The following is a 144179-nucleotide window of genomic DNA, read 5'->3' on the forward strand; positions in this document are numbered from 1 at the left end:
TTTACTACCCCCAATAAAAAATAATTCTGCACACACTTCACAAATTCTATTCCTGAAACAATCTGTTATTTGGGAAAAGCCAAGTTCAACAAACATAGCAGTAGTCTTGACTTAAAAGTGTCTGGAGAATTAATTCTCTAAATTTGTGCTAACACTTTAGAAATGGGGGATAGTCAGGTATTTCTTTGTAGCTGTACAGATAGAACTTCAGAATTCAAAATCCAACTCAACTCTTGAGTGAATTATGTTTCTTTCTCAGTCGCACGGAGCCCACAATCTATGAGACCTTAAAGACAGTGGGATCTTGGAGCCCTTCTGGTAAATAAGCTGCATATGTAGAAGAAACACGTTGAGACTATTCTTAGAGAACTTTTCTACTCTTTGAAGTGCATCAGAGTAATGAGAGCCATTTGGGGACTGAAGGAACGGGAAACCCTAATATCCTAGGATGTTACTTCAAATTCTTCTCAGTCCCAGCCTTTTGAATTTCCAAAACATGTAGACCAGCTTGGGTGACAGGTCTCTGGTGGCTTTGAGAACAGGTGGTTCCAAATCTGGGGAGCAGTTTAGTGCCTTAAGCGGCCATCCAGCTCAACCCAAGCCTGTGTAAGAGTTTGCCTGGCACATGAACTGGCAGAAAAGATAAAGCAAGCTCAAAGCTGAATACAGTTCAGAACTAAATAACATCACATATGTTAAGGACATATCACAGAGCCAAGCATGTTCAAGGTACTCAATATAAAAGACCAATTGTTGTTTTTAGAAAGGTTAGGTTTGAGGGCTCAGGTTGAGTTGAGGTTGAAATTGGCTTTAATCTTAGTAAATGTGAAATATTTTGAACCTTTTCCTGGTCTTGAAAGTCACAATCACACTTTGGACACCAGCCCACAGATATTTAAGACAGACCTGACGCTAACTCTCCAACTAGATTATGAATGTTTGTAACAATAAGACCTCAATCTTAAAGGTTCTTTATCCTCACAACATCTGGCTCTGCGCTCTACACATAAAAAGTTCTTGATAAAAACTTAGCTTCCCTAATTTGTTCAAAACACGGCCATGTCCTCCAAGTTGCTTCCACATCACTTTGTGAATCAGAAGAGTCGGTGAAGCCCCAGGGGCTCTGCGTCCCCCAACTACCAGCCATTGATTTGATTCTAGTCGACACGAGAAGCGCCATTTGTGCAAATCCGCATGCCAGGCATTTCAAGCGAAGTTTGGAATAACTGATGGGACTGCTGTCTTGAAAACCCTCGTCAAAGTTCTTGTCCTTCAACCTCAAACCCTCACATCATTGCATCTGAGGAGAATGCACAGTAGAGATATTTCCCAGAAGCTGGGGGAGAAGTGGCATGGAGATTTCCCTGCTTATTAAAACAAAACAATAACAACACAGCTAAGGAAACATTAGCTATCCACGACCAAATCTCAATTGGTCCGATGTGTGTCTAAGTGTGAGTCCCACCCTGACATGTTGGCCTAACCTCTCCAGAGTGAAAACACTCAAGCAATGTTGACTCTACTTTCTTCTTAAAGCTGACAACCACCCAGAGCAAGGAGAAACTTTAGTAAGTGTCATATTAGAGCAAAACAAAGCAAACACAACACCTCTCTGTGGTGCCAATGAACATGGGAAAATGAGAGAGCGCTGCGAAATTCTGGGAGCTGAGGTGCTTAATGAGTGGTTCCTGGCTATAAGGTATTGTTTACGCCATTCAACTGTGCCATCTCCCCCACACAAGGGTGTCTACAAGGTATGCTCTGAGACTCAATGGTAATTGTAGGGTGGCTGGAGGCCAGAACCTCAGTGTCAAGCAAGAGCTGAAATTATACAGCCAAGCACCTATTAATCAGGATTAACTCCCAAGGATGCCAACTCTGGAATCTTCTTCACAAATAAGCATCTTTGTGCACACTTTTAAAGGACAACAAAACACTCGTTTGCTCAGATGCAGTCATCTGGTCCAGAAAAGTTGCTTTTGCCCTGTCGTGAAAACAAACCGGATGGATGCCCAGAAAGAAGTCAGGGTGGGTCCAGTGAAACTTCCATTGCCCACCTCGTGGACCTGTTCTGAGTCCACCTTCTCTCTCCATGATTTTAATTTATCTGGGAAATCTTGCTTATCAAAAGCTGTCTCTAAAGTGAATAGAGAATTCACATCATCTGACATAAATTTAGGCCAGGGAGGCACTTTTATTTCAATTACCTACTTATTTCAACAAAACAGAGAATTTTTAAAAACTCTACTAGGCTTGGGAATAAATTTTGTTTGCATACCTCAAAATGTTGTTGCTCAGTCGCACAGCCATGTCTGACTCGTTGCTATCCCAAATTCTTTCCTGCCTTTCCCACAGGCAGAGGGGCTAAGGGTTAGCTTAAGACTATAAAATGAGGCAGAACCTCCTTTGAGGCAAAGCTTAAGCGGATGTAGGAACCCAGAGGTCCCGAACGTCAGTAACTAAGTGTGGAGAGTAAGGTGGGTCCCTGCCGCTAGCAAAGGCGTGCAGTACCTTCTCTGGTCTGTAGCTTCTATGTACGAACTCATTAGGGTATGTGGGGGTGAAGGCAGCAGGAGGATTTCAGAGCTTTGACATTTCTGAGTGTCTTGGAGATTTTAATTTCAGTTTTCTTGTGCCTTCGCAATTAAGCCATTTTCAAAATGGCTGCCTAGAAAGTTTTGATCTTTTGGAGGAAAAACTTCAACATCCCACCCCCTCCCCTAAGGAAAATGGGCCCTCAGATGGGCAGCCGAGAGTCTGTGGGCCAATCCTATGGGGTAACTACTTGCCCTTCGGGTTTTCCCTATTTTAGAGAAGTAGTTTAGAGTGTTTATCCTGTCAAGGAAGCACAGTGAATCAACTTGCAAATATTGAAGTTGGATAGTTCAGGAAATCTGCTCTTGGTTTTATTTAGATCATTGGATTTTTTAAAAAAGGAATCTCATAGCTGATCATAATGATCAATATCTTATTTACAGAATATGCCTATAGGATACATAGGATGTAAAATATGCCCTTTGATCATAGGAGGCTGTGTGTAAATACAAAAAAATATAAAGAATCTGCTTGATCAAAGTTACTCCACCAAGATGTTTTCTGATCTAACTTATATAAAACAGATTTTATGGATACCTGAGTTTTATTTTAATCTTTCATCCAAAGTACAGATAGACTTTTACTGAGTTCTATGTCTTAAAATTATAACTCTTCATTTTGATCAGACTTTGTAGTATACATAAATTAGCAAACATACACAGCATTTCACTGTTAAAAACAAGTTGTTTTAATGAAAACATAACCTGAAAATCAAGCAGTATTTTTTGGAGGGAAAAGACATTGGGTGAATAGCAGTGTCTTATTGACATTAAAAACAGTTGACATAACTCTGCAAGGATGCTGAAATTTAACTTTTGTATGTTTTTATTATACCCAGAGTATCAAAGATAACAGAATTTATTCATAGAATGGCAGTCATTGAATTCAGTTTTCTGGTACAATTTTCTTCCCATATAAACTCATAAAAAATGTGATGGGTGAACCATTAGGAATGCTTAAAGCAGCCCCTGATGTATGCCTGCACAGAAAGAACAGACAGATTGCAAAATGTTTATGCCTTTTACATTTTTTACAGTATTAATAAGGAAACACTGTGATTACCAATCAGAAAAGACTCCAGAGTGGTGCTTGTAAAGTGTAGCATTATAAAGATTTATATCTGTATCTGGGGAGTAATATGGAGCATTGATATTTTAAGGAGCTCAGTTCAAAAATCTCTTTATTCAATGAAAGCCTGAGATAGTGAAATCTCTTTTTTCCTGCAGCAGAAGTGTGGGTATTGTGGTGAGTTGATGATCTGCATGGTAGGGAAAAACAGACTTGAAGCCCCAAAATATTCACCAAAGGCTTGAAAAGTGCATTACAAGGGAGTTTTGCAATTTTTCACCACAACTGTCTGTCACAACTGGAGGTGAAGGAGGTGCGGGATTACCTACCTTGGTTATTTCCTGACTGAGGCCCATGTCAAGAATGCAGAGTGATGCAAATGAACTTACTTACAAAACAGAAATAGACTCACAGACATAGAAAGCAAACTTACTGTTGCCAAAGGGGATAGTGGTGGGGGGGGGGATAAATTAGGAGTTTGGGATTAACATAAACACACTACTATATATAAAATGGATAAGTAATAAGGACGTATTGTTTAACACAGGGAACTCCACTCAATATTCTGTAATACACTATATGGAAAAGAATCAGTAGAGTAAGTCAAAAAACTTACCTAAACCTCCAGAATGAGTGACTATACACAAATATAAAATATCTAAAGCCGTGTGGTCCCATATAGTAGCTTCTAGGCATGCACGCACTCAGCGCAGGTGGCCGCGACCGGCGCTCTAAGCGCGGCCGAGAGGAGCCACCCCACGTCCGAGGTCAAGGGCAGAAGCCGGGAGGACCCCATGCCCGAAGGGCGGCGGCCAAGGGGAGTTATTCCACGTCCAAGGTCAGGGGCAGCAGCTGAGAGTGCCAGGCTGCAACGGTGCAGGAACGGCAGAGAAGAGCTACCCAAGTCCAAGGCCAGGGGCAGCCACTGGGAGGACCAACCCCATGTCCAAGGAGCAGTGGCTGTGCTGGCGCAGGAGGGCCTAGAGGCGCTAGCCCACGTTGAAGGTCAGGAAGGGCGGCGGTGAGGAGATACCCCTTGTCCAAGGTAAGGAGCAGCAGGTGCACTTTGCTGGAGCAGCCATGAAGAGATACCCCACGTCTAAGGTAAGAGAAACCCAAGTAAGATGGTAGGTGTTGCAAGAGGGCATCAGAGGGCGGACACACTGAAACCATACTCACAGAAAACTAGTCAATCTAATCACACTAGGACCACAGCCTTGTCTAACTCAATGAAACTAAGCCATGCCCGTGGGGCAACCCAAGACAGGCAGGTCATGATGGAGAGATCTGACAGAATGTGGTCCACTGGAGAAGGGAATGGCAAACCACTTCAGTATTCTTACCTTGAGAACCCCATGAACAGTATGAAAAGGCAAAATGATAGGACACTGAAAGGTGAACTCCCCAGGTCAGTAGGTACCCAATATGCTACTGGAGATCAGTGGAGAAATAACTCCAGAAAGAATGAAGGGATGGAGTCAAAGCAAAAAGAATACCCAGCTGTGGATGTGACTGGTGATAGAAGCAAGGTCTGATGCTGTTAAAGAGCAATATTGCATAGGAACCTGGAATGTCAGGTCCATGAATCAAGGCAAACAAGAGATGGCAAGAGTGAATGTCGACATTCTAGGAATCAGCGAACTCAAATGGACTGTAATCTGTGAATTTAACTCAGAAGACCATTATATCTACTACTGAGGGCATGAATCCCTCAGAAGAAATGGAGTAGCCATCATGGTCAACAAAAGAGTCTGAAATGTAGTACTTGGATGTAATCTCAAAGACGATAGAATGATCTCTGTTCATTTCCAAGGCAAACCATTCAATATCACGGTAATCCAAGTCTATGCCCCAACCAGTAATGCTGAAGAAGCTGAAGTTGAACCGTTCCATGAAGACCTACAAGACCTTTTAGAACTAACACCCAAAAAAGATGTCCTTTTCATTACAGGGGACTGGAATGCAAAAGTAGGAAGTCAAGAAACACCTGGAGTAACAGGCACATTTGGCCTTGGAATATGGAATGAAGCAGGGCAAAGACTAATAGAGTTTTGCCAAGAAAATGCACTGGTCGTAGAAAACACCCTCTTTCAACAACACAAGAGAAGACTCTATACATGGACATCACCAGATGGTCAACACCGAAATCAGATTGATTATGTTCTTTGCAGCCAAAGATGGAGAAGGTCTATACAGTCAACAAAAATAAGACCAGGAGCTGACTATGGCTCAGATCATGAACTCCTTATTACCAAATTCAGACTGAAATTGAAGAAAGTAGGGAAAATCACTAGACCATTCAGGTATGACCTAAATCAAATCCCTTATGATTATACAGTGGAAGTTAGAAATAGATTTAAGGGCCTAGATCTGATAGATAGAGTGCCTGATGAGCTATGGAATGAGGTTCGTGACATTGTACAGGAGACAGGGATCAAGACCATCCCCATGGAAAAGAAATGCAGAAAAGCAAAATGGCTGTCTGGAGAGGCCTTATAAATAGCTGTGAAAAGAAGAGAAGTGAAAAGCAAAGGAGAAAAGGAAAAATATAAGCATCTGAATGCAGAGTTCCAAAGAATAGCAAGAAGAGATAAGAAAGCCTTCCTCAGTGATCAATGCAAAGAAATAGAGGAAAACAACAGAATGGGAAAGACTAGAGATCTCTTCAAGACAATTAGAGATACCAAGGGAATATTTCATGCAAAGATGGGCTCAATAAAGGACAGAAATGGTATGGACCTAACAGAAGCAGAAGATATTAAGAAGAGGTGGCAAGAATACACAGAAGAACTGTACAAAATAGATCTTCATGACCCAGATAATGACGATGGTGTGATCACTCACCTAGACCAAGACATCCTGGAATGTGAAGTCATGTGGACCTTAGAAAGCATCACTACGAACAAAGCTAGTGGAGGTGATGGAATTCCAGTTGATTTATTATTTTTTTTCTCCAAATAGGAAAAGGAGTCCGTCAAGGCTGTATATTGTCACCCTGCTTATTTAACTTATATGCAGAGTACATTATGAGAAACGCTGGATTGGAAGAAACACAAGCTGGAATCAAGATTGCCAGGAGAAATATCAATAACCTCAGATATGCAGATGACACCACCCTTATGGCAGAAAGTGAAGAGGAACTAAAAAGCCTCTTGATGAAAGTGAAAGTGGAGAGTGAAAAAGTTGGCTTAAAGCTCAACATTCAGAAAACGAAGATCATGGCATCCAGTCCCACCACTTCATGGGAAATAGATGGGGAAACAGTGGAAACAGTGTCAGACTTTATTTTTTTGGACTCCAAAATCACTGAAGATGATGATTGCAGCCATGAAATTAAAAGACGCTTACTCCTTGGAAGGAAAGTTATGACCAACCTAGATAGTGTATTCAAAAGCAGAGACATTACTTTGCCAACAAAGGTCCGTCTAGTCAAGGCTATGGTTTTTCCAGTGGTCATGTATGGATGTGAGAGTTGGACTGTGAAGAAGGCTGAGCACCGAAGAATTGATGCTTTTGAACTGTGGTGTTGGAGAAGACTCTTGAGAGTCCCTTGGACTGCAAGGAGATCCAACCAGTCCATTCTGAAGGAGATCAGCCCTGGGATTTCTTTGGAGGGAACGATGCTGAAGCCGAAACTCCAGTACTTTGGCCACCTCATGCGAAGGGTTGACTCGTTGGAAAAGACTCTGATGCTGGGAGGGATTGGGGGCAGGAGGAAAAGGGGACGACAGAGGATGAGATGGCTGGATGGCATCACTGACTCGATAGACGTGAGTCTGAGTGAACTCCGGGAGTTGGTGACAGACAGGGAGGCCTGGCGTGCTGCGATTCATGGGGTCGCAAAGAGTCGGACACGACTGAGAGACTGAACTGAGACATGCATAGTTATTTCAGTTAAATTAAATTTAAAGTTCAGTTCTTCAGTCACATTTAAGTGCTCGAGAGTGACATGTGGCTAGTGGCTACAGTACCAGAAATACTAGTCCGGAGCTTACTTCCTTATGTTTCTGTTCAAGGTCATTTTCTTCACCTTTGTCTTTGGAAAAAAAAAAAAAAGTCACCATTTTAAGATCATTGTATCACCCCTAGGCCATCCCTTGTCTCCATTTAGTTTCCTCCAAAAGCTGAGGCTTGGAAAACGCTTGGATGGACGGGGTTTATTTGGAAGGTGCCCTACCATCGTCAAAACAAGACAAAACATATCACCAGGCAAAAGCCTGAGTGGAGGAATGAAGGAATAAGACTGTGAAAGGAAAGCTCCATAACGGTGGGCTATTGAGGTTGGAGCTGTGGACAGCAGGAAGCAATTGCTTGGCAACCTTGGAGAGACACTCCCCCACCCCCGCCCTGCCTTGAGTCATCTGCACAAAGTCCAGGGGGCTGGGGCCCTGGCTCCCACACCCAGGTTATCCATGCTACCTGTTGGTGGCTCTGCCCCTGGCTGACTCTATGTACCAACGTAATAGGCTCCCGCAGTTCTGAAGAAAGAGGTCAGGCAGAAAAGTGCATGGATGCCCACCTGGAGTGTAAGGAGAGTCCTGAAAGAGAGCACCTTCCGTCAAAGCTGTGGCTGGTGTCAGAGAGGAGTCTAGGAGACGGGGCATAGTGCCCTGAGAACTTCTGCTCCACCTTCAATGCTGGGGACTACATGTTCAGCTTATTCATCTTTGTCAAGGGCTTCCCGGGTGGTGCTGGTGGTAAAGAACTCACGCGCCAATGTAGGAGATGCAAGAGACATGGGTTTGATTTCTGGGTCGGTAAGATCCCCTGAAGGAGGGCATGGCAACCCAGTCCAGTATCCTTGTCTGGAGAATCCCATGGACAGAGGAGCCTGGTGGGCTGCAATCCATCGGGTGATATGACTGAAGTGACTTAGCATGCATGCACATCTTTGTAAAGAATTTTGGCCATAGTCAATCAGGCAGTTTGAGGAGCTCAGTCGCTCAGTCATGTCTCATCCTTTGCAACCCCATGGACTGCAGCACACCAGGTCTCCCTGTCCATCACCAACTCCTGGAGTTTACTCAAACTCATGTCCATAGAGTCGAGTTCACAAATAGACATGATGCTATTGTTAACCATGGTTATCCTCTGGACTTTTCTCTTCCTGCACCATACCTAGGAATAAAAGCTTAAATCATTAGACAGTGAAAGAGGAAGAAGGAGGAGGAAGAGAAAGCAGGAAGGAGAAGGGAAAAGAGAAGGATGGGAAGAGCCACGGATACTGAGTTAGTGTCACTCACAAATATTCTTTATCAGTGTGGTTGGGGATTCAGTGAGGTTTTCCTGCAGGAGTATCAGACTTCTCTTTCAGATCCAAAGTCAAACGCTGCTTCAGAGCAGACAGCCAATACTGGGCTGGGATTCGGAGGAGTTCAGTCGTGGCTCCTCTTCCACGCACCCACTGACCCACCCTCCTCGGCCTAGAGGTCCACACTGCAAAGCTCTGCTCTGGAGCCAAGGTTTGCACCCCCAGGGTTCTCTGTTAAAACCAGCCACTCCTGGAAAGACGCCCCCTCAGCAATAAAGAAGATGTGGTGTATATACACACACACAGTGAAACATTACTCAACCACAAAAAAGAGCAAAATGTGTCCATTTACAGCGACATGGATGGACCTAGAGTTTATCATATTAAGTTAGTCAAACAGAAAGACAAAGAACATATGACACCACTTACATGTGAAATCTAAAATATGATGCGAGTTAATTTATTCACAAAATGGAAACAGACTCACAGATTTAGAAAACAGACTTGTGGTTACCAAAGGGGAAAGGGGGGAAGGCATAAGTTAGGAATTCGAGATTATCAGATACAAACTATTATATATAAAATGAATACATAACAAGGTCCTACTGCATAGCAGTTTTTATAAGACAGTCAATATCCTGTAATAACCTATAATGGACAAGAATATGAAGAAGAATATAAACGTGTATGTATATATATGTGTATATATATATCTCACTTTGCTGTACACCTGAACTAATACAACATTGTAAATCAACTAAACTTCAATTAAAAAAAGGTATTTGGCAAAACTAATACAATTATGTAAAGTTTAAAAATAAAATTAAAAAAAAAAAAAAGGTTTATCACCACTGAGTAGCATTTGTTTGTGACTGGCTTTCTAAGACATTGGGGAGGGCATTGAGAATCTGCATTTATGGGAACGGGGAGCTTAATGCCATAGAAGGCAATGTAAGCCCAGAACTGCTGCATAAGAGAGCTCTCCCGCAGCCTCATTTTTCCCACCTCTGCCTTCTAGGCAGATAAGAACAGTGGTAGAGAGCTCCAAAGATACAGAGGCATTATTTCATTTTGAACCAAGAATGTGAAGTGACGTCGCTCCGTCGTGTCCGACTCTTTGCGACCCCATGGACTGTAGCCTACCAGGCTCCTCTGTCCATGGGATTTTCCAGGCAATAGCACTGGAATGGGGTGCCATTGCCTTCTCCAGCGGATCTTCCCGACCCAGGGATCAAACCCGGGTCTCCTGCATTGTAGACAGACACTTTACCATCTGAGCCACCAGGGAAGTCCTAACCTTGGGTAAAATTGTCTCCTTCACTTCTTAAATATTTCTCGAGCAGCCACTAAGGGCCAGGCCTGGTGCTCCACTCCAGCTGTATGCTGATGACCAAAACAGACATGGTCCTGACCTCAAGAAGCCTACCGTGCTAATGCAGAAGACATTCAAACATCAAGTACACTCACAAATACATAAGTACAAAGTCTAATGAGCGTCACAAAGGAAAGGAACAAATCCTACATGACCAGGCCTCTGGAGGAAGTGACATAAACAGAAGCCTGAGGATGGGGTAGGAAGGGAAAAGAACATTCCAGGGAAAAGGGAGCCTACCTGAAGATCACCTGGATAGGAGACAAGGGCATCAGTAGCAGAGTGACCAGAGGAGTCTGGAGACAAAGGCAGGGGCTAGAACACATAAGGCCTTCGAGACATCCATCCTTCGTATCTCACAATTCTAGAACAAAATACCACACTCCCAGTTCTCCATCTGTACATGCGTAATTCTCATGTGCCTACTCGAACAATAATAGCATTAACTAATTTATTCCAATCCCAAAGAAAGGCAATGCCAAAGAATGCTCAAACTACTGCACAATTGCACTCATCTCACACGCTAGTAAAGTAATGCTCAAAACTCTCCAAGCCAGGCTTCAGCAATACGTGAACCGTGAACTTCCAGATGTTCAAGCTGGTTTTAGAAAAGGCAGAGGAACCGGAGATCAAATTGCCAACACCTGCTGGATCATGGAAAAAGCAACAGAGTTCCAGAAAAACATCTATTTCTGCTTTATTGACTATGCCAAAGCCTTTGATTGTGTGGATAACAATAAACTGTGGAAAATTCTGAAAGAGATGGGAATACCAGACCAACTGACCTGCCTCTTGAGAAACCTGTATGCAGGTCAGGAAGCAACAGTTAGAGCTGGACATGGAACAACAGACTGGTTCCAAATAGGAAAAGGAGTACATCAAGGCTGTATCTTGTCACCCTGCTTATTTAACTTCTATGCAGAGTACATCATGAGAAACGCTGGCTGGATGAAGCACAGCTGGAATCAAGATTGCCAGGAGAAATATCAATAACCTCAGATATGCAGATGACACCACCCTTACGGCAGAAAGTGAAGAGGAACTAAAAAGCCTCTTGATGAAAATGAAAGAGGAGAGTGAAAAAGTTGGCTTAAAGCTCACATTCAGAAAACTAAGATCATGGCATCCGGTCCCATCATTTCATGGCAAATAGATGGAGAAACAGTGGCTGACTTTATTTTTCTGGGCTCCAAAATCACTGCGAATGTTGACTGCAGCCATGAAATTAAAAGATGTTTACTCCTTGGAAGGAAAGTTATGACCAACCTAGACAGAATTTTAAAAAGCAGAGACATTACTTTGCCAACAAAGGTCCATCTAGTCAGGCTATGGTTTTTCCAGTAGTCATGTATGGATGTGAGAGTTGGACTATAAAGAAAGCTGAATGCAGAAGAATTGATGCTTTTGAACCATGGTGTTGGAGAAGACTCTTGAGAGTCCCTTGGACTGCAAGGAGATCCAATCAGTCCATCCTAAAGGAGATCAGTCCTGGGTGTTCATTGGAAGGACTGATGTTGAAGCTGAAACTCCAATACTTTGGCCACCTGATGTGAAGAGCTGACTCATTTGAAAAAACCCTGATGCTGGGAAAGATTGAGGGTAGGAAGAGAAGAGGACGATAGAGGATGAGACGGATGGTGTCACCAACTCGATAGACCTTGGTCTGGGTTAACTCCGGGAGTTGGTGATGGACAGGGAAGCCTGGTGTGTTGTGGTTCATGGGGTCGCAAAGAGTCAGACACGACTGAGCAACTGAACTGACTGAATATTGCCCAATGCCTGTGTGGCTCATAGAGGGCCTTCATACTAGCAGTTATCCATTTACTGTTACTGATATTATTAAATATCAAAATTATAAGATTTAAGGGCTGTTCAGTGACTAAGACTCTGCACTTGCAACATAGAGGATGTGAGTTCATTCCCTGGTCAGGGAACTAAAGTCCCAAAAGCATGGCCAAAAGATAAAAAATAAAAATAAAAGATAGCTAACTTAAAAAAAGAAGGTAACATTTAAGGGCAATGCTTGGAACTTTGATTGGATTATCTCAGTTAATTCTCAGTGCAATTCTTTACAGCTAGAGTCACTACATACCATTTTACAGATGAGGAAAACAAGGCTGTCACAGGTTAAGAGCTGACCCAAAGGTTGCACAGTTAATGACCCAGGTATATCTGATTCTAAAATCCATATTGTAGACTAAGGGTTGGCAAACCACAGCCCTTGCGCCTAGCACTGCAGATCACCTGTTTCCATAGAAAGAGGTTTCTTGGAACACAGCCCTGCCCATTCATTTACGTATTGCCTATGGCTGCCTTCCCACTACGAGGGCAGACATGAGTAGTTGCCACAGGGTCTGTATGGCTCATAAAACCTAAACTATTTACTATCTGGACATTTACAGAAAAAGTTTGTTGACCTCTGCTCTGGATGGGACAAGAGCTTTTATGCAAAGACTCTTGGAATCCCCTAGAAATAAATTCTCTAAAATTGTAAGTGTCTATGCTTAGCTGGGTGCTTTTTCTGAGGAAAAGGTCTATAGCTTTCATCAGATTCTCAAAAGAATTTAGGACTTAAAGATTAATCAAGAGCCCAACTGAACTGGAGGAATTATTAGAACAGTGATCTTCAGACTGTGTGTGGTCCCCACACCCAGAGCAAAGAACTTGCTGGGAAGTTGGGAACTTCCACCCCGGGAACCTGTTAGAAACGCAAATTTCTACTAAATCAGAAATCCTGGGGGTGGGGCCCAAAAATCTGTGCTTTAACAAGCCCCCAGGTGGTTCTGAAGTTTTTCCAAGTTTAAGAACCTCAACTATCTAACCTTAAAAAATCAAAACGATTTCATATGGTGACAGATGGTTACCAGAATTATCAGAGTGAGCATGTTGCACTGTACTTAAATGTCCAGTCACTGTGTTATAAACCCGAAAGTAATATAACATTGTACATCAACTACACATCCGTGAAATAAAAGTCAAAACCAAAGTCAAAACATTGAATGCCAACACATCAGAACTCTGGGGTTTAACCATAATTTTTTATTTTTGCATTTTGCGGAAAGAAAGAGGAAAAAGTGGCTTATTTGAACTGATACTTGAAGTTGTCATCTTCTCCATTGGCTCTGACTGTCAACTGCAACTTTTAAAGCTGAACATTTAAGTTCATCTGAGATTTGAAATTAAAGGACATTGTGGCATTTGGCTTTCTTGCCTTTCCACATTGGACTCCCATTTAAGCTGTGCACACTGCTTGTTAATAGCCAACGAGGGCAAACCCCTCTGCAGACGCCACACCATGAAAAACATACTAGAGACCACCATCTGGACCATTCCTTTTTAGTGACACACGTGACGACATGGTCACACATAAAAATTCACTGCCTTGGAACTAGAATTTTCCTCCAACAAACTAGCTATGGTGAGTCTGCCTATCCTAGCCACCACAGTTCACAAACGCATTTCTGGTCCAGATCTGGGAGGGCCCCATCACGATCCCTCAGACCTTGCCCCACGCTCCTCTCTGAATCATTTGTTCATTTCAAGGCTATTTCTTTCTGGCTCTGAAATCACCAATGTGACTTCAGAGATGAAAATGTTGCTGTTGCTGAATATTGTAGTTTTAAATGAAAAGGTGATTCTTAGGGAGATTCCCCACATTTTCCATTTCAACCACTTTCTTTTCATCCTTGGGAATTAAAAAGTAATTCCTGCCTGAGGAAAGTGGCCCCTCTTCTGTGTACTCACGCCTTTGGAGGGAAGCCTTGCTCTTGGTTTGGATGAGCTCATCCAGAGAGACCTCCCGATGAACATGAACCTCACCAGCTGCCCAGTTCAACCGTAACTTCCCAGCATTGTCTTCCAGCTTCGGGCCCCATGCAGAGTTTTTCATTGTCTACACCTCTCCTGCGGTGATTCCAGAAGTTTCCCATAAACCTCCCTGACACCTGCATAATTTAATAATTATTATATCAATATTTAATTACCCTCCACCTGCATAATTTAAATCAATTTTTTTTGTGTGTGTGCTTCTTTTCTCCATTTGGAGCCCAGGGTGTATGAAGCAGGTGTGCTGAAGTTGAATGTGGTGCTTTCTGGAAGATTCCCTCTATCGCATTAACAAGACCTCACGGCCTGGAACAGATGGGAAGCATTGTGTTTGGGTAATTAGTGTAGGTAACCCTGGTCTGGGAAGGACCCTTTCAGGGGCTGAGCAGGATTTCCTCCGTGTTTACCCACATCAGCTGGAGGAGCAAAGTGCCCGGCACCGCTAATTACTTTCGTGTACCCAGCAGCTTCCTACCTTCTATGTTTACTCGCTCCTCTAGCACCATTTTCTTCAGAAGTCCACTAAAATCAGTATTCCTGCAAAAACCCCACTGCTGCCAAACTTTCTATTTGAGGAATAATACTGGCAGAGAGCACTAATAATAGTAAATGGTGCCAGGCACTGCTAATTGCGTGCTCCTCAGAACAGCCTTGTGAGAACGTAGCATCCCCAGGTGACAGATGAGAAAACGAGGCCTAGATAATTTATCCAAGATTGCACAGTTAGGAAATAGTGGAACTGGGATTTGAAACTGGTCAGAGTCTGGAGTTCACGCTGATTACCACAGGGGGCTCTGGTGCCTCCAAGAGACACCTCTGTCCCCTTCGGAGAAAGCTGCTCGTGACCGAAAGCAACAACCTCCCCCTAAGTATGGTTTCCCTGTAGCTCAGAGAGTAAACAATCTGCCTGCAATGCAGGAGACCTGGGTTCAGCTCCTGGGTTGGTAAGATCCCCTGGAGAAGGAAATGGCAACCCACTCCAGTATTTTTGCCTGGAGAATCCCAAGGACAGAGGAGCCTGGCGGGCTACAGCACAGTCACAAAGAGTCAGAGAGGACCGAGCGACTAACACAACCATGAATGTGGTAGCCAGCTCTCCCCCGGGTCCACGAACCACTTGCAGCAGGATCTGGTTCCTTCTCCAGGTCTTCATTGGGAACTCCAGGGTGGGTCCCGAAGGGTCTGCAGGACGAACGAGCTTCAAGGCAAGCTGCTGCCCACCAACCCTTGAGAGTCGTGTTTTAGTTGCTCAGTCCTGCCTGACTCTTGCAACCCCACAGACTGTAGTCCGCCAGGCTCCTCTCTCCATGGAACCCTCCAGGCAAGAATACTGGAGTAGGTTGCCGTTTTCTTCTCCAGGGGGTTTTCCCGACCCAGGGATCAAACCAGGGTCTCCTGCATTGTCGGGAGACTCTTTACTGACTGAGCGACCAGGGAAGCCCAGAATCACTGACCAGTTCCCAGGAACCTTCTGAGGTTTTGTCATCATCACCTAGCCCCACAGGACTTCTGTGTGTCTTCAGTGTTTACACAGCCTTCTTTGTTTGACAGACTCGTGGACATAGAGAACAGCCTGGGGGTGCCAAGGGGAGAAGGATTCAGGGAGGGATAGAGCGATGAGTTGGGGCTAGCAGATGTAAGCTTATGGAGAGAGAGAATGGATAAATAACAAGGTCCTAGTGCACAGCATAGGGGACTATGTTAAAAATCCTACAGTAAACTATAATGGAACAAATATTCTTAAAAGAACATCCCTGGAGGCTCAGATAGTAAAGAATCTGCCTGCAATATGGCAGACCTCGGTTCAGTCCCTGGGTTAGGAAGATCCCTGGAGGAGGGCATGGCAACCCACTCCAATATCCTTGTCTGGAGAATCCCATGGACAGAGGAGCCTGGCGGGCTACAGTCCTCGGAGTCGCACAGAGTGGGACACGACTTAGTGACTAAAGCACCACTCGTGTCGTGAAGTCGCTCGGTCCTGTCCGACTCTGTGATCCCATGCACTGTAGCCCGCCAGGCTCCTCCATCCATGGAATTTTCTAGGCAAGAGTACTGGAGTGGGTTGCCATTTCCTTCTCCAGGGGATCTTCCCAACCACTACTATATATATATACACACACCGCTTTGCTGTACAGTAATTAATTACATTGTAAATCAACTATACTTCAATAAAAAGATAACAAAAAATAAAAATCCTTCCGTCTGAAACCTCTTCACTGGACAAGCCTACACCCACCTGTTGGAAGCCCCCATTGAGACAGGATTTGAAATAGACTCTAGACACTGTCCTGACCCTCCTTCCCACAGTGTGCAGGTCATGCCTTGAGACCTCAGAGGCAGTGCCCCTTCTGAGCGCGTCTTCGAGGAGCCATGGCTGCGCTTAGCTGGTGTCAGCAGTTCATGCAGAGTCACGGGCTCTGGAACCGGGAGGGGAGAGACACAGACGAAAAGCAGGCGGAGGCGGCTCCCCGCCGGTAGGCGCGCAGCCAGGCTCCGCGGGCAGGCTGGCGGTGGGAGCAGAGGCGGCCCTGCCTCTCAGGGAGCCACCGGCTTCAGGAGAAACTTCCTGTGCTTATAACAAGGCAGAGAGGGCGCGGGAAAGAAGTCCCTTTCTTTTAGAAAAGTAATGTGGTGTGACTTATTCTTATCTGCAGGCCTACATCTAACATTTGAAGCACCTGGAACAGGAGTACAAATAGAGCCCCAGGGACCAAACGTCCAAATATTTAAAAGTCATGAATCAGAGAACAAACCATTGCATCAAGTATGTTTATTTTCTTGCCTGGACAAATGCATTTTTATCTGGTCCCATCACTTCATGAGAAATAGATGGGGAAACAGTGGAAACACTGTCAGACTTTATTTTTTTGGGCTCCAAAATCACTGCAGATGGTGATTGCAGCCATGAAATTAAAAGACGCTTACTCCTTGGAAGGAAAGTTATGACCAACCTAGATAGCATATTCAAAAGCAGAGATATTACTTTGCCAACAAAGGTCTGTCTAGTCAAGGCTATGGTTTTTCCAGTGGTCATGTATGGATGTGAGAGTTGGACTGTGAAGAAGGCTGAGCGCTGAAGAATTGATGCTTTTGAATTGTGATGTATGAGAAGACTCTTGAGAGTCCCTTGGACTGCAAGGAGATCCAACCAGTCCATTCTGAAGGAGATCAGCCCTGGGATTTCTTTGGAAGGAATGATGCTAAAGCTGAAAATCCATGTTAATGTATGGCAAAACCAATACAATACTGTAAAGTTAAAAAAAAAAATAAATTTAAAAAATAAAATTAAATTTAAAAAAATAAATAAAGCTGAAACTCTAGTACTTTGGCCATCTCATGCGAAGAGTTGACTCATTGGAAAAGACTCTGATGCTGGGAGGGATTGGGGGCAGGAGGAGAAGGGGGACGACAGAGGATGAGATGGCTGGATGGCATCACTGAGTTGATGGACATGAGTTTGAGTAAATTCCAGGAGTTGGTGATGGACAGGGAGGCCTGGTGTGCTGCCATTCATGGGGTCACAAAGAGTCAGACATGACTGAGTGACTGAACTGAACTGAACAAGGCGGCTCTTGGATTGCATCCCCAGGACCCCCGAGGTCAGTGTGGACCCTGGAGGTGGAGGGAAACTGGCCTTGAATTGTGACTCATGGCTTGTTCTCACCTGACCCCACTGCAGATTCATCTCAGCCCCAGAGGCCCACATGTACAGGTGTGGACCCAGGAGTCTGTAGGCCCGAGTTCTGTCCACACTGCAAACAGCCATTCCTGGCCACCCCCCAAGACTGAGGATGCATCCATCACTGAGGCAGTCCATCTTTGGGAAAATACGCCCACTGAGTCCTGGAAACAGGCAGAAAAAGCCAGGACTCCCAAATCTGAACATCCAAAGGTGGTCCAGAAAGTATGAGTGACCAGAATCTCCTTTTTTAAATTTTTCTTTTATATTGGAGTATAGGTGATTTATAACGTTATGTTAGTTTCAGGTGTACAGCAAAGTGACTCAGTTTTACACATACACGTGTGTGTGCCCAGTCGCTTTAGTCCGACTCATTGCGATCCTACAGACTGTAGCCCGCAGGCACCCCTGTCCATGGAATTCTCCAGGCAGGAATACTGGAGTGAGTTGCCATGCCCTTCTCCAGGGGACCTTCCCAACCCAGGGATCGAACCTGTGTCTCCTTCATTGCAGGCAGATTCTTTATCACTGAGCTGTGGAGGAAGCCCCATACATATACATATACGTATACACATACACACACACACACACACACACACACACACACACACACACACACACACACACATACACATACACCTATTATTTTTCAGATTCTCTCCCCACATTGGTTATTACAGAATATTGAGTGGAGTTGCCTGTGGGCAATACTTCCTTGACCCTGTAAGGAGGGGCATGACCCACGGCAGCCCAGAGTGGGGTCTTCTGAAGCAGTGCTACTCGAAGTTTGGTCCTGGACCAGGAGCTCTGGCATCGTGAGGGGGTGGGCATTGGGAACACGCAGACTCTCAGGCGCATCACAGACTACTGAGTCAGGAACTCAGGGTGGAGCCCAGGACCCTGAGCTGGAACCAGCCTCCTTGCTTCTAACTCGTGCCCGAGTCCAGACGCACAGCTCTGAAAACGCACAGGGCTCGGGGCGGGTACCACCTCAGCCCTGGCCCAGTGCAAGGACGATGCTGCTTGTGTGGTTCCTTCTGACTCTCCTGTGGGCTCTTGCCACAGGTTCCATGTTCATCTTTCCCAGCTGCCTGCATCCTACTGAAATCTCACCTGAGGCTTTTCTTACCTTTTTTATCTCACCTCCCGCTGTGCCCACCCCCATCACCCTTGTGTATCTCTCTACTGTCCAGGGTTCAATTTGCATAGCTATTTTGCTTCTTCCTTTATTTTTTATCAAATTTTAAATTTTGTATTGGAATATAAACTTTTTATTTTGTATTTGGGTAGAGCCAGTTAAGAGGACTTCCCTTAGCTCAAATGGTAAAGAATCTGCCTGCAATGCAGGAGACCAGGGTTGAGTCCCTGGGTCGGGAAGATCCTCTGGAGAAGGGTATGGCAATCGACTCCAGTGTTCTTGCCTGGAGAATTCCATGGACAAAGGAGCCTGGCGGGCTACATGTATTCGTTCTTCCCCAAACCCCCTCCCATCAAGGCTGCCACCTAACATTGTTGCTCCCTCTTTTAAATTGCAAGGAACTGCCTTTTGCACTTTGGGTGCCTATCCCAAGGCCTTGTAGAGACCACAGACCTCACAAACACGCGTTGATCACCTTCACAGAAAGACAGAAAAGGATAGGGAAAGGAAAACAAAGAAAATGACTCATGCAAAAAGGAAAGGACTTTCCCTTTGTCCCAGAATCCTCTTTCTTCCTTCCCAATTCCCCTGCTTATGCAAAATGATGAGTTCTAGGTGGGACTGTGCCATGCTGGAGCCGTGCAATTTTCACCAAGTTACCAGACCTCCGCAAACCTGTTCCCCTACCTTGAAAAAGTGAGATGTCGTGAGCCTGGACTTTGATGGAGTTTTTGACAACACTGTTCACATAAGAAGTGCTCAAAAAGGCTAGCTTCCTTCCCTAAGGCCAAGAATTCCAACTGCCCAGTAATCACAGGGCAGGCACAACCCCAGCCTAAAATCCATTTAGGAAGGAGTGGTTTCTTGGGGCACAAAGCTAAGGATATTTTGTCAGTGGGGGGTCGGGCCTAGCAGCAGGTTCAGATTTTGTGAGTCCTAGAGCTTGTACAATCTGGGGGACTCATTACAAAAAGAGACGGTCTTACTTTTGCAAATTTTGCCAAAAGATACAGTCACGTGAGAGCATCACTTGGACCCTCCCAGGCTCTTGGACGGCAAGTGCAAGGCCCTCGAGCTGTCCTCACTTCACGGTTTCAGGGCAGAGATCTGAAAGGGCAGGAAACACAACTTGGTGTTTAGGACTAAACACCAATAAATACAGTTCAAGGTTTCCTCTCCCCCGGGTCTTGCCTCAGTGGAGCTCTCTCTTTTCTGTCTAGCACAGTTTCTGGGCGAATTCCTTTCCCTTCCTCTGTCTGCAGTCAGAGTCCTTGCTCTCACTCATCACCTCCCGAAACCCCACAGCAGCACCCTTTCTTGGCTGCTTTGCAATCAATTTGCCTCTGAAAGATTCTGTTCAAACTTGTCCCCCTGCCCACAGCTAGAGAAGTGGCTGGAAATCAGGAACCCCGCGTTGTGGTCTCCTGCTGGCCAGGGACTCGTTGACCCCCTCAGGCAAAGCGCTTGGGCTCTGGTCTTGCTTTCTCTATCTGTAAAACGGGGCTGCACAAGGCCGGCGCCCCTGTACCCCACCTCCAGGAGTCCCGCGAGCGCACCAGGGAACGAGGTCATACTTCTTGAAGACTTGGCACTCTTGAGTGGAAATGCAATGCTCAATTACAAGAAAAATGTATCAGGGCTGAGAGTTCATTTCTTTTTCCTTTTTTTTTTTTTCCCACCAAAATATTCTGAGAGCAGAGGAAGCCAGAGCTTGCATGTACAGCACTCAGCACTCACGGCATGAGAAATGTTTATCTAAGGAGAACATGCCAAAGTGTGGTTAGAACAAAGGAAGGAATAGAAGGAAAGTGAGATCGTTATCAGATTTACTAACACTGAAAGGGGAAAAACGAGAGAGAGAGAAAGGCTGGAGGCGGCCCTAACGAGAGAAGAGAGGTAGACGAGAACAGGGGCAGATGAGCAAACCCGGACGACGGTCTCAGGAACGTGCCCCCCACCTCGGCCTTGGGATTATACTATCCTCCGAAATGCACATCTTAACGAAACTGAGTCCCTGGGAAGCAGCTCACTCCCGAGAGGAACCTTAGCTAGTTTCCAGCAGAAATGAGATTAGCACCCAGTCTCTTGACTCTCCCTGAGAGGCCTTCCCCCTACACTATGCTGACTTTACAGGAAAACTCCGCCAAGGAGAAATGTCTCCTGGTAAGCTGTCTTGTTCATTTCAAGTATATGCAATGCTGATATTATCAGAATGTTCAACCGCTAGATCTTCAAGGTCTGCTTGAAATGAAATTGACTTGTAAATAACAGTATCCAAGTTGCTAGCAATTCATTAAACTCCAGAGCTTTGTGTTGGAGGTGAACTACCCTGCCCTCTAGGAGTGTATTGTTTCAGTTGAGGGAACAAGCGTAGGCACATCAAAAGATGACCAATAATAGAGACAAGATTAACATTCACTGGTGAAGGGTCCAGGAAGATGCTCTGGAAGCATGGTCATTTTGGAGGATGCCAGAGGTGGGGCTATATGGTGGAGAATGAACTGGTGAATTTCAAGAGAGGAAATGAGAATTCATGCCCGATGTCGGAACTCTGTAGGCAAAGACCTAGAGAGAGGGACTGTAGGACATGGGAACAGCGAGTTCATCCATCTGGCTGGATTTTAGCTTTTGTATCCAGAAAATAATGTACAAAGGTGGAAAGAGGGTAGGACCAGATTGGGGTAGGCAAAATTAAATTTGAGCAAAGGGGAAAGAATTTGATCCTAGAGGTAAAAAGAACCATACAGAGCTGGGTAAGAACAAGCTGGAAGTGTTGGGATCAATCTGGCTGTTGTATGCAGTAAGGATTTTAGGGTGAAAGATTAGCAAAAGGGAGATTCTTTCCATGGGGTTGCAGAGAGTCAGACACGACTGAGTGACTGAACTGAACGGAACTGAGGGGAGAAGGATACTTCCACCAGGGCGTCCCTGGTGGCTCAGATGGTAAAGAATCCACCCGCAATGCGGGAGACCTGGGTTCAATCTCTGGGTTGGGAAGATTCCCTGGAGGAGGGCATGGCAACCCACTCCAGCATTCTTGCCTGGAGAATCCCACAGACAGAGGAACCTGATGGGCTACAGTCCATGGGGTCACAAAGAGTCGACATGACTGAGCGGATGAGCACAGCACAGTGAAGAAGGAAATCACCATATCCCAAGGACTGAAACAGCAGCGTTCCCACCAGTCAGGAGTCTTATTCCTTGAAAAGTCCAGAAATGTCCCATTTGGAAGGGCTGCCCCCTCCAGAATTCTTTCAGGACAGTATTCATCTCCCAGTGAGAAACTAAAATTGTCAAACAGACATGAAAACGAGGAGACTGGAGTCAGAATTAGCACCATTCCAAGTCTGACCCCAGCCTGCAGCCCCCAAACTCCCCATCACTAACCGCTGCCTCCAGACAGAGCCAAGAGGAAGTCCGCGGCCGCGAGTGGCTGTTTGTGTGAGCCTGGGGGCAGTTCCCCGGCCCAGCCGCGCCTCTTGCTCAACCACAACCGTCGGTTGAAAAACGAGGAAAGACACCTGGGGGCTTCAACCTTAAAATAAGGTCTGTGAGCGCTTGCAGAAAACCATCCTCTGTGCAAGCTGCCTCTGAGTATGTTTTTATTACTCTTTGTATGTTTTATTACTTCTACATCTCAGCAGCTAGCAAAGTAAATGCATGAGTGGAATATGTTTTCATGGAATGTTTTATTTTTATTATGTTGTGTGTGTGTGTGTGTGTAAAAAATTAAGGGACCCAGGATTTACATAGGAAGACTAAATAAAATGCCAATTCATAACTGTATCAGGGGAAAATGTAGCTCAAATTCAGGTTAACCTTTGCACAGGCAAGACCTTATTTGCTTCTTTCCCTAAAATGTTGGTCTTTTGGTCCATCCAGATTTTGCTTATGCAAGTGCCGCTCCCTGTGAAGCATTCTGCTTCTCTCCATCTTTTGAAATTCCCATTGTCGTTTGAATCCTTTCTCTGCCTGCCTGCCTTCTCCTCCAAACCTTCCTCAGAACATGTCAGCCTCCACGGCACCTCCATAATACTGTTAAATTAACCCCTATAATATTGTTAAGTGCCTGCTGTTTTAACATTCTGTCAGGAGTCCATAAAACAGGTGCCTATCTTCAAAGAACTCACAATCCATTAGAAGAAATAACTGCACACACAGCCAAGCCCTCCTAAAATGTGACCAGGCCCCTTACAGGATGCACAGACTAAACACCGGCACTGAGCCTGCCCGGGGTCCCTCCTAACGAGGCAGCCTTTAAGAGCTGTGTTCATACTATCTGACATCACTGTCCTCCGGTTGTAGCCGATTGGCCAGTGAGGGGTAATAAAGCCAAAGATGGCCAATAAGAAGGTTGGCCAATGAGTAGGCAGGCCAATCAGAAGCTTAGGAAGCGGCTGGTCCCAAAGCATTCAGCCCACACAAAGTCGAAGCAATCCCAATCCCTATTCTTGGGAATTTAAAATAGAAAATATGGTGAGAACGTGGTACAGACCAGCAAGAGTAGAAGCTGGAGGGTAATGAGGTGGAAGCAGGACAGTCCCGATGGGCCTGGGTGAGCCGGCAGGGCCCCCAGTAACAGTTCACGTTTACTGAGTAGCTACTACGTGCCAGAACTGGCTGTTTTTTCCCCACTTTATAGCTGAGTCGATTATAGCCTTATACTTATAGTTCATGAATTACAGTTCATGGATTATAGCCTTGTGGCAAAGGGGCTTGCATAACTCCATGAAGCTATGAGCCATGCCACACAGGACCACCCAAGACAGACGGATCATAGTGGAGCGTTCTGACAAATGTGGTCCACTGGGGAGTGAACGGCAAATGACCCCAGTATTCTCAGAGCCAACGGCAAACCACTCCAGTGTTCTTGCCTCGAGAATGCCATGAACAGTATGAAAAGGCAAAAAGACATGACACTGGAAGATGAGCCCCCCAGATCCAGTATGCTACTGAGGAACAGTGTAGAAACAGCTCCAGAAAGAATGGAGAGGCTGGGCCAAAGCAGAAATAATGCTCAGTTGTGGATGTGTCTGGTGGTCAGAGTAAAGCCTGATGCTGTAAAGAGCAATATTGCATAGGAACCTGGAACATTAGGTCCATGAATCATTGTAAACTGGAAGTGGTCAAGCAGGAGATGGCAAGAGTGAACACTGATATCTCAGGAATCAGTGAGTTTAAATGGATAGGAATGGGTGAATCTAACTCAGATGACCTTTATATCTACTATTGTGGGCAAGTTCCCTTAGAAGAAATGGAGTAACCATCATAATCAACGAGTGAGTGTGAAATGCAGTCCTTGGCTGCAGTCTCAAAACCAGCAGAATGATCTCTGTTCATTTCCAAGGCAAACCATTCAATATCACAGTAACCCAAGTCTATGCCCCAACCACTAAGCTGCAGAAGCTGAAGTTGACCGGTTCTATGAAAAACCTAGAAGACCTTCTAGAACTAACACCAAGAAAAGATGTCCTTTTCATCATAGGGGATTAGAATGCAAAAGTAGGAAGTCAACGGATGCCTGGAGTAACAGACAAGTTTGGCCTTGGAGTACAAAATGAAGCAGGGCAAAGAGAATACACTGGTAACAGCCAACAGCCAAGAGACAGGCAGCTCTACACATGGACATCACCAGGGTCATCACTGAGATCAGACTGATTATAGTCTTTGCAGCCAAAGATGGAGAAGCTCTATACAGTCAGCAAAAACAAGACCTGGAGCTCACTGTGGCTCAGATCATGAGCTCCTTACTGCCAAATTCAGACTTAAATTGAAGAAAGTAGAGAAAACCACTAGGTCATTCAGGTATGACTCAAATTCCTTAAGATTATACAGTGAAGGTGATGACTAGATTCAAGGAATAAGATCTGGTAGACAGAGTGCCTGAAGAACTATGGATGGAGGTTCATAACACTCTATAGGAGGCAGTGACCAAGTTATCCCAAATAAAAAGAAATGCAAGAAGGCAAAGTGGTTGTCTGAGGAGGCTTTACAAAGAGCTGAGGAGAGAATGGAAAGATAATACAGAAAAAGAAAGATATACCCAACTGAATGCAGACTTCCAGAGAATAGCAAGGAAAGAAAAGAAAGTTTTCTTAAGTGAACAATGCAACAAAATAGAAGAAAACAATGAGTGGGTAAGATTAGAGATCTCTTCCCTAAAACTGGTGACATCTAGGGAAAATTTCATGCAAGGATGGGCACAATAAAGGACAGATATAGTAAGGACCTAATAGAAGTAGAAGAGATTAAGAACAGGTGCAAGAATACACAGAAGAACTATACAAAAAAGTCTGAATGATCTGGATAACCACAACAGTATGGTCACTCACTTAGAGCCAAACATCCTGGAATGTGAAGTCAAGTGAACCTTGGGAAAAATTACTATGAACAAAGCGAGTGGAGGTGATGGAATTCCAGCTGAGCTATTGAAAATCCTCAAAAAGGATGCTGTTAAAGTGCTGCACTCAGTATGCCAGCAAATTTGGAAAACTCATCAGTGGCCACAGGACTGGAAAGGTTCAGTTTTCATTCCAATCCCAAAGAAGGGCAATGCCAAAGGATGTTCAAACTACCATACAATTGTGCTCATTTCACATGATAGTAAGATAATGCTCAAAATCCTCAAGCCAGATTTCAGCAGTACATGAACCAAGAACTTCCAGATGTATGATTATACATCTGGGTTTAGAAAAGGCAGAGGAATCAGAGATAAAATTGCCAACCATTCACTGGAACATAGAGAAAGCAAGGGAATTCCAGAAAAAGATCTACTTCTGCTTCATTGACTATGCTAAAGCCTTTGACCATGTGGTTTACAACAAACTGTGGAAAATTCTTAAAGAGAAGGGAATACCAGATTACCTTACCCGTCTCCTGAGAAACCTGTATGCAGGTCGAGAAGCAACAGTTAAAATGAGACATGGAACAACTGACTGGTTCAAATTGGGAAAGGAGTATCTCAAGGCTGTATATTGTCACACTGTTTAACTTCTATGCAGAGTACATCATGCAAAATGCCAGGCTGAATGACTCACAAGCTGGAATCAAGATTTCTGGGAGAAATATCAACAACCTCAGATATGGGGATGATACCACTCATATGGCAGAAATTGGAGAGGAACCAAAGAGCCTCTTGATGGGGGTGAAAGATGAGAGTGAAAAAGTTGGCTTGAAACTCAATATTCAAAAAATTAAGATCATGGCATCTGGCCCCATCACTTCATGGAAAATAGAAGGGGAAAAAATAAAACCAGTGACAGACTTTATTTTCTTGGGCTCCTAAATCACTGCAGACAGCGACTGCAGCTATGAAATTAAAATACACTTGCTCCTTGAAGGAAAGCTATGGCAAACTTAGACCGTGTGTTAAAAAGCAGAGACATAACTTTGCTGACAAAGGTCCATCTAGTCAAATCTATGGTTTTTCCAGTAGTCAGGTATGGATGTGAGAGTTGGACCATACGAAGGCTAAGTGCCAAAGAATTGGTGCTTTTGAACTGTGGTGTTAGAGAATACTTTTGAGAGCCCCTTGGACTGTAAGGAGATCCAACCAGTCCATCCTAAAGGAAATCAGTCCTGGGTGTTCACTGGAAGGACTAATGTTGAAGCTGAAACTCTAATACTTTGGCCACCTGATGCAAAGAGCTGACTCATTTGAAAAGACCTTAATGCTGGGAAAGATTGAGGGCAGGAGGAGAAGGGGATGACAGAGGATGAGATGGTTGGATGGCATCACTGACTCAATGGACATGAGTTTGAATAAACTCCAGGAGTTGGTGATGGACGGGGAGGCCTGGTCTGCTGTGGTCCATGGAGTCTGGAAGAGTTGGACAGGACTGATCTACTGAACTGAACTGAACTGAATGAGCCTGAGAGACAAAAAACAAGTGAGGTGAGCCCTACAGTTACCCTAGATTACTGCCTGCAGAAAGTCTGGATACTGTGGCACAGGAAGGGTAACTCTGGGCAGAGCCCAAGTGGAGGAGTCAGAGCTGGGAGTATGGGATGCCAGGGCTGATAGAACTTACAGGACAGACCGTCAGAGAGGGAGGGGCACTCTGCCCAGGGAAAGCTCCACAGGCCTGCAGAGGGTCCCTCACAAGTATTCAGTCGAGGATTACCCAGTGTATGTGCGTCAAGAGCCTAGACAAAACAGTGCCCAGTAGCAGCCAGAAATGCACTGTACATGAGGCACAGCTCTGGTCCCACTAACAAAGCTTAAGGGCCATACTCAAAGGATGAAACTGGCTCAAAGGACCCTAACCAGGTCTAGGAACAAAACTCAGAAATACAGAAATTACCAAACTATCCAGCATGCAACAATATTCACAATGGATGGCATCAAATCAAAAATTACCAAACACAGAAAGAAACAGAAAATGCAACTCATCTGGGTCAATTGAAACTGACTCAGATGATAGAATTAGTAGATGAGGACACTCATGCAGATAGTGTAACTGCATTCCAGATGTTTCAAAAGCCAGAGGAAAGGTTGAGCATGTGAAGCAGAGACACAGAAGATATCTAGAAAGTCAAACTTCTAGAAATAAAACACAGTGGAGCAAAGAATGAGGTTTGCACTCAGGATCTTCAGAAGTCTTTGTGTGCTCTTCCTGGAGAAATGAAAGCTCAGCCAGCATTTCTCTCCTTCACCCACCTCTGCCCTCCATGAGGAGAGACCTGTAGGGCAGCTATTTTCACCTGTTCAGCAAAGGCAGCCCCTCCAGCTTCCTACAGAGCTTGGAGTTCTGAGTTGTATGAAGCAAGACCAGCTGCCACAATGGGGCACCAGGGCCCTTCTTGTCCAGCAGCTGGCTCCAGGTAGGACAGGGATGAGCAGTGAGGGGACATGAGCTCTGGTCCCTTCTACCCTCAAGTTGCTGTGTGTCTTTGGACAATCTAAGGTCTTTGGAACAACAGTTTCTTAATCTGCAAAATAATGATGATAACAGTATTAATAATCTTAATTTGTAAGATTGTTGTAACAATTCAATGGCATTTGATGCATTTAAAAGTTCTTTGCAAAGTCCCCATGCTACTGCTAAGTCACTTCAGTCATGTCTGACTCTGTGTGACCTCATAGACAGCAGCCCACCAGGCTCCCCCGTCCCTGGGATTCTCCAGGCAGGAACACTGGAGTGGGTTGCCATTTCCTTCTCCAATGCATGAAAGTGAAAAGTGCAAGTGCAGTTGCTCAGTCGTGTCCAACCCTCAGCGATCCCATGGGCTGCAGCCTTCCAGGCTCCTCCATCCATGGGATTTTCCAGGCAGGAGTACTGGAGGGGGTTGCCATTGCCTTCTCCAAAAGTCCCCATATTTGTGATTATTTTCACACACCATGAAAACCAGGAGACATGTCCCAGTATCTGTGGGGAGGCCACACACCTTCCTCAGCCCCCACCCCATGCTTAGGAATCTCTTTACCATCTTCATTTTTTAACGGTCATGCCTCTGACTCTCCTTAAGTCTTTGTTTTGTTGTTGTTGCTCAGTCACTAAGTGAAACTCGCTCAGTCATGTCTGAGTCTTTGCGACCCTATGAACTGTAGGCCACCAGGCTCTTCCATCCATGGAATTCTCCAGGCAAGAATACCGGAGTTGGTAGCCATTTCCTTCTCCAGGGGATCTTCCAGACCCAGGGATCAAACCTGGGTCTCCTACACTGCAGGCAGATTCTTTACCATCTGAATCGCCAGGGAAGCTCTTAGTGTTCAGGGCTAAGTGTTCAGTTCATGTCCAACTCTTTGCAACCCCATGGACTGCAGCATGCCAGATCTGTCCTCCAATATCTCCCAGAGTTTGCTCAGATCCATGTCCATTGAGCCGGTGATGCCATCCAACCATCTCATCCTCTGTTGTCCCCTTCTCCTTTTGCCTCCCATACTTCTGAGCACTAAGGCTTCTTAGTTCCTAGTTGAGAGGAGAAAGGAAGGCATTATTTGAACAACTAACTAAGAATAGGAGAAACATGTCTAGAGCTTCCTATTCTGGTTCTCCATGTAGTGCAACAAACCACTCCAAACCTCATGGCATAAAACAGCTATTTTATTACGCTCGCTGATTCTGTTGGGATTGGACTATGCTCAGTACGGAGGGCTTGTCTGAGTGGACTTGAACTGCTGTGGGCTGGAATCATCTAAAAGCTGCTTCTCTCACATGTCTACACCTGAACAGCAATGATTCAAACACTGGGCTCCACTGAGACCACTGTCCAGAGCATGGGCTTGGGCTTATCGCATGAGGTCTGGACTGCAAGAAGGGTCATCCAGAGAGGGAATGTCATGGGAGAAGCGCATGAAAGGTGTGACCGTTATCACTCAGTCTTCAAGTCCAATACTGGTGGAAGCCCACACAGGCTACGTAGGCTCAACGGGAGGGGACCCAGACCCCCTCTCACAAGGAGAAACAGCAAAATATTGGGGGCCATGTTTTTAAAGTGCCAGACTTGCTATCTAAATTCTGCACAACAAAAGTAATGCTAAGGCTCATGCAAGCTCCCAGGACAAATGACGGTCAATGGCGCCATCTTTCCCTAGACCAATCTAGCCCAATAAAACCTTTTCTCCAATAGTCCATCCTTCTTGACTATGTGGGTCATCGCTTATATTAATCACTTTGCATTGTCACTGAGGACTGCCAAGTTCAGTGTAGCAACAACCAGGGAAATCAGGCCTTCCTTGTCAGAAGTATAGCATTCAAAGCTTCCTACAAAACAGTGAACAAGATGGAACCAATTGCAGATTTGCCCTGTGAGCTTCATTCAAATGACCCTAAGACACCAAAAAGAAAGAAAGAAACAAAGAAAGAAACTGATTTTTCATGAAGCAAAATGAAAACCTCAGAAAATTTTAACAGGCAATATGTTGTATTAGAATCTCTGGTCTTCAGGGGCTACTCCAGAAAAAGTCAAGGTGAATAAAAGTGTTTGTACAATAAGTAACATAAGTAAAACCAGGCCTGTTCCCGCAGGTATTAAGATTGAGACTTTTCAAGTTTTACAGAAAGAATGGCAACGCTGGTCTGAATTAGAAGGGTTCTGGCTTGATATTTATTGTAGCATCGCGTGGGATGTGTTAGGATGCAAAGATATCTTAAAGAGTTAGCATAAGAGCTTAGGGAAAACTCTGCCCACAGGGAACAGGTCACCCCCAAAAGTTGAGCTCAAGCAACTGAAGGCATTGGAAAGACAGTGTGGGAAGCCCTGCTTCTTTGGTTTGGTTTGACCGAAAATAAAGCCTGTGACTTAGAGCAACAAGGAGAATCAACAAGGAGTGACAGCACTTGTGAAAAGAAAAGAGGTATTTCTGGGCTCCAGCACTGGGGGAGCTCACCTCACAGCTGAGCCCATGATGCCTTCCAGGATTTCGTTTATCCCTAAAGTGTGCGTGCAGACCAGTGACTCTCAAAGGCAGCACAAGGTGTTGGGCAGAGATCTGAGCACTACAATAGATCCATCTGGATCTGAAGTCTGTGTGACCTGGTCTCCCTCAAGTTTTGGTATCCTCGCTCGGATGGTGGGTGAAAATGATGTTAGCTCTCTCGTGGGGTTGCTGACAATGTATGTAAAAATTTAATACAGTATAATTCAAATGCATCCTTAAGTCTGAGTTTATTATTTTATCTTCTTATAGGTTCTATTAGCCTTATTTTGTAAAGATAATATATGCACATTATAGAAAAATTTGAAAATTAGAGAAACACACACAGAAAAACAAGAGTCACCCATAATCCCGCCACCCAGAAGCAATTTGTGTCAACATGTCAAGTATATTTCATTTAGCTTTCCTGTAATGCGTTTACTCTCCCTGAGACCTCACTGGGGGTATAATTTTTCAGGCTGTATGTTCCCCTTCTCATCACAGAACCAATATTTTCCACTTCACTAAAAATCCTCCCTGAATGTCCCTTTGAACGGTCGTGTAGGCTCCCACTGTACAGCCATCAGACTTGTAACTGTAAAACAAAGATTTCTCTAGAACAACAAAAAAGCTTCCATCCTTTTCCTTAGGAGTCGAGAGGCTGAGAGTCGCCTGCATTGCAGGGGCTGCGTGTGCTGGCTATAGGCTTCAGACAGCCACCGTACCACAGGTTTTAAGGCAGAAAAGCCTTGTTACAATATAGCCCTAGATCAGTCTGCCCCCCTAAGGAACGTAGTCTTAGCCCCTGGACCAGTTTTCCAGATTTTAAAGTGTGAATTCTTGCCTAATCTTCTCGAGAACATTACAAATCTGTGACTCTCACAAAGGAATGCTTTCAATTTTCTGATTTTTCACTTAAGTATTTTCTGTCACTTATAATCCTGAAAAATCTTTTTTTTAGGAAATATAAGAAAGCATGGTTGTTGTTAAAACCTGCCTTCCTGCCCATCACAAATAAAGCTATTTTCTTCTCTTAAGTGTCCTGAGAAATCACCAGGTAATTAAGGGAAGATACTTATTAATAAACATATGTATACGCTGCAATTACCAGGTGTACCTGAATGAACATATGCATTTCTGCTCACACAGTGTGGTCATTGGCTAGACTGGCTTTCTGTTCGACAAGGCTGAATTCTTAATTGCCCTTCTTTGTTTTGACCACTCTTGCCTAAACATTTACTGCTCCATAGAAGTGCTTTCTATGTTTGTTATTAAAGCTTCTTCCACTCGGGGTTAGGGTCTGTCTCCTTCCACAGGCCACCGAGACCAAACAGAAAAGGCCTGGCAATGCAAACAGTCCCTGAATTATGATACCTATTACTTTTTATTAGTAGTAAAAACAAAAAGAAGCAAGGAACAATTCTATTTATGCAGAGCACTTAGAACATAAATAATAATAAAATGCTGAAACTCTAAAACTACTTACATAATATTAATTTAATTCTAATAAAAAGTAGCTTTAGGTCTTGCCTCTGTGATAGCAAATGTGATGCCGTTTCGTTGTCATCCAATATTTATACCCAAAAAACATTTTTGGTTTGGGAAATAAAGTAGTGATAAAAAATTACAGTCTTTGAATATCGGGCTTTGACTAGTCCCCTGCTGCCCTTTATTGTATGTTTCAGTAAAATACAGTACATCTTGCTGTTTTATTTCATTGTTTGTGGCCCGTGCAAAATCCTAATGTCCAGCTGCCCAGCGTAAATGAACAACAAATCAGAAGAACCAGAGAGACACTTTAACTGATTAAACTGGATCTGGAATTTTCCTTTTACTGCTGAATTATCACCTTATTGCAATTATTTTTACACACTGTGATTCTTTTTATACATTGCAATTATTTCTGCAAAATTCAGGGGAGACGTCAGTCAGAGGGCTTGGGTTGTAGCGCTCCGTCTTCCAATATCAAGCCCAGTACAAAATTCAGCCTTTATATTCTAAAAGTATGTTGTTTTCTCCCTAAAATTATTTATATCAGCTGATTAGTAGAGCTTGGTAATCAGGTCTTTAAAAAAATTGTTTTTTATTTTACTCAAGTTTCATCATGACTTTTTTTGTAAAAGCTATTTGGCTTAAGGAACTTTATCATAATTTGAAGGCAAGCAACATTATCTTCTCACAAAACAACATAAAAGACAAAATAGAATGGGATATAATTCACATCTCACCCATAGAGTGAGTTAGAGCTAGATAAAGGGGTTATGGCACATGTGTGCAAGTAAAGAAAATATTAGTGCAATCAAGTTTGGGACAGAAAAATTAACACACGATAAGGAATACACACCTTCTGAAAATGAAGGCTACACAAGGTTTCTACCAATATCAGAGATATCTTGATCAAGTCCAAGCATATATAGAGAAAGCAGAAACCCAGAGCAGCCGTGTACGGATGCATGAATTGTGCACTGCACAACTCCAGGGGCAGCCATTCATGTAGAATGATGCCTTGATTAGGTCTCACTAACTTTGTGCCTTCTGTTTAGGAACATATTATTGTGAAAAAGTTCAAACAGAATCTACTTTTTTAGGGCCTGAGATAAAAAGTGTTGCTGAGTCAAAGTAAACAGATATGCATTAAATCCACTGAATTTTGTTGGCTACACAAGAAGAAAACAAAATTTCTACATTAGAGGGGCCTATGTACACTTACACCTGAATGGATTCTTAAGGTATACAAGAGAGCAATTGTGCAATGCTTTGGAACGTTCGCTACCAAGAGACAAGTAACGTGCTGTCACACATGGTCACTTTCCAGACTTAACAGTGACTCTGGTCAGAGTTCCCACTGTTCAGTGATACTGGAGTAGCCTTTTTTTGTACTTAAAGGTAATAAAATGACTTTTTTTTTTTCCAAAAAATTATACTATGCAGCTTTGTCACCAATTAGGATTCACCTTTTTTTTAACCTCACATTTTAATTAATAATGTTTAAGTGCATCTGGGGAAGGGACTCACATATTTAAAGCTTCATTCTAATATTAATAAAAGAAAGTAAAAATTCAGATGTCAAAGCAATTCAGATGGCAAGTTTTTACCTACAGAGCGATTTCTACTGAGTTTGTCAGGGTCTCTTCTTACTTTAAAATATACACATATAAGTCCACATAAATATAAAAATATATATCTGGTCTTGTCACCTGCTATTTATAGGCAAATATTTAAACCTTCTGAATGATTAAATCTCAAGTGACCTACACATGTTAACACACGCTGGAGAAGGGCTTTTGACTGTTGTCTTTAATGACTTTGGTTTCCGTGGACTGAACAAACTTGCCTGGATCACAGCTGATGCCAACTGTTCAATCATAACATCAGGATCAGTTCAAGAGGCACTTCCTGAGTGCAGAGCAACTCTGCCATAGTTGGGCAGGTTCAAATCTTTCCTCACAGACCTCAGCCAGGCTTCTGGGTGACAGCACCCTCTGCACACACACAGCCAGGAGAATCCAACCCCCTTTGTGGGGACACACACACACAGGCATTCAGATATTCGACCTGTCAGCTTGTGCAGAAAAGTCAAGGACTCCTCTTTTGTGGTGAGGGATGTATCGATTATATAACTCAGTTTAAGAAAAGAAGGAAAGAATTCCTTTGCAGAACAGGCTCCCGTCTGTTGGCATATTTGTGGCATGGATATTGCTGGAATTCTCAGAGTGCTGGGGTGCAGGCAAATGATTAACACGTCTCCATAAATCACCGCAGATTTAAGATTTAAATACACACTAAAAATGGCAGAGGCTCTCAGGTCTTCTATTTATAAATGCGGTCTTTCTTTTTCTTTTGCTTCTCCCCCACTCCCCGCCCATTTGGATCAAAGAGAGAATTCCAAGCAGACTGAAAAACAATGGTAAATGTTTGCATTGCTGAAATTCACGCTGGTGCCATAAGTGGATTTAAGGCAGACTGGGCTCTATAAACAAAATAAAAAGATGGCATCCAAATGAAAATATGGAGAGAAAAATACTGGGGGAGAAAATGCTTCAGAGAAGCAGTCTGGTTAGTTGTAAAATGACTTTAAATTAGGCTTTAAAAAGGATTGCTAAATCTTGACACATATATGAGCAGCTTATTATCATGCAATTGTGCAGTAGTTGCTTGATCTTGTTACTGATTCGTCACATATGAATAAATGATTAATTACCAGAAAGGCTAAAACAGAGTAGAGTGAGAGTAGTGAGGCTCACCCTGAAAGAGGGGCTTAAACACGTTTATTGCCCTTTAAGTGCATTTCATTAAGGCCAATTAAGGACTTTCATGTCTTATTAGAAAAATGAAGTGGATTTATGAGGTTTTCGTAGGTTGTAAATGCTGGGGCTAGCAGATACAAAACCGCGCAGAAATGGTAGTTAAGAGCTAAGAAAATATACACAAATGCTCCCAGAAAAACAAATATTTAATGGCAGTAAAAAAAAAAGCTGGTTCAACATGAAGGCGATCTTTAAATAAAAGAAAGGGTATCATTTTTCTTTCCTATCATCTACTCTCTATAAACTTCAGGATTTGGTGCAGTTTGGCAATCTAATTCAGGTGGGGGAGGGAAAGCACAGCTAACCCTAAAATGCCCAACAGCCACTAAATCCTTCCTCAAAACAAAAGTATACACCCTTTAAAAAAATGCTCTTTTAATTCTAGGGTGAGAAACAGATTCTTGAAAGAGAGGAAGCCCGGAAGTAAATGTAACACTGACGTGGCTGTTAATAAACAAACAGCAAGCAAAATTCACGGGCGGCGGTTAGAGACCCACTCGCGCCTGGCTTCCCCTCTTCCTGTCCCGTCAGATGGTGTCGGAACACCAGCCCTACCAAATGGTTGTTATACACCCTGGATTCCTTCACTCGTTTTCAAGGAAAATCACCATGACAGGTGAGCAAGCATGCTCTGCAGCCCTTTGGGAGTGATGATCACCCCACATCGTTCTAAGCGTGTGCTGATCTCTTTGCTCACCAATTAAGCATTTCCTTTACTCTTCACACACACACACACACACTCTCTCAATGTTTTCTCAGGAGATTCCTGAAGCCTTGTCAAATGCAGGGACATGCAGTTATGAATGTTTGGTTAAATGCACATTTTTTTACACTCACCATCATGGACAGCCTCAACCCTTGATCACATCCCTCTTGAATAAATAACTTATAGCCATATGAAATTGCGTCAAGAAAATGTACAGTGACAATTCTTGAAGCTCAACTCTCTCTTCCAAAAATAAAAAATGTAATATTGGCAAGTCAAGAGATGGTGTCTTCTTGATCTTTTTTTTTTTTTTAATTCAAGAGACGTGCCATACAGCAGCACACGAAAGATATCCAAAACCCACCGACAGCGTTACAGCACACACATATTCATTTAAAATCAACGCTTCCGTTTTTCTTATTTAAAACCCATTTGCCACCACAGAAAAGACTGAAGATGGAATTTTAGCACATCTTCAAGAGCAGTGGCAAATTTTTCCTGCTGAGAACCTTTAAAATAGTATTACTAGCAGATCTAACAGCAGGAAGTCAGACTAACTGTGCTATTTTAGAAGAAAAGATGAGGAGGTAGTCAATGGTATTTATGAAGGTGAAATTTATGAAATTGCAGGTAAAGTCCTATAGGTGCATCCCTGAGCAAAAATTACAACAAATCCATAAGACAGCAAACAAAATATTAATTTCTGTGTTCATAGTGTAACTCTATTTTGTTCAGTGAATTTGATTTTCCAAATAAATAACGGCCTGGACAGAGACCTAAAGCAACTAGCCATGTATCTGTTCAGACTCTGCAAAGAATTTTATTGAACTGAAATGTGATGAGCATCTGTCCTTGGTGATTTATTCCAAACAGCGGAGATGTTATAAAATGAACACATTGCATCTCCTGCTATAAAAGAGAAACAAAATGATCTTTTAGTTAATATCCAATCAAACTTCAAGACACCTTATGGAACACAAAGATTTCATGGGATCATTTCATTCCGTTGCACCTCAATGCGAAACCAGGATTCACGGAAGAATTTCTAAAATGTAAAGCTAAATGTGCACAGCCAGTCTTGTTTTTTCCAGATCAACAGATGCCACTTGATTTTTATTTTTATTTTGACAATCCAAAATGTAGGCCCAGGCTAGGGTGCTAATTACCAATAAGTTCTTATTAAAGAAGCAAGAGCGCTTTTTCAGAAAGTTCAATACCAATTTGGGCCTCAGGGTCACTGAGTTACAAATAGGAGTGGAACCTTTTCAAGTTCAGGTGCAATAGACTGTTTCTGGGAGAAGGGCTGCTAAAAAAGAGAAAAGGGGCCGGGAAGGTTGGGTTTAAAAGCCTCCAAAGACTTCCAGCACGTTTTATTCCACAAAAGAATTTTCAGATACCTGAGGACAGATAAATCCCAAGTAGATTAATGCCCACAGGATTAGCACGAGGACATTAAAATTACAACTTGCACCCCAAATATTTTCACAGTAACTCAGTTCTAGATTGTCAGATCAAAACAATAGAAGTTTTATCTAATTTGTTCAATTTATTTTTAAGGAGTTGATTAAATCCAAGGAATTAAACTTGCAAGTGATGAAAAGGTAATTTCTGTTGATATCCAGCTCAGAAAAAAAAAAGATCTCAAATTATTAGAGTTTAGAGCAAAATGAGATTTTAATATCAGAAGAGAACAGTTTCTACTGAATCATAGAACTAACTCTGCCAACATAGCAGAGACAAGATAAGAGAGGATTTAGCATATTCAAACAGAGCTGGACAATTTCAGACCCAAAGTGGCCTGATTTCTCTCTGCATTTTCTAGGTTAGTTGTCCATAAATCTTCAGTGTAATGAACAAGCTGCCAAGTTTTGCCCTTTCCTTTAGGCTGTTCAAATCCTAATGACATTCTATAGTTAGAATTTCACTGGATATGTTTGGCATACCTTGTACGCACGGTCAGACAGAGCTTTGTGGTGCTACTTTGGTGTAGACGGTTTTCAAATAGACGGGAGACTTTAAGGAAAGGGACATAAATCTGATCCATTTTTACAAAATTCAGAAATCTTCCAGCCTCATTTTAAAACAACTAACAATATTCCAGAGGTGATCTGTGGGCTGAAGGCTGAGCTCACAGACTGCCATTCTGCACACTCCGTTCAGCCACACACGTGTTTTGGTAAGGTGTCACAGTGCTTTTAAATCTAGCAAGCCAATGTAAATTTAAAAATCTGGTATTTTCTCAGGCTTCTGGCTTCTTTTGAAAAATTGGAATATCTGGATCACTTGATCCAAACTCTGTACGGCAATGGTCAGCTGGAACATGGCATGTGGTCTTTCTTTAGCTCCAAACCCATGCATCCCAGACTCATTATCACTCATTATCTTATCACTGCCCACTCCTCACATACGTGTGGCCCTTGAGTTTGGTCCCCAGACTCACCGTCTCTGATCCTGTTCTTCATGTCCCTTTAGAGTCTCACGCATCTTAGTTGGATGAACTGTTAACCAGAAAGAAAGAAGAAATGAGAGATGCCTTATTTAGGGACTATGTGACCTACCTAAAAGTTGATTACAAAATAAAGTTCTGAATATTGACTTATCACATTTTCAGCCTCTTATACTAGAGATCAGCAAACTATTGCCCATGGATAGAACAAATCCTGCCACCATCTGGTTTTGTAAATAAAGTTTTATTGGAACACAGCCCATTCATTTGCTTACATGTTCTGTGGCTGCTTCACAGTACAACTCTGAAAGACTTGCAAAGCCTAAATGTTTACTATCTGGCCCTTTACAGAAAACGTGAGCCAAACCCTCATTCTCTAGCTTTAGGGATGGGCTCCCACGTCCAGGACCCACAAATGACAGTGAAACGTCACCCCGTCACCACTGCCCCTTCCCAGTGTGCTTCACATCTGCTAAGATCACCTGTTAAAGTCAGTAACGATCTCTTTTCTTGGGGGTGGGATTGGCCACGGTTCCAAATTCGGAAAGTATTCCTTTAGTAAAATATTTCCTCAGTATCTAGACTCTAAGGCTTGAAATTTCCTTTGTTAGCCATGTTGGGAAACATCTATTTTAACAGTCATTTATGAACTGTCTATATCCTGTTAACAGCAATTTATAACTGGCTTTCTAAAATAATACATTTGGGGGATGAACCTGCAGGCTGTCTTGCCCTCTGCTTCACAGAGCAGACGTTTAGTGAGCGCATGCCCCGTCTGGCTCCATGTTACATGGAGCCCTGGGGGTCCCAAGGACATAGAGAAGCCTGCAGCACTGAAAGCAGATGGACAGATGATGTCCTTCCACCAAAACCAACAGGAAATCTGAACACCCACCAGCATCTACATAGGGTTTCCCCTGGCCCTACGTTGTACCAGTACCAGGAATTTCACACTATCTCACACTCACAGGAACCCCAGGAGGTAGGCACTGTGATCCTCCCATTTTACAGAGGAGTAAACTGAGGCTGGTTTATAGAGCTTCAGGAATTTACTCAAGTCATGAAGCAGAAAAGACTAGAATTCAGGTCTGTCTGACTGCAGAGTTGTGAAGCTGGACAGATCGCCACTGGGACACACTACTTTTCCAGCTGCAGAAATTGAATGGTGGACAACCATTCCGGCTGGCTGGGATTACAGCCTTGGGACTTGGGTCCAGAGTTGCTCAAAGTTGCTTTTAGGAAAAAGGTCATGTAGACACTGTGCTGTGGAAAGCGAAGCACCTTCTGTTTAGCTATAATTCACCCTTCCGTTTGAACTGTAGCTGTAATTCTGATGAACAGGGACAGCAAATATCTAAAGATTCGAGAATATGAACAAATCTCAATGAACAAAGTTATCCCAGAGGGGAGTGCTTCTGAGCTGTGTCTGTGTATATTTAGCATCTCTTCTGGTTGGTGAACTTTTTTTTTTTTTTTAATACTGATTTATTTGGCTGCACCAGGCCTTAGCAGCAGCACACAGGCTCTTCAGTTGCAACCGGTGGGATCTAGTTCTCTGACCAGGGATCAAACCCAGGCCCCCTGCACTGGAAGCATGGATTCTTAGCCCCTGGACCAGCACAGAAATTTGTAGTTGGTGAACTTCTTAAGTTGCTTTTCATTCCTTGTTCCGTCAAGGACAGTCAGACTTATTGCCTGACCTCCTCTTCCCCTGCCCCTTAACCAGCAGAATGGAATCCAATATTCCTCACCCACTGGGAACTCAACCCAACATGCATTTGCTGAAACATTCCAGAAATCCACGACCTCCTCTAAGCTGGAGAACCAAGTCTCCCCTTGGTCAACTAAGAAGTCTCTGGATAAGGAACTGAAACTGTTCTTAGTCAAAGTCCGTGGCTTTGCGTGAGGACAAAATGTCAAAGAAGCTAAAAAGGAAAGACGCTTTCTGCAGTTCCTCATCTTCCTGGGGAGGACGGTTATTTTGTTTTGTTTTTGTTTTCTCTTTGTTCAGCTTCATTCAGCCCCTGTCTTATCACTTAGAGGAGAACCAGGGTTTGTGTCTGAAATACAGGTCTTTGTATTTTGTTTTACATCTTCCTACCCAAAGAAGAACATTCCCATTCTATGAGCTTTCTGAAAGAAAACCCCCTTTTTAGTGGTGGAGGCACATGGGCTGAGGCAGGCGCCTGGGGAGGAATGTGTCCTAAAGACACATTCCTCATAATCAAGGATAATTCAAAAGGGAAACAGTGACCGCACATCCGCGGGAGCCAACAGAAGCCTAATCCCCAGCCCAGCGCTGCAGACGGGGACGCAGGCTGCCGCAAAGCCAGGGCAGACGCCGGGGAAGGGGCCAGCCTCAAGCCCAGCAGAAGCCCAGTCCAGAGCTTGGCATCTGGGCCCTTCCACTGCCAACCCTGCCTCGCGAGTGGCCACAGTGCTTGGCTCCTGTGCAGAAAACAGCAGAGGACGAGGCTGCAGAGGTCCAGGCTCCATCCTGCCAGCAACAGGACGAGGCGATGCCAAGAGGGGGCTACAGTGCCAAGCGGGTGCCAGTGTGCCTTGGAACACAGCTTTTATATTTTCTGAAGGGACAACAGAATTCCTGCAAAAAGGGGAGGCCAGATCCAACACTCAGAACCATTTCTCCCATTTTCCTTTTACAAAAAAAAAAAAAAGCCATTCCTACCCACAGTCCGTTTCTTTTTTACGAGACTCAGGTGGCCAGCCCCGCTTCTGCTCTGCTCCTGTAGCCTGTAACCTCACGTCAAAGCTGAGCTGACACCCGGTTTCACACACGTGACTAAGCTTGCATTGTTGACCTCTGTATTATTATTTGCCTTTATCCGGTTTCCAGAAGTGTGCACCCAGCGGCAGGGAGGAGGCAGAACCTGGGGGGTGGGGAACCGCCTGAGGCGCCATCTTGGTTACTAGCTGAGCAAGCCATTCAGACCCTGGATTTTAGTAGGAGGCTTTCAAGGATCCAGTACTCTATTTGTGAGACGGTTTTTCTGCAGTTATTCAACCTGGAAAACTGTAAGGAAACTGGAACATTAAAAGACCAGAAGAAGTGAAATAAACTACACTCTATGATTTCTTAAAATACCACAAATCAGGAAAAAATAAAAACAGGTGGGGAGGGTGGGTAGGAGCCCTTTGTCCATTCACATTAGATAAAGGCAGAGAATGGATCAACAAAATACAGTGGGGGCATGGAGACAGAGCCTTCTTTGTCTCACTCAAAGGAATGCTCAGACTTGCCAACCAGAAGAGCTCAAACATGGCATACTTTTGGTAAGAAAATGCAAAATCTCTTGTCATCCTGGGGAATATCTTGATTTTGTCACTTCATTCCAGGTCTCAGAGAAGACGAGTAAATCTGGGATTATCTTATGCAAGACTTTGGATGTGAAAATCAAAGACATTTTATTTACAGATGGGCTCTCATCTTCCTTTTCAAAGTCTTGATTAGTAGACACATACTAAGGTCACATGTTAAAATCTTCTTAACTCTGCTTATATGACCTCTTACAGATCAATGTTTCTCTGGTGGAACATCTGAATGATTGATCAGTGAAACAGAGGGACAGACCCTTCAACATCCTGAAATGCCATCTTGAGGGAAAAAAAAGCTTCCCCAGGTAACCATGGCATTTCCCCTGCTCCCAACTGTGAGCCACATAGCACACACCACTCAAGACCCTCATCTTACTGTTCCCTTCCCATGACGTGCTTTTGCTTGTCTTATTCCTCTCCTCACTGACTTCCTCCTCAGACATTCTTTTCAAAGCTCAGTCTAAGGAAGTTACAAGCCTTTTTCAGAGACCTTTCTTTTTCTACAGATCTTCCTCCATTTCCGGGCACTACCTTGGAGCTCAGTATCTGATCACATTGCCTCATCTCTTAGCAGTTCTCACTTAAGTACAAGTCATGCAGTGGTGGTCTCCTTGGAGGGAAGAAGTCATGGCTTCCAGTTTTCTTTTGCTTTCCACAACATCTGGCCCAGGGCTGGGCCCTTGATGACAATATTTCAGAAAAGATTACTTGCTTTTCAAATTGAAATTTATCACTATAAGGAATTTATGTCCATGTGGATCATGAAATATAAAGCTTTGGACAAGACAAGCGTTATAGATCTGTCAAAAATTAATATTTGAATGGTGACTTAGTATCATTTATGGGTTCTGGCTATGTAAACAGAAGGCTGGGGTTCAAAGAAGAGGAACCTGAGCTCAAAGGAGCTTGTGTCTAACACCCAGGGGTGCAATAACAAACACTTGAGCTTTGGTCCTATGTACTTACTGCGGAAAAAAGACACAAGCATCTCACTGGGGCCACAGTGACCACAACCTCGGGAATCCTGCCAAATATTACTGCACAGTCCTTGTATAGGATTTTTAAAAATTGTTTAATGATACCTAAATTCACTTCAGTGGCATCCTTGAGGAAAGGTACTTCAAGATGTTTTTCTTGAGGAGTTTCCAGAGCCCTAATTCATCTGAAACTGTTACTCTACTATCAAGAAAAAAAAAAATCAAGAAAATCAACAGTAAATGCTAATTTAATTTAATGCTTATCTCAGGACTGTCTCTCAAATGTCTAAAGAGGTTTTATTTTACCTTATTTTATTTTAATAGTAACATCATATGAAAAGCCAACACCAGTCTGCAAAATTACCGGCTATCAACTGAAACAAAGAACAGAAGAGGAACCAGGGCAGTTGGTTTAAACACTTCCAGCAATGCCAGCAGAAAGGAGGTTTATTCAGAGCTGAAATATCAATGTCATTTCATGTCAGATGTCAACATGTCAAAATAATTGTGTTTTGTTGCAATAATAAAATAAAATTCCTTCTTTTATTTTCTTTCTTCATAAATGCATATACCACAAAAAGCAAGCACTTCCAAAATATTAATTAATATGTCTTTCCACTTAGGAACAAAACATAGTCTCTGAGTGTAGTATGGGTACCTGGTGATAGAAAAGATGTTAAGACTATTCAGTAGCCAGTTGCTAGGCTGTGAAGAGACTATTAGCTGAGTATTTTTCTCTTCTTTCCATATTCCAACAGCCTCCGAACCTTAACTCTAATCCTGACATTAGCTGTAACTTACCACTTCATAGTAGAGACGTCTGTTTTACAACAGTTGAAGGAAAGATGATTCTTTTTAGAAGTGTGGTCTACTAACATACAAAGCATTGCCACTTGTAATTTCATGCATCCTCGCACTCCTTGACAAGACTTTTGATCCACGCTGAGTGGACACAAGCAAAATGACCCCTGAAGGAACCAGGGCAGGGTTTCTACCCATTGAGTGCAACAGAACCAGGACACTTGTATCTTATTTATAGGATCCCTCTTTTTTTCAAGGAATCATTCCAGTCTTTTGCAAGGGCCTTTGTAGAGAGTGAAAATGAAATTCATCTAGGTACTTTCACTAAGAAACAAAATGGGGCTTTAATAAAGAAAAAGTTTACTTGCTTTTTAAATTGGCCCAGTGTGGCTTTTAGCTTTCTGTGTATCGCAGGAAATAAAGCTTTAGGCAAGACAAAGATATTCGCACCTCTGCCAAAAATTAATATATTTTTTAATGGTAAATTAACATCAAAAGTTTTATTCATATTAGTGATGGTCTGACCTCCAACTGTTCACAGTCATGTCCAATCCACACACACAGAAGGAGAAAATCTGTCTGCTATGAATGTTCAATTTGTTCAATTCCCTGCCATGTCTTTTCAGCTGCTAATGGTGCTCTATGAACAGATGATGACTTGAGTGGGAAGAAAAACCAACAGGGATAAACTACTTCAAATTTTTTGAGGTGGTAATTTAGGTAAGCTTTACCATAATGTTTATATGTATATGTATGTGTAATTTTAAAGCCACAACCCGCTTCCAAAAATGGATAATTTTTAAAATAAAATCTTCTGTTGTTTTGAAAGCACTGTGTCTGCCATGTTAGAGGCTGAATCTTCCAACGCAACTGAACAAATATTTACTGAATACCCACGATGTGCCAGGTTTAGGGAGTTTTGTAGGGGAGGGAGAGTGGGAGAATGCCAGGGAGTTGCAAAAATGATGAGGTCTGTTTGATTAAATTCCATAGAGAACCTAGAAAGATGCCACCCAGCCCAGATCCAGACACACAAAAGGAACTACAGAGTGTGTATGGGCTCAGTTGTGTCCAGCTCTTTGTGACCCCAGGGACTGCAGCCTGCCAGGCTTCTCTGTCCATGGGATTTCCCAGACAAGAATGCTAGGGTGGGTCGCCATTTCCTCCTCCAGGGGATCTTTCTGACCCAGGGATCGAACCCATGTCTCCTGCAGCTTCTCTATTGCAGTTGGATTCTTTGCCACCGAGCCATCAGAGTGGATACAGGGTAGCTAGAACCTATCCTGAAATCTAATAAAGTCCAAACCCAAGCTGAGTTGCCGATGAGAGTAGAGCCGTTTCATCAACTTCCTATATGTTCTTTCTCTAGGAAATCTTTATATGGCAACAAAGATAACAAAAAGATCTCAGGTGGGGGATAGGAAGGCCTGAAGTCGCAGCCAGTGCCATGGTAAGGAGAGACCCAGCAAAGGCAAAATAGAGAGACAACTGACGCTCCCCCTGGGAGAGCGAGAACACGAAGGGAGGCTGACTCAGAAACCGGGTTTCAAGATTCACATGAACTCCTGTCACATCTCCGTTTACAAATTATCTGGGGTGGGAAATTGTCAGAGAGCTCTCCTCCAAACAGAGCTCTCTGACAATTATACAGATTGTCATTAAACAGATAATACATTTTATTATCACAAAATGTATATACTAGGAAACAAATTCGATCATCACCTTTTTAATCTACATTTATGGAGATTTCTGTAAGTGCACATTTACAGGAATCGTGTGGCATCGGCATTCTGGCCTCTTCCTCCTGCTCCCCTTCGGGTTCACTGGTGGGGGCTTCCTCCCCATCTCCCTGCTGGGTCCTCCCCCTCCGTCTGATCCTCAGAGTCCGGGTCCTCCTCTTTTCTACCTACACGCGCTCTCTGACTTCTAAATACCACCTCCCTGCTATTTATTCCCCAGTTTATCATCTTCCCAAGACCTCTGTTCCGAGCTTTAAATGCCTACTCAGTATCATCCCTAGTAGCCAAAAGTCAACACCCCCAAAACTTGTGTTCTTCCCTCCCAACGCTTACGTCGCCAGGGCCTTCCTGTCACTGGTGGGCACTGGCTATGTCTGATTGTCAGCGCCATCCTCGATGCCTCTCTTTCTCTCCCAACCCACGACTACACGGTAGGCAAATCCTGTCGGCTGAACCTTTAAGAATATGCTCTAGGATGAAACCGCTCTTCGCCCCCTCCACCTGGATGACTCTAACCGGCTCTTTCGGAGTCTGCTTCTCGCCTTGTCCCGTATCTGTTCTCACCACAGCAGCAGGGGCGATCCTTCTGGAACGCAGGTCAGGTCGTGTCATTCCTCAGCTCAGAACCCTCCAGTGGCTCCCATTTCATGCAGAGGAGAAACCGAAACCCACGAGGCCCACGAGGAATCTGGCTTCCGGTTACCTCCCCAGACGCGTCTCTCCCGCCGTCTCAGCCCACTCCCACCGCGTTCTCCTTTGGATCCTAGCACCTGCTGCTTCTGCTGCCGGGAATGCCTTTTCCCTGGAATTCCACCGTTAGGTCTCTCATTTCATTAAGGCCTAACCTGTCTTATTTGAAATTGCAAACTACGTCTCCCGCTATTCTGCTTTACTTCTTTTTCCCGTTGCAGACATGGCTTTCTAATAGCCTCTATAATTGACTTGTGTGGCTTGTTTATTGTTTAATGTCAATCTACCTCTTTAGAATATAAGCGCTCCAAGGCAGGAATCTTCATTTTTTCATTTCATTTTTGTATCCTAAGCACCTAAAACAGTGTCTGACTCATAGCAGGTATTGAACAAATATTTTAAATGAATTTTATTCGATAAATGTTTATTTAATATGTTGAATTTATTGGGTACCCAAACTTATCTAGGGGCTTCCCAGGTGGCGCTACTGATAAAAAACCCACCTGCCAATGCAGGAGACGTAAGATACGCGGTTCAATCCCTGCGTCAGGAGGTCCCTTGAAGAAGGGCGTGGCAACCGACTCCAGTATTCTTGCTTGGAATCCCATGGACAGAGGAGCTTGGTGGGCTACAGTCCATGGGGCCATAAAGTGTCGGACATGCCTGAAGTAACTTAGCACACACACAAACTTCTCTAGGCATTGGGCAAATATCAGTGAATAACGTCCCTGTCTTCATGGAACTTATATTCTAGTGAAGGGAAGGAGAAAATTAACAAGTAAACAAGATAATTTCAAATGACAATAAAGACATGAAAAACAACCAGGCTAAAATGAGAGTTATGGAGAGGCATCTTTAAATGGGATGATCAAAGCAGTCTTCTCTGAAGAAATGCCCTTTAGGTTGAAATCTGAATAAAAAGAAGGGACCAAACCACAGAGACTTTTGCAGAAAGCACTTTTGGCCAAAGGGACACGTCGAGAAAAGATCTACGACAAGGACAGTATTAGCTAAGCAAGTAGTGAAAAGAAGGGCAATATAGCTGGTCAAAGTCTATAAGATGGAGAGGTAGAAGACAAATCTGAAAAGCGATCAGAGGCCAGGCTACGTAGGTGTTGTATGCCGTGGTAAAGCGTTTGAAATTTAGTCTATATATAACTTAATCTGATTAACATTATAAAAATTTTATTCTGGTTACTTAGTGGAGAACGGATTGAGGAAGAAGAAGGGTTAAGAAGAATGATAAAGGTGGGAGGCTTATTCTTCTGGCAATCGGTAAATAGATAAACTGGGGGGAAACAGTCCACTACAAAACAACTTCTGCTGGATAGTTTAGAGCAAACATGCTTTTGAATACACTGTTGAGCTCACAAGAAAATAAGGAAAAACCACTAGGGTAAAAAATATTTTAACAGGTAATAAAAACCAAAATGCTAAGGAAACTTGGGAGTCAAGTTTATTGAAGGTACAAGTCCACACACGAACCTAGAGATGTGAGAAGTAACAGCCAGTCACACAAACAGAAGACGGGCCTTGAGCACACACACTGTAGAGGGCCGGAAGTCAGGTCCCTGCACAGTGATGGTGCTCTCAGAGAGGCCACATTCTCAAGGGAGAATGAGCAAGAAAAAAAGACTCACCTGCCTATCACAAAAGGAGTCATCAGAAAAACTGGTCCATTCTTAAGTCTGGATATTAGAATAATTGCAATAGAAATAATAGTCTCTAAAACTTGTTAAAACCCTGCCTTCAAATGAGCCTATATATCAGCTGCAAAACTGAGATGATAGATATACAAACATAGATGCAAATATATGGATACAAATATAGATATAGTCACAGATATAGATGTATCTAGGAGAAGGAAATGGCAACCCACTCCAGTATTCCTGCCTGGAGAATCCCAGGGACAGAGGAGCCTGGTGGGCTGCCATCTATGGGGTCACACAGAGTCAAACACGACTGAAGGACTTAGCAGCAGCAGCATAGATGTATCTAAGAGAGGGAAAACAATCCTAAAGTTTATTGCATCAAATAAAACAGTCTGAATTACATAAAATTACAAGGAAGTTAATAAATTAACCATTCTAGTGGGAAAGTGAAAAAATTTATCTTAGTAATTAAAAGCTCAAAATCAGTAAGGATATAGATTTGGACAGCAAAATCAGCAATCTTGTCTTCAGTTCAGTTCGGTTCAGTCACTCGGTCTTGTCTGACTCTTTGCGATCCCATGAATTGCAGCATGCCAGGCCTCCCTGTCCATCACCAACACCCAGAGTTCACCCAAACTCATGTGCATCAAGTTGGTGATGCCATCCAGCCATCTCATCCTCTGTCGTCCCCTTCTCCTCCTGCCCTCAATCCCTCCCAGAATCAGGGTCTTTTCCAATGAGTCAGCTCTTCGCATGAGGTGGCCAAAGTATTGGAATGTCAGCCTCAGCATCAGTCCTTCCAATGAACACCCAGGACTGGTCTCCTTTAGGATGGACTGGTTGGATCGCTTTGCAGTCCAAGGGACTTGTGAGAGTCTTCTCTAACACCACAGTTCAAAAGCATCAATTCTCGGCGCTCAGCTTTCTTCACAGTCCAACTCTCACATCCATACATGACCACTGGAAAAACCATAGCCTTGTCTAGACAGACCTTTGTTTTAATGGACCTATAAAGATCCCTGTTCCAAACAACCAGAGAGTAACATTGTCTCAAACACATATGGAGCATTTACAACAAATGATCCATTATCAGGGTACAAAGTATTAATTAATTTCAAAAGATATTATCCTACATTTCATATTCCCCCACCACAATGCAATTAAGTTCAAAAAATAACAAATGGCTAACTTTTAAAAATATATGTCTTGACATTTAAAGTATTCATCTAGATTACTCAGCAATCAAAGCAAATGTTTAAATACTACAAGCCAAAATACATGGGATACATAGTATTTTTTAAAAGTTTGTTACAGAAAGGATGACATTTAGTGAACAAAATGTCCAAAGTAAAAGTTAGAAAAGTAAAGAGAATCAATATCAATAAAACAGAAGGAAGAAAAAGTATTAAATGCTATACTCATTAATAATTCATTAATATTAAATGGACATAATAATAAACAATGCCAGAAAAATATATTAGTTAAGAAAGAAGAACACAAATAAGCAATGTTGTAAATAAAAATGGAGTTACAGAAATTTAGACATAGAAAATAAAAACATAATCAGAACACCATGAACATTAGGTTAATAATTTAAAACTTAAATGAAATGGACAAATTCCACTAAAAGTATACAACTTAATAAAACTGATTCAAGAAGAGATAGAGAACACCTATAGGACTGTAAATCTTTTCAAACATTGTATCTGTGTCTATAAAAATATTCCCTCAAAATACTGCCAGGCTGAGATAGCTTTATAGGTGAACGATCTTAATCTTCAGGGAACAAAATATTTTTAATTTATATAGAAAATACAAAGAGGAAACAACTACTAACTCATTTTATGAAACTTGCATAATATTTAAATTTAATTTATGCAAGGAAAATATAAGTCAATCTCACTCATTCATACGGGTGCGAAATTATGAACAAAATATTAACAAATTAAATTCAGTTTTATAATTTTTTGAATGAAATGCACCTGAATCCAGATGAATTTACCCCAGGAATGCAAATCTAGTTTAATTATATAAAGTTTTATAATTCACCAATTTTTTTTAAATCCGTAAAACCAAATGATAGTCTCAATGTGTGCCAAAAAAAAACAACCATTCTTGACAAAAATTAATGGCAAATTAGAAAACAGAGGTAACTTCCTTAAACAGAAAAAGGAGTCTACAGATTCTACAGTCATGAAGCTTATAAAATATTGGGATCATTGTCTTTAAATTAGATGGATGGCATCACCCACTCGATGGACATGAGTTTAAGCAAGCTCCGGGAGTTGGTGATGGACAGGGAAGCTTGGTGTGCTGCAGTCCATGGGGTCACAAAGGGTCGGACACCACTGAGTGACTGAACTGAACTGTCTTTAAATGAAAAAGAAAACAAGATCATATCTTTCAATTTATTAAAGAACAGAAGTTTAGAAAAGGGTGTCCCTGGTGGCTCAGCACTAAAGAATCCACCTGCGATGCAGGAGATGTGAGTTCGATCCCTGGGTTGGGACAATTCCCTGGAGAAGGAATGGGAACCCATTCCTGTATTCTTGCCTGGAAAATCCCATGGACAGAGGAGCCTGGTGGACTAAGGCTCCATGAGAACACCTATGAGGTTGCAAAAGTTGGACGTGACTTAGCAACTAAACTATCACACTACCACAGTTTAGAAAGTAAGAAGAAAAGCTATAGTACTTAACATACAATATGATTTTTTACATAGAAAACTCTGACAAGTCAGACAAAAACAAATACTGCATGATACCACTATGTATGAAATGTAAAAAGTACAAAAAAAATCAATGAATTTAACAAAAAAGAAGCAGTTACAGATACAGAGAACAAACTAGTGGTTACCGGTGATGAGAGGGAAGGGGCAGAGGTAATATAAGGATAGGGATTTGGAGGCACAGACTGTTAGGTATAAAATAAGCTACAAGCATCTATTGTACAACATGGGTAATATAACTAATATTTTACAATAACTATAAATGGATTATAACCTTTAAAAATTATGAATCACTCACTATATTGTACACTTGTAACATGTAAAATAGGTACAGCAACTATACTTCAATTAAAAATTAAAGTTTAAAAATGAAAATTAATTAAAATGAAATTTTTAAAAAGATGCAAAAATACAAGTTCTGCAACTTGGAAGTGTCAAGGGAAAGGGAAACTGAGAAAGAGATCGTGTCAATGTCATGCGTCAATGGACGCATTGATCAAGCATGGTAACTTTCAAACTAGAAACAGTGGAATAAGAGATAATAAAACATTAAACCAGAAGAAAAAAGAAAATACTAATAAATCTACAAATTATTCTTAAAGCAAAATTTAAATAAGATATTTGTTTAATATACAAAAATTATGTCAATAAAATTAAATAATAAACAAAATGAATTATATTACATAAGCCAGCAACAAACATGAAATTTTTAAAAGACCATTTGCATGCTGAAATATTTAGCGATGAAATAATAATAATATCTAAGATTTACTTCAAAATAATAGGGAAGAAATAATAGTAATATGGGGTAAAAGAGCTGATGGAAATATAGATGAAATAAGACAGGCCATGTAATGACAGTTGTTAAAGTTGGTTGATGAATAAACTGAGTATAAAACTTTTCTGTATGTATTTGTATGCTCAATTTTTTTTTTTTGTAATAAGAAAAAATTTAAGATACTATTTACTGGCAGAATGTACTAGAAGAAGGATTCCCAGGTAGCTCAGTGGTATAGAATCTGCCTGCCACGCAGGAGATGCAGGTTCGACTCCTGGGTCAGAAAGGTCCCCTGGAGTAGGAAATAGCAACCCACTCCAGTATTCTTTTCCTGGGAAATCAGGAAAACTTTCTTATTTGTCCATGTAAAATAGAAAAGCTTCATGGCAAAAGCAAAACAAACAAACAAAAACACCAAAGTAAAGACAAAATACTAATGTCAAACTGGAAAAAAGAATTTGTAACATATCACAGACATAGGGCAAACTCCCTAATGTACAGAGCTCCTAAAAGTTAAAACCAATAATCCAGTAGAAAAAAATGTATATATATATATATATATAAACAGACTGCTCACAGAAATGAAACGATGCTCAACCTTGCTCATAAAAAAAGTAAAAAATTAAAACTACACTGAAGGTCCATCAGATCAGAACTACCTATCAGATCAGAAAAAAGTCCAGATCATAATAGCACAATCTGCTAAGAAGTCTATGGGAAAACAAGCAGTCTCCTATACTCATCATGGGATGTAAAAGTAATATCACCCATGGAGACAAATTTATCATTATTTAGCAAAATTTCATAGGAATACTTGATCCAGCAATGCTACTTCTAAGACTCTGTTTTAAAGATGCATGGCAAAATACAAATAAAATAATGTAGGTAATAACCTATTCATTGGGCTTCCCTGGTATCTGAGCTGGTAAAGAATCTGCCTGCAATGCAGAAGATCCCGGTTTGATTCCTGGGTCAGGAAGTTCCCCTGGAGAAGGGTTAGGCTAACAACACCAATATTCCTGGGCTTCCTTGATGGCTCAGATGGTAAAGAATCCGCCTGCAATGCAAGAGACCTGGGATCGACCCCTGGGTTGGGAAGACCCCCTGGAGGAAGGCACGGCAACCCACTCCAGTGTTCTTGCCTGGAGAACCCCATGGACAGGCTGGCAGACTACAATCCATGGGGTCACAAAGAGTCAGACACGACTGAGCAACTAAACACAAGCTATTCATTGGGCTGTTATTTTCAATACCAAAGACTGGAAATAACCCAAAAGTCCACTATTGGGGACTGCTTGTATAAACTGTGGTACACCCACACAATGTGAGATAATGCATTTATAGCAATGAATAAGTTGTTAAAAAGCAAAACTCTGAATGTTGATGTAGAATTATCTCCAGATATATATTGGTAAACAAGAAAAGCAACATGCAAAAAATAATTTATTGTTTGTTATAGTCCTTTTAAACTTTTATTATCACTGTATGCTAACTATAAACACATTACTATACAGAAGGGGGGGAAATAAAAATTTTATGTAGCTATTTTTATCTTTGAAAAGAAACAATAAAAAAGCAAATTGGAAACTTTTTTTAAAAGGTTACCTCTGAGGGATATAGGGAAGAGGATGGAGGAAGGGATGTGGTAGAGGTCAGACCTCAGCGAACATATCTTGTTAATATAGCTTTGATTTTGGAACTATGTAAATTTTAAAATAAAATTAAATCAAAATGGAATCATTAGTGCTTCAAAACTGAAAATAGACTGAAAGAAATGAATCTAAGATTTCCCCGATGGCTGAAAGGTAAAGAATCTGCCTGCAATGCAGGAGACGCAGGAGATGCAGCTTTGATCCCTGGGTTGGGAAGATTCCCTGGAGAAGGAAATGGCAACCCACTCCAGTATTCTTGCCTGGGAAACCCCATGGACAAGGAGCCTGCAGGCTACAGTCCACAGGGTCACAAAGAGTCAGACACGACCAAGCTCACACGCATGCAGATACCCAATTGGCGGCATAATAACTTACAGAAAACGACTTCAATTGACTCCAAAACATTCTATCTCGAGTGTATACCTCCCTAGCAGATATATCCTAAAAACAAAAAGAGTCAAAAGAAATCAATTTTCTTTCAGTACTCTTCTTGCTAATCAAAGTGCTAGTATTGCTATTTTTACTGAAGCACAATTGACTTACAACTATGTCATTTCCAAGTGCACAGCACAGTGATCCAATTTTTTATAGATTATACCGTTCACATGTTACACAATACTGGCTGTGTATCTCCCCGAGCTGTGCGGTGACCTCTGTCGTTGACTCACTGCACACAGTGCACTTTGTGTCTCTCAGCCCCCAACCCCTATCTTGCCCCCGTCTTTTCCCTCTCCCCACTGGAAGCCACGTGTTTGCTCTCTGTATGTGTGAGTCTGTTCCTATTTTGTTATATATGTTAGCTTGATTTTTTTAGATTTCACATAAAAGTGATTCCATACAGTATTTGTCTTTCTCTGACTTACTTCACAAGCATAATACTCTCTAGGACCATCTGCATTATTGCAAATGGTAGAACTTCATTCTTTTCATGGCTAAGTAGTATTCCACTGTGTGTATTAATACACACTGCATCTTCTCTACCCATTCGTCAGTTGATGGGCAGCTGGGTTGCTCCCATGTCTTGGCTAATGTAAATAATGCTGCTGTGAACACTGGCATGTATGTATCTTTTTATTATTATTTATTTTAATTGGAGGCTAATTACTTTATAATATTGTGGTGGCTCTTGCCATACATGGACATGAATCAGCCATGGGTGCACATGTGTCCCCCATCCTGAAACCCCTCCCACCTCCCTCCCCACCCCATCCCTCTGAGTGGTCCCAGAGCATGAGCTTTGGGTGCCCTGCTTCATGCATCTAATTTGCACTGGTCCTCTACTTTACATATGGCAATATACAGGTTTCAAAGCTAGTCTCTCAAATCATCCCACCCTCGCCTTCTCCCACATAGTACAAAAGTCTGTTCTTTACCTCTGGGTCTCTTGCTGTCTTGCATATAGGGTCATCATTATCATCTTTATAAATTTGATATATATAAGTTAATATACTGTATTGGTCTTTCTCTTTCTGACTTACTTCACTCTGTATAATAGGCTCCAGTTTCATCCACCTCATTGAACTGACTCAAATGAATTCTTTTTTATAGCTGAGTAATATTCCATTGGGTATATGTACCACAACTTCTTTATTGGATTCATCTGCTGATGGACATCTAGGTTGCTTCCATGTCCTAGCTATTGTAAACAGGGGATGTATGTATCTTTTAGAATTAATTTTTTTAAATTTTATTTTATTTAACTTTACAATATTGTATTGGTTTTCCCATATATCAAAATGAATCTGCCACAGGTATACATGTGTTCCCCATCCTGAACCCTCCTCCCTCCTCCCTCCCCATACCATCCTCTGGGTCGTCCCAGTGCACCAGCCCTAAGCATCCAGTATCGTGCATCGAACCTGGACTAGCGACTCGTTTCATATATGATATTATACATATTTCAATGCCATTATCCCAAATCATCCCACCCTCTCCCTCTCCCACAGAGTCCAAAACACTGTTCTATACATCAGTGTCTGTTTTGCTGTCTCATATACAGGGTTATTGTTACCATCTTTCTAAATTCCGTATATATGTGTTAGTATACTGTATTGGTGTTTTTCCTTCTGGCTTACTTCACTCTGTATCATAGGCTCCAGTTTCATCCACCTCATTAGAACTGATTCAAATGTATTCTTTTTAATGGCTGAGTAATACTCCATTGTGTATATGTACCACAGCTTTCTTATCCATTCATCTGCTGACGGACATCTAGGTTGCTTCCATGTCCTGGCTATTATAAACAGTGCTGCGATGAACATTGGGGTACAGGTGTCTCTTTCAATTCTGGTTTCCTCAGTGTGTATGCTCAGCAGTGGGATTGCTGGATCATAAGGCAGTTCTAGTTTCAGTTTTTTAAGGAATTTCCACACTGTTCTCCATAGTGGCTGTACTAGTTTGCATTCCCACCAACAGTGTAAGAGGGTTCCCTTTTCTCCACACCCTCTCCAGCATTTATTGCTTGTAGACTTTTGGATCGCAGCCATTCTGACTGGCGTGAAATGGTACCTCATAGTGGTTTTGATTTGCATTTCTCTGATAATGAGTGATGTTGAGCATCTTTTCATGTGTTTGTTAGCCATCTGTATGTCTTCTTTGGAGAAATGTCTATTTAGTTCTTTGGCCCATTTTTTGATTGGGTCATTTATTTTTCTGGAATTGAGCTGTAGGAGTTGCTTGTATATTTTTGAGATTAGTTATTTGTCTGTTGCTTCATTTGCTATTATTTTCTCCCATTCTGAAGGCTGTCTTTTCACCTTGCTTATAGTTTCCTTTGTTGTGCAGAAGCTTTTAAGTTTAATTAGGTCCCATTTGTTTATTTTTGCTTTTATTTCCAATATTCTGGGAGGTGGGTCATAGAGGATCCTGCTGTGATATATGTCGGAGAGTGTTTTGCCTATGTTCTCCTCTAGGAGTTTTATAGTTTCTGGTCTGACGTTTAGATCTTTAATCCACTTTGAGTTTATTTTTGTGTATGGTGTTAGAAAGTGTTCTAGTTTCATTCTTTTACAAGTGGTTGACTAGTTTTCCCAGCACCACTTGTTAAAGAGATGGTCTTTTCTCCATTGTATATTCTTGCCTCCTTTGTCAAAGATAAGGTGTCCATATGTGCGTGGATTTATCTCTGGGCTTTCTATTTTGTTCCATTGATCTATATTTCTGTCTTTGTGCCAGTACCATACTGTCTTGATGACTGTGGCTTTGTAGTAGAGCCTGAACTCAGGCAGGTTGATTCCTCCAGTTCAATTCTTCTTTCTCAAGATAGCTTTGGCTATTTGAGTTTTTTTTGTATTTCCATACAAATTGTGAAATTATTTGTTCTAGCTCTGTGAAGAATACCGTTGGTAGCTTGATAGGGATTGCATTGAATCTATAGATTGCTTTGGGTAGTATACTCATTTTCACTATATTGATTCTTCCAATCCATGAACATGCTATATTTCTCCATCTATTAGTGTCCTCTTTGATTTCTTTCACCAGTGTTTCATCAGATAAGATCATTCACTCAGTCGTGTCCGACTCTTTGCGACCCCATGAATCGCAGCATGCCAGGCCTCCCTGTCCATCACCAACTCCCGGAATTCACCCAGACTCACATCCATCGAGTCAGTGATGCCATCCAGCCATCTCATCCTCTGTCATCCCCTTCTCCTCCTGCCCCCAATCCCTTCCAGCATCAGAGTCTTTTCCAATGAGTCAACTCTTCACATGAGGTGGCCAAAGTACTGGAGTTTCAGCTTTAACATCATTCCTTCCAAAGAAATCCCAGGGCTGATCGCCTTCAGAATGGACTGGTTGGATCTCCTTGCAGTCCAAGGGACTCTCAAGAGTCTTCTCCAACACCACAGTTCAAAAGCATCAATTCTTCGGCACTCAGCTTTCTTCACAGTCCAACTCTCACATCCATACGTGACCACAGGAAAAACCATAGCCTTGACTAGACAAACCTTTGTTGGCAAAGTAATGTCTCTGCTTTTGAATATGCTATCTAGGTTGGTCATAACTTTCCTTCCAAGGAGTAAGTGTCTTTTAATTTCATTTTAATTTCCAGTGTTTTATAGTTTTCTATATATAGGTATTTAGTTTATTTAGGTAGATATATTCCTGAGTATTTTATTCTTTTCGTTGCAGTGGTGAATGGAATTGTTTCCTTAATTTCTCTTTCTGTTTTCTCATTATTAGTGTATAGGAATGCAAGGGATTTCTGTGTGTTGATTTTATATCCTGCAACTTTACTATATTCATTGATTAGTTCTAGTAATTTTCTGGTGGAGTCTTTAGGGTTTTCTATGTAGAGGATCATGTCATCTGCAAACAGTGAGAGTTTTACTTCTTCTTTTCCAATTTGGATTCCTTCTATTTCTTTTTCTGCTCTGACTGCTGTGGCCAAAACTTCCAAAACTATGTTGAATAGTAATGGTGAAAGTGGGCACCCTTGTCTTGTTCCTGACTTTAGAGGAAATGCTTTCAACTTTTCACCATTGAGGATAATGTTTGCTGTGGGTTTGTCATATATAGCTTTTATTATGTTGAGGTATGTTCCTTCTATTTCTGCTTTTTGAAGAGTTTTTATCATAAATGGATGCTGAATTTTGTCAAAGGCTTTCTCTGCATCTATTGAGATAATCATATGGTTTTTATTTTTCAATTTGTTAATGTGGTGTATTACATTGATTGATTTGCAGATATTGAAGAATCCTTGATATTGAAGAATCCTTGCATCCCTGGGATAAAGCCCACTTGGTCATGATGTGTGATCTTTTTAATGTGTTGTTGGATTCTGATTGCTAGAATTTTGTTAAGGATTTTTGCATCTATGTTCATCAGTGATATTGGCCTATAGTTTTCTTTTTTTGTGGCATCTTTGTCAGGTTTTGGTATTAGGGTGATGGTGGCCTCATAGAATGAGTTTGGAAGTTTACCTTCCTCTGCAATTTTCTGGAAGAGTTTGAGTAGGATAGGTGTTAGCTCTTCTCTAAATTTTTGGTAGAATTCAGCTGTGAAGCCGTCCGGACCTGGGCTTTTGTTTTCTGGAAGATTTCTGATTACAGTTTCAATTTCCGTGCTTGTGATGGGTCTGTTAAGATTTTCTATTTCTTCCTGGTCCAGTTTTGGAAAGTTGTACTTTTCTAAGAATTTGTCCATTTCTTCCACGTTGTCCATTTTATTGCCATGTAATTGCTGATAGTAGTCTCTTATGATCCTTTGTATTTCTGTGCTGTCTGTTGTGATCTCTCCATTTTCATTTCTAATTTTATTGATTTGATTTTTCTCTCTTTGTTTCTTGATGAGTCTGGCTAATGGTTTGTCAATTTTATTTTTCCTTTCAAAGAACCAGCTTTTGGCTTTGTTGATTTCTGCTATGGTCCCTTTTGTTTCTTTTGCATTTATTTCTGCCCTAATTTTTAAGATTTCTTTCCTTCTACTAACCCTGGGGTTCTTCATTTCTTCCTTTTCTAGTTGCTTTAGGGGTAGAGTTCGATTATTTACTTGACTTTTTTCTTGTTTCTTGAGGTATGCCTGTATTGCTATGAACTTTCCCCTTAGGACTGCTTTTACAGTGTCCCACAGGTTTTGGGTTGTTGTGTTTTCATTTTCATTCGTTTCTATGCAAATTTTGATTTCTTTTTTGATTTCTTTTGTGATTTGTTGGTTATTCAGCAGTGTGTTGCTCAGCCTCCATATGTTGGAATTTTTAATAGTTTTTCTCCTGTAATTGAGATCTAATCTTACTGCATTGTGGTCAGAAAAGATGCTTGGAATGATTTCAATTTTTTTGAATTTACCAGGTCTAGATTTATGGCCCAGGATGTGATCTATCCTGGAGAAAGTTCCATGTGCACTTGAGAAAAAGGTGAAATTCATTGTTTTGGGATGAAATGTCCTATAGATATCAATTAGGTCTAACTGGTCTATTGTATCATTTAAAGTTTGTGTTTCCTTGTTAATTTTCTGTTTTGTTGATCTATCCATAGGTGTGAGTGGGGTATTAAAGTCTCCCACTATTATTGTGTTATTGTTAATTTCTCCTTTCATACTTGTTTGTATTTGTCTTACATATTGAGGTACTCCTATGTTGGGTGCATATATATTTATAATTATTATATCTTCTTCTTGGATTGATCCTTTAACCATTATGTAGTGACCTTCTTTGTCTCTTTTCACAGCCTTTGTTTTAAAGTCTATTTTATCTGATATGAGTATTGCTACTCCTGCTTTCTTTTGGTCCCTATTTGCATGGGAAATCTTTTTCTGGCCCTTCACTTTCAGTCTGTATGTGTCCCCTGTTTTGAGGTGGGTCTCTTGTAGACAACATATGTAGGGGTCTTGTTTTTGTATCCATTCAGCCAGTCTTTGTCTTTTGGTTGGGGCATTCAACCCACTTACATTTAAGGTAATTATTGATAAGTATGATCCCGTTGCCATTTACTTTATTGTTTTGGGTTCGAATTTATACACCCTTTTTGTGTTTCCTGTCTAGAGAATATCCTTTAGTATTTGTTGGAGAGCTGGTTTGGTGGTGCAGAATTCTCTCAGCTTTTGCTTGTCTGAAAAGCTTTTGATTTCTCCTTCATATTTGAATGAGATCCTTGCTGGGTACAATAATCTGGGCTGTAGGTTATTTTCTTTCATCATTTTAAGTATGTCTTGCCATTCCCTCCTGGCTTGAAGAGTTTCAATTGAAAGATCAGCTGTTATCCCTATGGGAATTCCCTTGTGTGTTATTTGTTGTTTTTCCCTTGCTGCTTTTAATATTTGTTCTTTGTGTTTGATCTTTGTTAATTTGATTAATATGTGTCTTGGGGTGTTTCATCTTGGGTTTATCCTGTTTGGGACTCTCTGGGTTTCTTGGACTTGAGTGATTATTTCCTTCCCCATTTTAGGGAAGTTTTCAACTATTATCTCAAGTATTTTCTCATGGTCTTTCTTTTTGTCTTCTTCTTCTGGGACCCCTATGATTCAAATGTTGTAGCGTTTAATATTGTCCTGGAGGTCTCTGAGATTGTCCTCATTTTTTTAATTTGTTTTTCTTTTTTCCTCTCTTATTCATTTATTTCTACCATTCTATCTTCTAATTCACTAATCCTATCTTCTGCCTCTGTTATTCTACTATTTGTTGCCTCCAGAGTGTTTTTGATCTCATTTATTGCATTATTCATTATATATTGACTCTTTTTTATTTCTTCTAGGTCCTTATTAAACCTTTCTTGCATCTTCTCAATCCTTGTCTCCAGGCTATTTATCTGTGATTCCATTTTGATTTCAAGATTTTGGATCAATTTCACTATCATTATTTGGAATTCTTTGTCAGGTAGATTCCCTATCTCTTCCTCTTTTGTTTAGTTTGGTGGGCATTTATCCTGTTCCTTTATCTTCTGGGTATTCCTCTGTCTCTTCATCTTGTTTAAATTGCTGAGTTTGGAGTGTCCTTTCTGTATTCTGGCAGTTTTTGGAGTTCTCTTTATTGTGGCATTTCCTCACTCTGTGTGGGTTTGTACAGGTGGCTTGTCAAGGTTTCTTGGTTAGGGAAGCTTGTGTCAGTGTTCTGGTGGGTGGAGCTGTATTTCTTCTCTCTGGAGTGCAATGAAGTGTCCAGTAATGAGTTATGAGATGTCTACGGTTTGGGGGTGACTTAGGGCAGCCTGTATATTGGAGCTCAGGGCTGTGTTCCTGTGTTGCTGGAGAATCTGCTTGGTATGTCTTGCCCTGGAACTTGTTGGCTCTTGTGTGGTGCTTGGTTTCAGTGTAGGTATGGAGGCATTTGATGAGCTCCTGTCAATTAATGTTCCCTGGAGTCAGGGTTTGGACTTAAGCCTCCTGCTTCCAGTTATCGGTCTTATTTTTACAGTAGTCTCAAAACTTCTCCTTCTATACAGCACCATTGATAAAACATCTAGGTTAAAGATGAAAAGTTTCTCCACCATGAGGGTCACCCAGAGAGGTTCACAGCATTAAATGGAGAAGAGAAGAGGGAGGAGGGAGTTAGAGGTGACCCGAATGAGATGAAGTGGAATCAACAGAGGAGAGAGTGGGCTAACCAGTAATCACTTCCTTATGTGCACTCCACAACTGGACCACTCAGAGATGTTCACGGAGTTATACAGAGAAGAGAAGAGGGAGGAAGGAGACAGAGGTGGCCAGGAGGATAAAAGGAGGGAATGAAAAGGAGAGAGACAGATCCAGCCAGTAATCAGTTCCCTAAGTGTTCTCCACCGTCTGGAGCACAGAAATTCACAGAGTTGGGTAGAGTAGAGAAGGGTTAGGGAGGAGACACAGGCGACCTGGTGGAAAAAAAGGAGAGTCCGAAGGGGGAGAGAACAGTCGAGCCAGTAATCTCGCTCCCTAGTAAAAAATGGGTACTGAAGATTGGGTTCTTAAAGGTACAGAATTGGTAACAAATACCTAAAAGCAAAAATTAAAAATCTAGAGTAGAGTTTGGAATTTCAAAAATACAATGTTAAAGAAAAGAAGAAGAAAAAAAAAAAAAAAAAAAAACAAAAACAAAAACAAAGTCACAAAAATTATAAAGAAGATATAGGTACAAAATTGATAACAAATACCAAAAAGCATAAATTAAAAATCTAGAGTAGAGTTTGGAATTTCAGGAATACAATGTTAAAGAAAAGATGAAGAGAAAGAAAGAGAGAAAAAAAAAGTCACAAAAGTTATTTTAAAAAATATAGGTACACAATTGATAACAAATACCAAAAAGCTAAAATTAAAAATCTAGAGCAGAGTTTGGAATTTCAAAAATACAATGTTAAAGAAAAAAAGAAGAAAAGGAAAAAAAAAAAAGGCCACAAAAGTTATATATATATATGAAGTTTGCTTTTTTTTAAAAAAAAGGGTCTTTTTTTTTTTTGCAAAGTAATAGTAGGTTATAAAAGTGAAAATTAAAGGAATAATAGAGGACTTAAAATTTTTTTTTTAATTTAAAAAAAAAGAAAGAATGATCGTAAAAATTGTAAAAATATATATAGGACTTTCTCTGATGTTGTTGTGGGTATTGTGTGTTCAGTTCATTTTTGGCTAGTTCCTTGTTCCGGCTTATATTTCTCAAGATCTATAGGCCCCTTCCTATGTAGTCGGTACTAACCACGGGGTTTTAATCTATTGCCTGTCGCTTCCAAGGCGGTTCCCTCTGTTATAGCTTCTTCTGTTTCCTGGTCTCTTCAGTGTCTGATTTCCGCCCTAATACAAAGGGGGCGGTGGTGGACACCTTTTTTTTTTTTTTTTAAGGCTCACTTGTTCAGTTGTGCTGTGGGGAGGGAGGGACGCTGCAAATAAATAAGACTGGCATGTGCTAGCAGTGCCTCAGCCACACTGGGCCTGCCCCCACTCACGGCGCGTGTAGCCTCCCTGCCCACACTGCTCAGGCTCTAGATTGCTCTGCCAGGAACCATCCGCGGCCCGTCCTGGGCTGCCTGCATCTCCCAGGTCCAAGCCGCTCAGGTTCAGGCACTCAGGTAGTCCTCAGAGGCACAGACTCGGTTGGGCCTGTGTTTTGGGCCCTTTCCAGGTCCGAGCAGCTCAGACAAGAAAGACAAGACATATACTTGTCTTTCAATGATGAGGTGTTTGGCGAGCGCGGTTGTTGAGACTTATCACCTCCCCGCTGCTTGGTTATCTGGGTGTACAACCGGCGCACCTTCTCAGGTGGATGTTGACTATCCAGAACCCCAAGAAGTTTTAGTTAGCATAGAAGGCTGCTTACAGTTTTGTAGATATTACAGTTTTGTGGATAATGTCTCTCTGGGGCTGCGATTGCCCCCTTCTGTCTCTGGCTGCCTGTCACCGGAGGGGGACGGTCTGCAGCTGGCTATCTCTGTACAGTCTTTTGTTCCGTGCATGGGCCTGGCGGTGTCTTAGGTTAGGGCTGGCTTTTCGCATGGTAGATATCCCACAGTCTGGTTTGCTAGCCCAAATTATTTCTCTCAGGTAGCGCTCAGGGTATTCAGGCCAGATCCTTACTCTAAGCGATGCAGCCCGTGCCACGCCTCCCTGCCCAGCCCCTCTTGCTAATGGCAGATGCAGGCGTCTGCACTGCTTCTCCGCTGGGGGAGTTACCGTAGGGCTCGTAATCTGTGGATTTTAATTGTTTATTTATTTTTCCTCCCTGTTATGTTGCCCTCTGTGCTTCCAAGGCTTGGCACAGACTCGGCAGTGAGAATGTTTCCTGGTTTTTGGAAACTTCTCTCTTTTTAAGTCTCCCTTCCCGGGACGGAGCTCCATTCCTCCCTCTTTTGTCTCTTTTTTTGTCTTTTATATTTTTTCCTACCTCCTTTCGAAGACAATGGGTTGCTTTTCTGGGTGCCTGATGTCCTCTGCCAGCATTCAGAAGTTGTTTTGTGTAATTTACTCAGCGTTTAAATGTTCTTTTGATGAATTTGTGGGCGAGAAAGTGTTCTCCCCATCCTATTCCTCTGCCATCTTAGCTCCTCCCCCTAGAATTAATGTTTTTACTTATTCCAAATATATACCCAGGAGTAGAATTTCTGGATTACATGGTAGTTCTCTTTTCAGATTTTTTGAGGAAACTTCTTACTGTTTTCCATAGTGGTTGCACCAATTTACACTCCTACCAACTGTGTCTAATGAGACATCACTTGTCAGAATGCCCATCATAAAGATGGCTACAAATAACAAATGTGGGTGAGGATGTGGGGGAAATGAAACTGAGGTTCTCTTTTAGGAGTTTTATGGCTTTAGGCCTTACATTTGTGTCTTTAATCCATGTTAGGCTTATTTTTATTTAAAAATAAGGAGGGAATGAATTTAAACAAAAATATTTTGTTTACAAATAAGGAAATGTGAGAAAATGCCCTAATCTCATTCTTTTACATGTAGGTATTCCATTTAATAAGAACAACTTATTAAAAAGATTGCTTTTTCTCCATTGATATTCTCGCCTCCTTTGTCATAGATTAATTGATCATAGGTGTGTTCATTTATTTCTGGGTTCTCTTTTATGTTCTGTTGATTTGTGAGTCTGTTTTTATGCCAGCACCAAGCTATTTTTGATTACTCTCAGTTCAGTTCAGTCACTCAGTCGTGTCCGACTCTTTGCGACCCCATGAATCACAGCATGCCAGGCCTCCCTGTCCATCACCGACTCCCAGAGTTCACTCAAACTCATGTCCATCGAATCAGTGATGCCTTCCAGCCATCTCATCCTCTGTCATCCCCTTCTCCTCCTGCCCCCAATCCCTGCCAGCTTCAGAGTCTTTTCCAATGAGTCAACTCTTCACATGAGGTGGCCAAAGTATTGGAGTTTCAGCTTTAGCATCATTCCTTCCAAAGAACACCCAGGACTGATCTCCTTTAGAATGGACTGGTTGGATCTCCTTGCAGTCCAAGGGACTCTCAAGAGTCTTCTCCAACACCACAGTTCAAAAGCATCAATTCTTCAGTGCTCAGCTTTCTTCACAGTCCAACTCTCACATCCTATAGCTTTGCAGTATTGTCTGAAGTCAGGGAGTCAGCTTTATTCTTTTCTTCTCAAGATTGCTTTGGCAATTCAGGGTCTTTTGTGCTGCCCAATAAATTTTAGGATTATTTGTTCTAGTTCTGTGAAAAATGTCGTGGTTATTTTACTAGCGATTGCATTAAAGCTATAGATTGCTTTGGGTGGGATGGACACTAGCAGTGAAATTGAGTTTTTAAAAAAAAAAAAAAAAAAAACTCCCAGCAAGCAAATTTTCAAGACCAGACAGCTTCACAGGAGAATTACACCAAATATACAAAGAGCTAATACCTATCATCAAACCAGTCCAAAAAGCTGAAGAAGCTGAAACACTCCCAATTTTATTCTATGAGGCCACCGTTCTATGACCCCAAAGCCAAGGACCCCTCAAAAAAGAAAATTACGGGCCAGTATCTCTGATGATAAAGACACACACACACACACAAACCGAATCGAATGATATATAAAAAGGATCATACACCGTGACCAAGTGAGATTTATCTCAGGAATGCAAGAATAGTTCACTATTCACAAATCAACCAATATGATAAACCACATTAACAAAAGAAAGGATAGGGACTCCCCTAGTGTTGCAGTGTCAAGAATCTTCCTGCCAGTGCAGGGGACACAGGTTCCATCCCTGGCCCAGGAAGATTCCACATGCCAGGGGGCAGTAAGCCCTGTGCGCCACAGCTACTGAAGCCCGTGCACCCAGAGCCCACAGGCCACAATGAGAGAGGACCCCACAGTGAGGAGCCGGTGCCCCGCTCCAGAGACCAGCCTCTGCTCACCACAGGTAGAGAAAACCCGCACACCACGATGAAGGTCCAGCACAGCCCAAATACAAGAAATAAAAAATTTATTAAAGGAAAGGATAAAAATCACATTGTCATCTCAACATGTGCAGAAAAAGCATTTGACAAAAGTCAACATGCATTCATGATAAAAGCTCTCATCAAAGTTGGTATAAAGGGGACATATCTCAACATAATAAAGACCCTTTACGACAAACCCACAGGTAACATCATACTCAATGGTGAAAAGACGAAGTCTTTTCTTTTAAAATCAGAAACAGGAGGAGGATACCCACTCTCACTCTTTCTATTTTATATAGTCTTGGACATCCTAGTCACAGAAATCAGATAAGAAAAAGAAATAAAAGTCAGCCAAATTAGGAGAAAAGAAGTGAAACTGCCATTATTTTGAGGACTTGATACTATTGGGTTCGCCAAAAATTTCCTTCAGTTCATTAAGCAAAAATAAAAGACATATTTTTAATTTTCACCAAGAACTTTACTGAACAACATACTCGCCTTTTTGTTCCACTACCTGCTGCCATTTTTCAGGCAGCTTCATAATTCCATCTTCCCAAAACTTTTTATCTTCTTTGAGCAAAGAACTGTTTCAGGTGCCTTTTACAGTCTTCCAGGGAACTGAAAGGTTTTTTTTTTTTTTCCCACTAAGAGAATTTTGTGAAGACCAAAATAAATGAAACTCTGAAGGTACAATGTCTGGTGAATATGGTGGGTTAATGAGAACTCAGCTAACCAATAACAGTTTTTGCCTGGTTATCAAAGAAATGTGCAGTCCTGCTTTATCCTGATAGAAGATTAAGTATTTTCTGTTGACTAATTTCAGACACTTTTCATCGAGTACTGCTTTCAGTTGGTCTAACTGGGAGCAGTACTTTTGGAATTAATCATTTGATTTTCCAGAAGGAACTTGTAATAGAGGACTCCCTTCCAATCCCACCACAAACACAACATCCCCTTCTTTGGATGAGACTGGCCTTTGGCCTGGTTGGTAGTGGTGGTTCATTTCACTTCCCCGCAATGTCTTCCATTCCACATTATTGTACGGTATCCACTTTTCATCACTTGTCACAATTTGTTTTTAAAATGAACACTTTCCTTATGTTTAAGTAGAGAATCATGTGTAAAAATACAGTCAAGAAGGTATTTTCCATTTATGTGGACCCCAAACATAAACGTGATTAACATAACCAGCTGATACAATTGATTTTCAACATTTGATTTGGATATTTTGAGTATTTGAGCTATCTCCCACATGATATAATGTTGATTGTTCTCAATTAATGTCTCAGTTTGATTGCTGTCAACTTCAACTGGCCTACCTGACTGTGGAGCACTGTCCAGTGAGAAGTCTGCAGCAGGAAACTTGGCAGCCACTTTGACACATTTGGTCAGTCATGGCATCTTCTCCACATGCTGTACAAATCTATTTTTGTGTTTTAGTTGCATTTTTACCTTTCTTAAAGTAATAAAGCATAATATCCCAATAATGCTTTTTTCTTCCATGTTCAATATTAAAGTGGCTATACAAAAATTCACCAATTTGGTGAGCTTTTTAAAAATGCATGCTGATATAACAGTTGTCACAATACCATCTAATAAAATTATTTTGAATGAAATTAAAGACTACTGAGGGCTGAGTCATCTTACAGAAAAATCCGTATTAACCTTGTGACCAACCCAATATTTGTTACTCATAAAACTATAGAATATCAGTGAAAGAATTTGAAAATAATAAAAAGAAATGAAAAGATATCCCAAGTTCTTGCACTGGAAGAATTAGTATTATTATTTTGAAAGCATTAATATTATAAGATAATGCAAATAGTTGTGCCCTTATGAACCAAAATTTGGGGAGTAAAAGAAAAAGTAAACAATCAAAGTCAAGTTGAAACTTTATAAACTGAAGTTTGAGTTTGAAAATCCTCATAATATTCTCTCTTTTACAAAATTTCACATTTCCTAGTTCTGTCCACTTTAAAGCCCTTGAAAGCGATGGTGACCCAACATAGTCCTCAAAATTAAGGCTTTTAAAAAGGCCTTATTTGCTAAAGAAGGAATAAAGGCTTTTTGGAGAAATTACTTCTGATAGCTCTGGGGTTGGATATGTACAAGATAAGCTTAGAATAGTTTTTGTGCCAAAAAGGAAGAAAGTTGTAAAAGAATAAAGGAATCATCTCAAAAGGACACAGGAACCAACTTAAAAGAATTCCCACTGGGCTAAGATGCAACAACTGGAGCATTATAAAGAATAATAACACAAACATTGCTAAAACATATCAAACATATAAAACTCTATAGATAATATTGATATTGATAAAATTTCATATCACCACTGAAAGTTGGTAAGACATTGACTAATTACTCTGAACATCAATAAATCCACTGAAAGAGTGAAACATTTATTCTGCATTTTCATACACATATTTCCAGAGTAATCAAACAAAAAAAATTACATAAAAGGAAAGTATACTTTACAGAAAAATTTCGGGTAATGAATACAGAAGGAAGGAGAGAATCAGAAAATAACCATTCTTGTACTACTTGGTGAAATAATAGAATGAGGTAATAATCATCAAGAGCACTGGGCTGGTTAATCTCTGTCCATCCCCAATTCTCTGTCCTTCGCTGCGCTGCCCTGTCACCCAGGTATGACTGCAAAGAACTGCTTCTCCATGAATAGCGCCCGCAGGGGGATCGGGGGCAGGGAGAGAGACGAGGGTCATTCCTCCCACTGCAGCTCAGGCTGCCTGTCTGACAGTGCTTGCTTTTCCCTTTGGCCACAGCTTTCTTCAGGGGGTCCATCTTCTACCCTTGTAATACACATTAGTAAAAAAAAAAATGAAGTAATGAGAAAAGGAAGAGGAACCTGAGATCAAATTGCCAGCATTCATTGGATCATAGAGAAAGCAAGGAAATTCTGGAAAAATATCTACTCCTGCTTCACTGACTATGCTAAAGCCTTTGACTGTGTGGATCACAAGAAACTGGAAAATTCTTCAAGAGATGGGCATACCAGACCACCTCACCTGCCTCCTGAGAAATCTGTATGTGGGACAAGAAGCAACAGTTAGAACCAGACATGGAACAATGACTGGTTCAAAATTGGGAAAGGAGTACAACAAGGCTTTATATTGTCACCTGCTTAATTTAACTTATATGCAGAGGGCATCATGCTACATGCCAGGCTGGATAAATTACAAGCTGGAATCAAGATGCCATGAGAGATTTCAACAATCTCACCAGCCTCACAGCAGGAAGTGAAGAGGAACGGAAGAGCCTCTTGAAGAGGGTGAAAGAGAAGAGTGAAAAAGCTGGCTTGAAACTAATTCAAAAAATGAAGATCTTGGCATCTGGTCCCATCACTTCACACAAAAAAGAAGGGGGAAAAGTAGAAGCAGTGACAGATTTTATTCTCTTGGGTTACAAAATTACTGCAGACCATGAAATTAAAAGATGCTTCTGCTTGGAAGGAAAGATATGACAAACCTGGACAGCATACTGAAAAGCAGAGGCATCACTTTGCTGACAAAGGTCTGTCTAGTCAAACTATGGTTTTTCCAGTAGCCATGTATGGAAGTGAGAGTTGGACCATAAAGAAGGCTGAGTGCAGAAGAATTGGTGCTCTTGTCTTGTGGTGCTGAGAGTCCCTTGGACTGCAAGGAGATCAACCAGTCCATCTTAAAGAAAATCAACCCTGAATATTCATTAGAAGGACTGATGCTGAAGCTGAAGCTCCAATACTTTGGCCACATGGTGCAAAGAGCCAACTCATTAGAAAAGACCCTGATGCTGGGAAAGATTGAAGGCAAAAGAAGGGAGTGCAGAGGATGAGATGGTCAGATAGCATCACCAACTCAATGAACAAGAATTTGAGCAAACTCCAGGAGATAGTGGAGGACAGAGGAGCCTGGCACACTGCAGTCTGTGGGGTCCCAAAGGGTCAGACAGGACTTAGTGACTGAACAACAACAGCAACAATTTAATAGAGTTTAGGCACAGAGATAGACATACTAAGCCAAATGAGCAGTTAGAGAGCCTTAATCAAAGAAAGAAAGAAACTGAAGTCGCTCAGTCGTGTCCGACTCTGCGACCCCATGGACACCAGGCTCCTCTGTCCATGGGATTTTCTAGGCAAGAGTACTGGAGTGGGTTGTCATTTCCTTCTCCAGGGAACATCCCGACCCAAGGATCGAACCCAGGTCTCCTACATTGTAGACAGACACTTCACTGTCTGAGCCACCAGGGAAGCCCTAATCAAACCCCAGTGTAAATGGTAAATTGATTATGAAGAGGTGGCACTGCATATCAAAGAAGAAATACATAATAAATTTTGGTTATTCATAAATGAAGCCTTCCTCAGTGGCTCAGTGGTAAAGAATACGCCTGCAAGTCAGGAGATGCATAAGATGTTGGTTCAATCCCTAGGTTGGGAAGATCCCCTGGAGGAGGACATGGCAACCCACTCTAGTATTCTTGCCTGGAGAATCCCATGGACAGAGAAGCCTAGCAGGCTACATGCCATAGGGTGACAAAAAGTTGGACATGACTGAAGCAACTGAGCACACATCCATAAAGGAAAATGAAATAAAATAAGATCCATACTTTTGATTTAGACAAAAAAAAAAATTCAAAGATGAATAAAAGTTAAAAGTAAAAAACAAAAAGCTTTTGAGGAAAAATATGCCTTCTAAATGAATTTAGAGTTGGGTAGGATTTTTTTAACATAAAAATCACAAATGATAAGGTAAAAAATTAGTAAGTTTGATTCTATCTTCTTTAAAAAGAAGGATTCCTGTTCATCAATTGGTACCATAAGGAGAATAAAAATATAACCCACAAGCTGGAAGGGGATAGTTGTATTATCTATGACATAGAAAAGCATCAGTATTGAGAACACATAAAGAATTCTTATCAATGACCAAAGAGTACAAATGTTAAACCAAACAAATCATATTAGTCAGAATATGTTAGATATGTTGAAACAACAAATAAGCCAAAAAATCTCTATGGAATAAACCCTGCAGAAGTTTATTTCCTGCTCACAGATGATCTGCTGAAGGTCAAGTGATTCTCCGGGACTGCTGTCCTCCTTTTAGTGAGTCAGTCATGCAAATGGTTTTCATTCATATGCATCCCTGTGATCACTGCCTCCGGAGAGGACAGCTCAGGAGACATGCACCAACATTTCAGTGCTCCTCTCATGGCACGTTGGCCAGAACTATTGCTATTAGACCCCATCTAGAAAGAAGGAGAAGGCAATGGCACCCCACTCCAGTACTCCTGCCTGGAAAATCCCATGGACAGAGGAGCCTGGTAGGCTGTAGTCCATGGGGTCGCTAGGAGTTGGACATGACTGAGCTACTTCACTTTCACTTTTCACTTTCATGCATTGGAGAAGGAACTGGCAACCCACTCCAGTGTTCTTGCCTGGAGAATCCAAGGGACAGGGGAGCCTGGTGGGCTGCTATCTCTGGGGTCGCACAGAGTCGGACACAAGTGAAGCGACTTAGCAGCAGTAGCAGCAGTAAGAAGGAGGATGGGAAATTGGGGGACTATAGGGAACAGTGAGGAGAAAGTTCTCTGGGATAGGTATAAGCAGATATGTCATAAAAGTGTGTGTTGGTTGCACAGTCATGTTCAACTCTTTGTGATCCATGGACTGTAGCTCACTATGTTTCTCTGTCCATGGAATTCCCCAGGAAAGAATACTGGCATGGGTAGCCATTTCCTTCTCCAGGGGATCTTCCAAACTCCAGGATCGAGCCCAGGTCTCCTGCATTGCAGGCATATTCTTTACCAGGGAAGCCCATGTCATAGAAGAGGAGACACAATTGGCCAAAGGAACATATGAGGAAACGCTCCAATGTAATAAGGGAACCACATGCCAGAATCCCTGTCAGATACCATTTTACCTACACACACATAGGCAAAAATTCAAAAGTCTGAGTACATCAAATGTTGCTGACAAGAGTGGGGAGTAACAAACCAACAAAACTTCATTCGCTGATGGAAATACAAATCAGAACAACCATCTGGGGAGACAATGGACTTTATCTTGAAAAGCTGAACATGAACATAAACCCCAACCCAGCCATCCCATTTCTAAGAGGTCTTTATAAGTATTTGCTCTTCTAAGGTAAAAAAAAAAATTTTTTTTTGATTGAGTCCTTTCTTGCAGTTTTAAGTTACTATAAACTTTTCTAATCAATTTGAAAAGTCCCAGAAGATGTAGTTTCTGACATATTAGAAATATTGAAAATTTTATATCACTTGTAAATGTATCCAAAGATACATTTACATAATAAAAACCATAATAATTTGATAAATCATAATAATTGCCATCATCCATTTAAAATACATGTACAAACTCTCTTTCAAAGTCAGAAATTTTACATTGTTCCTTGTTTAATTCCTGATATGTTTGAAAGTATTTTATTGATCACTCTCATTGTTATTTTTCTGCAATAAGAATATATCTTGGGACTCCGCTGGTGGTCCAGTGATTAAGAATTTTCCTTGCAATGCAGGAGATTCAGGTTCACGCCCTAGTCAGGGAACAGAGATCACATGTGCCATGGAGCAACTAACCCAGCACACTGCAACTAACGCACCTAAGAGCCGCAACTAGAGCGTCTATGCACCTCAGTGAAAGAACACAGCAACTAAGGTCCGACACACTCAAAATATAAATATCTTTTGGAAAAAGAATCTCAAACTTGAAGATGGGGGAGAAATAGGACCTATAGGGAGACCACTTTCTCCCCCACAAACTCATCAAAAGATCATTTGAATGTTGAGCAACTTCCACAAAACAACTTCTGAACACTGGCAGAGGACACCAGCACCCAGAAAGGAGGCCCATTCTCTCTGAAAGGAGACAGGTATGGTTTCACTCGTATGTTTTTAGAAAGGCTTATTGCAAATGCATTGAATCTTCAGAGAACTTCAAGGAAAGGAATCTAACAAGTACCCTAGAATACAAGTTTCTGATGTCTTACAAAAACCACTGAACTGGATATCAAGCCCCGAGCCTTTGGAGTGGGAGCACTAACTCCAAGACCTTAGACTACCAGAGCACTAACCCTAAGGAGTATCAAACAGTTAGAACTTACCCAAAGGAAACCACTGAATACAAGACTCGGCATCACCCAACCATCAGTAGCACCCTGTGCAGGATGCCTCATCTAAACAAAAAACAAAACAAAAATACAAGCCTAATTATCAGCAGACAGGATTACCACCTCAATCAGCACTGCCCATCAGAGGAAAAACAAACAAACTAACAAACAAAAAACTCAGCACAAATCTCACCCTATATGAAGCTTACACAAACCACTGCACCAACCTTAGGAGGGAAAAAACCAAAAGGAAGACAGAATTCAACCTTGAGGCCTGGGAAAAGGAGACCCCAAACACAATAAATTAAAAAAAAAAAAAAGGCAGAGAAATACTACACAAATGAAGGAACCAACTAGAAACACAGAAGTCCAATAAATGAAGAGGAAATAGGCAAACTACCTGAAGAAGAATTCAGAATAATGATAGTAAAGATGATCAAAAACCTTGAAAACAGAATGGAGAAAATGTAAGAATCAATTAACAAAGACTTAGAAGAATTAAAGAATAAACATACAGAGACAAGCAACACAATTACTGGAATTAAAAATACTCTAGAAGGAATCAACAGCAGAATATCTGAAGCAGAAGAACAAATCGGTGAGCTGGAAGATAAAATGGTGGAAATAACTTCTAAAGAGCAGAATAAAGTAAAAAGAATGAAAAGAACTGAAGATAGTCTCAGAGACCTCTGGGACAATGTCAAACACACCAACATTTGAGTTATAGGAGTCCCAGAAGAAGAAGAAAAAAAGAAAGGGTTATGAGAAAATTTTTGAAGAGATTATAATTGAAAATTTCCCCAACATGGAAAAGGAAATAGTCAATCAAGTCCAAGAGGTACAAAGAGTCCCATACAGGACAAATCCAAGGAGAATCAGACCAAGACACATACTAATCAAACTAACAAAGACTAAACAAACAAACAAAAAAAAGAATATTAAAAGCAGCAAGGGAAAAACAACAAAGAACATACATGGGAAACTCCATACATTTACCAGCTGATCTTTCAGTATAAACTCTGTAGGCCAGAAGGGAATGGCAGGATATATTTGAACTATTGAAAGGGGAAAATCTATGACGAAGATTACTCTACCTGACAAGGATCTCATTCAAAATTAAAGTTGAAATAAAACACTTTTCAGACAAACAAAAGTTAAGAGAATTCAGTATCACCAAACCATCTTTACAAAAAATGTTAAAGGGAATTATATAGTCAAGAAATAGAAGAGGAGAAAAAGATTTACAAAATCAACCCCAAACAATTAAGAAAATGGCAATAGGAACATCAGTCAGTTCAGTTCAGTTCAGTTCATTCAGTTGTGTCCAACTCTTTGCGACCCCATGCCAGGCCTCCCTGTCCATCACCAACTCCTGGAGTTTACCCAAACTCATGTCCATTGAGGTGGTGATGCCATCCAACCATCTCACCCCCTTGTCGTCCCCTTCTACTCCCGCTTCAATCTTTCCCAGAATCAGGGTCTTTTCAAATGAGTCAGCTCTTTGCATCAGGTGGCCAAAGTATTGGAGTTTCAGCATCAATATCTGTCTTTCCAATAAACATTCAGGACTTATCTCCTTTAGGATGGACTGGTTGGATCTGCTTTCAGTCCAAGGGACTCTCAAGAATCTTCTCCAACACCACAGTTCAAAAGCATCAATTCTTTGATGCTCAGCTTTTTTTATAGTCCCAACTCTCGAATCCATACATGACTACTGGAAAAACCATAGCTTTGACTAGATGGACATTTCTTGGCAAAGTATTGTCTCTGCTTTTTAATATGCTATCTAGGTTGGTCATAACATTTCTTCCAAGGAGTAAGCAACTTTTAATTTCATGGCTGCAATCACCATCTGCAGTGATTTTGGAGCCCAGAAAAATAAACTCAGCCATTGTTTCCACTGTTTCCACATTTATTTGCCATGAAGTGAGGGGACTGGATGCCATGATCTTAGTTTACTGAATGTTGAGCTTTAAGCCAACTTTTTCACTCTCCTCTTTCACTTTCATCAAGAGGTTTTTTAGTTCCTCTTCACTTTCTGCCACAAGAGTGGTGTCATCTGCATATCTGAGGTTATTGATATTTCTCTTGATTCAAGCATGTGCTTCATCCATTCCAGCATTTCTCATGATGTACTCTGCAAGGAGATCCAACCAGTCCATCCTAAAGGAGATCAGTTCTGGGTGTTCATTGGAAGGACTGATGCTGAACCTGAAACCCAATAATTGGGCCACCTGATGCAAAGAGCTGACTCATTTGAAAAGACCCTGATGCCAGGAAAGATTGAGGGCAGGAGGAGAAGGGGATGACAGAGGATGAGATGGTTGGATGGCATCACTGACTAAATGGACATGGGTTTGGGTGGACTCTGGGAGTTGGTGATGGAAAGGGAGGCCTGGCATGCTGCAATTCATGGGATCGCAAACAGTCCTACACGACTGACTGACTGAATTGAACTGAACTCTGCATATAAGTTAAATAAGCAGGGTGACAATATACAGTCCTGATGTAGTCCTTTACCAATTTGGAACCATTCTGTTGTTCCATGTCCAGTTCTAACTTTTGCTTTCTGACCTGCATATAGATTTCTGAAGAGGCAGATCAAGTGGTCTGATATTCCCATCTCTTTCAGAATTTTCCACAGTTTATTGTGATCCACACAATCAAAGGCTTTGGCATCCTCAATAAAGCAGAAATAGATGTTTTTCTGGAACTCTCTTGCTTTTTTTGATGATCCAACAGATGTTGGCAATTTGATCTCTGGTTCCTCTGCCTTTTCTAAAACCAGCTTGAACATCAGGAAGTTCATGGTTCACATATTGCTGAAGCCTGGCTTGGAGAATTTTGAGCATTACTTTACTAGCGTGTGAGATGAGTGCAATTGTGCAGTAGTTTGAGCATTCTTTGGCATTGCTTTTCTTTGGGATTAGAATGAAAACTGACCTTTTCCAGTCCTGTGGCCACTGCTGAGTTTTCCATATTTGCTGGCAGATGGAGTCCAACACTGTCACAGCATCATCTTTCAGGATTTGAAATAGTTCAACTGGAATTCCATCACCTTCATTAGCTTTGTTCGTACTGATGCTTCCTAAGGCCCACTTGACTTCACATTCCAGGATGTCTGGCTCTAGGTGAGTGATCACACCATCGTGATTATCTGGGTTGTGAAGATCTTTTTTTGTACAGTTCTGTGTATTCTTGCCACCTCTTCTTATTATCTTCTGCTTCTGTTAGGTCCATACCACTTCTGTCCTTTATTGACTTCATCTCTGCATGAAATGTTCCCTTGGTATCTCTAATTTTTTTGAGGACCCCTAGTCTTTCCCATTCTATTGTTCTCCTCTATTTCTTTGCACTGATCACTGAGGAAGGCTTTCTTATCTCTCCTTGCTATTCTTTGGAACTCTGCATTCAGATGGGTATATCTTTCCTTTTCTCCTTTGCTTTTCTTCTCTTCTTTCCACAGCTATTTTTAAGGCCTGCTCAGACAGCCGTTTTGAGTTTTTGCATTTCTTTTTCTTGGGGATGGTCTTGATCCCTGTCTCCTGTACAAAGTCACAAACTTCAATCCATATTTCATCAGGTGCTCTATCAGATCTAGTCCCTTAAATCTATTTCTCACTTCCACTGTATAATTGTAAAGGATTTTATTTAGGTCATACCTGAATGCTCTAGTGGTTTTCCCTACTTTCTTCAATTTAAGTCTGATTTTTGCAATAAAGAGTTCATAATCTGAGCCACAGTCAGCTCGTGGTCTGACAGTATAGACAGTATAGAGCTTCTCCGTCTTTAAAAATCTCCAGAAAAAACAAAAGCCCAGGACAAGATGGCTTCACAGGAGAATTCTATCAAACATTTAGAGAGGAGCTAATCCCTATCCTTCTAAAACTCTTTCATAAAATTGCAGAGGAAGGAACACTTCCAAACTCATTCTACGAGGCCACCATCACCTGATCCAAACCTGACAAGGAATACACAAAGAAAGAAAACTTCAGGCCAATATCACTGATGAAAATAGATGCAAAAATCCTCAACAAAATCTTAGTAAACAGAATTCAGCAACACATCAAAAAGCTCATACGCCATGATCAAGCTGGATTTATTCCAAGGATGCAAGGATTTTTCAATATACACAAATCAATCAATGTCATACACCATATCAACAAATTGAAAGATAAAACCATATGATAAATTCAGTAGATGCAGAAAAAGCCTTTGACAAAATTCAGCACCCATTTATGGTTAAAACTCTTCAAAAAAATGAGCATAGAAGGAACCTACCTCAACATAGTAAAGGCCATATATGATAAGCCTACAGCAAGCATTATTCTCAATGGTGAAAAACTGAAAGCATCCCCCTAAGATCAGGAACAAGACAAGGGTGTCCACTTTCAGCACTATTATTCAACATAGTTCTGGAAGTCCTAGCTACAGCTATCAGAGAAGAAAAGGAAATAAAAGAAATCCAGATAGGAAAAGAAGAAGTAAATCTCTCACTGTTTGCAGATGACATGATACTGTACATGCTGCTGCTGCTGCTGCTGCTGCTGCTAAGTCGCTTCAGTTGTGTCTGACTCTGTGCGACCCCATAGACAGAAGCCCTCCAGGCTGCCCCGTCCCTGGGATTCTCCAGGCAAGAACACTGGAGTGGGTTGCCATTTCCTTCTCCAATGCAGGAAAGTGAAAAGTAAACTGAAGTTGCTCAGTTGTGTCCGACTCTTAGCGACCCCATGGACTGCAGCCCACCAGGCTCCTCCGTCCATGGGATTTTCCAGGCAAGAGTACTGGAGTGGGGTGCCATTGCCTTCTCTGGATACTGTACATAGAAAACCCTAAAGATAGTATCAGAAAATTACTAGAGCTAATCAGTGAATTTAACAAAGTCACAGGGTACAATATCAATACACAGAAATAACTTGCATGTCTATATACTAACAATGAAATCTCAGAAACAGAAATTAAGGAATCAATCCCATTCACCATTGAAACAAAAAGAATTAAACATCTAGGAATAAACTTACCTAAGGAAACAAAAGAACTGTACACAGAAAATTATAAGACACTGATGAAAGAAATCAAAAATGACATAAACAGATGAAGAGATATTCCATGTTCCTGGGTAGGAAGAATCAATATTGTGAAAATGACTATACTACCAAATGCAATCTACAGATTCAGTGCGATACCTAACAGATTACCAATGGCATTATTCACAAAACTGCTGCTGCTGCTGCTGCTGTGTCCGATTCTATGTGTGTCCGCCTCTGTGCAACCCCATAGATGGCAGCCCACTAGGCTCTCTGTCCCTGGGATTCTCCAGGCAAGAATACTGGAGTGGGTTGCCATTCCTTCTCCAATGCATGAAAGTGAAAAGTGAAAGTGAAGCCACTCAGTCGTGTCTGACTCTTCATGACCCCATGGACTGTAGCCTACCAGGCTTCTCCATCCATGGAATTTTCCAGGCAAGAATACTGGAGTAGGTTGCCATTTCCTTCTCCTTTCACAGAACTAGAACAAAAAATTTCACATTCATATGGAAACACAAAAGACCCGGAATAGCCAAAGCAATCTTGAGAAAGAAAAATGGAGCTGGAGGAATCAACCTTCCTGAATTTAGATTATGCTACAGTCATCAAGAAAGTATGGTACTGTCTCAAAAGAGGAAATATAGACCCATGTGTCCTTATTTTTGACAAAGGAGGCAAGAACATACAATGGGGGAAAGACAGCCTCTCGAATAAACGGTGCTGGGAAAACTGAACCGATACATGTAAAAGAACGAAATTAGGACACTTCCTAACACCATTAGTTCAGTTCAGTTCAGTTGCTCAGTCATGTCCGACTCTTTGCGACCCCATGAATTGCAGCACACCAGGCCTCCCTGTCCATCACCAACACCCGGAGTTCACTCAGACTCACGTCCATCGAGTCAGTGATGCCATCCAGCCATCTCATCCTCTGGAGTCTCCTTCTCCTCCTGCCCCCAATCACTCCTAGCATCAGAGTCTTTTCTAGTGAGTCAACTCTTCACATGAGGTGGCCAAAGTAATGGAGTTTCAGCTTTAGCATTATTCCTTCCAAAGAAATCCCAGGGCTGATCTCCTTCAGAATGGACTGGTTGGATCTTCTTGCAGTCGAAGGGATTCTCAAGAGTCTTCTCCAACACCACAGTTCAAAAGCATCAAGTCTTTGCGCTCAGCTTTCTTCACAGTCCAACTCTCACATCCATACATGACCACTGGAAAAACTATAGCCTTGACTAGACATACCTTTGTTGGCAAATTAATGTCTCTGCTTTTCAATATGCTATCTAGGTTGGTCATAACTTTTCTTCCAAGGAGTAAGCATCTTTTAATTTCATGGCTGCAGTCACCATCTGCAGTGATTTTGGAGCCCAGAAAAATAAAGTCTGACACTGTTTCCACTGTTTCCCCATCTATTTCCCATGAAGTGATGGGACCAGATGCCATGATCTTCGTTTTCTGAATGTTGAGCTTTAAGCCAATTTTTTCACTCTCCTCTTTCACTTTCATCAAGAGGCTTTTTAATTCCTCTTCACTTTCCGCCATAAGGGTGGTGTCATCTGCATATCTGAGGTTATTGATATTTCTCCCGTCAATCTTGATTCCAGCTTGTGCTTCTTCCAGCCCAGCGTTTCTCATGATGTACTCTGCATAGAAGTTAAATAAGCAGGGTGACAATATACAGACTTGACATACTCTTTTTACTAACACCATACACAGAGATAAACTCAAAACGGATTAAAGACCTAAATGTAAGACTAGAAACTATTAAACTCTTAGAGGAAAACATAGGCAGAACACTTGATGATGTAAATCAAAGCAAGATCTTGTGTGATCCACTCCTAGAGTAATGGAAATAAAAACAAAAGTAAACAAGTGGGACCTGATTAACCTTAAAAGCTTTTGCACAGCAAAGGAGACTATAAGGAAGGTGAAAAGGCAACCCTCAGAATGGGAGAAAATAATAGCCAATGAAACAACTGACAAAGGATTAATTTCCAAAATATACAAACAGCTCATACAACTCAATACCAGAAAAACAAACAACCCAACCAAAAACTTGGAAAAAGACCTAAACAGACATTTCTCCAAAGAAGACATACAGATGACTAAGAAACACATGCAAAGATGCTCAACATCCTCATTATTTGAGAAACGCAAATCAGAACCACAATGAGATATCACCTCACACCGGTTAGCATGGCTATCATCAAAACATCTACAAATAATAAGTGCTGGAGAGGGTGTGGAGGAAAGGGAACGCTCTTACACTCTTGGTGGGAATGTAAATTGATACAACCACTATGGAAGATGGTATGGAGATTCCTTTTCTTGGGGATGGTCTTGATCCCTGTCTCCTGTACAATGTCACAAACCTCTGTCCATAGTTCATCAGGCACTCTGTCTATCAGATCTAGTCCCTTAAATCTATTTCTCACTTCCACTGTATAGTCATAAGGGATTTGATTTAGGTCATACCTGAATGGTCTAGTGATTTTCCTGTCTTTCTTCAATTTAAGTCTGAATTTGGCAATAAGGAGTTCATGGTCTGAGCCACAGTCAGCTCCCGGTCTTGTTTTTGCTGACTGTATAGAGCTTCTCCATCTTTGGCTGCAAAGGATATAATCAATCTGATTTCAGTGTTGACCATCTGGTGATGTCCATGTGTAGAGTCTTGCTGTGTTGTTGGAAGAGGGTGTTTGCTATGACCAGTGCATACTCTTGGCAGAACTCTGTTAGCCTTTGCCCTGCTTCATTCTGTACTCCAAGGCCAAATTTGCTTGTTATTCCAGGTGTTTCTTGACTTCCTACTTTTGCATTCCAGTCCCCTATAATGAAACAGACATCTTTTGGGGGTGTTAGTTCTAGAAGGTCTTGTAGGTCTTCATAGAACTGTTAAGCTTCTTCAGCTTTACTGATCAGGGCATGGACTTGGATTACCGTGATATTGGGGCTTCCCTGGTAGCTCAGATGGTAAAGCATCTGCCTACAATGCAGGAGACCTGGGTTTGATCCCTGGGTCAGGAAGATCCCCTGGAGAAGGAAATGGCAACCCACTTCAGTATTCTTGCATGGAGAATTCCATGGACCAAGGAGCCTGGTAGGCTACAGTCCATGGGGTCACAAAGAGTCGGACACGACTGAGCGACTTCACTCACTCACTGACTCACTCACTCACCATGATATTGAATGGTTTGCCTTGGAAACAAACAGAGATCTTTCTGTTGTTTTTGAGATTGCATCCAAGTACTGCATTTCGGACTCTTTTGTTGACTATGATGGCTACTCCATTTCTTCTAAGGGATTCCTGCCCACAGCAGTAGATATAATGGTCATCTGAGTTAAACTCACCCATTTAGTCCATCTTAGTTCGCTGCTTCCTAGAATGTCGATGTTCACTCTTGTCATCTCCTGTTTGACAACTTCCAATTTGCCTTGATTCATGGACCTAACATTCCAGGTTCCTATTGCAATATTGCTCTTTACAGCATCGAATTTTGCTTCTATCACCAGTCCCATCCACAACTGGGTGTTGTTTTTGCTTTGGCTCCATCCCTTCATTCTTTCTGGAGTTATTTCTCCACTGATCTCCAGTAGCATTTTGGGCACCTACTGACCTGGGGAGTTCATCTTTAAATGTCCTGTCTTTCACCTTTTCATACTGTTCATGGGGTTCTCGAGGCAAGAATACTGAAGTGGTTTGCCATTCCCTTCTCCAGCGGACCACATTCTGTCAGACCTCTCCACCATGACCCGTCCATCTTGGGTGGCCCCACATGGCATGGCTTAGCTTCATTGACTTAGACAAGACTGTGGTCCATGTGATCAGACTGGCTACTGTCTGTGATTGTGGTTTCAGTCTGTCTGCCCTCTCATCCCCTGTCTCAGTGCCTACCGTCTTACTTGGGTTTCTCTTACCTTGGACGTCAGGTATCTCTTCAAGGCCGCTTCAGCAAAGCACAGCCACCACTCTTTACCTTGGATGTGGGATAGCTCCTCTTGGCCGCGCTCGTGCGCCATCGCAGCTGCCACACTCATGCTAAAAAAACGAGGAATAAAACCACCATATTGACCCAGCAATCCCACTCGTAGGCATATACCCTGAGGAAACCAAAATTGAAAATGATGCACGTATCCCACTGTTCATTGCAGCACTATTTATAGTAGCTAGAACATGAAAGCAACCTAGATGCCCATTGATAGATGAATGGATAGGGAAGTTGTGGTACATATTACTCAGCCATAAAGAGAATACAGTTGAATCAGTTCTAATGAAGTGGATGAAGCTAAAACCTATGTGAACCTATAGTGAAGTAAGTCAGAAAGAGAAAGATAAATACCGTATTCTAATGCAGATGAATGGAATCTAGAAAAATGGTACTGAAGAATTTATTTACAGAGCAACAATTTGAGAAATAGACTTACGGACATGGAGAGAGGGGAGGAGAGGGTGAGACGTATGGTAAGAGTAACATGGAAATCTACATTACCATATGTAAAGTAGATAGTCAATAGGAATTTGCTGTAGGTCTCAGGAAACTCAAACAGGGGCTCTGTATCAAGCTAGAGGGGTGGGTGGGGAGGGAGATGGGAGGGAGGTTCAAGAGAGAGGGGACATATGTATACCTATGGCTGATTCATGTTGAAGTTTGACAGAAAACAACAAAGTTCTGTAAAGCAATTATCCTTCAATTAAAAAATAAATAAATTGAAGTGAATTTTAAACTAATAAAAAGGAAGCATCACTTACAATTGCAACCAATATTTAAAGTATCCACCAAAGAACTTAGTATTGTTCATAGTATTGATAAAATAATTGTGCTTTTTTAGTATTGATAAAATAATCCCAAAGAAGTAGTTTTTAAAAAGTGCAGATTGTCCTAGTATTGAGCTCTGGGGAGGGGTGGTGATAAGGTGTGGGTTACTTTCTCAACAAGAATTTGTAAGACGTATAAAAGCAATTTTTTTCTGGAGGTCATTTTAAGTATTCATCAAGGTGTCCCCGAGTTACAATCATGCCTAGTGGTCATATGGTGAAAGCTGTGGAAGGGCCAATAGTATATCTCAACATATGGTTATCTATCCATCTACAGAGCCTGATACCTATCTACCTACACAGCTTGATTTAAAAACAGATTAAGAGAGAAGGAGCACAGAGCAGGCCTGTGAAGAATAGCTGTTGGTGTTGCGTGATATGTAGAGGCTCATTATACTGCTTTGTCCATCCTTTTCTACTCTTGTGAGTGTTTGAAATTTTCTATAATAAAAGATTAAGCAAAAATAAATAAAGAAATAAATAAATTTAAAAAAAGAATCTCAAACATATATATATATAGATATATATATATATCTTATATATATATATAGTATCTTAATAAATCAAATGTATTTCTTTATTTTCCTAATGTTTGGCCCCAAGAGTGCTTATGGCACCGTGAATTGCGATACCAAGAGACAGAAACATATCAAGGTGCTATCAACAGGCAACTATGTGAATAAACTGAGGTAACTCAAATAGATTACTATACAACACTGAAAATGTGGTCAACTACTGCTCCACATATCAACATGGGTGAATTTCAGTACATAGTTTAGTAGAAAAATCAAATCACATAAAAAATACATAAAATAGGTAACATGAGACCTTTTCTTAAAAAAATCTAAAGACTATATCCTTGATAAACATCGTTGTAACAGAGCTATTGCAAGAAGGCAAAGGAATGATAAACCAGAATTAGAACAGTGATTGCATTGCTTCCGATGGGGAAGGCGAAGTGTGGACTTAGAACAGGTGGAATGGCATTTACAATGTCCCACTCCTGGCAGTGGATGTTTATCTTACCATTATTTTTTTCTGCATGGAATATTTTTTAATGTTTTTAAAGAGGAGATTGGTGGCTATAAGGGTACTGACTGACCCACCGCAGAGAGTCCCCATTATGACCCAGATCGTGGGCCTGGGGAATGTCCAGGGAGACTGTTCTTCCTGCCTGAGCCTTCTATGTAGGGATGCTGTTCATGCATCAGATCAGTCTCTGATAGAAAGCTCTCATATCTGTGTTATCTTGTAGGCTGAATGTTTTTCTCTAACATTTCATCTCCAGCTTTGATTGACACCTCATTGTCTCTTTTAAGCCTTTGCCTGGCCACCCAGGTCATCTCCAGCAAAAAGGATCATTTCCTTTCATACAAATAGGTTCATTCATTCACTCTTTCATCCACCAAATGTGTATTTCCCTCCTACCCAGTGTCACGTTCTGTGAAGACCACAAAAGAGTCTTCGTTCTCTTGAAGTCTATGGGAATTTTAATGGAAGTCAGGATTGTTCAAAGGAAAGAACAGAGGAAGGGAAGAAAAGAGGGGAGGAAGAGAGGGAGAGAAGGAAGTCTTTCTGAAAGGTGATGCATGGACGTGAAGGGTAAGCATTTCACTTCTTTATTTCCAAAGTACATCCCTGCTGATACACTTGCCTCCATGCAGTCCCTCAGCTTTTGAGACCTTCCTGATCTTCAGAGGACGTGAGAAAAGCATCAAGAAATTAGCACCTGACACTTGATTCGGGTACTTACTCTGTATAAGTACCTGTCACATGTTTCTGATTTGGGTGTTTTTTTTCAGTGGTCTACTCTGCTTCAAAAGCCCATTGATGAAAGTGAAAGAGGAGAGTGAAAAAGTTGGCTTAAAGCTCAACATTCAGAAAACGAAGATCATGGCATCTGGTCCCATCACTTCATGGGAAATAGATGGGGAAACAGTGGAAACAGTGTCAGACTTTATTTTGGGGGGGCTCCAAAATCACTGCAGATGGTGATTGCAGCCATGAAATTAAAAGACGCTTACTCCTTGGAAGGAAAGTTATGATCAACCTAGATAGCATATTAAAAAGCAGAGACATTACCTTGCCAGCAAAGGTCTGTCTAGTCAAGGTTATGGTTTTTCCAGTGGTCATGTATGGATGTGAAAGTTGGACTGTGAAGAAAGCTGAGTGCGGAAGAATTGATGCTTTTGAACTGTGATGTTGGAGAAGACTCTTGAGAGTCCCTTGGACTGCAAGGAGATCCAACCAGTCCATCCTAAAGGAGACCAGTCCTGGGTGTTCACTGGAAGGACTGATGCTGAGGCTGAAACTCCAATACTTTGGCCACCTCATGCGAAGAGGTGACTCATTGGAAAAAAAACCCTGATGCTGGGAGGGATTGGGGGCAGGAGGAGAAGGGGACGACAGAGGATGAGATGGCTGGATGGCATCACCGACTCAATGCATGTGAGTTTGGGTGATCTCCGGGAGTTGGTGATGGACAGGGAAGCCTGGCATGCTGTGATTCATGGGGTCGCAAAGAGTTGGACACGACTGAGCAACTGAATGGACGGAACGGAACTCTGTTTCAAGTCTGTTTCTTTAACCTGTCTTGGGCCACAGACTCCTAAGAAACCCCATTGACCTCTTCTCAGATAAAGTGTTTAAAACGCATAAAATAAAAATACACATGGTTGCAAAGAAATGAATTACACAGAAACACATTTCTATGCCTGGACCTCCCTGAAAGGAGCACCCAGGATAATAAAATAAAATGGGGAAAGCAAACCAGTCCTACTCCACCAAAGGGAACAACCAGAGAGGGTACAGTGACTTAACTGAAGACAAACGTATTGGATATTTGCCTTGCCCGACAGAGGAATAAACCAACTCAAGAAAACTTGATTTAAAAGTGAAGTGGCTGATTGTCTATTTCCTAATAAAGCACTGTAATCAAAAGTACTTCGTGTTGTACTTCAACAGCGCTTCATTTGTCAAATGTTTCCAGAACATCCAATCCATTTCTTAATTTCTATTTACTTGTTCATCATCTCTGCCACCCACCCCTGCTTTATTCCAATCTTCGATCTAAGTCTCAGATGATGACAAAGGATTTGGCTTATCCTGACTCACTGCTCAGGATTCCAGCACTCCCCATTATAGGAGAGAGCACCAAAGGGATCTAACGGAAGCAGTCTCTGCCTGAGCGGTACCTCAGACATCAGTAGCCTCATAGATTTCCTGATTGCACACCTCATCTTTCGTGGCCATTCACCCACTGGGCTTGATCTGGGCGTGACGCTTTTTGGCATGCCAAATCCAACACCCATCACAACTCAGCATCTTTACAGAAAATACTCAGCAGACATCTAGATGCATACATGCCCTGAAATGTGGTCCTTGAACCAAATCTTCATTGAGAAACTCCCCAAGCACCCATTCAATAAAAACCAAGGACTTGAATATCACCAGACCCAGGAGACAGAAATACATCAACTGTATCTTCCATAAAACATCTTTTCAGAAAAAAGTACTGTTATTTTTTGCATTATGATGTCCTTTCTGATCATTGATATCAGTTTACATAAATGTTAAAATGCATTATCCTTATCCTTCCAAATGAGGACTCAATAATATTAATAGTCACCCTCTCTCTGTATCTCTCTCTCTCTCTCTCCTTCACACACACACACCTTTACCCAGCATCTTCTCCCCCTTTACATCCAGGGTAGAGAGAAAGAAATAAAAAATTAAAAAATATTAGATATTGCCTTTCGACGTGACTGCTAACACAATAAAGCCACATTGTAAACCGAATCATCGGAGTCTGCTGTTCTTATTGCTCTCTTTGCTGGTATTGCTTCATGGATATTAGAACCCTTAGGGATATTGGAATATGAATAAAGATTTTTTTTTAAATCAGCTAGGTTTTTTTTTTTCTTCGTTCTGTTTCTAAAAATAATGCAGTTTGCAAAAAACAGAAGGTTTGGTTTATAACACAAACAAAATTGTTACATTCTGAATGGGTTGTAAGTACCTGATTCTTTGCCTTTTTACTCATCCCTGCAAAAAAAAAAAAAAATCTGCAAATCCATTTGCTAACCAGCTGTACCTCTGTGCGGGACAGATAACAACCTGGAAGAGCCAGGGTTTGCTGTGAATCGGCACTGATAGGCCTGAATCTCATAGCTTTTTTTAAATGCTAATGACAAGAAACATTTCCGAAGCCAAAACGCTCTTGTAGATCTGTCTTCCTCTATTATGACTGATATTTGCTTGTAAGTACATAGAACACTTGTTCCCGGTCCCTTATCTGTGGCGCTGCAGCATGCTGACCTACATACCATTCAGCACAATATGACGCACAAACATCTTCTATATAATTTTTCATTTTCGACTTAAAAACAGTAGAGGCAAAATAGGATTGCTGCAAATCTAACAAAGAGATGGCATTATTTCCAAATAAAAATGTGCGTTTTTCCAAAGAATTTATTTGTCTAGCAGCATGAAGTTCATACATAGCAATGCTGGGGAGAGGGTGCTAAATTGTGATTAGGAAGGAAGGACGTAGGGAGGGAAACAAAACCCATCTTTTCTGCTCCCCGAGCATAATTAAGCTAACTTCTTTCTCGCCACAATTAGAAGTTCAGCTTTTCTGAACCGTGTTTCCGCAGCGTCACGAAATGTGGCAGATAGAGTAATGCTGAAATCCATGCAGTAATAATAACAAAGGAAGAAGTGTGGAAAGCGACGCGGGAGCTGCGGGAAGAAAAGAAGGCGTCTATTTTCACACCTGCCCTTGGAGAACACTCCAAACCGAGTTACTTATCTTTTTGAATTTCTTGCGGCTATGGCTGCCATGTTGGAGGCCCTCCTACCCTTGAAAGGATCCCTGGGTTTCCAAAAAAACTGTTAACAGCTGCAGTTGAGGCCTTAAGCTGGTGGCTAGCTGATGACCCAGCCTCCTTAATGCTCTGCCAGACCACTGTAATTGCAAATACAGGAGCACCACGGAGAAAGGAGGACTGTATTTCTAAAACAGCATCACAAAAGAGACCAGCAAAGGCACCACCAAGGTCAAAGGGCAAAGAGGGTGAAAAGCCCTCATTAACTGGGAAGGCAGCTGGAAATCTCCACGCACACTGCCTTCCCTTGGCCAAGAAGAGGTGGCTTCCGAGTGCACCTGGGTTGAATTTTTAATGATAAGCTGTTTTTGTTTTCCAAGTTTGATGCTTCTAAAACAATTGGAAAATCCCCAAGTAAAATAAAAATGGCTTGGGTTTTGGCCCAAGCGACCTCTCTCCTTGCACTTTAAGTAATACGATTCCTAATTATCCTGAGGGGCCCGGAAGAGGAGGGCTGCAGCAAACACTTCTGCCACCGGTTGGACGCTGACAATAGGTTCTGAGCACAGTTCACTCTCTGAATCATTGTTTCATGGTTCTCTAAAAGTAGAGCAACCTTTTGCAAAGCAGCAATTTGAATTTGACCATCTAAAAGTCTCTTTTCCAAAAACCCAAATCAAAATAAAATACATTTTTCACACTTTTTGCAGTTTTCTAGCTATTCTGCTTCATTGTTTGCACCAGCCAAATTTATCCATCGGCTGCCAGACCCCTGCTTATTTATGAGCAGTGTTAACCCAGCCTTTTACAATTTCTATGTGATACAGGGAGCAGAGCATTCTGGCTGAGAGTCTGGAGACGCTGGGTTTTCATCCTGGCTCTGCCACCAACGAGCTGTGTGACTTTGAGCAAATCACTTGACCTCTCTGAACCTGTATCTCTGGAGTTTGGCCTAGTTAAATGATAAGAGCTCTTCTGGATGTAAAATTCGACAATTGGCTCCCTATATATCCTTTTCATTTGGGACCACTTATCTCACCACTGTTGGCTCGTGTTAACTGCTAAGTACCACAGAACAAATACCATAGAACAGTTTTCTAAGTGCTTATTTCAGATGATCCTGAGAGCTCTCAGAAAACTTTGTCTTTCTGCACCACCATAGATATGCTTACGTGATAACCAGCTCCCACTTCACTATACATTGCTAATGACAATGTTATATTCCCACAAGAACACCATAGGTCTAGCTTATTAATGGTCTATGCTAATGCAATTTCCAGAAAGTATGTTGTTATTAAATTTTCTGAAATTTCAACACAGCAAAACAACATATAACTGCTTGATAAATTACTCTGAATAGATTTAGTAATTTGTGTAAGGGTGGCTCTCATTTATGTAAGATGCCTAAATCCATTTAAAGTTAATTTCTAATTTTCTTATATTTATGTCATTCAGAAATACACTGCTGGTCCAGGAGCAATCTTTCCAAAACCCAGGTGAACTATTAATTTAGTTTGGGTTAAAGCATAAAATGTTAGCAGCGTACACTATCCACACACAGTCTGCCAGTTACTCTTAACGATTTCTTCCAAACACAGTCTATGAATTTTTTTTTTCTCACTTGACTGAGATTTTGTATAGCATCTCTGTTTTTATCTTAAATTCAAGGCAAAAGATAGATGGATTTATTAAATGAGAGTTCCTAGAAAATATCAAGTTAGCATAAAATTTTTCATGGACTAAGCAATCTGCCTTTTATATTGCTTTCAATGTTTTAGATGAAAATACAGTCCAAAATTCTAGGCCCCCTTTCTTAAGCTTCTGTTTATAAAATACACCCAGATGAAGAGTGTCCTTCTTCATTGTCACTGTTATTTAACAATAATCACTGTGCTGTTGACTTCTGTCTGAACTGTGCTAGGCTCTACAGGTAGAACCATTTATATAGTTATAACCGCTGCCCATGAAAGGCAGAGAGATGACAGTAAGACAGATTCACCCACAGATTTGGAGCTATGAGCCACAAATAGAATTCCTATGAGAAGATAAAAAGTGTTGAATTTTAAACACTGTTCTCTGGTAATATCAATGCTTTAGGCTTCAGCAAAGAGTTAATTATACACACACACTCATATACACGGTCTCTCTCTCACACACATGAATGCACACCAACATAGCAATATATGTCAATGACTTAAAAATGACTCAAACACAAAATTGAAATTTCTGCTAGGGGACAATTTCTTACAGAATTGTAGAAGTCCATAAATAAGTTGGAAAGTAAATGAGATGACTGATTTTTACTTTCTTTTAACAAATTCATTTATTTGTTTATTAAGTTACTGGGTTCTTACTATGTGCCAAACAGCATGTTTTGCTAAGTTCAATATAATTCATGAGAGAAATAAAAAGCTGAAGAAAGAAATCACTCTGATTCCTAAAACACTTTCATTGCAAAATTTGCAAACCAAGTAAAATGGCTATGCTATTATATTGTTAATAAAATAGCTTAAATCTGACTTTAAAAAAAAAAAAAAAAAAACAATGAAAGAGGTACTACCTTAGCTGTTTTTTTATGTTACAACTTGAAATATTTCAAAACTTTATCCCAGGGGTCCTTTTGTAGTAAACAGAATATATGATCCATTGCATTTAACTTTGAAGTTACATTAGTCTAATAACTCTGAATTAACAGTAGATGATTCAAATCACTGTCAGACTTAATCTTCAGCTGGGTATCTTGCTGTGGTTATTTGTGTTCAGTTGTGTCCAACTCTGTGCGACCCCATGGACTGCAGCCCACCAGGCTCCTCTGTCCATGGAACTTTCCAGACAAAATACTGGAGTAGGTTGCCATTTCCTACTCCAGGGGATCTTCCCAACCCAGGGTTGAAACCCACATCTCTTATGCCTCCTGCATTGGCAGGTGAGTTTTTACCACTAGCGCCACCTGGGAAGGCTTGGGTGTGTGCTTTTGAGCAAATTGGCCATTAGAGTTACTGGAAAGGTACTTAAGGAGGGTCACATTCCAAACAAAGCACAGCAGCAAACGCTGCGGACACGACCCCTGAAGGCCCACCTCAGCATCGTTTCAGTGCGGTGACCGTGGGTCTGGAGATGGCATGCTTGTGACATCAGGAATGCTTCCCCACTCCTCCCAGGTATTCTGAGAAAGCTTCGCTCTACGGTTATCTCAGCCGTAACTAGAGTGATCACACAGCTCATTTGCTCAGGACATCCCAGTTTACTCCTGTTATCCCAACATAATCATTAACAGTTTCCCCAAAAGAATAGTTTCCCCTAGCCCTGGCAAGGGATGATTAATTACATAGGTCCCCAAACATAATACAATCTATGATACACACTCCAAACGCTGCTCCATTAGAACAAACTCCAGTCCTGCCCAGCACTAGAAATGGGGCAGTCTGCAAAGTTACAGACACGTGCTGGAATTTATCATCCTCTTTCCCCGTGCAAAGGTCCTGTTCTTTAAAGAAATTGGCTAAACAAGCTACCCTGTCTGATTCATGGGCATGACCTATAGGCATATCGCCTATCAAACCATAACTTTCCTCCACTCGCACCCATCAGATTCACTAAACATTCCTGGGATGAGCTGAGCTCTATTGGATTCTGCACAAAACCTGACTCTGTTCTGGATTTCTTAAGAATAAAAAAATTATCTTGCTCACCTTGGTGTCTCCCAGTGCCTTTAGCATGCAGCCTTATTTGTAAGAGCCACTCCATAAACATTTGTTGAAATTCTGGAACATCCAGTCAAAACACCTGGATGGCTGGCCAAATTCTCTACTTTCTTTCCAGCTATTTATCATCATGTAGATCCAAAGAAATCCAGAAAACAGACAAATGCCAGGCCCGAGCACATCCGTGGGGAGAAGGGCCCAGGTGCGCGTGGATGGAAACAACATGTACACTTAAACCTTTGCTTCCCTCCTAGTAGCTTCTCAATCTATCTTCATGTTCTTTTCTAAGGCAGCTAATTGGCCACATTCTACAAACCAGATATTCTAGAGGTAGGAGCCAGGTCTTGCCCAACAAACCCATCAACAAAACAGTTGTTTCCACCTGGATATCCTGGACAAATAAAGTCAAGGGTCAAAAAAGAATCTTGCTAAAGAAATAACAGTACTTACTATTCCCTTGTATAGCATTTCTGGAGGTCTTTGGCAGTTTAAGGAGGAGATAATGAGAGATTTTAAAGGCATGTTTTGCTCATTTTGACGTTGGAAAAGAATTGACATTTATCCAGAAGGTATGAAGAGGAATTGCAGTATCTGAGTCAATCTTTACAAATTGTGCTGAAGCACTTCGCCCAAATTTTAATTTGTGACTTCTGAAATCATATCTTTAACATGCTTTTGATTACTTTTTTCAGATCACTCAAGCAGACTAAATAAATGCAGTGACTGTGCCTAATGGTTTTTATGAACCTACCACATTGGGGTGGAATCAAAACCATCATGTAATTTGGCATCATCTGGTAAGAAAAAGAGTTTCTACAACATCCGTCCATCTTTGAAAAACAACAAGAACGCAAACCGCATTTCAAGCGGAAAGAAGGGATATAAAGCACTGGGCCCTGGATACCAGACTCCACATTCACACAACGTGTTCTTTCGGGAGGTTTGAGCCGGGGCGCTTTCTCCTTTCATCGGCCAACATAAAAGTGGTTTCAGAAAGATGTAGGGAACAAAGAAAGACTTTCATTTACAAAAGCAAGTCTAACGGCACAGTGTCTGTTAGAAACTTTTATTTATGCCGCACCTGGCATTATTTTTAACTATCTCTGGAACAGAATTGGCTGTGCCAACTCTGACAAGGAGAGTGTGTTTCAGCCTCCAACGCATAAACCTTTGTCATGCACCTCTGAACCCCAAGCTCGCATCAGCAAAGTCATCCTGACTGAAGGACCCTGGAGGAGAGGAGGTGGGCTCACATGCTTGGTGAGGGCTGGTCTGCCTCCCTGCTTCTCCAGGTAGGAGACTGCCACCAGGATCTCTGGGCTGAGCCCTCCACCGTCTGTGCCAGCTCCCAACTGCCTTTGACAAAGCTCAGTGTTTTGTCTCAGTGCTTGGACTTCGAACTAGCCTTGCAAATAGAAAATGGATAAAACTGAATTGGGGAAATTTTTTCATTCTCCCTTAGTCAAGATTTTTTTATTGCAATATCTCTAACTTAATCCAAAAGCATTATCCGTGCTATTTTTTAATCAAAATAAAGTATTAATTAGGTGTGTGGTTATGTCCTGCTCTGCTAAAGAGAACAAATCCAATTGATGAGTTAGTCTCATTCAAGCTGAGAGGGAAACACACAGGGATGTTTCTTTGATACATCACTTCATCTTTTCTTCCATCAAACTCTGCCATTGATACAAAAAGAATCTCGGCTCAGATAATCTCCAACTTCCATTCTGACTGTAATGCAGGTCCATGGTGCTCCAGGAGGAGCCTAACATTACTATCTTGCGCATTTTAGTTGGATGTGAGCATTTCATTTCAACACATTTGAATGCTGATCATTAAGGAAGAGGAAGTTTGGGGCAAAGAAACCTGCAGACTCTGGCCATCAGCCCCAGGTGATATGCAGATCCAGTATCATCTTCCTCATTGATCACACAGATGCAGATAGAGAGCTAACCAGTTATTCGAACTAAGCCTAACAAGGCACCCTTTGTCAAGCTGTGTGCCTGATTTGCTCTTAAAGGAGACGCTGCAGTTAATCCACACGACAACTTCTTGGAAGTCAACCCAGGGGTTGCTCCTCTGTCCTCCACCATCTCCCAGAGTTTGCTCAAACTCATGATCATTGAGTCAGTGATGTCCATGTCATCCTCTGCTGACCCCTTCTCCTTTTGCCTTCAACTGTTCCCAGCTTTTCAATCTTTTCCCAACTTTAAATTACAAAATAAAATAAAATACATGTTTTGCAACAAATGAAATCTAAAGTAAGAATCGTTTCTGGTTACATATGCCATTACCCCTAATCAGTCCAGAATTTAGCCAGAACTCTGGAGACTCTAAATATTAAAACCACAGCTTTTTCCTTGTGATTTTCAAACTTTGAAAAAACCCAGTGTTATCTCCCATGCCTACAAGCCTGTAACTTGGGACATTCAAATGACGGGTTTGCTCCCTCTGCCTAAGAGCCCTGCCGACCCTCCGTCTCAGGGATGATCACAGGCTGCCTGACTTTCTGACTACAGCAGCTCCCACCAGCTCAGCCTGAAGCAAACCCTGACTTTGCCATGCGCCCCTGAACTGCCGGAGTGCCTGGAAAACCTCGTTGCAGAGGGCAGTGAAGTAATCAGTGGCCAGTTCCAAAAATTCTTGCCTGCCCTCCAAGGGGCGGCTTGCAAGAGAAGCTCCCACGTCTACCCCAGGGCCGAGCCTTCACTGGCCCTCTCTGCCCGCAGCGGCCATTCCCTCCGCGTGGAGTTGAGGCATTTCCTGGGCAGGAAGACCCCGCCTGAACTTGACCGAGCGTGTCAGTGTCTCTGGAGCTGGGAGCTGCACTCCGAGCTTCCCTGCTCCGCACACTTAGCTGAAGCGGGGAGAGGGTGGGACAGGAAAGATCCACACAGATGTAGAGTGAACATTTATGTCCTGCAGGGATACCCTTGAAACTTGTTAAAAACTGTCAGTCAAGACATCTGGTCAGCTGTCCTCACCCATATTGGGGTTTTGAGGCTACTGCTATGCCCCAATATGCTTTGAACGTTGCCAATCTGCTTTCTCCGCAGAAGCAGCCGCGCGTCCCGGTTGGTTTCTCAGCCCGGCCCAGCCCTGGTGTTTATCGCCTCACGTCCCAGGCAAAGCGAAAAAGCACACACTGCAGCGCGTGCGTCTGGCTGATGGAGCGGGTCGCACAAACCTTGAGCAATCAGGGACGGGGGCCGATTGGCTTCGGCCGGGTCCATCCTGCAGCCTGCAAAACAGTCAGCTGTCGCCAGGGCCAGGCGGCAGATGGACAGTTTGCCTCCGATTTCCAGGCCGGCGCCAAACCCTTTAGAAGCTTTGGCAGCCGAGCGCCATCAGGCAGCAGCTTTGATGTCCTGCAGATGGCCGTGCGGCCGTTGTGCCTCTGCGTCCCGACCGGCCCAGGGCTTGCTTTCAGGAAGCGCTCACTCTGGCCCGGCCCACGGTCAGCCAGGGGCGCGGGGCGCTGGGCGGCGGGGCACTGGACGCCAGACGAGACGCGCCGGCAGCTTCCACTTCCACTTGGACAGTAGCTAAAAAATTTTACTTAAAAAAAAAAGAGTAGCACACACACACAGCTGCACTGATTCTTCCCACTCTAGATTTCCTGACATACGCATGCGTCTTCACCTCTCCCCAGGTCACTATCCAACCCCAAGCCAGTTCTCTGCGTTCCTCCCTGGCACCCGAGAGCCTTCTCAGACATTTAGCAAAGCTTCCACCTGTATCCACTTCCATGGAGATGGCACAGGCATCTAGAGGAAACCAGAGGTTCCTTAAAACAGAACACAACCATACAAACGTATTTACAAAAGGAAAACAGGCTCACAGAGGCAGAACATGAACTTCTGGTTACCAAAGGGGAAAGCAGTGGGGTAGGGAGAGGGATAAGCTAGGAGTCTGGGACTAACAGACACTGGCTGCTGCCTGTGAAATAAACAAGGACCTACTGCACAGCACAGGGAGCTAGATTCAACATCTTGTAATAAACTATCATGGACAAGAATCTGAAAACAGGTGTGCACATGTGTAACTGAATCGCTTTGCGGTACATGTGAAACTAACACAATGCCGTAAATCACCTATACTTCAACAAAAAACTCAGAAGGAAAGGAGGAAAGAAAGGGAGGGAGAGAGTGAGAAAAAACTAAAGTAGGGGCTGCTCCCTCCTTCCTCCAGATTCCCTGGTACACTGTGAATATTTTCTCCTTCCCGGGGCACAGGTCGAGCCTGCAGACAATCTCAGACCATCTCTTCCCCTGGCAGTGCCACCCAAAGAGGCAGCAACTGGATAACCTCAGCATAATCAGGATTGCAAACCGGGAGGTTTTTAATTTGGTGTCCATGTGAAGACCCCCTCCGAGCTCCGCCTCATCTGGGTCTGACTTGCCCCAAGCCCCAGAGCAGAACAAAACATCATCTTCATGGCGGTCAGACTCATCTCACTCCCGGAATAGCCCAGAGTAATCTGTCGGAAAGCTGAGCCTGGAGGTCTTCCAAGCAGAGCCCTCACGCATTTGGTAGGAGCAGTTAGGAATTCTGACTGGCACTATTAGAAGCCATGTCACTGCACGAGAGAAGCAAGTGTGGGCTTCTCCCGCCCCCAGATCAACCTGGAAATTTCCACTTCCCTCCACACCCTCTTGACAAGCGTGGCCGGCAGGGAGAGGTTTAGAGCAAGTGGCTGACAAAAATGAAAAGCAAACTCAGTGAAAGTAAATTCAATCATGTGTGATTTCCAGCCTCTCAAAAGTAATAGAAATATTTGGTAAAAATATATAGATATAAATTGCCAATTAATGCAAACTGGTTAAAGCCAGTAAATGGAAAAAAATAAAAAGTTAATTAGAGCTTTTTGAAGCTTTGTTATATATACATCATCTGCAGGTGCTACAAAAGTGAAAAATAACCATTATAATTACTAGTATTCAAAGATTCATATTTTTCCCGTGTAATTTATTTAGGATTATCAGTTTCCTTGTAGTTATACAAAAGGCCTGTCAAGGTGTTTCCCACGTGTTTGGCTCGTCTGTGTTCCAAAAACAAGCCAAAATGCTGTTGTGTTCCACCCAGTACAGGGGAGGTACTCTGAGGGAAAAAAAAAAATAGGCCAAGTTTTACCTGGATCTCTCTCTTGGTTAAATTATGTTACATATGTTTAATTTTTTTTTCTTGTTCTTTCTGTCTTCATCTCTGTCTCTCTCTTTGTTAAAATACATCTGTGTGTGTTGACTGCCCCAGATTATATCTAAGTGAGGAGTGGGTGTCCTAGCACCTGGTAAAGTATATGTAGCTTAACAATACATATCATTACATTATTTACAGCTCATTTTATGGTATTCAATAGTAAACTGCAAATTAACCCTTCAAGAACCAGTTGGAGAAAACGCTCCGTGCGGCACAAGATATCCAACACAGCCTTCCCCCCACCCCCGGCAGAATTGTTAAGAGTACATCTATAACTGTATTCATAAACAGGGAAGTATGTTCATTACAGGAGAGAGGCCCACCCGAGCCAGCTAATTCCTCTCCCAGGAAATCTGTTTCATAATGATATTCCTTACTACACCACACTTGTACTTATGCTGATAACACAGGTTATAAAAGGGACTTAGGACTGCAGTCAATTAATGTACTGGCTCTTTAACCTCCTTTATTGGAGTACACTGGGCACCAAAGGGACTGAATGTTATGTGGCTGGCAACAGAAAGGCCCACACGGTACCGTTTCATGCCATCTCAGCCCTGTCTTCAGTTCCCGGGAACACACCTCACGATCTGACCTCGTTCAGCTCTGATTCAGCTGCTGTGCGGTGAAGCAAGCGGGTGCCGAGAACGCACCTTTCCCACTCCTGATAAAAAAAGGCTCCTGCCCTGAAGCTGACGGGGGTCCACAGCACCTTTTACTGGATCACCTGATCCACTGTTATCTCCTGGATCATCAAGGGCTGCTGATGCTGTGTTCATATTGGGAGGGACTGAAGCCCGGAGAGACAGGGACAGCTAACCTGAAGTCACCCAGCTGGTTAGCAGCAGAGCCAAAACTGGAGCATTCAGAGTCCCTGGGCCCTAGAAGGGGCTCCCAACCTATTCCCTGAGGCTTTTTAAATACAAAAGCCAGTCATTGATGAGTGATCGGCTACGACTGGACCCAGGGAAGGGGAAGGAACAGAAGTGTAAATAGCAATGACTTTTGAAAGAGAGACACGGAGTGAAGAGATGCAGTGCCTGAATTGTAAACTGGGTTACAAGACAGACATTACAAATTTCAAAATAGGTTCTCTTTGCTAATAAGAAATTTAGTCTGGGGATTAGCAGATGCAAACTCCTATATATAGGATGGGTCGGCAACAAGCCCCCACCGTAGAGCACAGGGCACGGTATTGAGTAGCCCGTGATAAACCATCATGGAGGAGAATATGAAAAAGAGTGTATGTATATGTACAGCTGAATCACTTTGCTGTGCAACAGAAATTAGCAAAGCATTGTAAATCAACTATACTTTAATTTAAAAAAAAAGAAATTTGGTTTCTCTTTTCTCCTCTGGCATTAATGGGGAAATAAACCTATGTGTTGGACTGAACACCAATGCATTCTTAATAATGTAGACTTTTCTAAAAGAAGGATACAATGTAATCCGAGATAAGAAAGAGTTCTTCACTGTGCTACCAAACACCACTGCTAACCTTTAAGGACCGACAGTGCCTTGCTCCTGATTTAACCTGTCTTAGGGCTATCAGCAATTTAGCTACATTTTGTTGGTAATCAGCTTGATAAATTAAGGTCTGCAATAGAAAACATGGTATCTTATTGTTCCCAAGGTTTTATGGTATTTTTCTAAAAACAGCAGCTTTCTTTGAAAACGTCCATTTCTATTGCAAGGAGACAAACAACAAAATCCAAAGTTTGCCGAGTCCGGATCCAGACAACAGCAGCCTGCCCCAGATCCACTGGGCAAAATATCAAAGATTAGCCATTCAAAATGCAAACTTCAATCGTGTGGTTTAAAATAATATTCAAATCCTAGGACTGTGGGCAGCGGCTGCTAGATAGGGGGCAGCTATCAGTCCAGCTCCTTCGCGTCCTCCCCTGTTCTCTACGCCGATGAAACAAATGGGCTGGCGGAGAAATATCTGACAAGTGGTGAAACATGGAGAAATGTTTCCATGTTTATCCAAATGGCTCCCTGCATATTAGGAGTGCAGAAATGGCACATTAGAAGTTAAGCTCTTTTTCATCCAAACTATCCACGAACAAGATGATTTCTTGGGGCTGATTTCCACTCAGGGGAGGGTGAAGGTTATGTTAGATGACCAAAGCCGTCTCAGAAAAGGGTTAAGAGCATCGCAACATGGCCACTGGGTCACTACACGCTCTCCAGGACTCGAGATGCTCTCGGAGTGCCAGTGGCACAATCCCCTCCCTCTCGCAATGAATGGAAATGAGCAAGGTATCTTCCTCAGGAACATGCTAAAAATATAGCAATTACCCGATACAGATGTGGTGTTATAAACTCCTATTCCAAAGCATTCTGTTTCAGCCATGATTTCCATTGCAGAAAACTGTACTAATAGAAACATCCCGATTAATCTGAATTTGAGATATTTCATACAATGTATATTACCTTTCTGCTGCCTGCAACCTTCTGCCAGGTTTTTTTTTTTTTTTCTTTTTAGGAGGTGCTTTGAGGGGACCATACCATGAGAACAATACACAGCTGCTGCTGTATAGAGATATCTAATTGTCAATATTGTGGAAATTCTACAGCTTATTACGCGCATTCAGTCTAATTCTGGGCAAATTGCCAGTCACTTCAGGGACAATCAAGTGAGCCCCGTCACACGTGGCACAGCATCACAGCTTTAAGATACCCGGCTGTTTTGCCTCTGGCCAGAGAATGTTTGTACCAGAGCTACCGAGTGAAGGGGGGTAACTCCAAATAAAATAAAATTTGTATTTTTTCAAGTGGGCTGCATTTCAAGCCCAGATGTTAGTAATGAAAGATTCAATTTAAGGATTTAAATTACAAATAAATAAAGTATGAAACAGATGTGATTTTTAAGGAAGTTCAAATTATCCAGGAAGAAAAATCTCTCTGTGCATGACAAAGTAATCGGGATTGTCTTGAAGAGTCTGTTGACGACAATCTGCTGAGCGCAATTCACCCTTAGGACAGGATTGGTTTGGGATGGGAAGGACTGGTGGAGCTTGTCATTAAACAAAAATTGTGTTTAATAAAACTTTATAACCGTGATTAATCCTATGAGGCCCTAAAGGAGTTTGCAGTTTCTGATAAACACATTTTCCTTGTTTGCAATGGTAATGATATTTTGAAGTGAATGGAATAAGAACAAAAACTCTAAGGGTAGAAAAAGGAGGGTTTGGCAGGTACCACCTAGGCAGAAATTGCAGGGACGTGTAAGGAACAAGGGCCACCCATTAGGAGACCGTCTTGACATGTGTGTGAAACGTGTGCACGCAGACAGGGGCAAATATCACCGAGAAACCAAGCTACCAAGCAGGCAGTAACGAAGCACATCTTTATTTATACAGACAAGCTAACAAGGCTTTCTTCATTCTAAGCTGATCATTAGGTTTGCCTATCAAAAGGATGACAGTGATTTAAGGCACAGTGTCTCCCATTTGGAGAATATTCCTTGAAAATGAAACCAGAAGGGACAATCTGAAGTTGCACTGTCCACTACAGTAGCCACTGGTCATGTGAGGTCACTTAAATTTAAATTCATTAAATTAAATTGAATTGAAAATTTTCAGTTTTCTGTCATATTAGCCACATGTCAAGGACTTAATAGCCACGTGTGGCTAGGGGCTCCCATACTGGACAGTGCTGATAAAGAATATTGCCATCGCCACAGAAAGTTCTGCTGGATGCCATCGTCCAAACCAAGGCAGGAAGGTGAGATCTGGGCTGCCGAGAACACTCAGTCCTCTTCACTCTAGCCATGGGGCCCGGAGTCTTGGTTTCCCCTAGTCTTAGCCTCTTGAATCTCATGCACACACCGACAGCCACAGATGCGGAAACAGGCTGACAAAAGTCACTATTACAGTAAGCTTCGGGGTGCCTCAAGGAAAAGCCGGCCCACAAACCCACTCTGGTGACCTGACCTCACCGGAAGGCCAATTACCTCCAATGGGTGACTGAAGCTCATTCTTGCTGCACAGGCCCTGCATGCAGGCTGCAGCACAGCCACCAAACCCTGGCGAATCAAAAGGCCACGAAAGTAAGTAATTCCTGCCGCACCTTGCTTGTGGGGAAAGGCAGACTTGCAAAGCAATAGGCCTTTCAATAGGAGAACTGATTTAGAAAAGAAAAACGTTAACTCCCTGACATAGAAGCTCCAACAAGTGGTCACGTCTGTGGTGGAAAGCTTCCCTCCCGGGCATCTCCCCGGTACCCACTGAGCATCCTCAAGCGCCAGCTCATGCACAAACCATCCCGGGAGAGCCGCACAGCTTCCTTTGCACGGGGCACCATCACTCTGCGCGTGAACTCTTTCTGACTCCTTGGAACCGCCAGCAGCCGTTCCACTTGGGCTCTGGCTGTGACAAAACCACCACCGCCTCCCTGGCGTCAGATGGAAAATGTAATTTGATGAAAGCTCCAAACTCAGAATCTTTCAAAAGTCAACACCCTTCAATCTGTGCCGTTCTCTTGAGAGGTTTTCACAGGGGCTCTGAAACCCAATAGCACTTTCAAAACTCCTGTTTTCCTCTATGTTAAAATAGAGACATTTCCACCAGCTCCTACATGGCCTCCCCTCTTTCTCTGTTTACTGAAGGATCTTTGTTTCATAATGACACACACAGTTCTCTCTAACAGATTAGGGTAATGCAATATTAAAGGGATCCTAGCTTATTGGAGACATTGCGTGTGCGCCCATGGTAAGTCGCTTCAGTCGTATCTGACTGTGACCTCAGAGACTATAGCCCACCAGGCTCCTCTGTCCATGGGATTCTCCAGGCAAGAATTCTGGAGTGGGTTGCCATGCCCTTCTCCAACTGGGGACATTGAAAGTGAAAATGAAGGTGAAGTCGCAGTCAGTCTGACTCTTTGTGACCCCATGGACTGTAGCCCACCAGGCTCCTCTGTCCATGGGATTTTCCAGGCAATAGTACTGGAGTGGATTGCCATTTCCTTCTCCAGGGTATCTTCCCAACCCAGGGATCAAACACAGGTCTCCTGCATTGTAGACAGATGCTTTACCATCTGAGCCACTAGGGAAGTCACCAATTGGGGACATTAGGGATGTCCTATTCCAGAATAATTCAGGGTGCCCAGACACCTAGGAGATTCCTAAGTGGGCTACAAGAAACTTATGGATCTTTCATCACATAAAAAATTGTGTGTATGCATTTTTCTGAGAAGAGAGTTCAGAGCTTTTAGTAAATCATCAAAGACTAAAGAAATGGTCATCCCCAGCCCATTTTTTAACTTTTTCTTTTATATCAGATTATAGTTTATTAACAATGTTGTGGTAGTTTCAGGTGTACAGCCAAGTGTTTCAGTTACATATATACAACTCAGTTTAGTTCAGTCGCTCAGTCGTGTCCAACTGTTTGCGACCCCAGGGACTGCAGCACACAAGGCTTCCCTGTCCATCACCAACTCCCAGAGCTTACTCCAACTCATGTCCATCAAGTCAGTGATGCCATCCAGCCATCTCATCCTCTGTCATCCCCTTCTCCTCCTGCCTTCAATCTTTCCCAGCATGAGGGTCTTTTCCAATGAGTCAGTTCTTCACATCAGGTGGCCAAAGTACTGGAGTTTCAGCTTCAACATCAGTCCTTCCAATGAGCACCCAGGACTGATCTCCTTTAGGATGGACTGGTTGGATCGCCTTGCAGTCCAAGGGACTCTCAAGAGTCTTCTCCAACACCACAGCTCAAAGCATCCATTCTTCGGTGCTCAGCTTTCTTTATCTACATATATCTATTCTTTTTCAAATTCTTTTCCCATTTAGATTGTTACATAATATTGAGCAGGGATCTTTGTGCTATACAGTAGGTCCTTGTTGGTTATCCATTTTAAATATAGCAGTGTGCACATGTCAATTTCAAATTTCTTAACTAACCACCCCCTCCTTCCCCGCCATCATAACCATAAGCTCCTTCTCCAAGTCTGTGAGTCTGTTTCTGCTTTGTAAGTAAGTTGATTGGCATCATTTCTTTTTAGATTCCACATATAAGCCCTGGGCTTCTGTGGTGGCTCAGCAGTAAAGAACTGCTTGCCAATGCAGGAGACATGGGTTCGATTCCTGGGTTGGGAAGATCGCCTGGAGAAGGAAATGGCAACCCACTCCAGTATTCTTGCCTGGAGAATCCCCTGGACAGAGGAGCCTGGTGGGCTACAGTCCACGGGGTGGCAAGAGAGGCATGCACAACTGAGGAGACTGCACAACGGCAGTGTGAGCAATGTCATCCAGCGCTTCTCTTTCTCCACCTGACTTACTTCACTCGGCACGACCATCTCTAGGTTTCCGGCCTGTTTTTAACAAGAAAACTCAGGCTCAGAAAAAAAAAAAAAAAAAAACGAAACTTCTAGGAAGGAGTCACACTAGTTAGTTGGACTCAAGTCAGAATGCAAACTGTTCTCCTGAATCATAATCAACTGCTATACTCACTCTAGCAGGCTATAGAGGGCATTTTTCTCCTTGCCTGTTTACTTGTCAAAGCTAATTCAAAATCCTTGGATCTTGCTCTAAATTAAGAAAGAAAAATAAAATCAGAACTGATAATTTCAAGGAAATGCTCGATTGAAGGAGTGCTGTTTTCTGTGTTACTACGACCCAGACTCTCAAATCATTACATACACTGAGTGAAATTTGGGAAATTCTGTGTTGCTTTGCAAAACTTAGCTTTTTGTGCTTCCTTAAATTTTAGAATTGTTTTGGAAAGGAGATGCCCACACTGCTTACTTTCTAGAGGCATAATATTTCTTTCCTTTTCAAAGACACTCCTTTACAGGCCATTAATACCTGCCTTGAATTTCGGGTCAAGATACACAGATAACCATGAGATAACCACAGATAACCACGAGATGACTGTGGGTTAACATTACTTGCTGACCAGCAATTTTTAAGAGCTCGAAGAGGAAAAAAAAATGTTTCTAAATTGAAGCTTGTAAGACCCTTGAAGTATGTTTATCCCCCACCCCTCAGCATAATTGTTTAAAGCCCAAACTCAAAGCAGATGGCTTTAATCTTTTCTGGACCTCTCAGCTTCGCAGAAGCTCTGTGACCCTGTACAAATCACTTAACGTCTCTGAACCACAGCTTTCTCACCTGCGTGATGAAAATACTCTCACAGAATTATGAGAAGCCACCCCATAGAATTGCTATGAGGATTATTGCAAAGTAATAAGTTCAAAGAGTTTGCACCACGTATGGCACAGAGACAGTGCTCAGTACAAAGGAGCTCATGATTATGACAAATTTCACACGCCAAAGGCCACCTGCTTTAAGGTATATAAGAAGATCAACAAACCTATTTAGCAGGTGGAATGATGGCCCCTGAAATAAGGCTTCACAATCTAAGCCCTGGAACCTGGCACGTACCTGATTGGTAAGAAGACCTTTGCAGACGTAATGAAGTTAAAGATCATGAGAAGGTGATCACCCTGTTTTATCCAGGTGGACACACGGAGAAGAGACAGCTGGAAGGAGGAGGAAGCAGGTGAAGATGTAGGCAGAGATCAGAGCTAAGCAGCCCCACACCAAGGGTCTCCTGGAGCCACCAGAGCTGGAAATACAAGGAAGGATTCTCCACTAGACCCAAAGGTTGTTGACTGACAGCTTGATTTCAGACTTCTCGTCTCCAGAACTGTGAAAGGATGTGTCTCTTTTGTTTTAAGCCACCATGCTGTAGTGATTTGTTAGAGCAGCCTCAGGAGACCTGAAGTGCAATTATATGTGTTATTGACACACAGTCTACAACAATAGAAAACTGGAATGACTTTAAAGCAGGTCTCACACACAATAAAATGTTGTATTCATACTTAACAAAAGCGGCAAAAGGTTAAGGAGAGGCCTCATTCTTCTTGATGGTTTCCCTGACCTCTAGGTCAAACCCAAGGATGAATCCACTGGCCACATATGAGGAGCACATTGGGAGTTCCCTGGTTGTCCTGAGACTAAGACTCGGCTCGCCGCAAACAAGGGGCCCGGACTCGATCCCTGGTCGGGGAATGGATCCCACATGCCGCAACTAAAGATCCCAAGTGCCACCGTGAAGGCCAGCGCAGCTGAGTAAATACATATTTAAATAGTAAGTGTGTTTCTAAAAGGAGCAAGCTGAGAAGGGGGCCGTCCACCACAGGCACGCACTGCTTCAGTCCCACAGGTAGAATTTCTCCTCTGCCTCTCTTGAGGCTTCAGAATAATCAAAGGGGAGGGCTGCTCAAAAGGAAAAAAAAATAAAGCGTTTTTATTTCTTTCTATCACAGGGAAGCTATATAATGATCTCTTTCAGAATGTTGACACAACAGTGTTAATCAGCCATGAGAAGTGTAAGTGCTAGTTGCTCAGTCGTAGCTTTGTGACTCCATGGACTACGGCCTGCCAGGCAGCTCTGTCCGTGGAATTCTCCAAGAATACTGAGTGGGTTACCATTCCCTTCTGCAGGGGATCTTCCTGACCCAGGGATCAACTCTGGGTCTCCTGCATGGCAAGCAGATTCCTTACCATCTGAGCCAGCAGGGAAACCTGTTATACAAATAGTTTTAAAAAAAAAAGGACCCAAGAGAAGCGCAGAATAGTGAGTGTGATAAGCATGATGGTTAAATAAACAATGTAGGAAGGGGGAAAATGGCTGCACGCCTGTAAAACGGCATTGCCCAGTCGTACTCAGCAACGCCAGGGAATGTTTTTTCAGTAAAAATGGTCAAACCAGTTTGGTGACCTGCATAATGACCCATGTGGTCAAGCGCATGACCTATCTAATCCTGCCCAGGGGCCCGCACCTCCCCTGGATGGGGCCTGTGCACCCATCCCCAGCTCCTGAGTTCCGCACTCCCAGGCTGCCCGTTATAGCTGTAACTGCCCCCAGGACCACCCTTCCTGGACGGAAGTTGGCTGTTCCTGGGGGCTTACAGAAGCGGCTCTCCATCCCGGCTCCCACCCACCCATGGTCAGCAGTCACTGCTCTACGGCACAGAGCATCTGGAGGGTTGAGGGGAGTACTGTCTTCGCTCTCTTCCCACACCTCCTTCTTCTCCCTGCTTATGCTTCTGGTATTCCCAGGGGAATGTGGAAGAGAAGGGGGTTTCCTCTAAATGAGACTGCTCTGGCAAATTGCTGTCTTCTCTTTCCATCAAAAGCACTACCCTCTTACAAGGACACCCCTCCAGCCTGGGCTGTTTCTGGGTTAGGTGCCTGATCTGACTCAGGGAGACACTTAGGGGTCTCCATCTGCCCCACCAAGGAGGGAATCCACCCTTACCGCTTCCACCTCCCTCCTTCGGGGGTTCCATGGGAGCATACAACTGTATTTATGACCAACTCCCAGAGGGCACTTTCTAACACATGCCTCACCCTGAAAATCCAGCCATCCCTAATCTCATCCAACCTCCCCTGCGCTGAAAACCCAGCCATCCCCAGGCTCACCCACCCTCCAGATTTCCCAGTCTGGAGCCGAGGGCATGACAGCCCGCCTTCAGTATCTCTAGGGAACTGGGAACTCTAGGCGGCTCCTCCTTGCCCCTCACCATCTGTCCCCGTGCGTTTCTCCCACCCAGACAGCGACTCGGCAGACACCCCACCCGGAACAAGATGCCAGTTTCCCTCTCTCTCGGCTCCTGAAAAAAAGACCAGGTCCAATGGCCCAGGGGAGGAAAGATGGAGCCCCCGTGCAGGGTCGAGGTCGGCATGCCCACCAAAGCAAGACCACCCGGGCTCCAGGCCGCCCTTCCTCTTTTCCCAGCTGGGTGTGCTGGCTCCTCATCTACTTTCTATCAGCAGTAAGTTCATTCTTTCACCTCTCTCTATGAGGTACCATTCACTGGGGCTGCTACTGCTGCTGCTAAGTCACTTCAGTCGTGTCCGACCCTGTGCAACCCCATAGACGGTAGCCCACCAGGCTCCCCGGTCCCTGGGATTCTCCAGGCAAGAACACTGGAGTGGGTTGCCATTTCCTTCTCCAATGCATGAAAGTGAAAATTGAAAGTGAAGTCGCTCAGTTGTGTCCGACTCTCAGCAACCCCATGGACTGGAGCCTACCAGGCTCCTCCATTCCATGGGATTTTCCAGGCAAGAGTACTGGAGTGAGGTACCATTGCCTTCTCCTCACTGGAGCTAGCAGTCTACAAAACGCATTTCTAGATCCCCCTTGCCAAGTAGTCCACCACTTTACAGGTTGAAGAGAAGAGGAAGGGGGCTCAGCCTTCCTGCTCCCAGGTCCCATCTGTATCACTCCAGCAGCAAAGGACCTCTGGGGCCCCAGCCTCCTCATTCCCTTGGCGTCGTGACCTCACCCTAATCATCCCCTCTTATCAGCAGGACTAACAGCACCCAGGCTGGGGGTCCCCAGGCCCCTTCATGGTCTGAGCCCCAGCTGGTTCTTGCTCTTTGAATACCGTGGAGGCATGAACACCAACCACGCCTTCCCAGGCGCATGGATGGCAGTTTCCTAGCCCCTCCCCTCCTGGATCTCAGAGCACCAACCTGCCCTGCCTCCAGCAGAGGTCTGAGTGCTGCCTCCTAAACTCTGTCCCAAGACTTAACCACTTGCCCTGCAGAAGCTCCTTCTCCAAGCTCCCAGCTTCTGTTAATGCTTCCTCTTCCCTCTCCAGTAATGACTAAGTCCTACCCCCAGAGATTCTTAATAATTGCTCTTGGGTAGGGCCTGCGATCAGGGTTTGAAAACATACTGTTATGCATCCAAGGTAGACAACAATTGCAATAAGGCATTTTACAAATCATGAGAAAAGTTTTATGCAGATGCAACTACAGGTTATTATATTAGTTCTTTAAGACCATCAGCACATTTGCAAAAATGTTGTTCACAGGTAAGTTAAAAGTAAGGAGGGCTATATAATTAATTCCTGAAGTCTGAGATAGTTATTGAAATCCCACATGCCCAGCACTAAGTTGGGTATTACTCAGGACACAAAGAAGTGAAAGATGTGGTTCTTGGTCAGACAATTTTCATTTAGAGAAATCAAGATTAATACACAGGAAAAAATGAAGGAACTACACAGAGATGTAAGGAGGTAATTGGCATTAAAATATCCAACAGAGATAGTTTGATTTAGAATCTCCTTCATGACTCATCAAACCAGGAGAACACATGCACCTCCACCTACAGGTCTCAAATTAGACTGCAAATGCTCGACATCAGGGTCATTTCTAGCTGAAGATTCTCGGGTGGTCTGCAGCAGGATGGCAGAACAGCAGAGGCTTGCGCTCGCCTCTCAAGAACACGCCCAAATGACAACTAACTGCTGACCAACCATCAGTTAAAAGGGGGGAGGGGAGCGTCCGTGGCGGTCCAGTGGTTAAGACTCTGTGCTTCCACCGCAGGGGGCATGGATTCGATCCTTGATTGGAAACCAAGATCCCATATGCCTTCCAGGGCTGCCGAAAAAAGCTAAGATAGAAACTACCAAGATTCTCAAGCCCCACCCCACTGACTCTGAGTCAGAGAGGCCTAGCAATCTGCATTTTAACTCTCCAAGTGATTCTGAAAGAGGTGGTTTCCAGCCATACAAATTAAAAAACCGGACTAGGGATTACTTCTCATTGGAGAAGGAAATGGCAACCCACTCCAGCATTCTTGCCTGGAGAATCCCAGGGATGGGGGAGCCTGGTGGGCTGCCGTCTATGGGGTCACACAGAGTCGGACACGACTGAAGCGACTTAGCAGCAGCAGCAGGGATTACTGCCTTCCAATTTCCTTTGCAAGCTGTGCCCTACATCTGGGATCCAAAATTTGGCTTATCATCCCTTTGCCCACTCTCCTTGCTTGAGCTCCTGACCTCTTTATGATAAGTCATCATCAGGACCAAACTGCTCCTTTAAGACTTGCCCACTAACTGCACTAACCCCTGCTGCTGCTAAGTCCCTTCAGTCATGTCCTACTCTGTGCGACCCCAGAGACGGCAGCCCATCAGGCTCCCCCGTCCCTGGGATGCTCCAGGCAAGAACGCTGGAGTGGGTTGCCATTTCCTTCTCCAATGCGTGAAAGTGAAAAGTGAAAGTGAAGTCGCTCAGTCGTGTCCGACTCCTAGCGACCCCATGGACTGCAGCCCACCAGGCTCCTCTGTCCATGGGATTTTCCAGGCAAGAGTACTGGAGTGGGGTGCCTTCACCTAATTATTGCTGGCCTTTGATTCTACAGAAGGCCTCTCTGGGGCCTTCTCCAGTGCCTGCCTCCTCCCTGCCCCCAGCCTTGCCCCCTTGCTCTTAATCTTGCCTCTGAAGCTCCCAGCAAGTCTCCCTCAGGCCAGGTGGGCTTCCACCCTCGGGGCGGCCCTTCCTGGAAAGTGGGGCTCATTCTGTGCCTTGCAGCTGGGCACAGACTGTCGGTAATTGCCCATCACGGCCACCAAAACTCACAGCCTTAGATTCATCAGTTGAGAGTTCTGAGTCAACCAGCTAAAGGCAGCAAAGTATATCCAGTTATAGAGATTACCGAATTATGCCTACTGCCTTATGGGGAGGAAGACGGGAAGAGCTGCTGGGCTTGGTGCTGTTCTGAGTATTACTAACACTCCATGAGGTGTTCTGAGTATTACTAACACTCCATGAGGTGTTCTGAGTATTACTAACACTCCATGAGGGTGACAGTTTCTGCTGCCCACACCTCTCACTTGTCTTGCCTCTGCCGATTCCTTTGACGACTCTGCAAGGGATGTCCTTACTATTTTCATGCCACTTTATGATTGAAGAACCAGAGAAACATATAGCTTCACAAAACTTATGAGGCTCCAGAGAGCTCTTTGATCTTCAACTGGCATCCAGTGGGATCCAGAGAGCCCTAGAGCAGGGGCAGGGAGCACCAGCCTGCGCCAGGCATGGTGCACCTGTGAGCCTCTCCTCCCTCCCTGCCTCACTCCTCTGCAGCCCCACTGGCGTCCCTGCAGGTCCTCCAACACTCCAGACACCTGCTGCCTCAGGACCGGTACCTTTGCTGGCCTCTGCCTGGGGCGGGGTGGGCAGTCCCTTCCAGGTTTCCATTCTTTCCTTCCTTCCTTCCAGCATTCAGTCAAATATTCTTTTCCCTGTGAAGCCTTCTCCTCTGAGCAGCCCACTTAAAATCCCCAATCCCCACCACTGATTCCTGCCCCTGCCCTGCTGTTTTTGTCTCCAAAGCACATACATCCCCATTTGACACAATATTTCTGTTCGTTATCATGTAGCTCCCCCACAAAAGCACATAAACTTCACAAGCATGGATTCTTATTGGCTGTGCTTACCCCATGGAGTAGGTGGTCCATAAACACTTGTCGAATACAAGGATTTATACAATAAATACCTTGCATTTTTCCAGCCATCAGCATCCTTATAGGATGAGTGTTATTAGTTCCACATTAGAGATGAGGACACTGTGACAAAGAGAGGTTAAACTGACTTGCTTTCAGCCTAGAGGATGCACATTCAGCAAATAAAAATATAGGATGCCCAACTGCATTAAAATATCAGGAAAACATTACTTGGGACATAACTTAGGAAACACTGAAATCTTATCTGAAACTCAAATTTAACTTGACATTCATTATCTGATGACCCCACTTAAATCACATTATAAGCAAAAGACAGAACTGGGAATCTAACCCAGGTTTCTTTGACCCCAAAGCCCCAAGTATCCCATTCTGAAAAATAAAAAAGAGGTAAAAAGCAAACCTATCCAACCCCACAAAGACCACGGAAGCAGAAATCACCTTGTCAGGCCTTGCCAAGTTTCAGTCGAGTCTCTGATACAGTTGTATCTACTCATCAAAGGGAAAAAGCCCACTTCATTCTCCTGGGCTGTCAGTCTTAGAGCTTTCATAAGCATTAAATTAATTTTAAAATCTAGAGACTCTCAATGGTATTACAGTCCTCTAATTCAGTTTCCTGTTGCTTATTCTGTATTAATAATCCCATTCTTGAACCGGCCACTGGATCTAGGGGAGTTGATCTCATAACATTTTAAAGGAAACCCATTTTGTTCCCAGGAGGGCCCAGTGTGACAGAACATATTACAGGAGATTGACAAGAAAATATTTGGGTAGCCAGGACGTTCTCTGGAGCAGCATAAGATGTTTAAATGATTTGGTGGGAGTGAGGTGATATTCTAAGGCCAGAATGGGACTTGGCACAAAGAGACTCTTGCATAAGTGGTCCCTCAACCAATCACAGAGGGAACTAAGCAAATCTAATGCTGTTCAGCTTCATCATCTCTCATTTAGATTTTCATTAGCAAATATATTTCCTCACTACTACCAATACTACCATTTTCTAAGTATTAAGCTTCTTATAAATGTGAAGAATTTGAAACCTTGGAAAGAGCAAAGCCTAGTTCTCACGATCTTTTGGGGAACTATTGAGTCCCCCAGTGTTTCTTGGTCTTTCCTGTGTAGCGTTGCTCTAACCCATTTGCTTAATAAATCACAAAACTCGGCACAGGCCCGACTGAGCTGGCAATAATGCACACAGGACCTTGGGAAGGCACTCTGCTCATCAAGCAGGGGGTGGGGTGGCCCATAAGGCACCTCCTGGAGAATTAATCACATCTGGCTTCTTTTAATGAGCCCAAGAATTCGTTCCACAGATGCTAGTTTACTGTGAAGACATTTAAGTTATTCCTCAAGGTAAATTGCAAGTTCAGAACCTCTCATGAACTATATTTTATTAATTCTCAGAATATTCCAGTGGCATATAAAAGATGTAGTAGTTCTTGCTGTCTTCCTAGCATACCTTTCCTCAACTTCTTCTAAAAGCATAAGTACAAACACAGGCCCATGCAGTAGTCCACAAACTCCCACCTGGCAAATCTATGTCCTCATTCTCCACATCAGGATAATGGACTAGCGTGGACATGTGGCCGAAAATGGACCAATCAGAGCTTTCCCTTGAGATCTTCTAATTGGTGCTAGCAAAGGAGTCCTCTTGCCTGTTAGGTTCAGAGCTAGAACAGGAACCCAAGGTTAACAGTCATCATAATCTGTGATCATGTGAAGGCAGCTGTCTGCAATGGGAAAGGACAAAGCTGAGTAAGGACAAGCTGGACACAGAGAGCGTCCTAGCAGAACGGAACTCCAGAGAGCCCTCCTACACTGCAGGTGGAAATGTAAATTGGTACAGGAACTACGGAAAACAGTTCAGAGGTTCCTCAAAAACTAAAAACAGAGCTGCCCTATGATCCCGTCTGTGCCCCAAGGACTAATGCCAAAGAAGCCGAAGTTGATCAGTTCCATGAAGACCTACAACACATAATAGAACTAGCACCAAAAAACGATGTACTTTCCATCCTGGGGGGTTTGAATGAAAAAGTAGGAATCAAGTACATTTCAGCTCAGTTCAGTTGCTCAGTCATGTCCAACTCTTTGTGACCCCATGGATGGCAGCACACCAGGCCTCCCTGTCCATCACCAACTCCCGGAGCTTACCCAAACTCATGTCCATTGAGTCGGTGATGCCATCCAGCCATCTCATCCTCTATTGTCCCCTTCTCCTCCTGCCCTCAATCTTTCCCAGCATCAAGTATGTTTACATGTTTCAAACTCTGTGACCCAGGTAAATATATTGACTTCCTATTCTCCCAGAGAAAATTGGAGATTTGAAGGGACCATTTCATGCACTGATGGGCATGATAAAGGACCGAAACAGTAAGGCACTAAAAAAGCAGAAGAGATTAAGAAGAGGTGGTAAGAATACACGGAAGAACTATACAATGAAGAATTTACTGACCTGGAGAACCATGATGGCGTGATTACTCACCTACAGCAAGGGATGTGGAGTCAAGTGGGCCTTAGGAAGCATTACTACAAAGAGAGTGGAGGTGATGGAATTCCAGTTGAGCTTTTCAAAATCCTAAAATATGATGCTGCTAAAGTGCTGCACTCAATATGTCAGCAAAATCGGGAAAAAATCAACAGTGGCCAAATGAGGAAAAGGTCAGTTTTCATTCCAATCCCAAAGAAGGGCAATGCCAAGGAATGTTGAAACTGCCATACAATTATGCTCATTTCACATGCTAGTAAGGTTTGCTCAAAATCTTCAAACAAGGCTTCAGTGGCACACGAACTGAAAATGTCCAGATGGACATGCTCAGTTTAGAAAAGGCACAGAAACCAGAGATCAAATTGCCAACAGTCCTTAGGTCATGGAGAAAGCAAAAGACTTCCAGGAAAACATCTGTTTCATTGATTACGCTAAAGCCTTTGACAGTGTAGAACACAATAAACTGGAAAATTCTTAAAGAGATGGGAGTACCAGACCACCTTACCTGTCTACTGAGAAACCTGTATGCAGGTTAAGCAGCAGTTAGAACCAGACATGGAACAACTGACTGGTTCAAAACTGGGAAAGAAGTATTTCAAGGCTGTATATTGTCACCCTGCTTATTTAACTTATATGCAGTGTACATCATGCTAAATGCCAGGCTGGATGAAGCACAAGCTGGAATCAAGATTGCTGGGATAAATATGAACAGCCTCAGATACACAGATGATACCACTCTCATGGCAGAAAGTAAAGAGGAATTTAAGAGCCTTTGATGAAAGTGAAAGAGGAGAGTGAAAAAGCTGGCTTAAAACTCAACATTCAAAAAACTAAATCACAGCATCTGGCCCCATTACTTCATGGCAAATAGAAGGGGAGAAAGTGGAAACAGTGACAGATTTAATTTTGGGGGGCTCCAAAATCACTGCAGACAGTGACTGCAGCCATGAAATTAAAAGATGCTTGCTCTCTGGAAGCCTTCACTGGTAGCTCTGCTGGTAAAGACTCCTCCTGCAATGCAGGAGACTCTGGTTCAATTCCTGGGTCATGAAGATCCCTTGGAGAAGGGATAGGATACCCACTCCAGTATTCTTAGGCTTCCCTGGTGGCTCAGACAAGATACCTGGGTTTGATCCCTGGGTTGAGAAGATCCCCTGGAGAAGGGATTGGCTACCAACTCCAGTGTTCTTGCCTGGAGAATTCCATGGACAGAGGAGCCTGGCGGGCTACAGTTGATGGGGTCGTGAAGAATTGAACATGACTGAGCAACTTAAACATCAAACTGCTCCTTGGAAGGAAAGCTATGACAAACCTAAACAGCATAATAAAAAGTGGAGACATCACTTTGCCAGTAAAAGTCTGTGTAATCAAAGCTATAATTTTTCAGTAGTCGTGTACAGATGTAAGAGTTGGACCATAAAGAAGGCTGAGTGCCAAAGAATCGATGTATCAAATTGTGAGGCTGGAGAAGACTCTTGAGAGTCCCTTGGGCTGCAAGGAGATGAATAAATCCTAAAGGAGATCAGTCCTGAATATTCATTGGAAGGACTGATGCTGAGGATGAAGCTCCAATACTGTGGCCACCTGATGCAAAGAGCTGACTCGTTGGAAAAGACCCTGATTCTGGACAAGATTGAAGGCAAGAGGAGAAGGGGCAGGAGAGGACAAGTTGGTTAGGTAGCATCACTGACTCGATGGACATGAACTTGAGTGAATTCCAGGATACAGTTGAGGACAGAGGAGCCCGTGTGCTTTAGTCCAGGGGGTCACAAAGAGTTGGACACAACTGAAGTGACTGGGCAAGCACACATGTGTGCAACAACAAATTTGATCCAGCAGTCCCACTCCTGAAATGTGTGTGCACACTCTCAGTAGTGTCCGACTCTTTGCAACACCATGAACTGAGGCCCACCAGGCTCCTCTGTCCACGGCATTCTCCAGGCAAGAATACTGGAGTGGGTTGCCATTTCCTCCTTCAGGGGATCTTCCTGACCCAGGGATAGAGCCTGTGTCCCTAACGTCTCCTGCACTGGCAGGCAGGTTCCTTACCTCTAGTGCCCCCTGGTAGCCCTACTCCTGAGCATATATCTGGACAAAACTAGATTCAAAGAGATGCGTGCACTCCTGCATTTAGAGCAGCACTATTCACAGTAGCCAAGACACAGACAAATAAAGATAATAATAAATAAAAATAAAGTTAAAGAAAGAGCCCCCGGTTTAGTTCCAGGCTCCAAAGCTACCCATTTCCTCCTCAAACTCTCACTTCAAACTCTATGAGATGACCCAGAATTCTTCCAATAAAACCTTCTCTCTTTAACTTAAGCTGGTTTGAGCTGGGCTTCTTCTCACTTGCCACCTGAAGAATCCAGGCTTAAACACAGGGAAAAAGTATTATTCCCATTTTATAAATAAGAAAAATAAAGCACCACGGGTTATGTGGCTTGGCACTAACTATAAATATAACATTCAGTTCAGTCCCTCAGTCGTGTCCGACTCTTTGCAACCCCATGAATCGCAGCACACCAGGCCTCCCTGTCCATCACCAACTCCCGGAGTTCACCCAGACTCACATCCATCGAGTCAGAGATGCCATCCAGCCATCTCATCCTCTGTCGTCCCCTTCTCCTCCTGCCCCCAATCCCTCCCAGCATCAGAGTCTTTTCCAATGAGTCAACTCTTCGCATGAGGTGGCCAAAGTACTGGAGTTTCAGCTTCAGCATCATTCCTTCCAAAGAAATCCCAGGGCTGATCTCCTTCAGAATGGACTGGTTGGATCTCCTTTCAGTCCAAGGGACTCTCCAACAAGTCCAGGAGTCTTCTCCAACACCACAGTTCAAAAGCATCAATTCTTCGACACTCAGCCTTCTTCACAGTCCAACTCTCACATCCATACATGACCACAGGAAAAACCATAGCCTTGACTAGACGGACCTTTGTTGGCAAAGTAATGTCTCTGCTTTTCAATATGCTATCTAGGTTGGTCATAACTTTCCTTCCAAGGAGTAAGCGTCTTTTAATTTCATGGCTGCAGTCACCATCTGCAGTGATTTTGGAGGCCAAAAAAATAAAGTCTGACACTGTTTCCACTGTTTCCCCATCTATTTCCCATGAAGTGATGGGACCAGATGCCATGATCTTCGTTTTCTGAATGTTGAGCTTTAAGCCAACTTTTTCACTCTCATCTTTCACTTTCATCAAGAGGCTTTTTAGCTCCTCTTCACTTTCTGCCATAAGGGTGGTGTCATCTGCATATCTGAGGTTATTGATATTTCTCCTGGCAATCTTGATTTCAGCTTGTGTTTCTTCCAGCCCAGCGTTTCTCATGATGTACTCTGCATATAAGTTAAATAAGCAGAGTGACGATATACAGCCTTGACGTACTCCTTTTCCTATTTGGAACCAGTCTGTTGTTCCATGTCCAGTTCTAACTATTGCTTCCTGACCTGCATACAAATTTCTCAAGAGGCAGGTCAGGTGGTCTGGTATTCCCATCTCTTTCAGAATTTTCCACAGTTTATTGTGATCCACACAGTCAAAGGCTTTGGCATAGTCGATAAAGCAGAAATAGAGGTTTTTCTGGAACTCTATTGCTTTTTCCATGATCCAGCAGATGTTGGCAACTTGATCTCTGGTTCCCCTGCCTTTTCTAAAACCAGCTTGAACATCAGGAAGTTCATGGTTCACATATTGCTGAAGCCTGGCTTGGAGAATTTTGAGCATTACTTTACTAGAGTGTGAGATGAGTGCAATTGTGTGGTAGTTTGAGCATTCTTTGGCATTCCCTTTCTTTGAGATTGGAATGAAAACTGACCTTTTCCAGTCCTGTGGCCACTGCTGAATTTTCCAAATTTGCTGGCATATTGAGTGCAGCACTTTCACAGCATCATCTTTTAGGATTTGAAATAGCTCAACTGGAATTCCATCACCTACACTAACTTTGTTCATAGTGATGCTTTCTAAGGCCCACTTGACTTCACATTCCAGGATGTCTGGCTCTAGGTCAGTGATCACACCATCATGATTATCTGGGTCCTGAAGATCGTTTTTGTACAGTTCTTCTGTGTATTCTTGCCACCTCTTCTTAATATCTTCTGCTTCTGTTATGTCCATACCATTTCTGTCCTCTATCGAGCCCATCTTTGCATGAAATGTTCCCTTGGTATCTCTAATTTTCTTGAAGAGATCTCTAGTCTTTCCTATTCCATTGTTTTCCTCTATTTCTTTGCATTGATCGCTGAGGAAGGCTTTCTTATCTCTTCTTGCTATTCTTTGGAACTCTGCATACAGATGCTTATATCTTTCCTTTTCTCCTTTACTTTTTGCTTCTCTTCTTTTCACAGCTATTTGTAAGGCCTCCCCAGTCAGCCATTTTGCTTTTTTGCATTTCTTTTCCATGGGGATGGTCTTGATCCCTGTCTCCTGTACAATGTCACAAACCTCATTCCATAGTTCATCAGGCACTCTATCTATCAGATCTAGGCCCTTAAATCTATTTCTCACTTCCACTGTATAATCATAAGGGATTTGATTTAGGTCATACCTGTATGGTCTAGTGGTTTTCCCTACTTTCTTCAATTTCAGTCTGAATTTGGCAATAAGGAGTTCATGATCTGAGCCACAGTCAGCTCCTGGTCTTGTTTTTGTTGGCTGTATAGAGCTTCTCCATCTTTGGCTGCAAAGAATATAATCAATCTGATTTCGGTGTTGACCATCTGGTGATGTCCATGTGTAGAGTCTTCTCTTGTATTGTTGGAAGAGGGTGTTTGTTATGACCAGTGCATTTTCTTGGCCAAACTCGATTAGTCTTTGCCCTGCTTCATTCCGTATTCCAAGGCCAAATGTGCCTGTTACTCCAGGTGTTTCTTGACTTCCTACTTTTGCATTCCAGTCCCCTATAATGAAAAGGACATCTTTTTTGGGTGTTAGTTCTAAAAGGTCATGTAGATCTTCATAGAACCATTCAACTTCAGCTTCTTTAGCATTACTGGTTGGGGCATAGACTTGGATTATTGTGATATTGAATGATTTGCCTTGGAAACAAACAGAGATCATTCTGTCATTTTTAAGATTGCATCCAAGTACTGCATTTCAGTCTCTTTTGTTGACCATGACAGCTACTCCATTTCTTCTGAGGGATTCCTGCCTGCGGTAGTAGATATAATGGTCATCTGAGTTAAATTCACCCATTCCAGTCCATTTGAGTTTGCTGATTCCTAGAACATTGATGTTCACTCTTGCCATCTCCTGTTTGACCACTTCCAATTTGCCTTGATTCATGGACCTGACATTCCAGGTTCCTATGCAATATTGCTCTTTACAGCATTGGACCTTGCTTCTATCACCAGTCACATCCACAGCTGGGTATTCTTTTTGCTTTGGCTCCAACCTTTCATTCTGTCTGGAGTTATTTCTCCACTGATCTCCAGTAGCGTATTGGGCACCTACTGACCTGGGGAGTTCCTCTTTCAGTATCCTATCATTTTGCCTCTTCATACTGTTCATGGGGTTCTCAAGGCAAGAATCCTGAAGTGGTTTGCCATTCCCTTCTCCAGTTGACCACATTCTGTCAGACCTCTCCACCATGACCCGCCCATCTTGGGTTGCCCCACGGGCATGGCTTAGTTTCATTGAGTTAGACAAGGCTGTGGTCCTAGTGTGATTAGATAGACTAGTTTTCTGTGAGTATGGTTTCAGAGTGTCTTCCCTCTGATGCCCTCTTGCAACACCTACCGTCTTACTTGGGTTTCTCTTACCTTGGGCACGGGGTATCTCTTCGCGGCTGCTCCAGCAAAGCGCAGCCACTGCTCCTTACCTTGGACAAGGGTATCTCCTCACCGCTGCCCTTCCTGACCTTCAATGTGGGGATAGCTCCTCTAGGCCCTCCTGCGCCCACTCAGCCACAGCTCCTTGGGCGTGGAGTTGGTCCTCCCGGCTGCCGCCCCTGGCCTCGGGCGTGGGGGCGTGGGGTAGCCCCTCCCAGCCACCGCCCCTGACCTCGGATGTGGGGTAACTCCTCTTGGCCGCTGCCCTTCGGGCATGGGGTCTTCCGGGCTTCTGCCCCTGACCTCCGATGTGGGGTAGCTCCTCTCAGCCGCGCTGAGTGCGCCGGTCGCAGCCGCCTGTGCTGAGTGCGCTGGTCGCAGCCGGCACACTAAATATAACATTAGACCTTGAAATTACACCTATCCATCTGAAGAGCAATACTAGCAACACCCCTCTCCTAAACAGTGAATTTCAGAGTCTTTTACAATTCACTGTAAAAAAAAAATTACATTTTACACTGTTGCCCAGGATATACGCATGTGTGCATGTAGCAAACATTTCACATAATACTTACCCTTATTAAGTGTGATGCACTCTTTTATTCTCTATTCTATTTCATTCTTTCAAATGCTGTTTGTGACCACTAAATTGATTTCACCTCCCACTAAGTTGATTTCACAACCCACTAGTGAATCCAAAATTGTAACTGTTTTTAAAAGTGGAACGATAGCCCTTTTCACAATATACCACTAATTAGATAATCCTGTCCCCCACTGTACATTTCCCTTCAGTGAAACTCTAGAATATGTAGATTAACTTGTGCATTCATTGTGGCTTGAGTATATGTAAATGCCAAGTCCTTCCTACCAGGAATGATTAGAAAAAGAGAATATGGGGGATGGAAGAAGAAAGAGGGAAGTAGGAGAACTTGAAAGCAGGGTTTTGCCATCAATCAAGCCACCAAAGAGTTCAAAGGAATGAGCCCATCCAGTGTCAGCCTGGCCTCCAGTCCCTCTTGTTCCTGTCTGTCTCATCACAGGTTTAACGTCCAAACCAGAGTCCTTGGTCTTCCCTCTCCCTTGTGCTCCTGCGGTCTCCTGGTCTCACTCCAGTGCTGCCATCCACCAGAGTTCAAGCCAAAGGAAGCTCCCCAAACCAAGCTTGGAGGTCAAAGCATACCCCAAACCCAACCAGCACTTTCACTGAAAGCATTCAAGTTACACCACCATCCCCTTTCACTTAGGCTTCCACAGTCTCCTCCTCATGCCCACCCTCAATGCACTCACGACCCCATGATCTGGTACTCCTGTTTCTTTCAGCTAAAGCATCTCTTCCCCAAATTTGCTCACTTCCCACAGGTCTCTGCTCAATGTCATGGCCCCAAAGAAGCCCTCCTGAGCCCCTGACCTAAAGTAGCCCCTGCCTCCTAACCATCCTGTATTCCTCCCCCTTTGTCTTATTTTCCTTCATTGCACTTATCAGTAGGTTAAACTATGTTACGTGCTTGTTTAAGATCTATCTCCTGCTTCCCTGAAGACTGGTATTAACTGTTGACCATCGTTAACAGCGGCTGATCAAGCAAAGCCCAGAGTATGTATTCCTGTGGCAAAGGAACCCAATGCCTTGACAAGTTCTTAGAAGCAACTCAGAAGGGAGGAGTGAAGAGCAGGAAATTTTAAAACTGGGGGTTCGGTTTCAGACAAGTATTTCAATATAGGTATCTTGATTGGAATTGAGAAAATTTGTGACAGAATGGTTCTGGATGGGTACACCCAATGGGCAAGAGCTTTGTTTCATTTTTTTCCTTTTTCTTTTAATTGAAGTTTAGTTGCTTTGCAATGTCATGTTACTTTCAGGTATACAGCGAAGTGATTCAGTTATACATATTCTTTTTCAGATTCTTTTCCATTATAGGTTATTACAGAATACTGAGTAGAGTTCCTTGTGCTACACAGTAACCCCTGGTTATCTATTTTATATATAATAGTGTATATTTGCTAATCACAACCTCCTAATTTATCCCTCCCCTCCCTTTCCCATTTAGTGACTATAAGCTGATTTTCTATGTCTGTGAGTCTATTTCTATTTTGTAAATACATTCATTTGTATCTTTTTTTTGGATTCCAAATATAAACACTATCACAGTATTTTTCTTCCTCTGTCTGCCTTTACTTAGTATGATAACCTCTATGTCCATCCTTGCTACTGCCGATGGCATTATTTCACTCTTTTTTATGGTTGGATACTACTCCATTGTGTATAAACGTATAGATGCCATATCGTCTTTATCCGCTCATCTGTCTAAGGACAGTTGGGTTATTTCCATGCCCTTGCTGTTATAAATAGCGCTGCAGTGGACACTGGGGTGTAGGGGGAAAGCATATGAAGCGCAGGCAGCTATTTGATAGCCTCAGTTCAGTTCAGTCACTCAGTCATGTCTGACTCTTTGCGACCCCATGAACTGCAGCATGCCAGGCCTCCCTGTCCATCACCAACTCCTGGAGTTCACTCAAACTCACATCCATCGAGTCAGTGATGCCATTCAGCCATCTCATCCTCTGTCGTCCCCTTCTCCTCCTGCCCCCAATCCCTCCCCGCATCAGAGTCTTTTCCAATGAGTCAACCCTTCACATGAGGTGGCCAAAGTACTGGAGTTTCAGCTTCAGCATCATTCCTTCCAAAGAACTCCCAGGGCTGATCTCCTTCAATAGCCTAGTCCAGTATTATTCTGAGAAAGGGTTTTCCTGATGAGATCTATTACTTGCTATTATTCTGGAAAAAAGTAGATTTTTTTTCCCCAGAAACAATATTCAGAAACAATGTTTCTGAAACAATGTTTCTTTGCAAATTCATCTTTCCAGACAAAAATTTTCTAGGAGAGTAGTGATAATGTAACTTTAGTTCTTAATCTTAAAAGCTCATAACTGTGCGTGGTTTCATATATAGGGATCTTGTTTCTCTGAATTGATGACATAAAGTGCTTAGAAGCAAGACTGACATGTAATAGGCACTTAAAAATGTTTATTGCTCTTGTTTTGTAGTTGTAGAAAGTTCCTGCCAGGTACACAATAAATACTTGTTGGATTAATTAATTAATTATTATGGTTGGAAGGACTAAGACAGAGCTAAATCAAACATGAAAGAGAGAAGGCCTCTAAGATTTCATAGATCGTGTCCCACTCTTTCCTTGGGGATTCTGACATGAAGCTATTATGATGGGAATACTAGGAAGAATGTCAGAAATTTTCTGCCATCGTGAGCAGAGTGGATTAAATGAAGACTCCCTGGGTTTTCTTCATGGCTCAGGGGTAAAAAATCAGCCTGTCAATGCAGGGGACACAGATTCAATCCCTGATCTGGGAAGATCCCACTTGCCTCAGATCAACTAAGCCAGTGCGCCACAACTGCCGAGTGTAAACCTGAGCCTGGGAGCCGCAGCTACTGAAGCCCATGCACGCAAGAGCCTGCGCTCTGCATCAAGAGAAGCACCACGGGGAGAAGCGCACGCGAGAGCCTGCGCTCTGCAGCGAGAGAAGCACCACGGGGAGAAGCGCACGCGAGAGCCTGCAATCTGCAGCGAGAGAAGCACCACGGGGAGAAGCGCACGCGAGAGCCTGCGCTCTGCAGCGAGAGAAGCACCATGGGGAGAAGCGCACTCGAGAGCCTACGCTCTGCAGCGAGAGAAGCACCACCGGGAGAAGCGCATGCGAGAGCCTGCGCTCTGCAGCGAGAGAAGCACCACAGGGAGAAGCGCACGCACCACAACTAGGACGCAGCTCCCGCTCACCGTCCATCGAGTCGGTGACGCCATCCAACCATCTCATCCTCTGTCGTCCCCTTCTCCTCCCGCCTTCAATCTTTCCCAGCATAAAGGTCTTTTCCATTGAGTCAGTTCTTTGCATCAGGTGGCCAAAGTATTGGAGTTTCAGCTCAGCATCAGTCCTTCCAGTGAACACCCGGGACTGATCTCCTTCAGAATGGACTGGTTGGATCTCCTTGCAGTCCAAGGGACTCTCAGGAGTCTTCTCCAACACCACAGTTCAAAAGCATCAATTCTTCGGTGCTCAGCTTTCTTTATAGTCCAACTCTCACATCCATACATGACTACTGGAAAAACCATAGTTTTGACTAGCTTTGACACACAACAAAGCTAATGATTATATCTCCATGAAACTGCAGGGAAGACGGTTCTGAAAGTTTTATATTAAGCAGGATGGTGAAAGGAAATTGATTTTGCACTAACAATAATGTAAGATGTGTAAAATCCTATACTTAATGGCAAAGGATAATTTTTTATAGTTGAAAACATGACTCTCATACAAATATAAAATGTACACCTGCCAGAGATTTATTAACTCATTAATGAGGAAAGCAGTAAGAAGAAGGCAAATCTAGTTCAGAGAGCATTTTGAGGAATGGGATATTTATAGGTATTTAAAAAGAAATGTTAGAATTAGATTGCTAGGTTAGATGCAAAATGGATTAATGTTCCACTGGACAATAAAAACCATAACCTCTAAGGTTATCTGTGCTACCAGACAGAAATTATTTGCATCTCTGCCATATAAGATCTACAAGTCAATATGTAACTTCACAGAGTTTGAGCCCTTAATTAATAGTAAGTAGCAAAGTCAAGCAAAGATGCCTCCCCCAGATAATTAATTATCCTTAGGTGGCCTTGTTAGACAACACTCGTAAATATCATTGCCCAAACACGCCTCCTTTCCACGTGTGGAGGACTTTGTATCACAATGTTCTCTTTACTTTGTGTGTTACCTCTTTATTTTCATGTAGATTTCCGTAGATTCTACTCATTTCCATAGTTTCTTTAGGGTCTCTCCGTCCCGAACTCCAACTCCATAGTACCCATAGGGTTTACATTTTCAATGGCAAACCCCACCGTGAGAGAGGAGTCTTTGCTTTGAGGTTTTGCTTTTAGGGGGAACGTCAGCCTCGCGACTGAGCAGGATCTTTCTGTGCTTTGTGTTTGTCCCCCTTCTTCTGACGGCAGGCTGCTCCAGGCTAAGACCCGCTCAGTTCGGTGCGTCCAGCAGGTGCCTGAGCTATGTCCTTCTGCGTCTTGCGGTGCCCAGGACACACTGGGAGCACACTGAGCAGCGACACCTAGATCAGCGAGTGGATGTATTATAACCAAAGCAGAAAAAGTTGTTATCCTTAATCAGGAAAAAGGTGTAAAATTATGTGCCGGTTTAACACATGGGTCCAGACCAAGAAACGGTTTGACACAACAAAGCCACAGCTTCAAAGCAGCAAGAGGATGTTCGTTCTTGCGGGAGGAGCAGCAATCAGCCCGTAAGGAAAAGGCTTTGGGGTAAGGCCCAGCGGGCTCGGATTAGCATTTAGCCAAGAGACACAGCCTCAGTCTACCCAAAACACAGGACTCTGTTAGATCCCAGCCACCACACTTAGGAATGGGTCCAAACAGAGAGCTGCATTGGAGAACCGATCCTCCTGATTGCTGCTGATTTTTTTTTTTCTTGCCATGAGACAATTTGCCCAGTACCTATAAAGATGAGAAATTATAGCAGAATCTACATGTCTATTTGCAATATTCTTTCCAAGGTTTTATTTAAGAAGTTTGGGTTGCTTAAATAAAAGACATTCCCCCAAAAGATATTTTTAGTGGGAAAAAAAGTGTCAGACAGTAAAGAAGAGGGGCTTCTATACCAGAATCCTAGCTCTGAGCATCCCAGTGGCCAAAGCAAGAAAGAAAATTTTGCTACCTGCACAAATCCCATTTTCTAATGAGGAAAAAAGCCCATAAAAGAGAAAATTTTTCACTAAGTGATATGGAAATTATATGCTAATTTCATAAATTACACAAAGAACTTACGTACTAACCCTTCTACAGGGACACCACATATTATGGTCAAAGCCTTCAACCTAAGTTTTACAAAAGCTGAATTTAGGCTCTTTAAGTTTCTATTTCTAATATTACTGCTTAAAGAAAGCTAAATCCACACTGTTAAATCATATCTAGGCAACATATCCAGATAGGCAGCATTTGGTTGATCTAACCAGATATAGAGATACAACTTAGACAATTTGTAGGAATAAAGTTAGAAAGTACTTCGGTTCTACCATTTCAGATATCAATTTGACCTTCACTTGGTCTAAGAATTGATGCTTTTGAACTGTGGTGTTGGAGAAGACTCTTGAGAGTCCCTTGGACTGCAAGGAGATCCAACCAGTCCATTCTAAAGGAGATCAGCTCTGGGTGTTCTTTGGAAGGAATGATGCTAACGCTGAAACTCCAGTACTTTGGCCACCTCATGCGAAGAGATGACTCATTGGAAAAGACTCTGATGCTGGGAGGGATTGGGGGCAAGAGGAGAAGGGGACGACAGAGGATGAGATGGCTGGATGGCATCACCGACTCGATGGACGTGAGTTTGAGTGAACTCCCGGAGTTGGTGATGGACAGGGAGGCCTGGCATGCTGCCATTCATGGGGTCCCAAAGAGTCAGACATGACTGAGTGACTGAACTGAACTGCTGACCAAAGCTATGAGGTGAAGTGAAGTGAAAGTCATTCAGTCATGTCCAACTCTGTGAGACCCCATGGACTGTAGCCCACCAGGCTCCTCTGTCCATGGGATTCTTCAGGCAAGAATACTGGAATGGGTTGCCATGCCCTCCTCCAGGGGATCTTCCTGACCCAGTGATGGAAGTCAAGTCTCCTGCATTGCAGGCAGTTTCTTTACTGAATGAGCCACCAGGGAAGCTCCAACCTAATCTGTGTAGAGGCCAGTTCTAGACGGAGACAGACATAAGTGTTAAAAGGGCAGAGCTACACCTCAGTACTCTTTGTATTTGCAATTCCCAGCATGGCTCCTGGCACACACTAGGTGCTGGATGATGCTTGACAGGAGCAGCGAGAGAGCCCTGAGGTAGAAAAGCCAGCCATGAAGAGGACGCACGTTGGGATCATGCCCTCACTGCCGGCATTCGTGTAAATGCACCTCTTCAGCTTCAGGGCTCCCCACAGCTATGCAATGACACCTCTACTCAAGTGCTCAAAATCTGCACACACCTTATAGCTTCATGGGGATTAGCCAACAAATTCTTTGCTGTTCTTCTAAGAAGGTAGTAAAAGGACTTTTTCTTTTTAAAAAGCTTCTACTGAAGTATAGTTGTTTTATAATGTTTTGTTAATTTCTGCCGTACAGCAAAGTGATCCAGCTACACATATATTTTTTAACTGTACTTTTTCTTTAACTGTACCTAGGAGTCCAACGGGCTTCCCAGGTGTTGCTAATGGTAAAGAATGCAGGAGACTTAAATGACGTGGGTTTGATCCCTGGGTTGGGAAGATCCCCTGGAGGAGGAAATGGCAACCCACGTCAGTAGTCTTGCCTGGAAAATTCCATGGACAGAGGAACCTGGTGGGTTTCAGTCCAGAGGGTCGCAGAGTCGGACGTGACTGAAGCGACTTAGCAGGCATGCATGGAGTCCAGTGGATGCTCCCACAGTGCTGTGGCTCCCTAGTCAGTGGAACGGGCCCTATACATCAGGTTCTTCCGAAGGAACCATGATAATGCCAAGATCAAGGTGTTCCCAATGACTCCTTTCAAAAGTCAAACTGCCAGACAATCAAAACCGCTGTCCCAGGGGCTTCTGCACTTTCCCTGACCCAGTCCATCCCATGCACACACACAAGACTGGTTTTCTGAAAGTATCACTTTGATCGTGTTATCTCTTACTTCAAAAATATTCCTTGCTGGGAGAAAACCAACAAACAAAACACGAACTGGGAAGTGGAGAGCACTGGGGTATCCCACCGGACCTCCCCACTGCTACGCCCGTGCCCAGAGTAACCATCCAGTGAGTCCCTGGACCAAGATGGGAGATGGGTCAGAAGGCAGGTCAAACCCTTCAGAACGAGAAATGGAGGTTTTGCAAAGGATACTCCATCATGCACCCTCCTGCTCTATCTTTTCCTCAAACATTCTGGAGGGGTAGAAAAAGAAGGGTATCTTGGGAGAGTGTCAGCTTGATAAAGGCACCAATGACAAAAATGCTGTCCGTTTTTGAGCAAAGGATGGTTTCATATATAATCAAAACGCAGCTGCTTTTTCAGTTCTCACAGCAGCCCTGAGAGCCTAAGACCTCACGGATCTCCTGGATCCTAAGACAGTAACCTAAAGAAGGTCTTCTCAAACTATCCCTGGTGAGGAAACACTTGACTTCTCTGTTTCCAATCCATTGTAGACCAACACTTTTGCAAAATAATGAATTACTTTTTCATTTTCATAATAAAGAAGTACAAAACATAAGCCCATATTTTTTATTATTATCATCAACAGATATAAAAATCAGTCCAAATTGCTTTAAAAGTCTCTGAACATCTACTGTCAAAATCTGGACTTGTCACACAGCAGTAACAGTCGCAGAGTGGCGCTAGTCAGGGATGAACGCTGAAGAGCCCTGCTCTGAAAAGTGTGCTTGAAAACCCCTCAGGACACCAGACAGATTCCCTTTCTCCTCCCGCTTGCCCTGTCTGGTTACTCTGCTTGAGAAAAAAGCAGTACCTGCAAGAAACACAAAATGCCTAACGAGTTTTTTTTAAGAGGGGGAGGGGATAAGAATGTATCAATAAATCACGTACGTTTCATGACCTGAATTCAGCTTATATATCATGTGAGTTTCACTGACCTCTATCTATCACTAAATGAGCAGGGAAAGGTCAGTCCTTGGGATATGGTTGATATGGTCTCCAGAGACGTATCAACAGTAAATTTAGGTCATCGTGCTAGTGATCATCACAGACAGTGCCAACTTATTTAAAGTGGCGTATGCTTAGGTCCATCCAAGGCAATTCGGAAAACAAAAGCATCCATCCTTCCAGAAAGCGTTCTGAGGGACTTTCCTGAAGATCCAGTGGTTGAAACTCCGTGCTTCCACCGCATGGGGCATGTGTTCAATTCCTGGTCAGGGAACTAAGATCCTGCATACTGCATGGGATAGCCAAAAAAAAAAAATTTTTTTTTTTTAAAGAGCTCTGACCCTCCTGCTTTGAGTCTGAGAGACACTCTGGCATTTCAAGTTCATACCATGAACAGAAGAGATCACATGTTTCTACCTATGCCAAACATCATACACAGTGTTCAACGTGTTTAATTTCCCTTTCAAAGGTAGAAGAGCCAGGACATAATTCCTAACCCATGGGTTGCCTCTAATACCTCTGTTCATCAAGCGAGTTTCCCTTCTTCTTGGACTAGTTTGCATCGCTCCCCGAAGGACTGGATGATGGAAGGCAGCAAGAAGAGACGTGTGTCTCCCTTCTGGGTCTCCCCCACAGACCCCTGCCAGGCCTAGTGTTTCGTGTGCTTTTCCCCGCTTCCAGCAAGGTTGGAAGCCACCTGCTGAAGGTGAAGAAGCCACAGACCAGAGGAGTTGGAGTCCCTCACTCTAAGCCTGGGGAGCCGCTCCCCAGTCAGGAACACTTACTCCAGATACTGAGAGGGAATCTGAAAAGGGGTTACGCCTCTGGGATCTGAGGTTTTGTGCGTGACAGCAGAGGATGCTACCTTAAGTAATGACTTCACAATCGAAGCCTTCCATGATTTTTGTCTACCATTGTGCAAGCCTAGCTGCCGAGTTAGAACTTCTGTCCAATGAGCTTGCTCTGGATCTTTTCATTCAAAAATTATTCATTGAGCACCTACTGTGTGTCTCACTGGGTACAAGTATCGTATCTAAGGGTCCCTTAAAGTGAGACCCAAAAGAACAATTCTTATTTCAAATTTGTTTCTTAAGTGACTGGACGGAGAGCTATGATGATTACAAAGCAGAATGTATCTGTAGACTCTTCAATGTCCACCCCTTCCGTCCTCTCCACCCTCCCGCCTCCACCCCTGCACAGCTGGGTGCCAAAGCACAGGTGGAGCTTCTGGCCATGTAACTTTGAGGAAAGAACAGGAAGCATTCCCCGGGAAGTTTTCTTTGCGTGCGCGCTCATGTGTACGCGCGTGCGTGCTCAGTCTTGTCCGACTCTTTGCAACCCCATGGACTGTAGCCCGCCAGGCTCCTCTGTCCATGGGATTCCCCAGGCAAGAATACTGGAGTGGGTTGCCCTGCCCTCCTCCAGGAGATCTTCCTCACCCAGGGATCGAAACGTCGTCTTCTTGCGTCTCCTCCGTGGCAGGTGGATCCTTTACCACTCTACCACCTGGGAAGCCCTGGAGGTTTCCTTGCTCATCCTTGGTTTAAATCCACGATTTCATAGGGCCTTCAGTACCGAAGGATATCATTTCCATTGTGCAGGGAACATCAGAGAGACACAGGGAGGGAGCAGGACTTACCCTGGTGAAGTGAGAGACAGTGACGCTCTTTATATTGATCCCCTCCTCTGGGTCTTTGAGTGACTCCCACTAAATGCCAGGACTACTTATTAAGGCTTGTTGAAGTCTAATTACTCCTCACTAGGTGTCACAGCCCTGAGACGAAGCTTAGCAGGAGAGCAGAAGGACTCAGAGCCTATCTGAATGTGACATTCTGATGTATAGAATTGAAGGAATTTACCTGTGCACCTTTCTCCAGATTCGACTCCCAAGCGGGCGAGTTCCCCGTTCTGTTTCATCATCGTATGCCTCATAGCTAGACGTTTTTGTCTTTGCAGAAAGTCTGTTTCACATGGACCTTCCCACACAGCTGAGCAGCTCCCTAGCGAGCCGTCAGATTTGTTTACTTGAAATGGAAAGTTGGGATTTGAAAATCAATTTTGATTTGATTTTTTATAAGTAAAAAAAATGAAGTTTTGATGACGATAACCCAGTATATTTTATTCTTTCCTGCTCCTTACATCCAACCTGTGGTCCTATTTCTCCAAGGAAAAGAGTCTTTTATTGTCCCATCGTCCCATCCATACTACTCCCTACTTCACTGTTTGTAAAAACACTGCTGGGAAATTAAAACAAGAAATGCCATTTCCAAAGAAACTGAAGCATATCTGAGCTTAGGCAAATGATGCTGTTTTAAAGGATACAGGCATCTCAGAACTGAGTCCAGTGTTTTGCAGGCCCCATGTAAATGGTTAATTACGGTGGTGGAGCTGATGCAGACACGTACTGACCTATCAGAAAAAAAAAAGAAAAGAAGGCAAGCCTGGACTTTCCAGATTGCAGGCCCTGCCCAGGGACCAATGTTCGCTTTTACACGGATTTCAGGAAACATCCAATCACCCTCCATCTGCAGCATTTAAGCCCCCAAGGCCAGCACCTTCTATTCACATTTGATTTGGGCTGGGACCTAGGGCTAAAATCAGATACCACTGCCCTTCTCCTCGCTACCCTCCCTTGCACCTCAGTAGCTCTGTTATTTCTCCTATTAATATCTCATCAACACTGGGCAGGTGCTTCCTATATGGAGGTTCTTCATTAACAGGTTGTCAGTGGGACCAAGTCAGATCCCCTCTGCTGAAGGAAGCTGGCACTAGCCCCGGTAGAAGCAGGCCAGAGAACTTCCTGAGCAATGATCACATTTTCTATCAGGTCCCTGCTTTCCTATCAAACTTAAATTTGGACTCACCTATCTGACTTCCGAAAACTTTCCTGGCGCTTCCTCCTTAAGCAAACATTCATTCTGAAATTAAAGCTATTTTGATGCTCTATGTCATATCTGAATCAGCAGTTTTTAAATCCTCGATATATCTTTAAATGCCAACAGACAAGTATAGCAGGTGTTTAATTGTGGTTTAAAGATCCACATTGTTCACATTTTACAATCACAATTAAAATTAAGCAATAACACCAAAGGAGTTCCGGTAGACAGCAATAATACTCACCCGTATAGTGAAATTGATAAGGATCCAGATATAATGATGCCCATTGTAGTAACCCTGTGGTGACTGATTGCTATTCTGCCGTTAGCAAACAACCAAGAAATACTTTATTTTTTCAGAATTATCAATTTGTTTCTAGGGTATGTGAACAATGGAAACCTTAAGGGAGAATGCAATAGTTAGTGAGGTATTAAAACAGTTATATAACTAATAAAAACACTAAATCAACTTAGATATGCAGCAGTGTGTCATTTCCATTTTAATAAAAAAGTACATTATTCTCTTCTCGAAATTGCAAATTTTTATTTTTTTTTTACTCAGTGCCAACATATTTGGAAAGTAAAAAAGTCATAAATCTATGGTTTCTGGAATTGTCATTTATGTGATTCTCTAGTCTTTAAAAAAGATAGAAGAAAAACAGGCATTTTCATAAAACGATCGATTTGAAAAATTATTTGCATTCGCTGCTTGCATTTTTTTTCTTTGGGAGGTTGGGAGAGAGCACAGGGACTTGTAAATAAAACACATTTGATTTTCATAGCATCCCTGTGTGCTGAGCCTGGAGATCTCTGGATGTGCCTGCTCAGACAGGCAGTGTGCAGAGAGGCTTTATTGAGAGGAGCTTTCACGTCCTTTGCGTGCAGCCTGCGCGGTAACAAAGGCTCAGGCGGAGGGTCAGACTCTCGCTCAATTAAATCCAGGCACCGGCCAGATGGGAGATGGTCCGGAAACCGAGCCAGCAGCAGCAGCCGTCTCTCATATTTGCAGGCCTGAGGTGCCCTGGAACTCCCGGTTCCAAACCTGAGCTGAGCGGGCCAGACCTTCCATCAAGAAATTTAGAAGCATGCATTTTACTTCTCTCAAAACATAGAGATGGGCTTACCAAGAGGGCCCACAGGATGGTTTCCAAGCACCCTTGAAAATTCTCCTGAGTTTATTGCCTGAGTTGCTAGTGAAAACCTTCCCCCAAGAGCCAAAAGCAAATGTTGAAAGACCTAGCTGTAGAACTGTAGAAATGCAAGATCATTTGGGAAGAACTGCAGAAAAAACAAGAGGAAAAAAGTCAAAACTAGACAGGTTTTTTGAATTCATCCAGGGCCTTGAGTCTCATATTTCCACCAAAATACCACCAGAACAGCAGTCTCTACCTTGCCTGCACTTTGGTATACCCACAAAGATTTTTTAAAATATGTGCCTATATTGATACACATTTAAAATATACACATATATTCCAGGTTAGCTAAGCCAAATCCCTGGGGACAGAGCCTGGGCGATTCTGAAACACACATCGCCAAGAAAATTGAGGGTGGATTTTCTTGTCTTAAAGTTTGTAATTCTGTAATTTGACTCAATAAAGCATTTTTCCTTCAGTGGTTAGATAGGTTTTCTTTTTCACAAATATTCAAGTAAAATCAATGAACCAGGAAGGTGTACCATTTCCCTTCATGACCTGCCCTGTACCTGAGAATGTTACAAATGCCATGGAAGAAGTGTCTAACTCATTGCATAAATGAAGAAACTAAGGTTCAAAGAGGTAAAGTCCTTTGGGATTTCTGATGACACTCTACCATCTGCTTCTCTGTACTGTATGTAAAGGGCAAATTAGTGATGAAATACTCTGGATTCCATTCAAAAGAACATAAGAAAATATGAAATGGCTGGAAAGTCTGATAAGAGAATCCCATAACAATGGCAGTTACAATTTATTGAGTCCTGCTAAATATGGGAAATTTGCATATTCATGCAACAAATTCAACAAATTTTATTGAATATTATTATAGGAAAAACACTGATCTACACAGCTGGGGATGCAACAGATATTAACATGAGATGATCCCTTATTTCTTGGAACTTCAGGCTACCAGGAGAGACCAAGATTAACCAAAAATCACAGGAATGAGGAAATAATTAGGACCTGTAATAAATGCTCTGTGGTTCCATGAGAACAACAGCAAGACAGATGTTCTACCAGGAGACTCAGGGGAGGAAGAGACCCCTGAGCTGAGAGCGTGAAGAAGTAGGGGTTCACCAAATGGTGGGAGAAGACAGAGTGGGGAGCAGCCATCCTCACAGGGAGAGCAGCATGTGCAAAAGTCTGCGGCAAGAGAAGGAAAAGCACCTCGGAGGACATGCGGAAGGGTCAGTGTGGCTGGAATGGACGGTGTGTGGAGCAGCACAAAGCAGAGATGGGCCAAGGCCAGGTGTTTATCAGACTTAATCTTTGTCACCATCTTTATACGGTCCTGTGGTTACATCTCGCAGTGAGCACCAGGGGCGCATCTGCAGGAGCTGCCAGTGCCGGATGGGGACACAGGCAGCTCCTCAGACGAGACCCAAGCTGGCCTCCGAGTGGCCCAGAGGCAGAGAGAAGCAAAACTAGAGACAAGCTCTGGGGCAGCTGAGGCAGCCAGGGCCACCCCAAATCTATGTGAAGCGTTCATATTATTTCTTTTTTAAAGATTTGTGTGTGTGGACCAATTTTAAAGTCGTTATTTACTTTGTTACAGTATTGCTCCTGCTTTATGTTTTGGTCTCCTGGTGCTGAGGCATGTGGGATCTTAGATCCCTGACCAGAGACCAAGCCCACACACCCCGCCCTGCAAAGCGAAGTCTCAGCCCCTGGACCGCCAGGGAAGTCCCCGAAACGTTCATATTCTTACAAACAGCTTTTTGGTACTATGTTGTATTACTTTTCTGCACCCAAAAGGAAACTCAACTTTAAATGGTTTAAGCAGTGAGGATACATCATTATTTCACATGACACGAGTTCCAAATGAGGATAGCTCCAGGATTGACCTATTCTAGACTCTGTGAAATCATCAAGGACCAATTTTTTTTCTTCTCTATTCTCCTCAGCTGTCTGCTTTGTAATCAGTGAACTTCCATCATGGTCACAAGATGGTCGCTGCAATCCAAGTTTCCCTGATAGATGGGAAAACCATCAGCCAGAGTAGGGTGTTTCTTCCTGGTTGCTCCTTTTTCAGAGTGAGGAAGTATCTTCCCAAATATCTCTGCACCAGCAGATCAATCCTCAGATCCCAGTAGCCAGAACTAGGTCTTATGCCCACCCCACACCATTTACTGTCTAAGACAATGAAAAGACCACAAGTGGCTTAGACTAATCAGGATTAACTCCCAAGCTTGGGATAAAGTCACCTGAGAGTTACGTGGATAAAATTGGAGTTCTGTCAGCAAAGACGTAAGGGAACTTATCTGAGGTAAGTAAGCAATAGTTTTGTTTCCATTCTGCTTGACGTTCTCAGAAAAAGTCCCACCCTCAGAGCAGCAGGAATTGAATGACTTCAGGTAGGTGTTGTCTTTAAGATCACTTAAAAATCGAAATGGAGTAACTGTGATTCAGGCATCGGAAATGGAGCCATGTGGCCAACTTTGATGTGTTTCCAGACACGGTCCTGCATCACTGAGAACTTGAAATTTCTCTGAACTGAATCAAATTCCAGGACACCACTAGCCATTTTCAAAACACGAGTTGCCCATCGTAACCTTGAAGTTTCAACAGTCTCCCCTCTCCACAATTATGAATCATTTCCGACCCCAATTAATCTTTGCTTAACAAGCACCCTTACTTCTTGATAGCTCCAATCCTAATTCCTTTTTTTAAAAAAATTATTGAGGCATAGTTGATTTGCTATGTTGTGTTTAATTTCTGCCATACAGAAAGTGACTCAGCTACACATATTTTTTCATATTCTTTTCCACTATATTTTATCATGGTATACTAAATAGAGTTCCCTCTGCCATACAGTAGGAGCTTGTTTATCCATCCTATAGATAATAGCTTGCATCTATCTTGATGAAGGTGAAAGAGGAGACTGAAAAAGTTGGCTTAAAACTCAACATTCAGAAAACTCAGATCATGGCATCTGGTCCCATCACTTCATGGGAAATAGATGGGGAAACAATGGAAACAGTGTCACACTTTATTTTGAGGGGCTCCAAAATCACTGCAGATGGTGACTGCAGCCATGAAATTAAAAGACACATACTCCTTGGAAGAAAAGTTATGACCAACCTAGATAGCATATTGAAAAGCAGAGACATTACTTTGCCAACAAAGGTCCGTCTAGTCAAGGCTATGGTTTTTCCTGTGGTCATGTATGGATGTGAGGGTTGGACTGTGAAGAAGGCTGAGTGTCGAAGAATTGATGCTTTTGAACTGTAGTGTTGAAGAAGACTCCTGAGAGTCCCTTGGACTGCAAGGAGATCCAACCAGTCCACTCTGAAGGAGATCAGCCCTGGGATTTCTTTGGAAGGAATGATGCTGAAGCTGAAACTCCAGTACTTTGGCCACCTCATGTGAAGAGCTGACTCATTGGAAAAGACCCCGATGCTGGGAGGGATTGGGGGCAGGAGGAGAAGGGGACGACAGAGGATGAGATGGCTGGATTGCATCACTGACTCAATGGACGTGAGTCTGAGTGAACTCCAGGAGTTGGTGATGGACAGTGAGGCCTGGTGTGCTGTGATTCATGGGGTCCCAAAGAGTCAGACACGACTGAGTGACTGAACTGAACTGAACTGATTGCTAATCCCAAACTCCCAATCCATCCTTCCTCCTTCTTTAGCAACCACAAGTCTGTTCTCTATATAAGTCCGTTTTCATCTCATAGACACGTTCGTTTGTATATTTTAGATTCTGCATATAAGTAATACCATATAGTATATGTGTCTTTTTCTTTCTGACTGACTTCGCTTAGTATGATAATCTCTAGGCCCATCCATGTTGCTGTAAAGGACATTATTACGTTCTTTTTTATGGCTGAGTAATATTTCATTGTGCGTATGTGTGTTTGCGCGCGTGTGTGTATATGTGCGTGTGTGTGCATGTGCGTGTGTGTATGTGTCTGTGTGTGCGCGTGTGTGTATATGGGTGTGTGCATATGTGTGCATGCGTGTGTGCACACATGTGTGTGTTCATGTGTGTGTGTGTGTGTGTGTGTGTGTGTGTGTATGCCACATCTCCATTCATTCCTCTGTTGATGGACATTTAGGTTGCTTCCACTTCCTGGCTATTGTGAATATTGCTGCTATGAACATACATGTGCATGTATCTTTTCAAATTGTACTTTTTCTGAGTATATGCCCAGGAATGGAATTGCTGGATCATATGGCAACTCTATTTTTAGTTTTTTGAGGCTCGTCCATATTGTTTTCCATAGTGGCTGTACCAATTCACATTCCCACCAATAGGCTAGGAGAGTTCTCTTTTCTCCACACCCTCTCCAGCATTTAATATGAATAGACTTTTAAATGGCTTCCCTGGTGGCTCAGACGGTAAAATCGGCTATTTGCAATGCAGGAAACACAGGTTGATCCCTGGGTCGGGAAGATCCCCTGGAGAAGGAAATGGCAACCCACTCCAGTACTCTTGCCTGAAAAATTTCCACGGATGGAGGAACCTCATAGGCTGCAGTCCATGGGGTCGCAGGGAATCGGACACGACTGAGCAACTCCACTTTCACTTTCATTTTAAATGACAGTCCTCTGAGCAACGCGAGGCAGTGCCTCATTGCAGTGCTCTTTTGCATTTCTCTATAACTAGCGATGCTGAGCGTCTCCTCCTGTCACTGTTGGCCATCGGTATGTCTTCTTTGGAGAAATGTCTGTTTAGGTCTTCTGCCCAGTTTTCAACTGGGCTGTTTGGGAGTTTTTCTGCTATTGTTATTGAATTGTATGAACTGTTTGTATATTTTAAAAATTAAGTCCTTATTGGTTGCATCATTTGCAAATATACTCTTCCAGTCTGTAGACTGTCTTTTCATTTTGTTTATGGTTTCCTTTGCTGTGAAAAAGCTTACAAGTTTGATTGGATCTCATTTGTTTATTTTTGCTTTTGTTTCTACTGCCTTGGGAGACTGATCTAAGAAAACCTTAGTACACTTTATGTCAGAAAATGTTTTGCCTACGTTCTGTTCTGGAAGTTTCACAGTGTCATGTCATATTTAAGTCTTTTAGCCATTTTGCGTCATTTTGTGTACAATGAGCTCTTTATTGATTTAAATGGGACAGTCCAACTTTTCCAATACCTTGTGCTGGTGTTGGGAAGAGACTCTCCCTTCCCCACTGCATATTTTGCCTCTGTTGTTAAAGATTAATTGCCCAAAGGGGTGTGAGTTTATTTCTGGGCTCTCTATTCATTTCCAGTGTCTTTTATTTTTGTGCCCGTAACAAACTGCTTTGCTTACTGTGCCTTTGTAGTATTGTCTGAAGTCTGGGAGGGTTATGCCTCCTGCTTTGTTTCAACCTCCCCCCCTGCCCCCGCCGGTAGGATTGCTTTGGCTATTCTGTCTTTTATATTCCATATAAATTTCAGGTCTATGTCATGTAATTCTCTGAAAAACTGTCATGGGTATTCTGATAGATATTATATTAAATCTGTATGTTGTTTTGGATGGTATGACCATTTTAGCAATATTAATTCTTCTAATTCAATAGCATGGGCTATCTTTCCATTTCTCTGAGTCATCTTCCCTTATTAATGTTTTGTAGTTCTCAGGACAAAAGTCTTTTGCCTCCTTAGTGAGGAATATTCCCAAGTATTTTTAATGCAATTTTAAAAGAAATTGTTTGCATACATTCCCTTTCTGATTCTTCATTGTTAGTGTAAAGAAGTGCAACCTATTTCTGTATGTTAATCTTGTATCCTGCTACCTTGCTGAATTTGTTTAACAAGCCCCTAACTCCTGTGAGGAGATGTTTCTCACCCCATCACTCTTTAAAGCCTCAGTCACGTACTCAATGGACTTTCCTGTGGCTCAGTGGTAAACAATCCCCCTGCAATGCAGGAGACCCGGGTTTCGATCCCTGGGTCAGAAAGATCCCCTGGAGAAGGAAGTGGCAACCCACTCCAATATTCTTGCCTGGGAAATCCCATAGACAGACAGGAGCCTAGCAGACTACAATCCACGGGATCACAAAAGAGTCAGACACAACTTAACGACTCAACAACAGCAACAATATATACTCAACACACATTTGTGTGGAGTCACTTGTCACCCTGCTTATTTAATTCATATGCAGAGTACATCATGAGAAACGCTGGGCTGGAAGAAGCACAAGCTGGAATCAACACTGCCGGGAGAAATATCAATAACCTCAGATATGCAGATGACACCACCCTTATGGCAGGAAGTGAAGAGGAACTAAAAAGCCTCTTGATGAGAGTGAAAGAGGAGAGTGAAAATGTTGGCTTAAAGCTCAACATTCAGAAAATGAAGATCATGGCATCTGGTCCCATCACTTCATGGCAAATAGATGGGGAAACAGTGTCAGACTTTATTTTGGGGGGCTCCAAAATCACAGCAGATGGTGATTGCAGCCATGAAATTAAAAGACACTTACTCCTTGGAAGGAAAGTTATGGCCAACCTAGATAGCGTATTCAAAAGCAGAGACATTACTTTGCCAACAAATGTCTGTCTAGTCAAGGCTATGGTTTTTCCTGTGGTCATGTATGGATGTGAGATTTGGACTGTGAAGAAAGCTGAGCACCAAAGAATTGATGCTTTTGAACTGTGGTGTTGGAGAAGACTCTTGAGAGTCCCTTGGACTGCAAGGAGATCCAACCATTCCATTCTAAAGGAGATCAGTCCTGGGTGTTGTGTGGAAGGAATGATGCTAACGCTGAAAGTCCAGTACTTTGGCCACGTCATTCGAAGAGTTGACTCATTGGAAAAGACTGTGGTGCTGGGAGGGATTGTGGGCAGGAGGAGAAGAGGACGACGGAGGATGAGATGGCTGGATGGCATCACTGACTCGATGGACGTGAGTTTGAGTGAACTCCAGGAGTTGGTGATGGACAGGGAGGCCTGGTGTGCTGCGATTCACGGGGTCACAAAGAGTCGGACACGACAGAGTGACTGAACTGAATGAACTAGGGTTTTCTGTATGTGTATCATGCCATCTCCTTATAGTGACAACTTTGCATCTTCCCTATCAATCCCAAGCCTACTTCTTGGCAAACACTGTACAGAACCTTACTGTCTTTGCCGTTATGGGCTGCCCCCATTTTGTCTGGTGGAACACAACTCAAGCGCTTCTTGAATCTGTGTCTCCCAAGCTACAGTCCTAACAAACTCCAAATAAACACCTCTTATTCCTATCAGATCTCTGTTTCTGAAAGTTTGGTTAACAAAGTTCATTAATGGTGCTTCTACTTAGCTCAAAGTTGTAGAAATAAACAACAGGCCAAAAAAAGATGGTCTAGCTTTGAATCCTGGCTCCATCCATGCTGGGAGGGGGCAATCTGGACCCAGTCCCGGGCAGGCCCTGACTGCTATGAAGAAGTTGTCCAACCTGCAGCTGGATCTTGTGCTGTATCCCCAGTTAACCTGCTCACATGAGAGGCTCAGCAGCGCTTTCAGAGCCTCCAGCCCTAAACCCAAGGACAGAGTTTAGATTATCCTCACAGCCTATTGTCAATCAGGGGGATAAAAATCACAGCGCAATCACTTGGCACATCTCTCCCTCTGTTTCCATCTCAGGGGACCAGAGTGAGCTATAAACATTAATTAGGAAAGATCTGTGACCCTCCTGAGATGATGGCAAGGTTGGAATCACAGGTGCCCATCACAATTAGCTCACAGAACAAATGGGCAGGCCACTGAGCACCTTTCCTGGGGCTCAGTGACAAATGGCGTTCAGATTCAGCAACTGGTGGATGAGTCACAAAACCACTGGCAGACATCTTAAAAAATGCATCTGAGTTGCAAACAGGACCACCAGCAAACTCGGAAGTTAGGGCTCTTTGGTAATGTTACATCCCCTCTCCTCTGCAGACAACTTTTTCTGGTTCAAATACTTTTCATAATTCAGGGCTTTCTGACGGAGGAGGAATCCTGACATAGGTATTCCAGAGGAGCAGGATTAGATAGCCACAGGTCATGTGGGAAGGAATGAATTCTCAAAGGACAAGGATCCTGGGATCAGAAGATGACAGAAGATGCCTCAGAAAGAATGTAGAACTACTTCTTCATACTCTGCTCTAGGCATCATGGAATCTCTTGGTTCCCTACAAATTTGAAAAGATTAATGCCCCTAAAAAGATTCTAGAGACCAATCCCATGGTTGCAATATTTTAAACAAGCCCTGATGTCCTATAGTGGCATATTTCTCACCGCCATCCTATTTAAAGCTTCAACCATGCACCCAACACATGTTTATTGGGCACTTGCTCTGGGCCAGTAACTGTAAAGGTGATTTGGGCCTCACACTTGACATTTTGCACAAATAATTGCTTGCCTGGCCATGACCCTGAAGAGAAGCTACTACCAACCCAACTTTAAAAGCCTGGTATATTTCAAAATCATAGCTGGTAAGTTTCAGAGATCAGATTGGAATCCTAGTCTATGTATTGCCACAGAAATGCTTCCAATATACCACCCAAATATCAGTAAAGTGAAAGTGAAAGTTGCTCAGTCATATCCGACTCTTTGGGACCCCATGGGCTACACAGCCCATGGAATTCTCCAGGCCAGAATACTGGAGTGGGTTTAGCCTTCTCTTTCTTCAGGGGATCTTCCCAACCTAGGGTTCGAACCCAGGTCTCCCACATTGCAGGTGGCTTCTTTACCAGCTGAGCCACAAGGGAAGTTCAAGAAAACTGGAGTGGGTAGCCTATCTCTTCTTCCCAATTCAGGAATCGAACCAGAGTCTCCTGTATTGCAGGCAGATTCTTTACCAACTGAGCTATCAGGGAAGCCAGTAGAGTAAACCTATATTCTTATTCTCAGTGATATGCAGGTCAGCTGAGGGCCATCTGATCCAGACTGGGCTTGACTCAGGGTGACTCCAAATGCCTGTCATCTTTCTGGGAGCACCGGGCTGCCTCAAGTGTGTTGTCCTCATGACCACATTTGCAGATGGTTACATGGGCCATGTCAACATTCCATTGGTCAAAAAAAGCTACGTGGACAAACTTAGGTAAGGGCAGAGGAATATATTCTATCTTCTAGTGAGAGGAACTGCAGAGCTCTATGGCGAAGGGGCCATTCACCACAGCCTAACTTCACAGCCTGCACACATTACTGTCAGCCTCCCAAGGTAAATAAATACAATGCATGCAATCAAATTGCATCTGAAATGCTGGACAACTTTGGTGAATGGGAAACCTCACTCAGCCCAGAGGGTGAGGGAGGAGGTGCAGCAAGACAGGAGACTGCTAAAAAGAATGTAATTGTGCTCAAATGACTTCTGACTGAAGTCAAGAAGAGGGGCAAGCATGAAAGTGCCAAGGGCTGGCCCCACAATTTGCTCACGATGGCAGGCAGTCTAGTGGAAGAGGCTTTGGTGACTCAGATTGAACCAGGAGACAAGCACAGTGGAGCTGAAAGCTTTCTGTGGTTTGCTAAGCCAGGCATCAGCTCGCTGGAGATACAGACGTTATGATCAGTTAAAACAGTTTCACCAAACTTCACACTGTAACCCTTGGGCAAAACCAGAAATGATTATTCACTGGTAGGAGTTTAATATTATAGCAAGAGGTGGGCAAACCAAAACTCTGAAGGAAGAGTGGCATCCAGTGGCCAGGGGTTAATTTGCAAGGAGCCACAGATGCAGGCATACAGATCCGGCAGTTGCTAGCTAACCACATCCCAGGGGAGGTTCAGCAGACCACAAGGACTGGCAGATATCAGGCTGGGGCCTCCAGAGAGGATTCAGCCAGCAACTAAGACAGATATGGTCACCCTCCTCCTGGAAGAGCACAAGAACCTTCTGCATTTTCTTCTCTCCTGGTGGCCCCATCTAATCAGTTCCGCCAAGCACACTGTGTCATACATACTAAAATGTGTATTTAATTATCTAATCATTTGCATCTCTACACCTGGACCCATTAAATTTCTTAAGCTGCTAATGTACATTTTATCCCTGATCTCTCAGAATAGTTTAGTCTACTTTTCCTTTCACTGCTGCAAAACAAAACATACCATCCATATGTCAAATCTTTTTTAAGGGCTGCCCAACAAGTATCCACTTTTTCACTCTGGAAGGAGACTGACTTTTCTTTATAGCTAAAGATGATATCTGTGATCATAATTACACCTTAGCCAAATTTTTTAAAAATTTGAGTCATACACACATATTCTCTGACCATAACAGAATTAAAATTAAAATCAATAAAAAAGAATAACACGAAAATTTCCAAACACATAGAAATTAAAGAAAACACAGTTAAATCCATGTACAAAAGAGAAGAAAATTCCTTGGAGAATTAGAAATTATTTTGAACTGAACAAATTCCTTAGAGAGAAATTCATAACATTAAATGCTTACATATTTTTTTAATTCCCTAAGCTTGCACCTCAAGAAACTAGAAAAGGAAGAACACAGTAAGTCCCATTTAAGCAGAATACAGCACTAATAAAGAGCAGAGATCAGTAAAATGGAAAATAGAAAAACAACAGACACAAGTGATGAAACAAAAGGATATTTTGAAAGGTCACTGTAATGGATAGACGTCTAACAATGCTGAAGAAGACAGAGATGAGACCAATCATCAGTCCCTCCCTGTCCAGGGCACATTCGTGTGTGCTCAGTCGTGTTCTCAGTTGTGTCTGACTCCTTGCAACCCCACAGACTGTAGCCCACGAGTCCTCTGTCCATGGGATTCTCCAGGCAAGAATACTGAAGAGGGTTGCCATTTCCTACTCCAAGGGAAAGCAAAGAGGAACTAAAGAGCCTCTTGATGAGGGTTGAGGAGGAGAGTGAAAGAGCCAGCTTAAAACTACATATTAAAAAAACTAAGATCATGGCATGCAGCCCCATTACTTCATGGCAAGTAGAAGGGGAAAAGGTGGAAGTAGTGACAGATTTCCTCTTCTTGGGCTCCAAAATCACTGTGGATGGTGACTGCAGCCATGAAGCCAGATGTTTGCTTCTTGGTGGGAAAACTGTGACAAACCTAGACAGTGTGTTGAAAAGCAGAGACATTACTCTGCTGCCAAAGGTCCATCTAGTCAAGGCTATGGTCTTCCCAGTCATCAATACCACTGTGAGAGCTGGACCGTAAAGAAGGTGGATGCCTTTGAACTGTGGTGCTGGAGAAGACTCCTGAGAGTCCCTTGATTAGCAAGGAAACCAAACCAGTCAATCTTAAGGGAAATCAATCTTGAATACTCATTGGAAGGACTGATGCTGAAGCTGAAACTCCAGTATTGGTCGTCTGATGCAAACAGCTGACTCATTGGAAAAGTCTCTGATGCTGGGAAAGATCGAGGGCAGGACAAGAGGGCATCAGAGGATGAGATGTCTAGACGGCATCACCAATGCAATGGACATAAACTTGAGCAAACTTCAGGAGATGGTGAGAGACAGGGAGGCCTGATCTGCTGCAGTCCATGGGGGTCTCAAAGAGTTGGGCGTGACTGGGTGACTGAACAACAACAACTCCAGGGGTCTTCCCGACCCAGAGATGGAACCCACATCTCTTGCATCTTCTGCATTGACAGGAAGATTCTTTACCACTGCCTCACCAGGGAAGCCCTCAGATTCTCAGTATCAGAAATGAAATAGAGGATATCACCATAGGCCATAGACCCTCAAAATATTAAAAGGACCTTGAGGAACTGCTATGTACATAAATTTAAGAACTTGGATGAAGTAAACCTATTCCTTAGAAACCAGAAACTACTGAAGCTCACCCAAAATACAATAGATAACCTAAAAATTCTACAAATGTTAAAGAAAATGAATTTGTAGACATTTGTAAACATTCTAGAAAAGAAATTTCCAGGCCCAGATGGTTTCACTGGAAATTCTACCAAACGTTTAGAGAAGAAATGACGTCGGTGCTACTGTTTCTCTTCCAGAGGCACGAAGGAGGAAACATATCACAGATAATTTTACAAGGCCATCATTACCTTTACACCAAGCCAAAGACATTAAAAGACAATGAAACTACAGACCAGTATCCCTCAGAAAGACATAAAAATTCTCGGCAAAATATCAGCAAATTGAATCTGTTAATATGTCAAAAGAATTATGCAACTAAACAAGGAAGTTTATTCTGAGAAAGTAGGACTGGTTTAATATTTAAAAATCAGTACAAAAACCATGCAATTATATTAATAGATATAGAAAAAAACCACCTATTTATGATTTGTAAAAATCTCTCAGCAAACTAGGAATAAAAAGGAAGTTTCTCAGAATCATAAAGGACATTTGCAAAAATTTTGCAGCTAGTATCATACTTAATAATGAAAGACTGAATTTTCCCTCTGACAAGTAGAAATAAGACAAAGATGTTAATTCTCACCACTCCTACTTAGTATTGGCCTGAAACTCCTAGCCGCTGCAGTAAGGCAAGAAAAAAAAGAAAAGACAAAGGGATTGGAAAAGGAGAGACAAACCATCCCAGTCACGGACAACATGATCATGTACGTGAAAAATTCTAACAGACCTATAAGAAAGGAAAAAAGGCATGGAGGGAAGTGAGAAGAAAAGAAAAGGAAATCCTAGAATTAATAAGTGAACTTAACCAGGGCGCACTATACATGGTCAATACACAAAAATCTATTGCATGTCTTATAACTCCCATTTTCCTCATCTACAAAACAGGGAAAATAACAAATTTTGCCTATAAATTTGCTATGAGAACTAACCATTTAGCAAATGCAATCCACATAGCATAGTGCCTTGTACATGGTAAGCCTTGATAAAAGCTAGCCATCATTTACCATTAAGCATTGGAAGGTAGAAATGTGTGCATGTGAAGTGATATGCAAAGTATCTATGGGTTTTATGGATGAAAATCTCAATAAGGTCACTGGATCTAGCTGCCCAAAACAGCTACGGCAACCTTGGGACTGCATTTTGTCCTCTCCAAAATAAGAATATATTAAATCCATATCAGACCTCCAACTCGAGTTCTGTGTTCAGTTTTGAGTGCCATAGTTTTGAGTGCCATATCTTAACAGATACATTGAGAAAAACAGTGGCTTCCTAACAGGGTATGAACAGAAGGATAAAGGTGTGGGAAATAACTCTGTGATCCAGCAAGGAGGAGCACTTGCAACAGAAACATGATGGCTCACAGTCACAAGAAAGCTGTCCACAATACATGTCACGTGGAATGGGGCTAGACGCTCTCCAGAGGTAAACCGACACCCATAAAGGAGAATGGAGTAGGAAACGGCAACCCACTCCAGTATTCTTGCTTGGAAAGTTCCATGGACAGAGGAGCCGGGCAGACTACAGTCCATGGGGTCACAAAGAGTCAGACACGACTGGGCACACACACGTGCAGAAGGTGGACAGCGTGCGCTTGTTCACCTGTAATGTTAGAAATGCTATTCAAAGCTCCCCTCAACTACAACAAGTACCTTGTGGGATACACAGGGATGATGACTTGACCCCTCTGTCAAGTCCACTCGACTCTCTGTGACCCCATGGGCTGCAGCCCACCAAGCCTCCCTGTCCTTCACTGTTTCCTGGGGTTTGCTCACACCCATGTCCATCAAGTCAGTGATGCCATCCAACCATCTCACCCTCTGTCATCATCCCCTTCTCCTCCCGCCTTCAATCTTTCCCAGCATCATGGTCTTGTCCAATGAGTCAGGTCTTCGCATCAGGTGGCCAAAGTATTGGAGCATCCACTTCAGCATCAGTCCTTCCAATGAATATTCAGGACTGATTTCCTTTAGGATGAACTGAACTTGAACTCCAAGGGACTCTCAAGAGTCTTCTCCAACACCACAGTTTGAAGGCATCAATTCCTTGGCACTCAGCCACTTTTATGGTCCAAATCTCACACCTGTACATGATCACTGGAAAAACCCTAACTTTGACCATACAGATCTTTGTTGGCAAAATAATGTCTCTGCTTTTTAAAATGTTGTCTAGGTTTGTCACGGCTTTTCTTCCAAGGAGCAAGTGTCTTTTAATTTCATGGCTGCAGTCACCATCTGCAGTCATTTTGGAGCCCAAGAAAATAAAGTCTGACACTGTTTCCACTGTTTCCCCATCTATTTGCCATGAAGTGATGGGATGCCATGATCTTCATTTTTTGAATGCTGAGTTTTAAGCCAAATTTTTCACTCTCCTCTTTCACTTTCATCAAGAGGCTCTTTAGTTCCTCTTTGTTTTCTGCCATAAGGGTGGTGTTATGTGCATATCGGAGGTGACTGATATTTCTCCCAGCAATCTGGATACCAGCTTGTGCTTAATCTAGCCCAGCATTTCACTTGATGTACTCTGCATCAGTTCAGTTCAGTTTAGTCACTCAGTCATGTCCAAATTCTTTGCTACCCCAAGGAATGCAGCATGCCAGACCTCCCTGTCCAAAACTAACTCCCGAGGTTTACCCAAACTCATGTCCATTGAGTAGGTGATGCCATCCAACCATCTCATCCTCTGTCATCCCCTTCTCCTCCCACCTTCAATCTTTCCCAACATCAGGGTCCTTTCAAATGAGTCAATTCTTCACATCAGTGGCCAAATTTTTCGAGTTTCAGCTTCAGCATCAGTCCTTTCAATGAACACCCATGACTGATCTCCTTCAGGATGGATTGGTTGGATCTTCTTGCAGTCCCAGGGACTCTCAAGAGTCTTCTCCAACACCACAGTTCAAAAGCATCAATTCTTCGGTGCTCAGCTTTCTTTATGGTCCAACTCTCACATCCATACATGACCACTGGAAAAACCATAGCCTCGACTAGACGGACCTTTGTTGGCAAAGTAATGTCTCTGCTTTTCAATATGCTATCTAGGTTGATCATAACTTTCTTTCCAAGGAGTAAGTGTCTTTTAATTTCATTGCTGCAATGACCATTTGCAGTGATTT

This window comes from Bos mutus, chromosome 1, assembly GCF_027580195.1.
Source record: "Bos mutus isolate GX-2022 chromosome 1, NWIPB_WYAK_1.1, whole genome shotgun sequence".
Taxonomy (NCBI): domain Eukaryota; kingdom Metazoa; phylum Chordata; class Mammalia; order Artiodactyla; family Bovidae; genus Bos; species Bos mutus.